The sequence below is a fragment of the Malania oleifera genome, chromosome 10 (genome assembly GCF_029873635.1).
Source record: "Malania oleifera isolate guangnan ecotype guangnan chromosome 10, ASM2987363v1, whole genome shotgun sequence".
Taxonomy (NCBI): Eukaryota; Viridiplantae; Streptophyta; class Magnoliopsida; order Santalales; family Ximeniaceae; genus Malania; species Malania oleifera.
Genome location: NC_080426.1, coordinates 79439509 through 79583687, shown reverse-complemented (window position 1 = coordinate 79583687; position 144179 = coordinate 79439509). Strand labels below are relative to the sequence as shown.

Sequence of the window (144179 nt, the reverse complement as noted above, 5' to 3'; positions counted from 1 at the left end):
TGACAATGTGCTTATGTCCATAGAGTCCTTGCGCAATTTTCACTTGCAAATGAAAACCTCAAAATACTTATATGTAGTCCTTTTTGGAAACCTCAAAATGCACTCATATGATAATAAAATTATATTGCGCCTTGACTCAAATGTACTATATCGTGTTGTGGGGCTGCAGCACCTCAACACACCCCCACTTAGCTTGGTTTAATCAGATAGGTAGATCTCTCACATAGAGAGCTTAGGGGCTCTGCTCCCTTAGCTCTCCCATTTGTAACAACTTTCAAGTGAATAACCCTCTAAATATGAGTTATAACTCAACAATATGAATGTCTATTCATTTTATATTTTATGTTGTCTAGTCACTATGCACCCAAAAGGCTTGGGGGTTATTGAGTAATCAAAATTTTTTAATCAAATTCCAATTATTTTTCACGATCTGTGAAACACAATTTATGAAAAACACCCAACCAAATCACACAATCAAGAACACAAGCAATTTATAGTAGTTTGGTCAAATGTGACCTACACCCAACTCAAGCCACCACTTGATCTTTCATTTTTAAACAATATAATGGCATTTGTGCCAGAAAGCAATTTACTTGTCTAACAACCCTTGAATTACAAACTTGCATTGGTTGGAAAACATTTAAAGAAGTTATAGAAAGCACCTATCTTAAAGTTGTGTGGAAAGCAATTTACTTGTCTAACAACCCTTGAATTACAAACTTGCATTGGTTGGAAAACATTTAAAGAAGTTATAGAAAGCACCTATCTTAAAGTTGTGTGGAGATCCTAATAATAGGTTTTTCATAGTATAGAATTACAAATAATAGAGATAACAAATACAATACAAAATTCTCATGCCATTCTCTTAACCACCCTAAAAGAAATTCTTAAGGGCTTGAAAAAATAAGTGAAATCAATGCTCTCAGCCTATGTGAGTATATGATAATAAGATAAGAATTATGGCACAATATTGTTATAAACATAATAAAAGTTTAGAGCACATTAGAAAACACAAAAGCTCTTAGGTTCTTGTAAATATAAATTCAACATGACTTTATTTTGAAAAGAAAATATGGATGAGCTCCCAAAAATTTTATTAGAGAGTAAATTTCAACTTAGCTCTTGCATATTGAAGAATAATTGCTCAAATTTGTGTGTGTTCTTTTTTTAAAATCTTTATCACAAGTGTTTTATTATATCTTTCATTTGTTGATTGGTACGCTACTTCATTTAAATGCAACATGTATTTATAGAGGAAATACAACAGATTGCTGCTTATAAATGCATTAGACAATTTTAATTCAAAATTTGAGTTATAGAAACCTAAAGCACACAATAAGTAGGGGTAGCAACACAAGATTAGTCTAAGAAAATTGAGCTCAAAATCAACTCATGTCTTAGAATTATCATAGTTTAATTTTGAGACCATAAAAAACCATATTACTTCTATCCCAAAATAAAAGTTTTGTCCAGGTGAAAAATTAAGAATAATATGTCAAGATAACTTAATCATGCTAAGTTCAGATTTTAATACACAAACCTTGGTAAAGCAATTTAGTTAAATGAAATGTAGCAAGAATCATATTATTTTTCAAGTTTTCAAGCAATAGATGCACTAATAGAACGTGTGAAGACAGAATGCAACAAAATCAAAGTTGCATCTATAGAAAGTACTTTGCATATGTAAGATTGCATACTGATAGTAATAGATTCATTATTAGCATGCATTGGGAGCATGCAACAATGCGTTTATAGGGTGCGTATAGGTTCAAGCACAATGTTTGTAGTTGTGTATGAAAGGTTCAAGTAGAAAGCGTTTACAGTGCATTTACATGTTGAAACAAGATGTCTATAGTTGCGCATATAGGTTCAAGTAGTGACTATCCATTATATGTGTGACGTCCTGAACTCGTCAAGTGAGGTCCGGAGTTTTATGTGTTACATTCACAGATCTCGGTTACCACAAATATCATCCAAGTAGTGGAATATAATTAAACATCCTTAAATAAAATATTAGAGAACTAATTTATACAACTCCAAAAGATGTATCATTCTATCCATATTACATAACCAGAAAATAAAATAACAAAATACATTTGAGTTCTACAACCACTCACTCTAAGCTATACTATCCCCCCACTCTTGAGCTTGCTATGCTCGATCACAAGACGATCCTAAAAAATAAGTTGTATGATGGGGTGAGACACTTCTTAGTAAGGATAGAATATATTATTATCAGTGTGTGGCCAAATAAGTTTTAGTGTATTCAAAATATAATCATTTGTTAAACGACAACAACAGTTAAAACACTTATAGACTGTATTAACATAAGCAAGATTATTTTAAAAGCAAGAGTTCCTGAGGTTTGGGGACATTACAAGTCCATAACATGTAACACCCATTTACTCTAATACCTTTTGTAACCTTACCCTTTTAATATGGGTGTGGCTACAACTGATACTTATCAAGACACTCACCTTACTCAGCAAACTCACGGACAGAGAGTCTTATCTCGTCGTAATCATTTATGCATTTTAATTTACATACATGTATTCACACACATTAAACATCAATTATACCACAGAATCCACATACACATACTTTTCATAATAACACAACATATCCAAAATCATGAAACATTCAATTCACAAACATGTACTCACTCCCACGATTTCAAATGTGCATTTACTTCACTTCCCAACACTTTCTTACTTTCCAGGAATCCCTCTCCATCGTTCCCATTACATACTGAGCATCCCTCCCTGTCACGCCCTGAACCCGAAAATGGGACCCAGAGGTGAAAATGTAATCTAACCTGTCCTTGTATCTAATAAAACATTCAAAGATACAGTACAAAGGATGAGGGTCCGACCATGTGGGGTTCCCAGGCACCCTATACACATCCAAACATAACAGAATGTACGCAGTAGAATAATGTCATTCTATATACATACAGTACCATACCAGAGTCTATACAAGAGCAAAACATGCTCTATCATACAACGTACAACTGGGTGCCCAACACATCCTAAAATGGCAACCCATCAAAATACAGTCCTAGCACTTACCCAAGTGCTAACCGCAGTACACCGGCCACTACGCTCCCTACACCAGGACGCTAGTTCCGGTTACTTGAAGGACCTGTAAAAATGTATGTACAGTAGGGGTGAGACACCTCTCAATAAGGAAGAACACAGGTTATATCGGTGTGTGGCATTTGAGTGTTATAATGATGCAACATACACGCAGTTAAATGCAGTCCAGTACTAATTTTACATAGTGCATACACGCATACAACACACATGATCACCAATCCCAGTGTCGTCACACCCATAGGCCCGAAGCCGGCCCGCGACATACGGCGTTGGCCCATAGTCAACCCGCATAACACGGCACCACTAACACATGATTAGTCCCCGACTCTCATGGCATCATACCGGCGCTAACTGGTGGATCCACACCCTTCGGCCTGATCGGTCGGAATAGGTTCTCGTCCTCGGATATAGAGTCAAACCTCTGCCAATTTATGGCCAGCGATTACATACGCCCTCGGATATAGAGCCGGACACTCTCAGTACCTGGAACAATTAGGAACCGCGTTCCTACTAGCATTTCAACATATCACACACACATGCATGCTCATATAACCAAACAACCCATACTCATTTGGTAATCTAAAATCATGGTTTTCCAACATATGCAGTTTAAAACAAGTCAAGGCACGATCATCCCTATAACACAGAATAAATTAACATATACATAGGTTTTCAACAAAACCAGGGATGCAGCCCTCCGCCCCCTTTTTTCCAAAACTATAATCATGAAAAATCCATAGTTTTTTCCGTTAGATCCCCCCAAATGAGTAGCCAAAACACACACAAGACCATGAACCACAGTTCTACCGAGTCTGATTTCAAAAATAATCGATATAAACACAATTCCCCTTACCTTTTCCCCGAATAGCTAATCTCGAACTCTAAGGTCCCTAAACAACAAACCGAGTTCCAAAACCTACAATCAACAGTACAGAATATACTTATAACACTGTTCCCTACAAAACTACCGGATCAGAATTGAAAATCGAGCCTTACCTCGATTTTAAGCCGAAACCCAAAAATCTCCAAAACAAGATTCCGATCCGTAGAACTTGTAGAGAATCCTTCTACGATCCTTGTGGTAACTTCAGATTCACGATTCTAACTACGAACAGTGAAGAAATCTAGAGTGATAGAGAGTAGGGAGAGTTCTAGAGAGAAAGAGAGAGATATTTGAAGTTTCTTAATGGTTTAGCAATTAAATTTCTATTTATAGCCCCTTTGACCTGGGCAAACTCATCAACGAGATGGTGTCCTCGTCGATGAGGCTCTATAGTCCTCTCATCGATGAGACGGTGGATTCGTCGACGAATCCTAATATCCCTAGTTTCCCGAAACTCCTCGGCTTCTGCTCGTCAACGAGTCTCTAAACTTCGTTGACGAGACTTACATGGCCTTCATCGACGAACTCTGGCTTCGTCGATGAAATCTACCAAATTTCCAATTTGGCCCTCTTTTATTTATTTAAACCCATTTATCACGGTTCGGGTTCTTACAACCTCCCCTCCTTACAAAAATTTCTTCCTCGAAATTTGCCATCTCTCGTTCACAAACTCATTCATACAATCGAATACATATACACAGCTCTAGAGAAAACTGGCGACTACTACAGTGTAGCCCCATCATACACATACACATACATACCCTCATTTATGGTGGAGGAATACTGTGGTTCATATACAATCGTCTCAGGAGTTCACAATACACACACTCCTGATGACTAACTACCTATCCCAACCCAAATTAGGATAATATTCAAGTGCTCAAAACAACTGTGGATACTTCCGGCGTATTTCCGTTTCCAGTCCCCAAGAAGCTTCCTCAACCTCGTGGTTTTGCCACAATACCTTTACTAACAGTATCTTTTTGGTATGAAGCTTCTGAACTTTACGGTCCAAAACATGAACAGGTATCTCCTCATATGCTAAAGTATCCCCAATTTCCAACTCATCATAATTGATAACATGTGATGGATCTGGCATGTACCTCCTTAACATGGATATGTGAAACACATCATGGACTCTCAAGAGTGCTGGGGGTAGTGCAATCCTGTAGGCTACCGGATCCACTCACTCACGAACCTCGAATTGTGCGATATACCTCGGCCTCGGGCTCAGCTTGCCCTCCTCCCAAATCTCATCACCCCTTTCATCGGAGTGATACGTAGAAACACCTTACCCCCACCTCAAATTCTAAATCACAGCAGAGAACATCCGCGTAACTCTTCTGCAGACTCTGAGCTGATCTAATCCTCTCCCAGATCAAACCCACCTTCTCAGACGCCTGCTACACAAGTTCAGGTCCTAACACTTAATGTTCACCAACCTAATCCCAACACAAAGGAGATCGACACCTCTGACCATAGAAAGCCTCAAACGGTGTCATCCCGATACTAGTATGGAAGCTTCTATTATAAGTGAACTCCACTAGTGGCATAAATTGTATCCAGCTACCACCAAAATCTAACACACAAGCTCGCAACATATCTTCCAAGATCTGTATCGTCCTCTCTGAATGTCCATATGTCTGGGGGTGGAACTCTGTGCTGCAAGTAAGCTTTGTCCCCAATGTCTCATGCAAGCTCGTCTAGAATCGAGAAGTAAACCTTGGGTCTCGATCTGACACAATGGATACCGGTACTCCGTGCATTCTCACAATCTCATGCACGTACAAATCTGCTAACCTACTCAAAGGATAGCCAATCTTCATCGGTATACAATGAGCATATTTCGTCAATCGGTCCACGATCACCTAAATAGCGTTCTGCCTGTGAAGAGCTGGTGGCAATCCTGTCACAAAATCCATGAAATTATGCTCCCATTTCCACATCAAAATGGGCGAAGGCTGCAACGGCCCTGCTAGCCTCTGATGTTCAGCTTTCACCTACTGACATGTCAAGCACTGCTCCACGAACTGAGCAATCTGCCTCTTCATGCCAGACCACTAGAAAGTTTCACGCAAGTCCCGATACATCTTCGTACTACCAGGATGTATCGTATATAAAGAACGATGCGCTTCCTCCAGAATCATATTTTTGATCTCATCGTCGTTCGGAACACATAGCCTGATCCCAAAACTCAGCATACCTCCCTCAAAGATGTTAAATTCTGTAACTAGTCCTTGTTATACCTTTTCCACAACCTCTGCCAACTCTGCATCACTAGCCTGTGTGGCTTTAGTACGCTCAAATAAGGTCGGCCGGACCACCAAGCTGGTAATGAAAGCCTGATGATCACCAGATACCAACTCTATACCCGAGCTCTCCAAATCCCGTCTAATGTGACATTGAGTTACCACCACAAATACAGCCGCAGTTGCTGACTTCTGACTCAACGCATCAGCCACCACATTAGCCTTTCCTAGGTGATAACTGATCATGCAATCGTAGTCCTTAATCAACTCAAACCACCGTTTTTGCCTCATATTCAACTCCTTCTACGTGAAGAAATACCTGAGGCTCTTGTGATCAGTGAAGATCTCATATTGCACACCATACAAATAGTGTTGCCAGAATTTCAATGCATATACAACAGCAGCCAACTCTAGATCATGCGTAGGGTAATTCTTCTCATACTCTTTTAATTGCCGAGAAGCATTCGCTACTACCTTACCCTACTGCATAAGCACACATCCCAAACCTTTCAGAGATGCATCGCTATAAATCATAAACCCACCATCCCCTGAAGGAATGGTCAAAACTGGAGCAGTAACCAGCCAGTGCTTCAACTCCTGAAAGCACTGCTTACAATCACTGGTCCACTCAAATTTCACTCCTTTCCTGGTCAATCGAGTCAGAAGCCCAGACAGTTTGGAGAACCCTTCCATGAACCGATGATAGTAACCTGCCAGTCCTAGAAAACTCCAAACCTCCTGCACATTCTTCGGCCTCACCCAGTCAACCACAGCTTCAATCTTGCTAAGATCAACTAATATACCATCACCAGTAACCACATGGCCTAAGAATGCAATCTGACTCAACCAGAATTCACACATTTTTAGTTTAGCATACAACTTATTTTCCCACAGAATCGGTAATACTAACCTCAAATGGTCCTTATGCTCTTTCGAACTCCTCGAGTATACCAGAATATCGTCAATGAATGCCACTACAAATCGATCTAGGTACTCATGGAAAACCTTGTTCATTAGATCCATGAACACCGCTGGAGCATTCATCAACCCAAAAGGTATGACCAGAAACTCGTAGTGGCCATATTTGGTTCAAAAAGTCGTCTTCGCTACATCCTTTGCTCTCACCCTTGCCTGATGATATCCTGACTGCAAGTTGATCTTCGAAAAGACCCGTGTCCCCTGCAACTGGTAAAAAAGATCATCGATACGAGGTAAAGGATAGCCATTCTTCACCGTTACCTTGTTAATCTCACGGTAATGAATGCACATTCGCATTGACCCGTCCTTCTTTTCACAAACAGTACTGGAGCTCCCTAGGGCGAAACACTAGGTCGAATGAAACCCCTGTATAGTAATTCCTGCAACTGCTCCTTCAACTCTTGAAGTTCTACTGAAGCCATCCGGTACAGAGCTTTAGAGATCGGTGCCTTGCCAGGAAGCAACTCTATCGCAAACTCCACCTCACGATCCGGAGGTAAACTGAGTAAATCATCTGGAAACACCTCCAGGAACTCGTTAACTATCCAAATATCCTCGAGCCTTAACTCATCCTGCGGCGGTTCCGGCACACAAGCTAGGTACCTTTGACATCCATCCAAGAGTAACCTCCTCACCTGTAGTGTTGACAGAATCTGTGGCGCTGGATGCACACACGATCCCAAAAATTCATACTCCTACTCCCCAAGAGGTTAGAAAATTACTACCTTCCTATGATAGTCGATCACAGCGTAACTGGAGAACAACCAATCCATCCCCAGAATGACATCGAACCCGGATATGTCGTATACAACAAGATTTGCCGGTAGTAGCTTTCCATGAATTACCACCGGGCAATCTATCAACATCTTCCTACAAAAAGATACACTCCCAGATGGCGTAGTAACAGATAAGACCTTGTTCATGACTTGGGTCTCAACCCCACACCGCCCCACAAAATTCACAGATTTAAAAGAATGGGTTACACCTGAATCAAGCAAAACAAAAGCCTTATTTGAAAGCAATAATAAGGTACCTGTCACCACATTCCCTGCATGCTTAGCATCCACTGGAGTAAGAGAGTATACTCTGGTCGGAGCTGTATTCGTCTGAATGGTTCCTCGAGATATCTAATCGCTCCCTCGGTTCACACTAGATGCAGGACCATCTCGCTTCAGCGCACGACAATCACGAAACATGTGACCTGACTGACCACAATTGTAGCAGTTACCCCCAAATGATCGGCACTCACCCTCATGCAATCTGTGGCATCTGATACAACAATCACTAGTTTGGCTCTCCTAAGAACCCCCTGGCGCTCGGTATTCTGACGGTAACTCGAGCCCTTACTCCTCTCCTTCCACAATCCTTAACGAAATCCTGACTGAGAACCAGAAGGTATTGTCCTCTTCCACGATTCCTGATCCACCTCATCCTCTCGGATACCAGTCTCAATCATCGTGGCTTTATCTACCAACACCGAGAGCTCGTGGATCTGAAGCATACCCACCAATCTACGGATATCCTTCCTTAGGCCCTTCTCGAACCTCCTAGTATTCTCATACTTGTTCGATATCAAACATGGTGCAAAGCGGGACAACTCTATGTATCGAGCCGCATACCACTACACCGTCATACTCCCCTGAGTCGAAGTAGAAAACTCATTTGCCTTCGCATCACGTACAAAATTCGGGAAGTATTTGTCAAAGAACACCTCCTTGAAACCGCTCCACATCATCTCCTCAGAACCGGCTCTCTGCTTCTCCAGCAGACTCACCGCAGTCAACTATCGACCTACCTTCCCAAATAGCTGGAAGGTAGCATAGAGGACTCGCTGCCTATCCGTGCAGTGCAGGACCTCCAAGATCCTCTCAGTCTTCTCCACCCAATCCTCTGCTATCGTTGGGTCAGGTCCTCTATAGAACATCGGAGGATGCTTGCGTATGAACCTCTCAATGGTGCACCCCATAGCAATAGGAGAATGCTTGCGTCTCCCCACACTCCACTCGATCTCTCGTAACACTTGCCTCATCAACGCTCGAGGCACAGAAGGAGACTAATCACTCGCAGTCTCCTCGGAGCCACTTCCCAGGTCATTTTCCTTGGGCTCCATTCTGTAACACAATAGGAATCTATCAATATCCCTACAACACATCAGTTAACACAATGATATACACTAATCATGTTAACTATTCTCTGTCAGGTCTAGGTCTGTCCTATCACACCGACACGAAAGTCATCAATGATCTGCCCTGCTTTTACTGGAATTGTCATCCCAGGAAAAACACGGAATATTGTCGACAAATCCCAGTCTAGCAACCGAACAACCCTCAACCAACTCTACCCATATCCACATCCTATACTCTGGCATGTACTCACAACTAAGCCTAACCAAGTCAACAAGATCTAGTAACCTGGTTAGCTCTGATACCAAATTGTCACGCCCCGAACTCGGAAATGGGACCCAGGGGTGAAAATGTAATCTAACCTATCCCTATATCTAATAAAACATCCAAAGATAAAGTACAAAGGATGAGGGTCCGACCCCATGGGGTTCCTAGGCTCACTATACACATCCAAACATAACAGAATGTACGCAGCAGAATAAGGTCATTATATATACATACAATACCATACCAAATCTATACAAGAGCAGAACAGGCTCTATCATACAACGTAAAACTGGGTGCCCAACACATCCTAAAATGGCAACCCATCAAAATATAGTCCTAACACTTACCCAAGCGCTAACCGCAGTACACCGGCCACTACGCTCCCTACACCAGGACACTAGTTCCGGTTACTTAAAGGACCCGTAAAAATGTATGTACAGTAGGGGTGAGACACCTCTCAGTAAGGAAGAACACAAGTTATATCGGTGTGTGGCATTTGAGTGTTATAATGATGCAACATACACGTAGTTAAATGCAATCCAGTACTAATTTTACATAGTGCATACACGCACACAACACACATGATCACCAACCATGGTGACGTCACACCCATCGGCCTAAAGCCAGCCTGCGACATACGGCATTGGCCCATAGCCAACCCACGTAACACGGCGCCACCGGCACATGGCTAGTCCCTGACTCCCATGGCATCGTACCAGTGCTAACTGGTGGATCCACATCCTTTGGCCTGATCTGCCGGAATAGGCTCATGCCCTCGGATATAAAGCTGGACCTCTACCAATCTATGGCCAGTGATTTCATACGCCCTCGGATATAGAGCCGTACACTCTCAGTACTTGGAACAATTCAGAACCGCATTCCTACTAGCATTTCAACATATCACACACACATGCATGCTCATATAACCAAACAACCCACACCCATTTGGTAATCTAAAATCATGGTTTTCCAACATATACAGTATAAAACAAGTCAAGGCATGGTCATCCCTATAACACAGTATAAATCAATATAAACATAGGTTTTTAACAAAACCAGGGATGTAGCTCGTCGCCCCTTTTTTTCCCAAAACTGTAGTCATGAAAAACCCATAGTTTTCCTTGTTAGATCCCCCAAGTGAGTAGTCAAAACACACACAGGACCGTGAACCACAGTTCTATGAGTCCGATTTAAAAAATAACCGATATAAACACAATTTCCCTTACCTTATCCCCAAATAGCCAATCCTGAGCTCTAAAGTCCCTAAATAGCGAACCGAGTTCCAAAACCTACAATCAACAGTACAAAATATACTCACAACATTGTTCCTTACAAAACTATTAGATCAGAATTAAAAATCAAGCCTTACCTCGGTTTTAAGCCGAAACTCAAAAATCTCTGAAACGGGACTTTGATTCGTAGAACTTGTAGAGAATCCTTTCACGATCCTATGGTAACTTCAGATTCATGATTCTAACGACGAATGGCGAAGAAATCTAGAGAGATAGAGAGTAGGGAGAGTTTTAGAGAGAGAGAGAGATTTTTGAAGTTTCTTAATGGTTAAGCAATGAAATTTCTATTTATAGCCCCTTAAACCTTGACAAACTCGTCGACGAGATGGTGTCCCCATTGACGAGGCTCTATAGTCCTTTCGTCGATGAATCCTGATATCCCCGATTTCCCAAAACTCCTCGGCTTCTCCTCGTAGACGAGTCTCTGAATTTCGTCGACGAGACTTACATAGACTTCGTCGACGAACTCTGGCTTCGTCGGCGAAATCTGCCAAATTCCCAATTTGCTCCTCTCTTATTTATTTAAACCTATTTATCATGGTTCGGGTTCTTACACTCCCCATCATTCTCCATATGTACTTCACTTCAGACAGCTGTTACACTTTTAGAATGACTTATTCATGGTAAATCAATAAAACGACCTCCTTATGTCACTACCAACATTTTACCCCCTTTATATAAATGACAATATAACGACCTTCTCAAATCCTGCCAACGTTATATCGCAATTTATATCAAGAATGATATAACGAACTCCTTATGCCTACCAACGTTATACTGTGAAATACACGAATAATTACACCAACAAAGCATTCAATCACATAAATTTAATCACCACAGTACTGACACCCAATTTATCATGAAGAATTAATCTGATGCCACATGATTTAAATTATAATTTTGGAATTCCGTAAACTACTAGGGAAAAATACATTTTTAACAAAAATCAAGTCTGATCACCCCCACAATTTTATTTAACCACAAATATATTTTTCAGAAACAATGACGATCAACCTACACATTTTAGGTTTTTCCCAAATACATATAATAATCAAAAACACGAAATCATATACTCAAATTTAATCGGTTAATTTTTTTAAAAAAAATAAAAGTCTAACATAATTTATTTTCTTTACCTTAGCCTTGGAGTGGTGCCTAAGATTCCCAAACCTAAAATCTACTCTGATTAACTTGCTAAGGATCGAAGCTGGGATCTCGTGGTGGTGTTCATTTATTAATTCGGCTTACGGATTTGGAAGGGGGGGGCTTATGTGAATCTTAATCCTAAAGGAATTGGATTCCTTCAAGTTACATTATATATATATATAATATTATTATATTATATTATATTATATTATTAAATCAATAAAATTATTAATTAATTAATTAATTAAATTTTTTTTTAGAATCACACTTACTCACATATTATTTTTGGGATCGTTACAATACGTCTATATGTTCATGTAGATACTGTCTTTCATTTTTTTATTTTACTATGCTCAACTCTATGCATTATTGTATTTGTAAAATAAATTGAAGGCATAAAACCAAATGTTTATTCTTAGAAATAGGTATTGCCCAAACTAAACATAACTTATTTTTCTATTTTATTATTCACCATTTAATTAAAGAAATGTTTAAATAAACACAATTTCATAATATGTTTTTTATTCTATAAAAATAAAATTTTAAATTTTAATTAAAAATAAATAATAATATATCTTAAATTATTTATTTATTTTTAAAAATAAAATAAACTTTATTATTCATTGTTCTATAAAATAAATTGATCGTACTCGCTGGTTTTTTGACATGTAAATCCTCTCGTTGGAGAATATATTTTGAAAACTAAAACTATCCCTAGACAGAGACAGTGTTCGAGTTTTTTCCCATTTTATTATTATTTTATAATAAAATATAAAATAATACTCTTTTTGGAAAAAAATTTCTCAGTTTAATACTTACGTGATCTCACAGGACCAAATTGTGAGATTTAAAGAGAGACGGACTATCGTGGTGATGCATGGCAGCAAATTTTGCAGGATGGTCTTGGGAGATTTGTTTGGGAAATGGAACGACGTAAAAAGAGAGTAGAGAGGACCGTCTACAAAGGGAGTGTTTGCAGAGAGAGCATAGAGGAGGACGACAGCAACAGGAGGCATACGAGTGTCGGTGACCATTCGGTAGACTTGAGCAGGTGACCGTTCGGGAGTGGATTGAGCAGGTGACCGTTCAGTGGATCGACTTGAGTAAGTGACCATTCGGGAGTGGATTGAGCAGGTGACCGTTTGAACGGCTAGGCAAGGAAAGCTATAAAAAGGGGAAAATGGGGTACGTATTTTTCTTACCGTAAAACAAAATTAGTTTCATTGAGTTCCGATTTCGGATTAACCAAACATTTGAAGATTTGTTATTTTAGGTTCCTAAATTAGTATAGTGTGGTTTCAATTTTTTGGTTGAAGGTTGCATCCAAAAACCCCCAAGGTTAGGTTTCATTTCATTCGTGTTTTTCTATTTTTTTTTTCCTATTATGTGGCTTTTGGGTTATAATGAGGTTTGAAGGAATGTATGTTCTTAAGATTATATAATTATAATAAGTTTTTATAATTAATTGTATAAAAAAGTTATTGATATTATAAAACAAATTGATAACAATGTGAATTTTTTTTTTTTTTTGAGTTCTTAATAAAAGTAAGGAATAACTACTGTAATATTTCATCATTGAAATGTATTTTTTTTTCTGGTTACATGTTGAATGAAATAATAAGGAGCATATATGGAGTCATCGTTACCAACATTCTCGTTATGTTCTTTGTGAAGGATTCCATTAATTATTTCCTGTTAATTATATATTGAAATTGTGTATTGATTTGTAAATGAGTTAAGTTAGTTTGTTTCTTGAACTGAGATGATATTTTTGTTAGGTCACTAAAAAATTTTGCATTAAGTTCGTTAATGGGTTCCCTAGTACCTTCACTGTCTGAGCTTTTTGAATATGACACCGTTTATAAAAACTACTAAAAAAAAACTCAAAGATTTAATTTTTCAGATAGAAAGAAACTTTCATTAGACAAAGTTAGTACATGTGAAAATAATAAATTTTAAAATATTATAATAAAAATTAAATTATTTTAATTATTTTACTTAGTTATTATATTTCAAAATTCACTTTAGAAGAACAATGTTATCGTACATGACACTTGAAAAATAGTAAAATATTATCAACTACATGACAATAATGATGAATTACATTATTTAGAAAATAATTTAATTTAGGTAATAATACTAATATTAGTGCAAACTAATAATTTAAGTAGTTTTACTTGTCACGGTAATTGTACTTCTTAAAATTTGAAAATATTTCTTCTTCTTAAAATTGAAGAAGAAGAAAACTTTGGTTCTCTAAAATCTCAAAAAAAGGTGTTATGTCATGCACTTATATATACAATTTTGTTTTTCGTAGGTCTTTAATATTTCCTAAGGGTCAATCTTTAAATGGCAGGAAGCTTGAGTAGTATTCCAGTGACGATATTGTTGTATATTAAGGAGGGAATTATCACCGGAGTAGAATGTGTTAATTATAATACTAAGTCAGTTTGATCAATTCGAATTGGCCATAGATGTAAATTAAATAAATTATATTTGAAGATATACCAATATTTGCATATTAATCCAGATCAATATGCATTACGGGTGACCGCAAGATACCTTATGCGAGAGTTCAATGATACATTCCTCTATGAGGTTGTTCCCATAACTGATGATTACGGTTTGCGCATTGTGTTGGATGCACACTGCGTATGTCCAAAATATTTAACTGTGTAGCTATATGTCAAAATCATTCCTCACATAGGTGTCACCGCGGATAGGAAGACAGGGACATCTGCCGACCATGTGGTTGAAGCAGAGGAAGACACCCAACGAACAGGTCATTATGATAAGATTGCAGAAGAAGGTATTGAACCATACACAAGTGTGGAGGTTGGTGGGATGCCTTTTGTGGATTTCAAAGAATGTCGGGGATCGTCGTTTGATCCGCTGACGTGCAAAAGACATGTTCTTCAAACGGATGATCAGGGAGGTTGCGAAGAAGTTTTGGAAGAAGTTCGAGGATTGTTGTTCGCCATTGCGAACAATGCATTAAACGAGAGGATGAACATTACGAACGATGTTAATTAACAAGATGACACGTACGAGCAGGAAATGGGGGAAGGGTTAAATGAGTTCCCCAATGATGTGAACCCACCCCCCGTGAAACAAATGATGTCACGTACGATGCTCAGTTGGAACACGCATTCGTATGCAGTTCCTCAAGGGGGATATGTTTTGTCAGCTCCTGGGGGATGCAGATGTGCAGACTATAGCGTGCCATGCACGAACCCACCTGTTGCACTTGATATGTGGGGTGCTATTTTGCAATGTTTCTGGGAGTTACCAGCATCTAATGTTCCTTCCACTCCTTGCGGACTTAGGAGAGATTCCCTCATACATTTGGCGGTCTACGGCTTTGACGTGGCTTTACAGGGAGATGTGTCATGCCGCTCACTTGTCGAAGACACAAATTACTGGCCCACTCCACTTACTATAGGTTTGGGAGTGGGAGAGATTTTTGTCCTTAGCTTCTACGCGGCGAGGTTTCTTGCAGATTCAGAGGAACTAGGACGGAGGTTTGGTTGACCCACTCTCACTCGCACACCGGTTAGTACCAACATCATTTATTATAGCATTCGTGCTATAAGCACTATAAAAAATAATTTGAAATACTTACCAGTCGTTGCATTCAAAAACTTATGTTTCATTTTGTATAGATGGAGGGACGACTTGAGGGCGCCATTGGTTGCGCAACACACATTACCCTGGTACATGTTCGAGTTGAACATGCACCCAGAGCATGAGGTATAGTCTGATTAAAGTGTAGCACATAATAGTCCTTTTCTACTAGATACGTATAGTTCGCTTACATTTTACTTATGTTTATGTGTTGTTCCTATGGAGGCCCTACACTGCTGAGATTCTAGCCGACCTACCTCCCGATTATGCAGTCGAGAGTGTCCTGTGGGAAGCTCAAGTGCCACTCATATGCGTTTATATTATTGATTGGTATCTCCCTCACCGATTTATGCGGCAATTTGACTATCGACAGGGCATTCCTGACCGCTTCTTGACGTCAGGAGTAGATGTACTTGGGGAGGACCTCCATGACATTGATGGACGAGACAGAGTGGGCAACTACGCATGAGATATACGTGAATGTGTGGGAGCATCTGCGAGAGTGCATGTGAAGCCCCAAAACCCGCCAAGTGGGGCCTGGGGTGTTATTCTAAATTAATCTCTAATACCACATAATTACACAGAGGAAGATTTCCAAGCATATTACCAAAGTAACTAAAATATCCCAATATAATAATAAATTCATTCTAGTATCTTAATGAAGTTTTCAACTCGTCATAACATAAATAAAATATCAATAATAACTTTAATGTCAATTTAATACATCCTTAGGAATTTAAAGATAAACCAGAATAACAAAATTAATAACTAATCTAAACCTCTCTATCTAGTCCCACCCATGTTTCCACTGCGCTATTCTGATTCCTGTCATACTCCACAGGGCATCTGAAAAATGATTGATCATGATGGGGTGAGACACTTCTCAGTAAGGATAGAATAAATTATCAGCAGTATGTGGCCAATGAGTTTAGTGTATACAAAATATAACCACTTGTTAATCAATAACAACTGTTAAAACACTTATAAACTATATTCACACATGCAACATCATTTAAAAGAGAGAGTTCCTAAGGATTGGGGAGATTACACGCCCATATATGTAACGCCCCTTTGCTCTGATACCTTATGTAACCTTACCCATTTAGTTTGGGTGTGGCCACAACTGATACTTATTAGGGCACTCGCCTTGCTCAACAAGTCCTTGGGCGGAGAGTTTACCTCGCCGTAATTTGTTTATGCATTTTAATTCACATACATGTACTCACACACACATAAACATTTATAAGCAAGAGTTCCTGAGGATAGGGGAGATTAGATGCCCATAAATGTAACGCCGCTTTGCTCTGATACCGTTTGTAACATTTGCCCTTTTTATGGGGTGAGGCTACAACTGATACTTATCAAGGCACTCACCTTACTCAGTAAGCCCTCGGGCGAAGAGTTTTATTTTGCCATAAACATTCACGCATTTTAATTCACATATATATACTCACTCACATTCATTATCAATCTTATCCCAGAGATCCATGTACACACGTACCATACCTCATATTACAACACATCGATATTCACAACACATTCAATTCATATGTGGGTACTCACGCCCTCAATAAGCAATACACAATTACTTCACTTTTGCATTTCACTTTCGGTGCTCCTCAGGGCATCCCTCCCCATTGTTCCTGCACGTACTTCGCTTCAGACATGGTACACTTTCACATTGACCTATTTGTGATAAATCAGTAAAACGACATCCTCATGTTACTGCCAATGTTTTACCTCGTTTATATAAATGACAATATAACAACCTCCTCAAATCTTGCCAACGTTATATTGCGATTTATATCAAGGACAGTATAACGAACTCCTCATGCCTGCCAACGTTATACTATGAAATACACAAATAACCACACAAAGCAAATCACCCAAACATATAAGTACTAACACCACAAATTCACATTGACTTATTTGTGGTAAATTAGTAAAACGACCTCCTCACGTCACTGCCAACGTTTTACCCCCTTTATATAAATGACAATATAACGACCTCCTCAAATTCTGCCAACGTTATATTGCGATTTATATCAAGGACAGTATAACAAACTCCTTATGCCTGCCAATGTTATACTGTGAAATACACGAACAACCACACAAAGCAAATCACCCAAACATATAAGTACTCACACCACAGCAATCACAACCAGTTTTATTATAAAAATGTTAATCTCATGCCACATGATTTATGTATTTAACCATACTTTATTAAATTGCCAATAAATAATAAATCATACTTTAATAATCCAAGACCACTAATTTCATCCGTTTAATTTATTCCGAAAATCCGTTATAATCATCCAAAAATCAAATACTTTAATTCAATCGGTTCAAATTTGAAATAATAATTATTATAAAATTCCTTGACTCGCAAATTCCAATTTAATCAATTCATAATAATAATAATCATAATAATCCAAAATCCAATTTCTATATATCCAAATACTCAGAAAACATATATATCAATTTATGTAATCACATATTAAAATTTAATCGGTTAATTTATAAAAATTCTTGATATAATTTATTCCCCTCAGACCTTGGAGTGGTGCCTAGGATCCCCAAATTACAAATCCATTCCGATTAAAGCAATAAGGATGGAAGTTGGGACCCTGATATAGCGTCTGGTCGTCAATTTAGCTGAAGATCTAAAGAGAAATTTAGGAGAGAGAGAGAGAGAGAGAGAGAGAGAGAGTTACCTTATCCCTGGAGTGGTGCCTACGACGTCCCTATGACAAATCCACTCTAGTTAAAATGTTGGTGGTCGAATTTGGAACCTAAGGATATTTTCCATTCTTCGATCGGCGCACATTTGGCAGAGGAAATCGAGGAGAGAGAGAGAGAGAGAGAGAGATTGAGGAGAGAGAGAGATGAAGCAGGGAGAGAGAAATGAACGCCGCGGGGGGTTGCCATTGAAATTGAAACCAATTTTCAATCTTCCTGAAGCTTCTGGAAGTAATCTTATATTGTTGACCTTATGGGTCATATCCCGTTTTGATCATGACAAAGACATTGGTATTTAATGTTTGCTGAGTTTGTGTGCAGGATTAATTAGCAAAATCATATGGTGGCACATGATGACTCAAAGGAAAAATGAAGACCCAAAGTATTTTAATTGTTGTAATTCATATTTAATTCATTGAGTCTGTAATAATTATCTATCAGTCTCTAATAATTGATGCATGTCATGAATGGTAGGAACTACAAGTTCAAGACCATAGAGTAACCTTAGGGATCGGTCGACCGATGCTAGATTTTTTAGGCTAAGTTAAAATGCCTAGACCTTTGAAAAGACCATAGGTCCTTGCACTAGCACTTAGAAAAGTCTCCATTATCACATATGCTATCAGAGCAAACTTTTGATTTAAATCTGGACCGAAATACACATTTTAAGTGTGTTCGGTCGACCGAACCCTAACACATAGAACACTTCAGTCGACCGAACATCCCCAGGGTCAAAAGTTTGACCAGTTGGTCGACCATCCTTAAAATGAACGTCAACATCCTAGTCAACCGAACTGGCACGTGGGAAATCTCAATGCCTTGGTCGAACGAACTCGCAGTTGTAAAATAGCCTGGTTGATCGAACGTTCAACTTCGGTCAACTGAACTTAGCCCGGTCGACCGAATCTTAATGGTTCTGAAATTGCCTCAAGTCTGGTCGACCATCTTCTCAGTTCAAATACACCTTAGTTGACCAAACCGAGTGACCCGATCGACTGAACCTTAAAAATGGTTAACCAAACCTCACAGGTTGCTCGAATTTTACCGAGGTTAAAACGGGGCTATTTTTTATCAACCATACTTAATATTTTCTAAAATTTCATCCATGTGCCCCAACAGTTATATTTTTATGAATGTCTATAAATATCCGTTCATTTGGAAAGATTAAGCATGGATTAGAAAATATCATTAGTCAAAACTCTCTGAATTTCAAAACCCTTATTTTATCATATATGTCGCGACGTCCCGAGGCGCGTGTGTCCTGGGATGGCGAAATAAAAATCAATTTTAATTTTCAAGGAAAAATAGGGAATGTCGGAGTCTCCACTAACCTTTTAGTGTGGTTAGAACACATGATTACTACCCCGTTAGAGATAGAATGGGTCTATGTTACCAGAGTTGGGGTCGGGAGTTCAGTTACACGAGGGGAAGGTACGAGCACCCCCTACACGCCCGTTCTTACGAATGGTACCTAACTAATTTGGAACTATCCCTAAGTTAATCTAATAAGTCTTTAAATTACTCATTTTTATGAATTTATAAATACACATGAAAAATAAATAAATAAATAAATAAATAAACATAATATATACATATATATTCCCTCAGAGCTTAAGGTACGTGATGCCCGAAGGCCCATACCCCCGCAATAAAATCATAGGGATAATAATTAAGAAAATACACGCCCAAATTTTAAAATTGTATATAAAATTTTTAGAAGAAAATACTAGTATGGGAGGTTTTAATATATATTAATAAGATAATAAACTAAGAAATTAAATTACCATATTACAAGTAATAATAATAGGGATACATATATGCTAAAATATTACAAATATCAAAGTAAGTAATGAAATACCATGACACTATATATATTAAGACACTAAAGATACTATAAAGAAAAAAAATAATTAATACTAAATATATCGAGATACTAAAAATAATTAATATATTAAGATACCAAAAATAATTAACACAAATGTATTAAGATACTAAAAAAATAATTAATACTAAATATATTAAGATGCTGAAAATAATTAATACAAAACACATTAAGATACCAAAAATAATTAATATTAAATGTATTAAGATATTAAAAATAATTAATACTAAATATATTAAGATACCAAAAATAATTAGTACTAAATATTTTAAGATAAAACAACAAAAAAAAATATCACAATACATAACTATAATATCATAATAACTACATGTAATAAAGGAAACCCTAAAAATACCTAAAACAATGTAAACTAATCAAAAACCTAAAATATATATACATGGAAACACGTAAAGCGCTAAAATTAATATGTAAATATACAATATTACATATGGAAACAAATCAATCCTAAAATTAATATACCAAATACAACAATAAGTTATGGAAGCAACTAATGCAATTAAGGAGACAAATCAACCCTAAAACCAATATGCAAAACCACTAACGAAATTGGGAAACAATCCAATCCTACAATTAATGTGCAAGCTATGCAATATGAAGACAAATCAATTTTAAAATTAGTAGGTACTTACACGATTATGAAGATGACACCAAGATAATCAAATTATGGAAACACTTAAGATTTAGTATACAAATCATATAGAAATAAATTAAATCTTAGACGCAGAAACCAATAGAAACTCTAAACATGCTTAAATAATAATAAAACATAATTACAACCCTAAATAGTAATATACTATTTATTAAATAAATATATGACAATAAGAAAATTAAAACTTTAACAACAATGTACAATATTAAATACCACTCACACATACACGAGAAAAACTTAAACTTTAAATATTAGAACCCACATATAAACATTTTAATAATAATACAAGATAAATATATATAATAAAAATAGAAATTCTATAAGGAAGACAACATGAACATAATATTGATAAATGTGTATAATAGCAATAATAATAATCATATACAAAACCACATACCATAGACACCTACCCTTAAATATTAACTTCTAAACAAAATAAAAAAATATGTGTATCTATATGTATATATGCCTGCAAAAATAAATAACCATTTTAGTGTCTCAAAATATACCAAAATAAACAAAGATGTAAAAATAAAATATAAATAAATAAATAAATAAATAATGCATGTGTGTGTGTGTGCTGTGTGTGGGTGTTGCAGTGTGTGCTGTGTGTGCTCTGTGTGTGTGTGCTGTGTGTGCGCAGTGTGTATTTTGTGTGTGTGCAGTGTGTGTTTTGCAGCGTGTGCTGTGTGTATTTTGTGTGTGTGCAGTGTGTGTTTTGCAGTGTATGCTGTGTGTGTGTTGCTGTGTGTGTGTGTTTCTGTGTGTGTGCAGTGTGTATTTTTTGTGTGTGCAGTGTGTGTGTGTATATACAGCAGAGGGGCAGGGAGCTCACAATGGGTTTTCGGCCGGAGGGACCGGTCCTGGAGCAGTGGTTCATTGGGTAACTTGGCCTCGGGGCAGAGGAGCTGTGGCTGGGTGGTGCTGCAGATGGTTTGCGCTGGCGGGGGTTCACCGGTGTTGCAGCACGAACGCTGCTGCTGCTGGAATTGGTGGCCGCTGCTGGTGCACGCGGTGGCTGGAGCAGTACAGAAGGGTTGAACGAGGGTGGTCTGGTGCAACGCAGGGAAGATGGTGGCGGGCTGAGCTCCTTATGGCCGTGCTGTGGTTGTCGGGTTAAGCGTAGCCAACTGGAAGTAGTGGTGGTCGGCTGGTTCTGTGGACTGGCGGCAGCAGCAGCTTCGGAAGACTTCAATGGTGACTGCTGTCTGGAGAAGACGGTGTTAGCTGAGGATGATGGCTGGTGTGGTGTGGATGGTGGTGGAAACAGATGGGGCTCACGGTGATGCTATGGTGATGGAGATGGCTGCCGGAGTTGCCGCTGCTGCTTGGTGTTTGGGAAGCTGTTGGTTCGGGGCTGCTGTGGTGCTCCGGCGAGAGATTGTGCAGGAATAGTGGAGCTGGTATGGTGGTGTTGGGACTGGTGTTCTGGCTCAGCAGATGGAGGATGCTGCGGCTGTGGTGACGAACGAAGAAGACACGGCGACAGTGATGGGGCTGTGAGTGGTCGGAGGGAAGCTGGGCTGGGGCTGTTGTGGTGGCTGTGACAGCAGCTGAAAAGAGGGACTGAGAGCAGAGAGAGATGGGAGAGGAAGAAGGAGCAGAGAGATTCCGGAGAGGAAAGCTCGGGGGGCGGCTCCTTGCGTGAAAAAGAGAAGCAAGAAACTAGGTTTTTTTATTTTTATTTTTCTCTTTGGTTGCCCCCTATTGTTGTGTGAGTTCCCCCACCTTTTATAAAAAAAATTTTTGAAAAAAAAACTTCCTTTTTTTTATTTTATTTTATTTTTTTTTTATGCTTTTATTCTTATGGTAATAATGAAAATGGAAAAAATAATAATAATAATTATCATAATAATATAAGTATCAATAAGGTAATAATAATAATAATACTACTACTAATAGTAAATAATAATAAATAATTATGATAAAAATAAAAATAATAAAGATATTATCAGTAAAATAATAATAATAATAATACTAATAAAAATAAAGTAATAATACAAAAAGTAATAATTAATAATAATAATAATAATGATAACATTACTAATAAAGATACAGATAATAAAAATAATAATACCCAAAATAAGATACTAATGCTAATAATAATAATAATAATAAAATAATAATAATAATAATAATAATTATAATAATAATAAGGTAATAGAGATAACTAACAATAATAGTAATAATAATCCAGAATAATTATAGTAAATTAATAATAATAATAATAATAAAAGTAATAATAAAATAACGAAAGTAAAAATACTAATAATAATAAAATAACAAAAGGGAACCCCTTGTTCATTTTGGTTAGGGCAAAAATAGGGTGGGTGTCTACAATATACAAGCCATAAATCCATCTCTTACTCATCCTACTTGCTAAAATCCTTTGGTAAGAGTATTATTGAGATTGTGTATATTGGCTCACACTCTCATTGTATGTGTTTGATGTTGAATTTTTGAGAGTAAGCTTGAGAGTCCCTTTGTGATTTAATTCATAAGTCTTCAGTGGGAATTCTCTATAGAGTTTGTGAACCTTGCATTATTATTGCAAGTATTCAAAGGCTTGTTCTTATGCTTTGATAAATATTTTTCAAACAAGCTTGATTTCAACTATCTTTTGTGCTAGAATTTTTGAGAAAATCATCTTAGAAATATTTTGATTATATTCTGAAATTAGGAATAGCTTCCCAAAAGGGGGGTGAATTGCCTTTTTAAAATTTTCTCTTTAGTTCTTTTAAAGTCCTTAACTTCTTTTAATATTTAACCAATTCTTTGACTTGTTTATTTATTTTGTCAATCAAACAAGAACTCGATTTCTTTTGAACAATCAATCAACAACACAATTAAACCTTCAATCTTCAACCACACTTTGAAAGTAAAAACAATCAAACAATTAATCACAATTTCCAAACCAATACAACCACAATTTATTTACCAAATATAAGTTCACTGCAGCACTATTAGATTGATGAAATCATTCAAGATTTAAGACTCTTGTAATATAAAACAAATCTTTATATCATCCAATCACAATCAATATAATATCTGTAACTTTCAGTTTTTGATGTTTTCAGTCCTGTGGTGAATGTGAGTTTTGAACAAAACCCTGTATATATGAAATTTCTTCTTCAATATGATGTTCAATATAAAATCCAATTACTCTTTCCAAACTTCAAAATTCAAATAAACTCTTAAGTTAATTTATCTTTGAGGTGTTTAGCCAAGTAACGTACTCCTGTATGGTTTCCACAAAGAATGGTTCAACCAACGTACTTCCTTTCGATTTCCACAACCCAAATCAAAATCAAACTTTAAGATTTACTTGATTTCCAAATATACATAGTTTATATGATTTTAAATTTAAACCATCCACGCAATTTAAATATGTACTGAAAATAAAGAATAGGGAAAGAGAGAGTGAAACAGAGATTTTTTCAAAGTTCAGCTTATACCCAGCCTATGTCCTCGCCTTTTACAAACCACCAAAGGATTCACTAAACATGTTTCTTTAACGGGCGGAACAATACCTTTACCACACTCATTGGGTAAGGCTAGAGCCCGCCTTCTCCAAACGATATCCCCTCATCCGGTCACTCCTTAACTAGGCTAGAGCTCGCCTCTCTAAGCAATATCCCCTTACTTAGCCAACGATCCAAACAACCCTTGGAATCGTCAATCTATAGGATACAAATCAAATACGTGCGTACAAATAATGCTCACACAAAGAGCTAATTATTACACTTTAGAAACTAATATACAAAATATCAAAAGAATGAAGTAAGAAGCTCAATTTAAAAATCACCGGTTTACTTCTCTTTGATGAGGATCAATAACTTAAATCAAATACTTCAGAGAAGTTTTAAAAGTTTAGAGATTTCTCAAAAATTTTGCAGCAATTCAGAGCTTTAGAACAAATAGTAAGAAGCTTTGAGTGAAAGAGATCTTGAAAGAATTTTCAATGTTTGGTGTATTTTGATTTTCATAAACCATGTATATATAGGCTTCAAAAACACTTTCATTCATGCTCCCCAAGTTTACTTGGAGTGCCCCCAAAGTTTTCAAAAATATTAGGGCGTAAGTCAATTAGATTTGAAAAAGAGAAGTTTGAAAAATCTGCCCATTGCCGTACTTCGGTTGCCTGAAGTGCAACCTCAGTAGCCTAGAGTAGGTTCAGGAGCTTGAAGACACAGGGTCAGGCGCCTGAAGATACACTGCCTATTTGATTTTCTTCACCAAAAATCTTCGGTTGCCTGAGGATTTAACCTCAGTCGCCGGACAGTACAAAATCACTTTCTTTCTTTCTTTTTCAAAGATATTTTTGTTTTCTTACTTTTGAAAAACATTTTCTGGGGTATTAAATTAAAGTCTCTAAGTCCATCTTTATCCCCTAATGAGCTTTATTTCGTTCACAATGACATTTTTAACTTTGAAGTACTTACATGAAGATTTCCTAACAATATAAACATTTCTTGTTCTTTGAAACTTCAATATCATCTTGAAGCTTTAGGTTCATTTCATCTTCAGATGTCTTTGTGCTTCCCGGTTTGATTACTTCATGACACACCATACACCTTTAAGCTTGTTGGTGATCTTTCAAAGCTTTGTTGAGTTTGGCTTTTTCAGATTCTTGAAAACATCATTACTTGAACACATAATGTCATTAACCTTTTCTTCATTTGTTATCATCGAAACAAGAGGTGAAAGCCTTGTTAGGCTGACATATTCTCTAAAAATCTTTGAAACCCTACTTGTGGTTGAAATATATTTACATATTGTTTTAAAGATTGATTGGTAATACACTTTTGCATTAGACTGCTTATTGACATTAGATTGAGTGTTATTGCACATATTTGCACTGGGCTTATAGTTCTATCATTTGACATGCGTTGATTATGGGTTGTGTGTATTGGTACATAACCTTCTTGTATTAGAAGAACATATCATTGTACAAAATATTTTATTTAATTATCTGTTGCATTCCCAACGTATGGTCGGAAGAGGGAGACTAGCCCTGTGAATAGTCTCGGCTTGGTTCAAACCCGGTTAAGAGAACTAGGTGCACCATCCTAATAAAGGTATTGTTCCACCCGTGAAGTGAGCAACTAGTGGAATCTTCGGGCTTGCGAGTTAGAGGTGGGGATGTAGACAGTATTGACTGAACTCCGATAACATAATGTGTGTGCAATTTATATTTCTATAATTTATTTACTTAAATGTGTATGTTACTTTTAATAGTCTGTAAATGCTGCGCATGAATTAATTTCCGCACTTTATATTTATCTGTATGTTTGGGATTGCATAGACAGAACCTAAGTTGTGAAAAACTGTTTGTGGAACTAGAATCAACTTATGAAGTTTTAAATACCCAATTCACCCCATCTCTTGGGAATACACCAATTCCAACACACACACACACACACACACACACACACACACACACACATATATATATATATATGTTAATATATTATATTATAATATTATATTATTTAATTAATAATTATTATTTAATTAATTATTTTAATTTATTTTTAAATTTTAATTAATTTTTAATTAATTAAATAAAATTTTTTTTTAAATCACTATATTACATCCTAGTAGGAGTGGCAGAGGACGGTCTGATGCGTCCGGATGACCCATGCTTTACTTGGTATAGGTCCATCACACGACACGTCATTGACAGGACCGCTGTTGTATATCTAGGTCTCGTAAGAAAACTTTAACCCACATTTACTTTTGTTATGTACACGTTACGATCTACATGTGTTAACCAATTTTTTTCGTATCTAGTTGGTTGACATACTACATGAGGTAGATCATGTAACGCCCCGGTCCTTTATACGAACCAAGAGTGCTACTACACATGTGGAATATCTGTATCTGATAAACATACATAAACAACCCGCCCTAAATAGGGACAAACATGTGTATCTCATAAATATCTATATTCATGCACAGCGGAAAATATATACATTCCCATTCAGGGTTCTATTAGACATATACCAGAGTTTTATCCTTTTAGTACATAAGATTCATGCTTAAAACATAAACATATTACATCCTCCTACATTCTACCAGGCTAACAACCCAATACTATTACAAAAAATTACGTCCACTAACAAGACTATACGCACCCAAGTCCCTCTAGAAGAACTAGGATTGACGTCCTGTAGGACCTAAAACAGAGGTTGTAAGATTGGGGTGAGACACTTCTCGGTAAGGTGGAAGATATTACAATAGCACGTGTGTAACACCCCGACCCCGAGGGGCCTGGGATATTAACTTTTTACTACTAATTTACAGCGGAAGCAAATAAACTCAATTTTTATTAAACCAGAGCACTAATATTCCATATTACAATCATTTATTTCAAAAGAAGGAAAATTACACAAACATAAATATCTGAAACCATACTAATATTTCTAATCAATCTTTATTTTTCTAATCCCCCACCCGCATGCTTGCTAAGCCTGATTCCCGACATGTCCTTCAGAGTTATCTGAAATAAAATATGATTGGGATGAGACGACGCTCAGTAAGTAAATAAGATTATTATTAGTGTGTGGCCAAAATGAGTTTTTAAAGAATTTCGTAAAACAATAATGAATACTATAACTTCAAGATTTCTTTTAGAATAAACATAAATTTAACAATTTCTGCATAAAACTTTTGTCATCAATTTCAACAGTAAATTTTTAAATCATATACTATAACTGCTATTAAACTTTTAACTTTAAAACTGTAAAAATATTTAATGATAAACATACATATACTTTTCCTTATACGTTTTCCTTAGATCGTCATATAAGCACCAAAATGATCCTTTTCACGTAAACTTACACTTTTCCTTCAAATTATCAGTAACTTTGTACACGTAATTAAATATGTATAAACATATATTGTAAAAACCACCCTTAGGCCTGTTTGCCGTAAGTCATGTTTACCCCCATGACTGGGTTGTGCGGTCCAAAGACTGGACTTAGCTGGCTGGCCGACCAAACTAAATCAACGTACGTAAACTTTAAGTGAGATTTTCCTTATTAAGTCCTGGACTTAAACCAGGTGTGCACTCAGGAGAAATCCACTAACATAAATAACCACTCTGTAAACAGTGTGGGTGCACTCTGATCCGTATAAACTTTAAGCTGCGGTACCGAGCATCTGTAACTTTGAACTTTCGTTGCCATAAGGGGTTTTAAAATCATCTTATTATAATTTATGCAATTTAAAAATAATATCGTGAAAATCTCATCTTTACTCATATTTTCATAAAAATGCAACGTAGAAATAAACTCATGCCACACAATTTTTGTGTTAAAATATATAGAATTTTATTTTTAAATAGAAAGAAATGCTAAAAATTTACCCGAGAAGATTGGAACATTTCTTAACCCAAATATAGATGCAAGTATATTAAAGATAGAACTGGTATAATTAAATATGCGTAAAAATAAACTCATAGAAATTTTGTGGAACTAAGTAACATAATTAAAATTTACGTACAAAATAAACTCGGGTATGAATTTAAAATAAAAAGAAACTAACATAATCAAAATTTACTTACTTTCTTCTTTTACCGTGTGCTACGAACACAATAATTATCTTTAAGAAATGAGATCGGAAAAAGTGGGTGATTGAGAACTTACTCAAAATTCTCACTCCATCACAAATTCTTTCACTCACTAATCCTTCTCTTCCTTAGAAAATTGTTGTGAAAAATGAAGGTTGAGAGCTCCCTATTTATAGGAAAATTTTGGGGAAAAAATGGAATTTATAAAAGTGTGGGGAGATGGGTGAAATTATAATTTTTTTAAAATTAAAGAATGGGCAAGGGATGGGCAAGGTATGGGTTGAGTATGGGATGGGGATGGAGGCCATGTGGGAGTGCTTGCCACCATTCCCATTAAATAAATTTTTAATTAATCACTTACCTAATTAATTAATCAATTGGTTAATTAATTATTATTTTTTTTTCTAATCATTATTATCATTATTATTATCATTGTTATTAATTTTAAACTACTTTTAGTATTTATTTATTTTATTATTTATTTTTTGAATAAGAATAAAATTTGAATTTTGAAAACTCAAGTGGGCCCCACATGGTCTTGTGGGCCCCACACAACTTCGAGACCCGAATGGATCCTACGTAACTCGAATAACTCTTATACGATTTTATGCATCCTACATAACTTTGAGACTTGTGAAAACCTCCATACGGCTTCGGGACTCATGTGGGCCCCACACAGTCTTGTGGGCCCCGCATAGGATACCTATATTATTATTATTTTATCATATATTTCTACAAATTATATCAGTTAAAACATTATTTTATGTACTTATTTACGTATATAAACAGTGTCTTGTGGCTCCGGGACTCATGTGGACCCCACATAGTCTTGTGGGCCCCACATATGATACCTATATTATTATTATCTTATTATGTATTTCTACAAATTATGTCTGTCAAAACACTATTTTATGTATATATATACTTATTTACGTGTACAAATAGTGTCTATCCTGTTTATCCTATGAAATTCCATTTTGACCAGGCTGACCTCCAGGGAGCGACTGAGCCGCAATGGTCTCTGAGCACTCGCTAAGACAAGGTCTTTCTTAGGCATCAAACATGGAATCAAGGATCCTACAGAAAAACACTTCTGTATTGATATTAACTTAATGACTATTTTTATTATTTTATTATTATTGTACTTTAATCATATATATATATTTTTGGGTCATCACAACGTGACTATATGAGTTTACTCCAGTTAAAAACAGTTGCACAATATTACACACATAGTACAGTACTATCAGAGATGTATAAACATAATACGACATCATTACATGCGAGAGTCCCCGAGGTTAGGGTAGGGTACAAGCTCATACGCTATACGATTCCCTCCACACGGTACTCAACCATGTGACTTTGCCCATTTTAGTTTTTAAATCATGTATATGAAAATTTGGGATAATGACCAGCTTTGGAACTTTCATAAATATGCCTAATTACCCCGTGGCACGGGTTGTGCACTGATAACTCTGACAGGGCCCTGTTCATGCAGGCACTGTCAAGTATCATATATATAGTCCGACTGCCCCACCTGGTCCATTATTTCACTAGTGGCCCCATTCACTCCTACAAGCCGACTATCTCGATACCTATATCGATTCATATGTGTGGTTGCATTGTACCTCAACTAGCAACGGAACCGCGCCTTTGGCTATTTAAAGCCTCAGATAAACTGGAGTATCTTTCAACTCTTTCGAAGTATCTTTCAACTTCTTTGGAGTGTCTTTCAACTCCTTTAGTAACAAGTTGTGGTCCCAATTAATCATATATATAATTTACAGTAAAACATAACAACCTATGTAGTTCCAGTATTTTCACAACCGTAATCATGCAATCTTTCATACATTTTTCTTTTTTGTCAGTCAGTGGTGTTAATCGACAAACGCTCTCGGTTCAACCCCTTTTTACATAATAAGCTCGGTGGTTAACCGACACCTATTTTCCACATTTCTAGATAATAGAATGGAATTCCAGTTTTCATAGTCCATTCACAAATATAACAGTTCCGTATGTTCCAGTTCATATCACATGTCACGTTTGTTTTGTCAAAAACTTCTTTAATCAGTGTATAATTCGAAAAATACCATTTGGATCGTAAACACGGGTATCAAGCAGTTCCTACCTTAGTTTTACAGCAGTTAAAGTAGTTTTAGAAAATTTGGAGTTTATATACAAAAACCCCTATTTTTGCCAAAAACCATAAAATCGTAAGAAATAACATTTATACCGGGTAAAATTTTACAGATAAGTAGTCAAAATGTGCAGTAAAACATAATCTAGCTTTCTAGTAGCTCAGTTTTCTAAAAATACTAATGTAAACAAATTTCTTTACCTTAATCCCGAAAACAGAAAAACGAACGGATCGATCCAAAATAATGACCTGGAATCCCCGAAACCTAGCAACGAAAGACCATTACTTCACTATAATCTTGACCACTACATAACTACCGAATCAAAAACGAAATCGGATCCTTACCTTAATTTTAGGAAAAAACTCGAAAATCCTCAGATCAAAAATTTGATTCGCTATAACTGTAGAGATTCTCCTCCTAATCCACGTAGTGATGTTAGATTTTTTATTCTGGCAAAGGACGACACGGAATCCTAGAGAGAGAGAGAGGGTTAGTTTGAGTTCTAAAGAGAGAGAGAGAGAGAGAGAGAGAGAGAGAGAGAGAGAGAGAGAGAGAGAGAGAATGGAATAAATAGCAAGGAAGAAAAGGATATTCTATTTATAACTAGGTTGACCCGGCCAACCTCGTCGACGAGTCGGAATTCTTGTCAACAAGCCGAAGAAGGTCGCTCGTGGCTGAGAGGGTGATCTCGTCGACGAGCCTGAGATTTCAGAATCTCTGAAAAATCCCTTGGTAACTCCTCGTCAATGAGCCCCGACGTCCCCTCGCCGAGCTACAAAAGAAATCTCGTCGACAAGAAATGGAGCCGCGTTGACAAGCTCTATTGTTTTATCCTTTTTTAATTTTCCTTCTCTTTTCTTTATTTATTTTCCGGATTCAGGTACCTATAGATTATATCTCTCTAGATCCCGAAATCCATAGGTTAATGAGTGCTGAATTGGACCTTGTCCACGAGGATGGCTGATGGATCCCTACACCTCGATCTGATGTACCTGCACGAGGAGGTTGACCAGTTCCAGTATGCGGAGGTCGAGCAGCTCCAGTAGGAGGACGACATGCTTCCTTCAGTCATCCATTAAGTCCCACCTCCTCGCCACTGGTTGTACAGACGGAGTACGTGTTCGGTCCGTTAGCACCTTATCCGCCTTTGTCTAGAGATGATATTGCGGGACCATCCAATAGACCGGCCGACGCCTCTTCTAACTCTGCTGCCACCCCTTTGATGTCATTTTTATTGGACGACATTTTCGATGGGGAGGAGGTCGATGCACCCACTATGCCACTTCGTTTTCGTCCAGATACATCATATCAGTTTTCTCCCCGTGCGCTTCGCATTGATGATGATTATACAGTACCTCTTGACGAAGATGATCCACAGATATAACGACGATGGGACAGGATACTTGATGCAGATGACCAGCAGGGAGAGGGCAGACGCAGACGACAGCCATCCCGACCCCGGAGACGACCTCGCTGCGGCACTGAGTAGTATAACATTATGTTTATTTCACTTGTATAGCATTTATTATTTTCATTTCATTTATATAGCATCGTTGTATTATTTATGTATAATTGTGAATGTTTATTTATTTTCCCTAACATGTATATGTGAATGAAAGTTGTGCATGAGAGTTTAGAATAAAACACAATGTTATCACCTATCATACAAGCAATTCTCCTATTATACAAGCAATTCTACTTTTTTAAAAAAAAATATAAACTAAGAAAAACCTTAAAATCAAACATTGACTTCTATTTTTTTAAGAATAGTATTAAAAACAAATTAAATGATAAACAAAGAATTTACAATGAATTATCACTTTGCATGTTTTAAAATTGAGAAACATAACTTTGAAACAAAATATCAAAGCACACGACTTGAAAACTGTCGAGTTAGTAAATAACTTTAAAAATTGAGCAAATTAAAATACAATAATCAAGAGCTTGTGAAAAATATAGTCAAATTATTTTTATATTTTAATTAAAATATGAGACATGTCAAAATGAAAATGCTCCTAAATAATCCTAATAGGTTGAGGTAGTGAATCAATAAAAGAAAAGAGAAAAACAAAAAGTAGCATTTAAAATTTTTCTACGATAGAGAACATTTGTTGGACTTTTTCATTTGATGTTGAGAGTAACTGAATTAACAATGTCAACTATTGAATTGAGACCAACCGATTGTAAATAAGTTCATTGATTAGAGTGGGTGAAATTTAAAACCAAAATAAAAGCATGTGTTTCCATGTACATTCATCCATATTTTCATAATGCTCTCTCACCATAGCTGTAATTTTTTTCAATATGTAAAAAAAAAAGAAAAAAATTTCTTCAAAAGAGTGACACTAAAATTTAAGGTCAACATTTAAAATTTTTAATTATATTAAAATAAAATTTATTTTTAATAATATGAGATATGGTTTCTAAATTTATTATTCAAATGAATCTTCAGGATAAAAAAGTAAAGTCCATTATATGTGCGTGTATATATTTCAAGACATCCAAATGAAATTTAAAAAAATCAAAACCAGCAATTGCTAACAAACTGATTGATGCATGACAAATCTCGCATAACCAATATGCGAGATTAAAATGACCACAACTATCAGGTTTTGATGTGTGGCAAATCCTACAGTTTGGCGCTGTGAGATTACGTCAGCCTCAAAACGAGAAAATTTTTGTCAAATGAAGATTTATTAAATATTTTATTTTAAAATAATAATAAAATGGGGAAAAAACTCGACACTGCTTTACTTAGGCGTCCCATCCATAATGGCGAGTGGGGGCCTTAGGGCCATAATTTGAGTTTGACCAATGGAGGGGCTTTTCTATTTTAAATGAAAAATGACTCAGATTCTAACCCGAGTTTGAATGCGTACGTGATGGTGATGGGGATGTGGTGATCGTATTCGGAGCAGAGTCGGAGACCCGCTTCAGCCCCTCGCTGCGTCTATTCCTCCCATTCTTGTGCCCACCCCACAATCATCTCTCTCTCTCTCTCTCTCTCTGCTTTTTGTTCGAACTTGGAGCCCCGCGGAACCCTCTCTACAGTCGGACGCATTCTAGCTCACTACCTCTCCTCTCTCTCTCTCTCTCTCTCTCTCTCTCTCTCTCTATGCATTTTGTTTGAACTTTGAACTGTGATCCATCCTAGTTCAAGTCCATACTTCCGTCATTGTCCATCTCCTTCTCGCCGATTTGTTTTGGTTTTTGTGCCGCTGCAATTTTGTGTTGTTTCGATGGTGGGACGGGGTTAGCGCGGAAGAAGCAAGCAATGGCTTCCAGTGCTCACAGGAATGGGGTCCAAAAGGGGACTGTGAAGCTGGATCGGGCTGCTACTCTCTCCAGTCTCAAGTCATCTTCCTTCAAATCCAAGCTCCCTCCACCTTCCAATGTCCGCCGCAGCAGCCCTGCCTCTCTCGGCGCCGTTGCCTCGACCGCAAGAGATGACGATGGAGGTGTGCTCACTGACCATCCGTTTCTGTTCAAATTTACTGCACAATGTGATCTGTGTTTAACACTTGGATACTTGATGAAAATATTTCGAGTTTAAGAAATTGATGTTGCTGCATTAATGGTTTGATTTGTCTGTTTAACTACACCTTTTTCTTCTATTATTAAAGTTAATGCTTCAAAGATGTGTGACGAGTCTTGCACATGCGCTGATTGAAAATTATTTAGGTGACTCGTGTAGAATTTATTTTCTTCTTCTTCTTCTTCTTCCTTCCCTCCTCCTTTTTCTTCCTCTCCCCCCCCCCCCCCTCTTTTTAAATACAACTTTTTTGTGCTCCCTTTACTTGGTGGGAAAATGCAGGAACATGAAAGAACTTGTAATGAATAAATAATAAATTTTATATTGTTTGGGAGTTGGGCAAACTAATATCCCAACTTAAATGTATCGTGCTTAAAATTTAGCATTGTTGATGCGAGTAGTCAGTGAATCTAATTTTTTCATTTTGTTCCGCAAATACATTACTTTTCCCTTATTTTTGGGCGGGAAAGTGGATAAGGGCCATATTGTTAAATTTCTGTCAATTCAAAGCGCCAGTTATTTGAGCCAGTGCAAGAGTTCAAAAATGCCAAATTTGAAAATACTTGATATTCAGGTTCCTCTAGAGTGATTATGTTTTTTTTAGGAGGAATTAAGCTCATCTATCACAAATCAGAATACAGAACTTCCAGCAAGGACCAAGACTGCCTTCAACGGATAGCTGCCAATAGACCAGAAGACTGCCTTCAGATAGCTGCCAATATACCAGAACTCAGAAGGCTTCCATCAGATAATCGAAAACCACCCTCATATTCTAAAAATTCATATCCTTTTAGACTAGGGGACACAGTTTTAACATCATAAACATAATCAGCAATTCCAATAATTAGTTATTCCACCTTATCATTTATTAATGACTTTCCCTTTTCCACTCTTTCCAATGTGGATAGTATTAGTGTGTACTCTAGTGCATCCCGCACAAGCGCGCGCGCATGTGGCGTAGGTTATATGGCGCTAGTGGCGCATTTAGTTGGCGCACAAGCACATACTACTTTACACGCTTGTATCGTTGTGAGATTGTGACTGTTGATAATGATTGGATGACTTATGCCTGGTGCGACCAAGTCGACACCTGGTGTGATTTCAGAAATCTTCTTCGTGAATGAACGTATGTAATCTTTTGGAAAAGGTATAATTCTGTCTATTTAAAGACAGAATTAACTCCACGAAATACATAGAAATTTCATCATTCTCTCATTCTCTTTCTCACATAAAATTTCCACAACTTATATCTTCTTCAAATTTGGGTTTTGTTTTCTGCAGAAATAGAATTCCAGAAATTTATTTCAGATTCTTCTAAGGTTGGTTGTGATCAGTTTTCATTTATGTATAATGCAAACTGATATTAGATTATATTTTGGGTTTCATTGTATCTTGGAAACGTATTTGCTGACTCAATACACACCAATCTGCTGGAGGCAAATAACGTTTTAAGGAAAACGACATTGTAACGTGCCTTGAAGCATTTTCTGTTTTGCAGCATTTTCTCTATTTAATACTTACAATCTTAAAATGTTATTTTGAAAATGGCTGGTTCTTCAACCTCGAGGGAATTCGCTGCGGATTTCGTCAAACTTGAACGATTTGATGGAAGCAATTTCTGGCGTAGATGCACTTTCTTCTTGTGGGTCTCAAAGTGGTGTATGTTCTGATCACCCCCAAACTTGCTGTGAATGAGAATGAGACTTTGACTCAAGGACGTGCAAGGTTAAAATGGGAACAAGATGATTAGATATGCAAAGGCCACATTTGCAATTCAATATCATACAATCTGTTCTATCTGTATCAGAATATGGCAACTGCAAAAGAATTGTGGGATGCATTTGAGGCTAAGTATCTCGCAGATGATGTGACTAGTAAGAAATTTCTGACTTGAAAATTTTGAATTATACATGCATGATAGTAGGCCTGTTGTAGAGCAATTTCATGAAAATATGCACATCTTTAACCAATTTAATCAACATAATATGAAAATAGATGAATGTATTTCTGTTTCGTCTATTATTGATAAGTTACCTCCATCTTGGAAAGATGTTAGAAAATCTTTGAAGCACAGGAAGGATGATATATCTCTTGAACAATTGGGCTAACATTTCCAAATTGAAGAAGTCTTTAGGCAAAACCAGAAAGGTACAGAGGAGCATACTTCCAAAGTGCTTATGATGGAAGAAGGAAGCAATTCTAAACAACCCCAACATCCCAAAAAAGGGAATCTGAAGAGGAAGTTCAATTCTGTCAAGAATCAAAATGAAAAGGAAAGGCTCATGTTTCCATTGTGGAAAACCTGGACACTACAAAAACGAGTGTCGTCTTCTAAAGAAAAAGCAAGATGGAACAAACTCTAACAAATTTGTGGCTATGATTTCTGAAATCAATGCTATTGAAGATGATTGTGCATGGTGGATTGACTCAAGTGCAACAAGACATGTTTGCAAAGACAAGAGTTCATTCTCAAAGTATGAACCGGTGGAAAATGACAATGTTCTCTACATAGGAAATTCGTCCACTGCTGTAGTCAAAGGCAAAGGAGATGTTACTTTTGAATTTACTTCTGGAAAAAGTTTAACTCTCACTGATGTTTACCATGTACCAGAAATTAGGAAGAATTTAGTTTCTGGAAGCCTACTTAATAAGTTTGGCTTTAAGTTAGTGTTTGAATCTAACAAATTTGTACTCTCCAAGGGTGGAGTCTTTGTGGAAAAAGGCTATATGTATGAGGGTATGTTTATACTCTACAACAAAACGGAGTGGCAAAAAGGAAAAACCGAACATTGGTTGAAATGGTCAATGCCATGATGTCAAATTCAGGACTAAGTAGTGGTTATTGGGGTGAAGCCTTACTAATTGCTTGTCGTATATTAAACAGAGTTCCTTTTAAGAGGACTAAGACTTCTCCATATGAGTTATGAAAAAAAAAGAAAGCCTAATTTAAAATATCTTAAGATTTGGGGTTGTAGAACAATTGTAAGGCTTCCCGAACCTAAGATAAGGAAATTAGGTGAGCAAGGAATAAAATGTGTATTCCTTGGCTATGCTGAACATAGCAAAGCTTATAGATTCTTGCTGATTGAACCAAATGATTCTATAGGAATTAATTCAGTGATAGAATCCAGAGATGCAGAATTCTATGAATATAAGTTCACTTCCATACAAAAGGTTAGTGATCAAAATATATCAGTGGAGACTTTGAAACCACTTCATACTAGTGGTGAACCTTCTAAACCTAGTGAACCTAGGAGGAGTAAGAGAAGGAGAACAACAAAGCCTTTTGGACTAGACTTCATAATCTACCTAGTAGAAGGTACTAGAGAATCACACTTTAGACAAGCTATAATTTCTCCAAGTGTGGAGTCAGATCCTCTTAGTTATGGAGAGGCAATGAAGTCTCAAGATGCTGCATTTTTGAAAGAAGCTATAAATGATGAAATGGATTCTATGGTTCAAAACCAATAGGTTGTAAATGGATCTTCAAAAAGAAAATGAAGGTAGATTGAACAATTGACGAATTCAAAGCAAGGTTAGTAGCTAAAGGCTTTACACAAAAGGAAGGCATAGACTACTTTGATACTTATGCTCCAGTTGCTAGGATTGCAAATATAAGAGTCTTGCTTGCCTTAGCTTCCATCTACAAGTTTGAAATCCATCAAGTGGATGTAAAAATTGCATTCTTGAATTGAGAATTGGATGAAGAAATTTACATGGAATAACCTGAAGGGTTTATCATGCCTGGAAATGAATCTAAAGTATGTAAGTTGGTTAAGTCTCTTTATGGACTTAAACAAGCCCCTAAACAGTGGCATGAAAAATTTGACCAAGTTAATCTTTCTAATGGCTTTAGGATACATGAATCTGATAAATGTGTATATAGTCAGTTCAATAGAAATAAATGTGTAATTATTTGCTTATATGTTGATGATATGTTAATTTTTGGTGCTGATATTGAAAGTGTTGAAAGTGCTAAGAAACTTTTGTCATCTAGTTTTGATATGAAGGATATGGGTAATGTAGATGTGATTCTGGGTATTAGAATAATTAGAAACAATGATAAATTGATTCTCACCCAATCACACTATATTGAAAAGATACTGAAAAAATTTAATCACTATGACTGCAAATCTGTTAGCACACCTTTTGATGGAAATTTGAAATTATATCCTAACACTGGTAGAGTAGTAAATCAGTTAGAATATGCTAGAGTTATTGGTTGCTTGATGTATGCTATGACTTCTACTAGACTTGATATTGCATTTGCTGTAGGTAAACTTAGTAGATATACTAGTAATCCTGGTGATATTAATTGGCATGCTATATATAGAGTGTTAAAGTATTTGAAAAATACTATGGATTATGGCATACATTATGAAGGATATCCTACTATTTTAGAAGGATTCATAGATGCCAGTTGGATCACTGATTGTAATGATCATACATCAACCAGTGGGTGGATATTCACCCTTGGTGGAGGAGCTATCTCCTGGGGTTCAAAGAAGCAAAGCTTTATAATAGATTCCACTATGGCATCAGTATTTATGGCTTTAGCTTCTTGTAGCAAAGAGGCAAAATGGCTTAGGAATTTGCTATTAGAAATTCCAATTTGGCCAAAGCCTATGCCACCTATATCTTTGCATTGGGACAGTGAGGCAACTTTGTCACTGGCATATAGTAATATATATAATGGTAAATCCAGAGATATTGGCCTAAGACATAGTTATGTGAGGTAGTTAATTATTAATGGTGTAATTACCATAAATTTTGTGAAATCAAGCCTAAATTTGGCTGATCCATTAACAAAAGGACTTGCAAGAGACATGGTCTAGAAAACATCAAAGGGGATGGGACTTAATTCCATAACCCTGTAGTGATTGGAAGCACTAAAATGTATATGTGTCACATAATCCATCCCAAGAAAAATAGTGCTTTGTACTTGTAATGTGGAAAAGGTGAAGGTTGAGCTTAAGCTCTTAATAGGATTATAACAGGTTCTATGAGGTACTTTAATTACAGGGGTACCTTTGATAAACCTACCTATATGAGTGTTTGAAGTGGTGCCTCTTCCTATGAGAAATGGATTTATCTCCAGAGCACTTATTAAACTGGGATATAGATGCAAGGCCAATCCACACGTTGGCTTTTGGTAACACCCAAAGATCTGATAATTTATGTTTGATATGTATCCGGTTAATCAAAAGAGGATAGCTAGTTCAAAGTTCGTCTACTATGTAATCCTGATTAACTTTGATACGTATTCACTAAGTGAAGGTTCAAGTTCTAAAATAAATTTTCTCTAATATGAATAAATTGTTTTTCATCGATATTTGAAAATGGTGAGGAAATGTTGAAATATTTTCTAAAATATATTTAATACTATGTGGGTTTGTCCCAGATTGGAAAGAGTGGAAAAGGAAAAGTCATTAATAAATGATAAGGTGGAATAATCTCTTAAAGTTGGTTAAGAGATAGTGCTAGTGTGTACTCTAGTGCACCATAGAATGGTGCTTTGCCCCGTCTGCATGCGCACATGCGCGCGCGCGCGTACGTGGCGTAGGCTATAAGGCGCTAATGGCGCATTTAGTTGGCGCACACGCACTTAGCACTTTGCACGCTTGGATTGTTGCGAGATCGTGATCGTTGATCATGATTAGATGGCTTAAAATTAATCTTATATTTTTATAAGATCAAGTGGTGTGATATGAACCGTATAAATAATCTAACGGTCATAATAATTGACTTTCTAGAATGTCTCGACCCGGGTGCGACCAGGAGACCTTGGAAGTGCGGTTAGGTCTTTTGAACATGAAGAAATAATTGGTTTTCAGGAATGTGTCGACCAAGGCTCGACTAGGGCGTGACTAGGTCAATGCCTGGTGTGACCAGGTCGACACTTGGTGCGATTTCAGAAATCTGCTTCGCGAATGAACAGATGTAATCGTTTGGAAAAGGTATACTTCTGTCTATTTAAAGACAGAATTAACTCCACGAAATACATAGAAATTTAATCATTCTCTCCTTCTCTTTCTCACATAAAATTTCCACAACTTACATCTTCTTTAAATCTGGGTTTTGTTTTTTGCAGAAATTTCAAATTCTTTTAAGGGTGTTTGTGATTATTTTTTATTTATGTATAATGCAAACTGATATCATATTATATTCTGGGCTTCATTGTATCCTGGAAACGTATTTGCTGACTCAATACACACCGATTTGGTAGGGGCAAATAACATTTTAAGGAAAATGACATTGTAACGTACCTTGAAGCATTTTCTATTCTGCAGCTTTTTCTTTTTTTAATACTTACACATTGTTGGCCCACAACCTAACAGCTTAAGCTTTTAGGTAAATTCGTAATTTAACATAGAATTATAGTTGTTTGCCGGGAGGTCCTGGGTTCTAGTCTTGTTGCTAGTGTTTATTGTGTGGTATTTGAAAAAATTATTGTATTCCCTGTAAAGGGTTAATGTCTGTTTGTCTCTCCATGTGGTATTGGGCTGCATGTGCGAAGGAGTATTAAAGCTTGATATATATTGTTGGTCCACAACCTAACACCTTAAGCCTTTAGACAAAGTGGTTGTCTAATGCACAAATTAGGTTACCAAGTTAAGTTGTATCATCTTTAGATGGAAACATCTTGTGAGACCATGAATCTAGATAAGGGAAAGGCCATTTCAAAGAAAAAGAATCTAGAAGGCTGCTGTTGAAGGATGCCATTTACACATGAGTTCTTTTGAGTATATAATGTCTTATGTGTGAAGAAGCTTAACTAACGCTTTTGACTTGACCCTATTTTTCCAAAGTGCCTCTTCTTATAATTATATCCATTCATGTGAAAGTTTTGTCATTTGAGTCTTTTTTTTTTTTTTTGTTTCCTTTATCCATAAAATAAAGTTATTAAATGGGCATCAAGGGGATGCCAACCCAGAGTAACAGAGTCATTCCTCCTGCAGGATGTCACAAAAATTTAAAATTACATTATGATCATTCACTACATTCCTGCTATGCCAGCCAAAAAACCGTAGTAATCCTCTGCTCTTTACTAGTCTGTAGATGCGTAAGAGAGTTTTTGAAAACTCTGCTGTTTCTTTCTTTCCAAGCACACCAGGAAATTGCAAGAGGGATAAGGGACAAAGCCTTTCTCTTCTCCTTGGTTGCCCAAATCCTCTTCCATGCCCAGAGCTCCCCTCCCACCGAGCTAGCAGGAACCATCTTTGACCCTGTTCTATAGTTAAAATTTTCTGGATGACTGGCTTAGCAGTTTTTAAGTGTTAGCAGCCACTAATTGGATTGAATTTTAGTTTTTTGCTTATGAAATTATCTCTGTCATAATTTAGTAATTGGAGAACAGGAAGTTTATTTGAGAGGAAGCTGCTTGATTTCCAAGTAAAGAGATGAAGGAAAATTTGATACAAGATGAGACTGCCTCGGATAATTTTGTACAAGTTACTAAACATGATGAAGCAAAAGAAGACACTGCTTAGAAGTTGTGAGCCTGGATAAAAGGTTTTCTACAAGGGAGGTGAAGACCAAAGCAGGCAAATCAAACAAGAGATCTCTAATCTCATTTTTAAATCAGCATAGGTATTTTGTTATGGTAGAGCAGTAGTAAGATTTATGTTTGCTATTTCAAATAATTGGGAAGAGAATTTGTGCATCAACATTTTATTATTTTGGGGGCAATAATAAAAAGTAGAGACATGCGTCCAGCCTCAGAAAGTTGTGAATATGAATTGTGCTACTGGTTATTGCTGCCACTGCTGCAGCTGCTGCTGATTACTGAACTGTTACTTGGTTTGGCTCTTTAGGAGTGAGATCAATCAGGCAGCTTGTATGTATTGGCATGGGGTGATGGAAAGGAAAAGGATAGTGATATTCATTAATGTGTTTGGTTTTCTGAAGGATAATGGAAGAAAAGGGAAATCAATTTTCCCTCCCGCAGGTGTTTCTTTCCAATTTTGACCGGAATTTGGAAAGAAAAAATGCCTCTCTATTTGTCTTCCACTGCCAATTTTTCTTCTACGCAAAGGATTATCACAACTTCCCCCCATTTCCCTTGTGCTCTTTCCATTCCCTCCCGCTTCATTCAAAACAAAGTGAGGGCTAGTTTCCTTCCAGTACAAGGTATGTACCTATTATGAGGATTAATGAAAAAGTTTATGGAAAATAAGAGATTTGCATGTGGTTCCATTGATGTAGAGGAAGCCTTTGATAGGTATGTTGGGAAGTCCTATGGTGGGTTCTAAGAAAGAAGGGAATAGGTAGGAGGCATATAGATGTTATTAAGGATTTATACAATGGGATAATGACTAGTGTTAGGACTGCAGAGGGGGGGGGGGGGCGCGCTAGGGAATTTCCAATCACACTACATGTACATCAAGGGTTTTCCTTGGAGTCCTTATCTTTTGCTTTAGTTAGGGATGAACATTCTAGATATATCCAAAAAGAGGTTTCAATGTTGTCTTGGTTGATGAAACTACAAGTGGAATAGAATCTACCGTGGAATTATTATTATTATTATTATTATTTTTTTGATAGAGGCTGCAGAATATAGAGGTTTTAGAAAAAGTAAAGCAGGTAGAATACATGGAATGCATTTTTAGTTATTCTAGGAGGAATAATGGAGAGTATGTTAAAACTTGATGGTTGTGAAATTCCCAGTACCGGAAAATCTATTATGCAAGTTGAAGGAGAAAATTGAAGAAGGCGTGATACATAACGAGTTAAATCAGATTGGATATGCGGAGAAGCGCTTCGGCCATGCCATATGACTGTAGAATATCTTTAAAATTAAAAGGATTATGATGATAATAAACTTGGCTATGTTATATGTATTAGAATGCTGGGAAATTAATAGACACCATATCCAAAAAGTAAAGGCTTTGAAAGTGAGAATGTTAAGATGGATGAGCTGTATAATTCCAAAAGCTAGAGTAAGGAATATACACATTTGTCACAAGAATAGTTGTTATAATCGTACGATTTGAATCAAATAGGCAACAAATCGATTTGAATCGTTGTGGGAATCAAGTTTAGAGCTGAATCGAAGGTGAATCGAGCAATTCAGACGGTGAATCGAGCGTTTCAAACAGTGAATTGATGAATTGAATCTAATTGCACGATTCAATTGATTTTTGTCTCTTGTGGCACGTGCATATCCGATTGCTTTAAAGGTCAGTAAAAACCCAATTTTACCCCTATTTTTTTCACGATTTTGTTAGTTTTGCCCTTTACGTAGCTTCTGTCCCAAACATGAGAAGAAACAAGACCTTTTTGGCCTTCCCATCAGCACCCCTCTGTTCTCTCTTCAACTATTCCTCTGTGCTCTGCTTCTGCCATTTAGATTGAGCTTTGAAGGACTGCCAGTCTTCTCATCTATTGTTCTGTTTTGCCATAGAAGAAAGACAAGAGAACCAGAAGAGGGGCTGGTTGCTCTTTGTACCATTGAAGAACCAGTTGGCAATTGCATTTCTTGTGATAGGGGAGAAGCCGAGAAGACTCTGTGCTGATAGGTTATTAATAACTTTACTTGGTTTCCTTCCTTCCATTTTTTATTCATTTTTTTTAATATCTTAATTAGTTTTCTTTACACTTTTAATTTACATTTTGTCTTTTCTACTTATTTTAGTTGTTAAAGTTTTAAAGAAAGCCTATACATTAAAAAATGATATTTTTTTTTTCTCATAGAAGACAGTAAAGTTCAAATCTTTATTGTTTTTTATGACACTTTCTCTTAAAATATAGTCTTAAAAGCCACAAAGCTCAATTTTTTTATTTATATTTTCTTGTCTTGAATGATTGAATCATTCTCTTATTTTTTTAAAAAATGCATGCACTTGTTAAATACTTAAAATGTTAAATAGATTGCATTTCCATCAATTATTCAACAAATAATAGTTTATTATGATGGATTATTCACTATTGAACTTTGTGATACTTAATAATATTCAGTTTTTCATTAATCATTATAGTATTATTCTTATATTATATTATATATTAATATACAAAATATAGAGTTATAACTTATAATAATTTAGTAACTAAGTGTTAAGTAATGCAGTTATACTATCTTTAGTTATTTCTTACTCTTTTTGAATATGTTATTCACTGTTTATTTGAAGGTTAAAAAATGAAATATGACTTGGAAAGTTTGTGCATATTTGAGTGCTAAGAGTGTTGAAAGATGGCTTCTAGTTCAAGTGCTATGTCTAGAAAAAATACTTCCAACACAAAGAGTGAAGATCCTACATGGGATCATTGTCCCCGAATCAATGATAATAGGATGCACTTGAAGTGCAACTATTGTGGGCTTGAAAGATGGGGGACATAATTAGAATGAAGCATCATTTTGCAGGGGATCATGGTAATGTTGCTCCTTGTAAAAAGTGTCCACAAGAGGTGAGGGAAAAATTTGTGAATCTTTTGGAAGGAGTAAAGCAAAAGAATATTGACCACGAAAAAGAAATTTTTTTATGAAGGGTTCGGAGAACAAGAAGTTCAAATTACAGGAGGACAAAGTCGAGGCGCCATGGATGCTTTTGTAAGTAAGGGCAAAGGAGTAAAGGGCAAAGGGTTTAAGCAACAAACCTTGAATGCATTGGTGAAAAATGGGGAGCTGGTGGTTCAAAGCATTTGCCGGTTTTCATATGGACATGCTTTACCATTCAACTTGGTGAAGAGTCCATTATTTGCATCAATGATGAAGATGGTTGGGGAATATGGAAAGGGATTGACGCTCCCTAAGTTATCGCAAGGCTAGAGTCACATTTTTGAAGAAAGAATTTGATATTGTCAAACAAATTATGGAAAAATATGAGAAAGAATGGGTAAATACCAGATGTACGTTGATGTCGGATGGATGCACCGACACAAAATAAAGGCATCTCACAAATTTTCTTGTTTACAGCCCTAGTGGCATGGTTTTTCTCAAATCAATAAACACTTCAAGGGTGGTGAAGGATGCTTATAAATTGTATGAATTGCTTGACTCATTAGTGGAAGATATTGGAGGGGAAAATGTGGTTCAAGTGGTGACGTATAGTGCCTTGGCTTATGTAGGTGGCAATGAGTTGCTAATGGAGAAGAGGAAACATATATTTTTGTCTCCACGTGCAGCCCATTGCATTGACTTAATTTTGCATGATATTGGAGATTTGCCTATTTTTCATTATACAATTCAAAAGGCTAAGGAGGTGTGTGTCTTCATTTATTGACACATATGGGTGCTTTACTTGTTTAGATAGTTTTCTAGAAAAAAAAAAAAATGAAGAGAGTTGGGGTTACAAGGTTTGCTACATCTTTTCTCACATTGAAGAGTTTTGATGAAAACAAACTTGCTCTTCGAGCCATGTTTGCATCAGAGGAGTGGGCCATGCATCTAAGAAAGTAGATGCCATATTATTGTATGATGATAAGTTTTGGAAAGCAATAAAGTATTGTTTGAAGTGTGTGAGCCCACTTGTGAAAGTTCTAAGGCTTGTTGATGGTGATGCAAAACCTGCAATGGGGCATGTATATGAAGCCATGTATAGAGCAAAAGAACAAATTGCCCAAAACTTTAATCATCAAAAAGCCAAGTATGATCATATTTGGAGCATCATTGATACTTGATGGGACTTGCAACTCCATAGGCCCCTTCATGCAGGAGGATATTTCCTTAATCCAATGGAAGTTACATTTTCCAAAAACTAAATCAATTTGATAACATGTTATGTGAGCGGTAATCCTAGTATCTATGCATTTATCTTTATCACTTCTTTAATTTGTAGGTTCCAATATAGTGATGGCTTTAATGCGGACATGGAAGTCAAAATTATATAACACTATTGAAAAAATTTATCTGGATGTTGAAACAAGGATCAAGATTGATCAACAATTGGAAAAGTTCAAAAAGTTGAAGAGATGTTTGGCTTAAGCATGGCTATTCTAACAAGAGACAAGACACAACTTGGTATTATATCAGTCTGATAGTTGCCAACTTGTCTTTATGATAATTTTTTTATTGTTTAGTTTTTTGTTTTTGGTTCATAACCAAAAATACGATATGATGTTATTCATTTGTTATGATCATATGCATAGCTTTATGGTGGTAGGGTTATGGAGAGGAGTACAAGGAGCTTCAAAGACTTGCAATACGAGTCCTTAGCCTCACATGTAGTGCCATGGGATGTGAGAGAAATTGGAGCACATTTGTTTATGTCCACTCCAAAAGAAGGAACCGATTGGTCCAGCAATGACTAAATGCTCTTATGTTTGTTAAGTACAAATTGTACAATATTCAACTAGGGCGAAGGCAAATGAGGAGGCAACAAAGTGGTGAGACATATGATCCAATTTGTTTATTAGATGCGGAATTAGATGGAATTAGACGATGAATGGATTGTTGAAAAGGAAGGTCTATGTTTACTAGATGACATTTCATGGATGAATGCCAATGAGTGCTTCAAAGATAATGGTAGAGGTGGAAACAACAAGAAAAGAAAGAGAGGTATGAGTTGTATGTCTTTAAATTTGTTGCTCTATAAGTAATTAGTTTATGAATGGAGGATGGAGCTTTAAAAATAATTGACTTGTTTTAATAATTTTATAATGTCATATGATAATGTAGGACCAAGGAACCTGAGATTTGATTGTAGAGGAAAAGGAAAAAATGTTGAAGAAGATGACATTGAACTAATTGATGAAGAGGAAGGAGATGAAGAAGAAGAGGAAAAAGAAGAGATGATTGCGGTAGACGATGAAGATGATGACGACAATGATGACGACGATGATCTTGCATTAGGGGAATGGGATGATGAATGATGATGCACTACATCCCACATTAGTAGTCTATATTCTATCGTAGATGATTTAGAGTTTAGTGTGTTTTGTTTTACGAATATGAGGTGTGGGCTTCTAGATTCCTTTTTTTTTTTGAAGATGACATCTCATAACACATGTTAGACGTATAGTTTTGTGCCAAACTACCGTAACTTGGTACTTAATAGAGATGGGATGGATAGATCATGGAATATCTTTTTGTATTTGACTAGTTTTTCCTTTATATAAATATATGTAGAGTTAAATAGATCATGGTAGGATTCATACCTACAAAACCTGCTTCAACGGGGTTGTTCCAGTTAAGAACATGATTGATCTATATTTATTGAAATTTCAATGTGTTTTTCTATTTTATTTTGTTGTATTGTGGTAGACAGTGAAGATGATGATGACAATGATGATCTTGCATTAGGGGAATGGGATGATGAATGATGATGCATTACATCCCACGTTAGTAGTCTATATTCTATCATAGATGATTTAGAGTTTAATTTGTTTTGTTTTATGAATATGAGGTGTGGGCTTCTAGATTCCTTTTTGTTTTTGAAGATGACTCCACATAACACATGTTAGACGTATAGTTTTGTGGCAAACTACCGTAACTTGATACTTGATAGAGATGGGATGGATAGATCATGGAATATCTTTTTGTATTTGACTAGTTTTTCCTTTATATAAATATATGTAAAGTTAAATAGATCATGGTAGGATTCATACCTACAAAACTTGCTTCAATGGGGTTGTTCCAGTTAAGAACATGATTGATCTATATTTATTGAAATTTCAATGTATTTTGCTATTTTATTTTGTTGTACATTAGTGCATGCCATTTGGAATAAATTTTTAAAATTTTGTATTGAATCTTACGATTCAATTCGAATCTCGATTCACGATTCACTAAATTGGAATTTCGATTCACGATTCGAATCTCGAGTTGAAAACTATGGTCATAAGCTGGGCATAGCACTTGTAGAAAATAAGATAAAGAAAGAGTGGCTAAAATGGATTGGGCACTTGCAACATAGACTAAGTAGCATTCCAACAGGAAGAGTGATTTAGTTGTTGTTAGGGGTAGTAGGGGGAGGAATGGTAGACTTAAAATATCTTGGGCTGAGATCATGAGCAAGGATATGGCATCACTCTAACTTTCTGAGGATATTGCCGTATATTGTGCAGAATGTTAAAAATGGTCCATTTATTTGATTCTTCCTAGTGGGACTTGAGGCTTGGTTGTTTTTGTTGTTGTTATGATGGGTTCATTTGATCATTACAAGTCACAGAGATTGGAAGATTTGCACTAATTTTATTTTTGGAGGAGCAATCTTGACAATGCTTTAGTTTTGGCTTTTGGAAATGCAGTGGTATTTAGACGTATTTAATGCTACATTAAATTATCTGATCTTTGTTTTGGAAACTTCTTCTCTATTTTTCATGTTGTTTTGGTGGATCTGTACAGTTCCTGGAAGAGTTCGAGTGGCTGTAAGATTGCGACCCCAAAATGCAGAGGAGTTGGTGGTAGATGCAGATTTTGCTGATTGTGTAGAGTTACAGCCAGAGGTGTTGTTAATTTTTTTGTTCTTTCTATCTGTGGGTTTACATGCCTATCCTTAAAGTTAGATTTACTTTGGTTGTTTCATGTTTGCTTTGACATGTTTCTTACTGTAGATTAACTGTAGTAACATAATATTTCGCTTTTGGTGTTCCTCTGCAACAGCTTAAAAGGTTAAAACTTCGGAAAAACAATTGGGACTCTGACACCTATGAATTTGATGAGGTGCTAACTGAACTTGCATCACAAAAACGTGTCTATGAAGTTGTTGCGAAACCTGTTGTGGAGGTGTGTCCTGTCTGGGTATATTAATATGTATTATTTCATTTTTGCATTCAGCTGATATCTTCTAATGACCCTTGACACATATTTTCTGTGTGCAACTGATTATTTCTGTTAGACTATTTTTTTATTTGTATACTTTAGCCTATGCAGCTATTGCAGCCTTTATGAATTATGACAAGCCTCGTTGAAACTCTATAATTGCTTTTCCACTTTTTATTTGAGATTAATCACAACTATGACTTGCATCACTTCAAGGAGATTATGGGGCATCTGGGGGACTGGATTGTTGGAGATTTTAATTGCAGGCATTTTTTTTTTTTCCATTTGTTGACTCCATCATCAAGTAAAATTTTCCATTTATTTAAAGAATGTTAAACCTTTCCTTTTGTGGGTAAACTTTTAGTCTTAAACTTGACAAGCAGCAACCTCATCATCTTTCTTTTTGTTGTCAAGGTTGTTTTTTTTTTTAATCATATGTTTACTCCACCGTATGTAAAATTTCCCATATAGACTGGTTGTGGTCCGCCCCTTCCCTGGTCCCTGCATACGTGGGAGCTTTGTGCACCGGGCTGCCCTTCTTATTTTTATTTTAATTTAAAAAATTGGGAGTATTTCCCTTTGTGGGTTAATTTTTTGTATTAAACTTGGAAAGCAGCTAGCCAGCAGCCTCATAATCATTCTCCTGTTGCCAACTTTTCCACTATTACCTACTTCCATATGCATAAAAGAACTTTTAGTTGTTTTTTTGTTTTTATTATTTTTTTTCTGGTGAAACGAATCTGGAAGAAACTAAAAATTTTTCGTAGGGATGACAAAATCAAGTCAGACATTACTGAAATAGCAAAGAGCTTGTTGCAGGGGTATATCAAGTCAATAATGTGCAAACTAAATAATTTGCCTCTAACCTATGGGTAGATTTACCAGCAACAACATAATTGCTATATCCTTGGATCATGTCAAATTGAACGTAGACTTTTGTCCCTTGGAATCTTAGTTTAGAAACAACTCCTCTTAGCTTACTAAATGTTTGTTCATTTGTAAAATTAATTAATTTTGACTTTTCCTTTGGTGCCAGCCTCACTCAACCATAATGCAATACCTTCCTTCTTCCTTCCAAACCCCAGAAAAGATATTGCCAAGGACTCCTCCACTGTACTAGGACAGACAGCTTTTTTCAAAGTAATTGAATAGCTTGTTCCAAACCTTCCATGCAAAATCGCAATGCAAGAAAAGATGTGAAATAGATTCTGAACAATCAAAACAAAGCATGCTTATATCAGGGGAGAGAGCCTTTAAAGGTCTCCTCATCTGCAACAAATCATTATTATTTATCCTGTTAAGCACAACCAACCAGAGAAGCACTTTGATTTTAGGGGGGATTTTACCTTCCAAATGACCTTGTAGAGTGGAAAGGTGAAATTGGTACAAACCAAGAACTCATAGAAAGATTTACAAGAATAAACACCTGAAGGATCCAACAACCAAGACTGACTATCATTTTTAGAAGATACCCTACAATTATTTAACATCACCAATAAAAAAGATAATAGTTTCTCTGTCATTCAAGACTCTCCTGAAGTAAAAATCCCAAGAAGGTGAAGGACCACCCGATTCTATAGTAAAAGAAGAAATGGGATTATTTCGCCTTGAGCTTAAGTGAAATTGGGGAGGAAAAGAGGTCGACAGAACAAGAGTCCCCTTGCAAAGGTCTTTCCAAAAACAAATATTACGAACCTTACTTGAAACGAATTTTGTATGGGGAATAAAGAGAGGGTAAATTTGGGGAATAGCTCTCTGTGGACTTTCAGAAGAACATCTAGAACCCAAATTAGTTTCTAATCCATTCCCATTTACTTTTGATAAGTATAGAGAGGTGAGAAAAGTTGCAAAAAAGGCTATTAGTGAAGCTAAACATAGATCATTTAATAATTTGTATGATAGATTAGATACAAAAGAAGGGGAAAAAGATGTATTTTAACTTGCTAGAGTTAGAGAAAGAAAGAGTAAGGACTTAGGTAATGTAAAATGTATAAAAAGTGAGGATGATATTGTCTTGGTTAAGGAAGAAGATGTAAAAGAAAGATGGCGAAGTTACTTTAGTAAGCTGTTTAATAAAAACCAAATAGAAGACTTAAACTTAGAATTGCCAAATAATGAAAAGACTAAAAATATGAGATTTATTTACAAAATTAGAGTTAACAAAGTTAAGTTTGCCCTAAAAGAGATGAAAAATGGAAACGTTGTTGGATCAGATAACATCCCAATTGAAATTTGGAAATGCTTAGGTGATAATAGAATTATATGTTTTAACTAATTTATTTAATACAATTATAAAAACTAAGAAAATGCCAGATGAATGGAGGAAAAACACTTTAATATATTAAAAAATAAAGGAGTTATTCAAAATTGTAGTTACTATCATGGAATTAAACTTATGAGTCATATGATGAAGCTGTGGGAAAGGGTAGTTGAACAAAAATTAAGGCTAGAAATGAAGGTCTTAGAAAATCAATTTGGTTTTATGCCTAGGAGATCTACTACAGAAGTTGTATATCTGTGAAGAAGATTGATGGAAAAGTTTAGGGAAAAGAAGATGGATTTGCATATGGTATTTATTGACCTAGAGAAAGCATATGATAGGGTACTTAGGGAAGTTTTATGGCGGGTTTTAGAAAAAAGGATGTATATAGTAGGTATATTGATGTCATTAGGGATATGCACGATGGAGTAATGACTAGTGTAAGGACTATAGATGGAGAGACTATAGAATTTCCAATCGCATTAGCTGTACATCAAGGATTTGCTTTGAGCCCCTTATCTTTTTGCTTTAGTGATGGATCAACTGACTAAGAGTATCCAAAATGAGGTTCCATGGTGTATGTTATTTGCAGATGATATTGTATTGATCGATGAAACTAGGGATGGAGTAGTGGCTAAGTTAGAATTATGGGCAGAAGCTTTGGAATCTAGAGGCTCTAGGATAAGTAGAAATCAGTTTGAATATAAGAAATGAAGTTTCAGTTATAGTAGAAGGAATATTGACAACAAAGTTAAGCTTGATGATGAAGAAATAAATAGCATATGTAGAGTTAGATACCTTGGATCTATTATACAAGCTAAAGGAGAAATTGAACATGATGTAATGCATAGAGTGAAAGAAGGTTGGGTAAAATGGAGAAATGCTTCAAGTGTGCTTTGTGATCATAGAATACCCTTAAAATTAAAAGGGAAGTTTTATGGGATGACTATAAGACCAACTATGCTATATGGATCAAAATGTTGGTTAACAAAGAAACAAAATATCCAAAAAGTAAAATTCGCTGAGATGAGAATGCTTGTTAGATGGATAAGTGGTATAACACTGAAAGATTAATTAAGAAATGAACGTATTCACTGAAAGATTAATTAAGAAATGAACGTATTCACAATAAGTTAGGTGTAGCTCCTATAAAAGATAAGATAAGGGAGGGACAGCTAAGATGGGTTGGGCACTTGCAACGTAGTCCACATAGGGCGTCAGTGAGGAAGAGTGAGTTAGTTACTGTGAGGGACAGTAGAAGAAGCAGGGGTAGGCCTAAAATAACTTGGAATGAGATTGTGAGTAGGGATTTAATAGCCCAGAATTTGTCAAAAGAAATGGTCCATGATTGAATAAGTTGGCAGAAAATGATTAATATAGCCAACCCCACCTAGTGGGACTTAAGGCTTGGTTTTGTTGTTGTTGTTGTAATGAAGAAACCTCTAGCAGGAATTGCCAAAGCCATTTAGCCAAAAGGGCTGTGTTCTTAGACACCAAATTTCCAAGATCCAAATCATCCTCCCTCTTAGTCCTACAAACCACCTCCTAGCTCACAAATTGATCGCTAGAACCCCCTACCCGTGACCGCTAGAACCCCCTACCCGTGACCAAAGAAAATCTCTCGTAATTCCCTCAATCTTACTAGCAACTGCCTATGGAATTTTAAAGATAATAAGAAAATACAGCGAAATACTAGAAAGAAAAGCCTAAATGATAGTAATCCTCGTTTTAAAGAAAAAAAAAGGGGCTCCCTTCCACCCATCTAAGCGCTTGGACGCTCTCGCCACCAATGGATCCAACAACTAGCTGATCTAGGATTACCCTAAAAAGGAACCGCTAGATAGGACAACGGCTAACCCAACTTAACACACCCAACTTCCAAGGCTAATTTTCTAACACACTTTGCAGGCACATTAATAGCTGCAAAACCCCACTCTTTCGCATATTAATCTTAAGCCTCAAGACCCTTTCAAAAATTTGAAGAAGCCCCAAAAATATTTAGGAAAGAAGGCTTTTGATCCTCAAGAAAAAAGATATTATCATTCGCAAACTAAAGGTGTGACCCCAAGATCTCTTCCCTACCCACTTTTAGGCCTTTCACTAAATCTCTATCCACTGCCCTATCAACCATCCTACTTAAAACATCAACCACTAACACTAACAAAAATGGAGAAGAGGATCACCTTGTCTAATCCCCCTCGTGGCCCTAAACCAAGATTTAGGCTCATGATTCACTATCACGGTCAAAATTCACATTGGACATACAACCTTTCATCCATCTATGCCATTTCTCTCCAAACTCCTCCCTAAAAAAAAATCTTATGCATAAAGTTTCAGCTCACTCTATCCCAAGCTTTTTCAAAATCCAATTTAAACAAGCCCCTTTGTCCCCCTCCTAATATCCTCAACAGTTTCCTTCGCAATTAGGATTGCATCCACAGTCTGTCTTCCCACACGAGGGCCTTTGAAATAGTCTTATCAAGTGCCATACTTAACCTCTTGGCAAGCACTTTGGTGATCATTTTATACATTCAAAACTAGACTAATCGGTCTATAATCAGAAATCTTGATAGACTTACTTTTCTTAGGCACTAAAGTGATAAAAGTAGAATTAGTACTCTTAAAACCTAGTGCAATAGAATCTTGATAACAAGTTAAATTAAACCAATCGGCCCAGGAGCTTTATCCTTCTCCGTCCCAAAAATTGTAGCCCTAACTTCCTCTTCCTCAAAAGTTCTCTTTGACCAGGCTATCCTATCAACAGGAAGAGGATCCCACTCTCATCTTTCCACCATCATTCTACTCTCATCCTCCTCAGTATACAGATTATAATAAAAATTAGTGATCTTGGAGGCAATTACACTAGAATCTGTGGTGATAAACCCGTCCATCTCTATTTCCATTGTCAAATTCTTCCTCAAATTCCATTGGCTATCCTATGAAAAATTTTAGAACTATAGTCACCATCTCTAACCCATTTTAACTTCGTCTCCTGCCTCCAACTTCTCTTTTCCTTAAAGATTAGCTCTTTCAATTCATTTTTCAGTGAAACCTTTTTAGCCTCTTTCTCCCTTGAAAGGGTCACTCTTTCTTCCTTCCTATCTAACTCTTCCAAATATCCTAGTGATGCAGGGGCAGCATCAAGGTTCTGCAGCCATGGAGAAATTAGAAGACAAGGAGGAAGGGGAAGGGAGGAGAGAGGAGATATTAGGGGGAAAACCCACTTTCACTTCGATTCAAATTCATCAAGAACTAATTACATGGCTTTCACACACTATTTATAAGAAAACCTCTTTACATGAAATGACACATAACCTCTAAAACATTACATTCCAAATATACCCCTATTTTACACAAATATTACAAACAAGCCTCAAATACACATAATCCTATACTAATTAATACTGAACACATTATAAACTACTAACTTAACTCCACAATTCCTTAACCCAACTCTTCTTACTTATTTTCTAGTAAGGATCTTCCCAAGGTCTTAGTTCTTGTCCTACATCACCTAGAATAATAGAATTTTTAAACCTAGTATTTCCAAACACCTGCCCTATTCCACTGTTCCAAATTTTCTTTCAACCTCTTGACTTCTTTATAAATCTAAACCCCTCCCAACCCCTTTCCACATCCTCACTCCTAGAATCCTTAAGCAAAGTCTAAAAGGCGCCATGACCTAACCACATATTCTCGAACCTAAAAGAGGTGGGGCCTCAAGGCACTTCCTTAGATTCCAATGAGAGAAAAATGATCAGAAGTTGGTTTAGGTAATACTACTTGAGAACGATTAGGGAACTCCTCCTCTAGTTGTTTGAAAACAAGAACCTATCAATTCTACTAACCACCTCCCTAGCCCCACCCACTCACCACGTAAAATTGGCATTGTCCAAGGGAAGATCCCTCAATGTATATTCTCTAGTAATCAAATCAAACTTTTGCATAGATGGGTTAACCCCATAGTTAGAATCGTACGATTCGAATCGAATAGGCAGCAAATCAACTCGAATCGTTAGGGGAATCGAGTTTAGAGCTGAATCGAAGGTGAATTGAGCGATTCAGGCAGTAAATCGATGAATCGAATTGCACGATTCGATCGATTCTTGCCTCTCGCGGCACATACATATCCGACTGCTTTAAAGGCCAATAAAAACCCAATTTTACCCCAATTTTTTTTCGCACGATTTTGTTAGTTGTGCCCTTTACTGAGCTTCTGTCCCATAGGAGAGAAGAAATGAGACCTTTGGTCTTTATTTCAGCACCCCTCTGTTCTCTCTTCAACCATTCCTCTGTGCTCTGCTTCTGCCATTGAGATTGAGCTTTAAAGGACTACCAGTCTTCTCATCTATTGTTCTGTTTTGCCATAGAAGAAAGACAAGAGAACTAGAAGAGGGGCTGGTTGCTCTTTGTACAAACCAGTTGGCAGTTGTTTTTCTCGTGACAGGGGAGAAAGCTGAGGAGACTCGGTGCTGATAGGAAACTAATAACTTTACTTGGTTGCCTTCCTTCCAATTTTTTTCATTTTTTATATTTTTATCAGTTTTCTTTACACTTTTAATTTACCTTTTGTCTTTTTCTACTTATTTTAGTTGTTAAAGTTTTAAGAAAGCCTATACATTAAAAAATGATATATTTTCTTTATCATAAAACAAAATAAAGTTCAAATCTTTATTGTTTTTATGACACATTCTCTTAAAATATAGTCTTAAAATCCACAAAGCTCAATTTTTTATTAATATTTTCTTGTCTTGAATGATTGAATCATTCTCTTATTTCTTTAGACAATGCATACACTTATTAAATACTTAAATGTTAATATATTGCATTTCCGTCAATTATTCAACAATGAATAGTTCATTATGATGGGCTTTTCTCTATTGAACTTTGTGATATTTTATAATATTCAATTATTCATTAATCATTATAGTATTATGCTTATATTATATTATATATTAATATACAAAATATAGAGTTATAAACTTATAATAAATTAGTAACCAAGTCTTAACTAATATAGTTGTAGTATTATATATTTATATAATTATATTGTACTTTTTAGTTGTTTCTTACTCTTTCTGAATATGTTATTCATTGTTTATTTGTAGGTTGAAAAATGGAATTTGACTTGGAAAGTTTGTGCTTATTTGAGTGTTAGTGTGGCAAGATGGCTTCTAGTTCAAGTGCTAAGCCTAGAAAAAAGACTTCCAACACAAAGAGTGAAGATCCTACATGGGATCATTGTTCCTGAATCAATGATAATAGGATGCACTTGAAGTGCAACTACTGTGGCCTTGAAAGATGGGGTGGCATAATTAGGATGAAGTATCATTTTGCAGGGGATAATGATAATGTTGCTCCTTGTAAGAAGTGTCCAGAAGAGATGAGGGAAAAATTTGTGAATCTTTTGGAAGGAGTAAAACAAAAGAATATTGACAATGAAAAAGAAAATTTTCAAGTAGGGTTCGGATAACAAGAACAAGAAGTTCAAATTATAGGAGAACAAAGATGAAGCACCATGGATGCTTTTGTAAGTAAGGGCAAAGGAGTAAAGGGGAAAGAGTAAAACAAAAGAATATTGACAATGAAAAAGAAATTTTTCAAGAAGGGTTCGGAGAACAAGATCAAGAAGTTCAAATTATAGGAGAACAAAGACGAGGCACCATGGATGCTTTTGTAAGTAAGGGCAAAGGTGTAAAAGGGAAAGGGTTTAAGCAGCAAACCTTAAATGCATTGGTGAAAAATAGAGAGTTAGTGGTTCAAAGCATTTGCCGGTTTTTATATGGACATGCTTGGTGAAGAGTCCATTATTTGCATCAATGATGAAGATGGTTGGGGAATATGGAGAGAGATTGAAGCTTCCAAGTTAGCACAAGGTTAGAGTCACATTTTTGAAGAAAAAAGTTGACAGTGTTGAGCAAATTATGGAAAAATTTAAGAAATAATAGGTAAAGACCATATGTACTTTGATGTCGGATGGATTGACTGACACAAAACAAAGGCATCTCACAAATTTTCTTGTTAATAGTCCTAGTGGCATGGTTTTTCTCAAATCACTATACAATTCAATGTTGGTGAAGGATGCTTATAAATTGTATGAATTGCTTGACTTAGTAGTGGAAGAGATTGGAGGGGAAAATGGGGTTCAAGTGGGTGACAGATAGTGTCTCCGCTTATGTAGGTGCAAGTAGGGGTGTGCATAATTCGGTTAAGACTGAGTTAACCAAGTAAATTTGGTCGGTTCGGTTCGGTTTAAAATTTATTCGGTTTGGTTTGGTTTTTGGGTTCGGTTAATTTGGTTATCTGAATTAACCGAATAATATAAATTAATAATAAATAATTATATATTTTATATTAAAATATATTATATATATTAAAAATATATATTTATATATATATATATATATTAAAATATATTAAATCGGTTAAAATCGGTTAACCGATTTAACTGAAATTTGGTTCGGTTGGATTTGAGTTCGGTTAAATATGAAATTTTGGTTGGTTCGATTAATGAGATTTTTTAAACGAATTTTTTTGGTTAATTCGGTTAATTAACAAAATTAACCGAACCTACCAAATGCCCACCCCTAGGTGCGAGTAAGTTGTTAATTGGGAAGAGGAAACATATATTTTGGTCTCCATGTGCAGCGCATTGCATTGATTTAAATTTGTATGATATTGGAGATTTGCCTATCTTTCGTTATACAATTCAAAGGCTAAGGAGATGTGTGTCTTCATTTACTGACTCATATGGGTGCTTAACATGTTTGGAGAGTTTTCTAGAAAAAAAAGAACTGAAGAGAGCTGGTGTTACGAGGTTTGCTACATCTTTTTTCACATTGAAGAATTTTAATGAAAACAAACTTGCTCTTCGAGCCATGTTTGCATAAGAGGAGTGGGCCATGCATCAATATGCTTCATGGTTGGAAGCTATGAAAGTGGATGCCATATTATTGTGTGATGATAAGTTTTGGAAAGCAATAAAGTATTGCTTGAAGTGTGTGAGCCCACTTGTGAAAGTTCTAAAGCTTGTTGATGGTGATGCAAAACCGGCAATGGGGCATATATATGAAGCCATGGATAGAGCAAAAGAACAAATTACCCAAAATCTTAATCATCAAAAGGCCAAGTATGATCGTATTTGGAGCATCATTGATACGAGATGGGACTTGCAACTCCATAGGCCCCTTCATGCAGCAGGATGTTTTTTTAATCCCAGGAAAGTCACATTTTCCAAAAACTAAATCAGTTTGATAACATGTTATATGGGCGGTAAGCCTATTACCTATGCATTTATCTTTATCTCTTCTTTTATTTGTTGGTTCCAATGTAGTGATGGCCTTAAAGCGGACATGGAAGTCAAAATTGGTCTATATAACACTATTGAAAAAATGTATCCGGATGTTGAAACAAGGATCAAGATTGATCAACAATTGGAAAAGTTCAAAAAAGCTGAAGGGATGTTTGACTTAACCATGACTATTCTACAAGAGAAAAGAAACAACCCTCTATTATATTTTCTTAATATTATAGAAAACTTTTCGATGACTATAAAAATTATTCCTCTTGATATTTAATTATGTGTAGGGGCGTAATTGGTTTCATTCAATTCGGTTATTGACAAAATGGAGCACTGAACTGGACCCCTCAGTTATCAAAACCAATAAGCTGAAACTGAACCATTCGTTGGTTAACGAAAGAACCAAACTATTGGTTAACAAAAGAACCAGACCGCCAGTTTTTTGGTTTGGTTTGGTTATATTCAATTTTTCAAAATTTTGAACTGAAGGAACAAATTATAACCATTAATGGGTTGGGTGAGCAAGGAGTTGCTCTTGAGCCCACACTTAAACTGCATAGCCCAGACTCGGGCTATTGAATTGGCTTTGAAGCCCACAACATGAGTTGCAAGGAGGCTGGCCATGGGTAGGCTGGGGCACTGGGCAAGCTGCATTTCTGCTGCACAGAGAGGTGCAATTTCCATTTACACTACTTGGTCCACATTGACAATTTATGAGGTGGAGGAGCCTCTCCACATGTATAAAATGCAGTTCCCATGAAGCTCTTCTGTTAGTAATTTGAATTAAGATTTATTATCAACTGAAAATATAAAATATTTTATTTATCAGTGGGTGGATTGTAAACCAATATTTTTTTATTTTTACAAACCGGAACGGAAACCAAGAAGTGGAAAACTGAACCAAAATGTGTTTCAGTCCGATTTTTTGTTTTTCGGTAATTTTTGCACACCCCTAATAGTGTAAGTTTAGATTCATGCTTTATGTACTTTGTATAATTCATCAATTTTGTGTTATAACTAGATGTGCCTTTTGTTTTTGTAGAGTGTTCTTGATGGTTACAATGGGACGGTTATGGCTTATGGTCAGACTGGTACAGGGAAAACTTTTACCCTTGGGAAGTTGGGAGAAGAAGACATTGCGACTCGTGGAATCATGGTTCGTTCAATGGAGGATATTCTGGCAGATATTTCTTTAGAGACTGATTCCATCTCAGTCTCATACTTGCAGGTTGTTTTGCCTGTACAACTATTATAAAATTGGAGTGTCTTTGGTTGGATCTTGTTAAAATCATCTACTTATCTCCTCTCAAGGCAGTTCAGATATTCACAATTTGTCTAATATTTTTGTTCATGAATAACATGAGCAGCTTTATATGGAGACAATTCAGGACCTCCTTGACCCATCAAATGATAATATTTCCATCGTGGAAGATCCAAAAACTGGTGATGTATCACTACCAGGAGCAACTGTTGTGGAAATCAGGGACCAGAGAAGTTTTATGGATCTGCTAAGAATCGGGGAGGCTCATCGATTTGCTGCTAACACGAAGTTGAACACTGAATCTTCTCGCAGTCATGCCATTCTGATGGTAAATAAATGTGCTGTTATTGTTATTATTTTTTTCGCATACAAAATGTGCTTGTTATATATTAGGATCACTTGGCTGTTACTTACATTGTTTTATATTGCTCAAGTGGTGTATAAATAGTTTGATTCCTTTGTGCAGGTACACGTTAAGAGGTCTGTATTGGGAAGGGGAACTGATCCTTCAAGTGAAAATGGTAATCATGCACAGTTGGTAACTTTTAAACCCCTTGTTGTACGCAAGGGCAAGCTAGTTGTGGTAGATCTTGCAGGTTCAGAGCGCATTCACAAGTCAGGTACATATTGACAACTTATTTTTTTATTTATATATTTATTTTTTGTTTTCTCTAATGAAGCACTTTGAAGATTGCTCCCTCACTAAGCATGATGGCATGCTAGCTGCCCACTCTGATCTTCCTCTATGATTGAAATGTGTTTCAAAGTGCATTAACAGGTGGCACCATCATTGTGCAGTGATTTAGGAATGTTTCCTGTGCTTGCAAACAACAGTGTGTAGGTTTCAAAAAATCTATGAAATGCACAACAAATTTTATGATGAATGCGTTTTGTGAAGGTGGGCAGGGAGGAGGTTGTTGTTTCTCATCTTCAAATTGCTGATGATGATACCCTTATGTTTCACGAGAACAATGTTGTGAAGTTCTGAAAAATCTGACTTAGAATTTTTGAGAAAATTTTGGGATTGAAGATCAACATGTCCAAGAGTCAGTTGTGGCTATAAATATGGGCAAGAGTGATTTAGAGGCTTTTGCTACTTTAGCTCATACTGTATTAGACTGGCTCTTACTTATTTGGGTCTCCCTCTTGGTGGAAATCCTAACTCTTCTATTTTTTGGGAGTCAGTGATGGAGAGAGTGGTAGCAGATTGGAAGATCGGAAGAGGGCTTATTTATTTTTAGGGGGTTGCATGACTCTTGTTAATGCTGTTCCTTCCTAAAATTCGTATTTAAATTTCTTTCCCTTTTTGGAGTCCTAGCTGGAGTGGCTGCTGCATTGGAGAGATGAAAGATTGTGGTCAAGCATTGGGGAAGAAAAGAGAGATGATCTAGTTAGCTGGGAGGAGGCTAGAAGACCTATGCCTGAGAGGGGTTCAGGCTTTGGAAATTTGGTCTCTGAAAACATCTCGCCAGCTGGTAAATGGTTATGGAGGTTCTGCTTGGAGATCGATTCCTCATGGCACATGGTTATTAAAAACAAGTATGGACTGCATAGGAATGGGTGCGATACTAGGGGAAGTGGCAATGTTTCTTACGCTAGCCCTTGGATATTTATTTCTCAGGTAGCTCAATTTTTTTTGCCCTTTTACTCGTTGTCGTGTTGGGATTGGAAATCATATTCGTTTTTTGGGAAAATGTTGGGGAAGGTAAAGTTTCATTGGAATCGCTGTTCCCTTGTCTTTTCAGATTGTCTCTCTTCCATAATGCTTCAATTAGTGCTTTTTATTCTTTTGGGGGGTGCTATCTTTCTTGAAATTTTTTTTTTCTAGAAATTTCAATGAGAAGAGGTTGAGGATATGATCATGTTATTGAAAGTGTTTATTCCTTTGTTCTTCAAATAGGTGGTGATTTGAGGATTTGGATTGTGGATTGTTTTGGTTCATTCTCCACAAAATTTTTCCTTGCCTTCTTGTTGAAAAGGTCGAGCCCTTCTGTTTTTCCCTTGAACCATTTTATTCGAAAGGCTAGGGTTCCTTTGAGACAGGGCTTTTATGTGAATTCTGCTTCATTAGAGGATTAATACTAATGATTTTCTGCAAGCCGGGAGACCTTACAAGGCCATAATTCTGGATATTTGTGTCATGTGTTTGGAGGCAAGTGAGACCTGCATTGTTTCTCCATCTTCATGTGACTAGGCAGCTTTGGGTTCTCTTCATATCAGTTATTGAGAAAGCTTTGGTGCTACCCTGGACTGTAATGTTTTGCTGTTGGTGCTGTGCAGAGGCATTGGGAGGAGTTAGAGGGGAGGAGCCTGATGGAGATGTGCAGTTTTTAGCATTTTTTTGACCTTGCTGATTGAAAGGAGTGCGAAGTTTTTTAATGGAAAAATAAACTTCTCGGATTTTCTTTGGGATAGAGTTACTTTTTTGGCTTCTTTTTGGGCTCACTGGGTTTTTCGGGGAATTTTGCTGTCAGGTCTTCAGAGGAACTGTAAAGGGGCCTTTGATTTAATTGTATTTTTTTCCCTTTTGTTTTTTGTTTGTATTTAGGAGGATATCTTATCTTCCTCTCTCTGTAATTTTCTCTCGACTTTATTAATTAATTCTTTTTCTATCCAAAAAAAAAAAAAAAAAAGTATTGAAGGATTTTGAAAATGAGGGTTCAAAAAGAGTAGGTGTTATTGATGCTTTAAAGAATTTCATTTTTTTGGCTTTATTTCCTTGCTAAGCGTCTTTGTTGGCTTTCCTAGTTTTTTGATACAGAACATGAGATGAAATAACTAGATGGGAACTTTCTTGATTTGCAAATGCCACAATTTGATTAAGTATGTTATGTTTTGATGCGGTTGTGCTTATGATTGAGAAGTCTTGCTTTGTTGACTCAAGAAGGTGGGATAGGTTCTAAGTCTTCGAGCACTTCATTTCAAGGTTCAAAATTGCGGTTTCTGGTAACGTTGTGTAAGGGTCGAGGATGTCGTGGGATGCGGGAGATGCAAGTGTTACGTAACACGAGGTGGGCGTAACGGTTGTGAATTTGTTTCAGGCATGCACAACCATGCCAATAGTTGAATAGTAAAATAATTAAAATAATCAATTAATTAGAGACATAAAATTACTAAAAATGAGTCAATACTCAATATACACATACATGAATTTTAAAAATGATTGGTATCAATAGTTGGATACATGAATACAAAATTACAATATAACATATGTCACCACCATAAAGAATGACGTGGAGGGTCTTCATAATCTGGATCTCTATCTTGAGATTGGGATTGGAAATTATGCCCCCACCCTTATGGAAATACATAGTTGAATATACTCATGTTCACGTTATTTCGTTGTTGCTCCTAAAAGTCTATTGGTGGTGAAAATCCAATTGATATAGGAGGTGCATAATCTCCTCCTTGACCATATCTTGAATAATATCCATAAGTTGGGGCTGTGGTTGGCTCTTGGTAGTGTGTAGAAGAAGACTCAATAGATCCTGACCCACTAGTATATGTATGAGAGGCATAATATGGATCATAGTGTTTATGTGGTGGATATGCTTGATGAGATCCATATGATTGTGATGGTGAATCATCTAAACCAAAGTCTCCAAAATTACGAACCACACCATATGAATCTTTAGCAGAATCACGATCGCGGTGTTGGTGATTTCTTCTAGTTTGTGCACCAGGACTCCCACTAGGGCCACCACTAGTAGCACTGCGCCTAGGTTGTGAAGATTGGTACTCTGGAGGAATACCCAAGTCAAAATTTTTGGGCATATCATGTAGTCCATAATGACTAGGAGGACATGTATCCCCTACAAATGATGTCCTTGTGTCATACCCATAATCATATTTTGCGCCACCACCACCACCACCACCACCATCACTCTTGGCCCCAGCCCCATCACCACTACCTCCGTTATCATCACTTGGTCCAAGATTATCATCACTTTGTGTACATTCAGGACTTGGACTTGAATCATGCACATTTATTGGTGGTTGGTCACATCCTTATGCAGCACCACCAACCTCTTCATCTAACCAATTTGAGTTGTCCTGACCGTGAGTAATGGTGCCTCTCTCTCCTCTAACCATGGACTCAAAGGTTCATCTTCTTTGAAAATATAGTCCAAATTGATAGAGTTGAAACTATATTCAATGTTCTGTTGGCTTCTTCTCATTGTAGGTCTTAACTTTAATCTAATGTTGTAATGCATGAAAATAAGTTTTTGTAGTCTCGTGTACTTTAGTCTATTTCTTGTTTTCGTATGGATGAGGGTAAAGGTGTGCTCCAACTACGCTTATAGTTCGAAGCTGATGTGGTTTGGCTAAGACCTCTAATTACTAATTTTTGTAGCTCAGGAGCACACATGCCATAATGAACCCACTATTCGGCTGCATAAATAGTTGAAGAAAAACATATGCCAGTATAATTTATTTTTGAAAAGTTAAATTTGAACATAAAAATGATAAAATAGATCCATTCATCCATTATTTAGCTACATTTACTAGGATTTGTTTGTTTCACTGCCCTTTGAGCCAACGGAGTTCCAAATGTCTCCTTCCTATTCCGATTATAGCAACAACTCAAAAAGGAAGATTGTGAAGTATAATTAATTAATTAGATATATATTGTAGAAAGTATGACAAAATACTAAAATAATTTTACTATTCAATAGAACCAATACTTTCTTGATGAATTGCCCGAATTTGAGTGTCTATATCGGGTACCAGCTTGGTTATCACTTTTTTGACCCCATCCATGACTTTTCTAGTAACTTTAGGAGAGGGAGGGGCATCATAAAGAAATTAGGGTTCAAAAAAATTCTAAAATTAAATTTACAAACATATTAATCAATAATAGTGTTTTAATGCAACTATGCATAATTTAAAAGTTAATAAGAATTTGTATTTTATTTACACTTACCAGCTATGTTGAAGTCTTGGTGCAATTGAAAACTCCATCGGTTATCAATAATTTTCCAATAATCTTTGTAGAACTAACAATCTTTTTGAGTGGTCAACTTCGCCCTATCAATTGCCTCGTATATGAAACCCATGGTTGGTTTTTCATCACCATCAACTAATTTTAAGAACTTTCACTAAGGGTTCCTGTACTTTAATTATATCGGAGGCCTTTTGCCAAAATTCTTTCCCTGAGATAATCTTCTTCACATCATATGTTGGGCCTGATTTTGCCATCCCAAACCTTGAGTTTTTCTAAGTATCAGATGTGAACATTTCCCTTAATGCTTGTTTCTACCTAACAATGGTCTCCGAGGCAATAAAGTTGGTGGCAAATCGAGTGATGGCAGGACGAAGCAATTCTATAATATTTTTAAATTTTTTCATGAAATTCAATTCTCATGTGTGGTTGTAAATAAAAAAGGTTATTATTTTTGCATCTTCTAAGACCTTCTTCACATTACTTTTTCTTACCAACGTCTTCTAGAAAAAGGTTTATGCAATGAGCTACACATGCTGTCCAGTAGAGATTGATTATCTTTTGTGTTAATAATTTCCCTCCCGCCTTCATTGTAGCTTCATTGTGAGTCACTACTTGGACAAAATTTTCCTCTCTAATTTCTTCAATCACCTCATCAATTAATCTGAAATGAAATTATAGATTTAACAAATACTACTACTTAATTAAAGATATACAAGTCAATCAAAATTAGAAAATTACCTGAAATAATGTTCAGCTGTTTGGCTCGGCACATCAGAGGCATCAACTGAATTGTGGAAAATAGTGCCTCTGTTGCAATAAATGAAAAAGTTTATTATGTGTTTTCTTGTGGGCCTTGACCAACCATCACACATAATGGTTACACCTCTCACCTTCCAAATACCAGCAAGAGAAGATATATAATTTTTCATTTCCTGATATTCTTGTTCTAAATATATTTCAGAGACTTCATAGGGTGATGGGCCCTTCACCCCCTTTCCAACCTCTGGAGCAACATCAAGCATTGGCTGCATAAATGGAGAGTCAGCTACATTCGCTGGAATTTAATTATAAATTAGGAATTTGCCAATTGTTTTTCCTAATTTACTCCTTAAACCCTTCAAAATTTTGGTATTCATTTTTGGTTGTTTGGCACTCCTACTTCTTTCTAGAGTAGGGTCCATCGTCCTTAATCTAGCTTCAGGGGCATTAGGGTTTAATCCATTGTCATTCAATGCCTTCAGTTTCTCAAACACTTTGTGATCAAGCACTACCAAAACCACCAGCATTGCCACTACTAAAGCCATCACCCTGTTCATAATAATTACCACTTCCACTAGTTCTTGCCTAAATCTTTGCCTCTCTTCCCATTCTTGTTGTGCTTGTATGCTTTCTTGTCGAGCAAATTTCATTCTTTTGTTATTTGAATCTTCTTCATTGCTCAAATTTTCAAAATCTCCTCTAATTTGAGCTTCCAGTTCCCCTTGCCTTTTTTGTTTATTTTTCTTCTTCTTTGCATATCGTTGTAGATGTATCATCATCTCTTCTCTAACCTGTGTGATTACATTTGGACACGAAGACACCTAACCTTTTTTATGTGCCAAGTGTTGTTTCAATCTTGTAATTCCTCCTTTAATTGTCTTTCTGCATAATTTACATAAAACAACATGTCTACTACCTTCCATTGGAGTAGCAAAATGCCAACCAATGTCTTCACTAGGTAGCACTTCACTTCCTTTTTTATCATGCGGCATCTTGATGCTTGATTAGGTGACTTCTGCACATAAGTAAATATAAAAAAGTTATGATCCTTATACAAGAATTTAATAATAAAATGATACATAATCAGCTAATTACATAACAATATAACATAAATGATGGATTAAATTTAAGACTATAAGTTGCTAACTATTAAAAATTTAGTTGATTTGTACATGTATAATACAATTATTTATATTACAATTTACAATTTAGCAAAATAAATTTAGAATTGTAGATCTTACAATTTAATTATTTAAAAGGTAGTGTACTTGAGTCACTTGACTAATTTTGTAGAAATTAGAATATATTATGAATTGTAGATCTAATGTTAAATTATTGCTGTGACATTTCGTAATTTCCTTTCTGGCAGGAAGTGAGGGGCATACTTTGGAGGAAGCTAAGTTTATCAATCTCTCACTGAGTGCATTAGGGAAGTGCATAAATGCACTGGCGGAGAATAGCACTCATGTGCCAGTTCGTGATTCAAAGCTTACAAGGCTGCTTAGAGATTCTTTTGGTGGTGAGATGTTTTTTCACCAACCTATTGATTTGGTGTTCTATTACGTGGTTCTACCTTCTTCAAGCCTCTAATATTATATATTCAATGTCCTAGCAACATGTTTTCAAACTGCTTGAAGCTAATGCTTGTGTTGTTTGACATTTTCTATATGTTTTTCTGCACATTTGTTTTCATTGCACAGGCACAGCTAGAACTTCATTAGTTGTCACAATTGGCCCATCTCCACGCCATCGAGGAGAGACAGCAAGCACCATATTATTTGGACAGAGGGTGAGTTCGGTCACACTGTAATTCGTGCAATTGCTTATAATCCATGCTACAATTGTGCCAATATTGGCTGTAATAACTGTTCCAAAATTTCTTTTTTATGCAGCTTGTTTGTATTGCTCACTATTTCTATGTGCCACCATATTTTATAGCTCTTTGATAAAAAATTTTGAGCATATGTTAGGAAAGCATTATTGAAACTTCATATTAAACGAGCAATGAGTTGATATTTTGAATTTTTAAACTATCATCTCTCATAGGCAATGAAGGTGGAAAATATGTTAAAAATAAAGGAAGAATTTGATTACAAAAGTTTGTCAAGAAAGCTTGAGATACAACTAGACAAACTCATTGTGGAAAACGAAAGACAGCAGAAGGCTTTTGAGGATGAAGTTGAAAGAATTAATTTGGAAGCAGAAAATCGGATATCTGATGCTGAGAAAAAATTTGCAAATTCTTTAGAGGTTGGTTCAAGTACTTAATATCTTCCTTGCCTGCAATTAATTTTCCTGCAGCAATATTGAATTTTTTATTATAGTTATACCTCAAACTTAGTCAGAGTATAAATTCTTAGCAGGGGATGGAACGTGTCAAGTAATTTGTTCTATCATATGTGCAGATACTGGTTGCTTGGTTTTGTGTTTCAGTTTTATTTCTTGATTGTTATTTAAGATTTGTATTTTTCGTCTGTAGAAGGAAAGACTGAAATGCCAGATGGATTATATGGATTCAATCAAGAAGCTTGAGGAAAAGTGGATGATGAATCAAAAAAAGCATGAAAATAACGGCTATATCAATGACCAATATAGTGGACAGGTACTGTCTCATTGTGGAAGAATTAATTGTTATGTATTTTTATTACTTTTTTAGTAGGTGTCTGCTATATAGAGCTCTTTAGTCTGTTGCACACTTTTTTTTTTACATGGCACCCATGTTGACAGGTGTCAAACTTGTACAAGCAAGTTTCTATAATTTAATTTTCTTGAAATTTGGAAAGGGGCATGTATCTGATGTAGTTATGGTTTGAACTTTCGTTCTTGGGACAAGGACATGGAAAACCAAGTTCTTTCAACATGTTCTTTAGGTAAACGTGCTCATATTTAGTGTGGGTCATGGCTCGATATTTTGACTTAGCACTCGATCGGGCCATTAGAGTTTGTTTCTTACTCTTCCAAGTTATCAAGTTACCACTAACAAAAGTACATTACCTAGTTGTTGGTCTGTTGAAAGGTGACCCAACTGTTTGTGTTTCTTTGAACATTAGATTGTGTCCTTGATCCTGTATAAGAACCTCTCCAGGTGCACCTTCAAGGTGTCTCAGAATATGAATAACTATATCCTAGTGACTTGTTCTCGAAGAATCAAGAAATTGGGTCATATCACTTGTTGCGAAAGATATATTGGGTCGAGTGACCATGAGACAGTTCAACTTTCCAACAAGTCTATGGCACTGTCCAGGGTCGACCAACAAATCACCCACATCTAGCTCTAATTTTCTGGTAGGACCATGGGAGTCTAGGTTTCTCATAGAAGGTCCAAAGCATACTTCCTTTGTGAGAAATGGTTCCTATCCGAGATTTGGATACTTCTATACCTAGAAGTATTCAAATCGCCCCAAATCTTTGGTCTAAAATTTTTGTCTACGGAAATTGCTTAAGGCTTGAGACACCTTGATCATCATCACGTAATCGCAACATCATCCATATACTCAATTGGCAAAATCCTGCTATAAGCATTATGGTGATAGAATACATAGTTATTTAGTGTGCACGGCCAAAGATCAAACTTAAGTATTGCAGCAGTGAGCTGACCAAATCTTGCTCTAGGAGACTACTTTAGATTATACAAGGATTTCTTGAGTCAACACACTAATCCTCAGTCCCCTTGAGTGACAAACCTAGCTGGTTGCTCCTTATAGACCTCCTCTTGCAGATCACAATATAGAAAGGCATTCTTCACATATAATTGATGCATAGGCCAATGTGGTGGCTAAGGAGATAAATAAACAAAGTGAGGCAAGTTTGGAAATCTGGAAGAATGTGTGAGAATAATCCAAATTGTGCACCTAAGGACAACATCCTTTAGCAATTGGGGGGCCTTCAAACAACCTAGGGAACCATTAGGATTCACCTTCACAGTATACACCCAACAACATCCAACCATGAACTTATGGAAGAGGTACCAATTCCCAAGTATCATTATCTTGTAATGCATGCATCTCTTCAATCATCGCAATTGCCATCTAGAATTGGATGAGGAATTAGAGACTAACTTTGGAAGAGTGACAATTGATAGAGTATTAAAAAAGTAAAAATATAAGGGAAATAAGAAATCATAGCAAATGAAATTAGAGATAATGTTGGGTTCATTTTCGTTTACATTTCCGAACAATAATATAAGATCAACATCTTGGAAAATAGGATCATCAGGTGAGGAAACCAAAGGCGTGGAAGTAGAAGTTGGCTGATATGCAGCATTCTATCAACTACGATGGGAAGAGTTTGAAACGAGGTTTTAGGTAGCATTTTGTTTGGGGCGGGTAGATGGTGTGGGTTTTTTTTTGGGGGGGGGGGGGGTGGGCTGGTTTAGGTAGTCTTTTTCTTTGTTTTTATCTTCTTTGTTTTAGGATATCTTGTCCTCTTTGGATTGTTATCTCCTTTTCTCTTAATATATCTTCTTTTATTGTCTAAAAATATTGGATGACATGCTGTAGGATTACCTTTTTTAGCAAAAGATGCAATGTGATGAGATGCTTGTTGGGATGTTTGATTTTGCAGGAACCTAAAATACTCCTATTTTGAGACAATTATAATATGTTGTCACCAATGGCTAAAAAACAAGTGACTGATGAGGGAAACACACTTTTGGGATTCATGGACTCCATCCTAACACACACAACCTTGATCACTCGAGCAAATCCCGAACACACATTGAACAAGATACTTTTGGGATTCATGGTCTCCATCTCAATTCTCAACACACAACAACTGTTTCAGGCCCCTATGAGCTCAATAAACACCGACAAATGACCCCAAGAAACACTAGATGATCATTCCCGAAGTGAATACATGAAGAACTAAAGGTGAAATCTTTGGACAAAAATCCATCATCAAAAACTCAATAATATGGTTTATGAAGGATTTGAATGACATAGGATCAATTCAGGAAAAATTTCAAAAACCATGGCTATATGAAGCCTCATGCACAGCTCATGGGGTCAGCACTGCTGGTCTTCGACTGGCGTGTGAGAGCATCTCCAGTGATGGAATTTCAGGGGTTGGCAGATTGGCAGTGTCTATGGGTGGCTATGGTGTTGATTTTGCAAGATCTAATGGCGTTGGTGTTCCTGAACCAGCAGTGTCATCCATGAAATTTCCAGCAATTGCTGTCTCTTCCGGCAGCTGCTGGCTAGTTTTGAGGCCTACGGTGGTGCTAGCAGTTCTACATTCGTAGACTGGTAGAGGATTTAGGGTTTTAGGCTTCAGTTTGGCAGTGGCTGCAGGGCATAGGGTTTAGGTCTTGGGACCATGCTCTGGTACCATGTTAAGAGTATTGTGTACTTGGAAGATCTGATCACAATGATAGGTCTCTCCCTCTGTTTATAATACATGCAAAGTACATGACAATGACCATAATAACCTCACTAATGCATGCACCAAATCACGCTCACTTCTACAGAACATGATTTTAAAATCGGCACGAAGGTTGCATACTTCGAAAACGATCAATCACCACCAGAATTGTATCATAGTCTTCCACCTTTGGCAAAGCGCTAATGAAATCTAGGGAGACACTCTCCCATGGCTTGGTTGATACTGCCAATAGCTCTAGTAGTCTTGGAGTTTTCTTCCCCTCAACTTTGTTTTGTTGACAAGTCAAACAAGTTATTTTATACTCCATCACATCATCATCCATTTGTTGCCAATAGTATCTCTATTTGATCAAGGCATGAGTTTGTCACCACCTCAGGCGTCTTGTCCATAAAGTGTCTTGACTCTTTTAATAGACTTTCAATAGGTTCCTAGATTTAGGCACAAATAGGTCCATCCTTTTGTCATCAATAGGTCATCTTCTATCCAGAATTGTCGATCTTCCACTAGTTTCATCAATGCTCTAATCTATTGATTTTCCCCCAAGTGTTTTTTGATAATATCCTTTATGGTTAGGGTAGCCCTACTGGCTGACAAATAGTTTACCAATTTCAATGTTGTACATTTGGTTTTTTTGCTCAAAGCATCTGCCACGTGATTAATTCTCCTTGTTTTATATTCAAAGTGAAAATCAAACTCTGGTAGTCGCTCTTGCCGAAGGGCTTGCTTTGAAGTTAACCTCGATTAAGATAGAAAGTAAGTGACCGCAACATTGTTTGTCTTGACCATAAATGAGGACCTCCAATAGGTAATTTCTTCAAACACGCAGGCAATGTACCACGACTAGTAGTTCTTTCTCTTCGGTTGTATAGTTTTGCTCTTTAATTTTTCAACTTTCAAATGCAATCGAGCGACCTTCATGGAGAAGGACCCCTCCTAACGCAAAATCATATGCAAATGTTTGGAACTCAATAGGCTTGATAACATCCGAAAGGGTTAATATTGGATCCTTTACAATTTTATTCTTTAGTTCATCAAATGCGGATTGACAATCTTTTGACTGTACCTATTTTACTCCCGTTTTTTGGAAGTCTATCAACAATATGATCTTTCTAGAGTATCCCTCTATGAACTTCCTGTAGTAATTTTCCAACCCATGGAACGAATGTAGCTTGTTGACTGATGTCAGTGATCTCCACTCATAGATGATTTGAACCCTGGTTGGATCCTTATCTGTCCCTCCTCAATAATATGCCCCCAAACCTTTATCCCTTTTTCAGCGAAGGTACATTTCTATTCCTTGAGGTACAACTAGTTTTCTCTAAGTTTTTGGAAGACTAGACGTAGATGCTCCTTATGTTCAGCAAGTGTGCCGCTAAAAACACCATGATGTCATCGAGATAGACCACCACAAACTTGTCTAGATAGTCATGAAAAACTTGGTTCATCCAAATACAAAAATGGCAGGTGCATTCGTTAGTTGGAAAGGCATAACAAGAAATTGCTCCATACCGAGTTACACAAGTGGTTTTGGGTTCATCTCTTTCAGCAATGCGCACTTGATAATACTTTGATCTCATATCCAACTTGGTAAAATATTTGGTAGAGCTCAACTAGTTGAAAATATTTGCAATCAAGGGAATGAGGTACTTATTTTGAGCTGTCACCCTATTCAATGTCTAATAATCCACACACAAGTAGAGACTCCTATCCTGTTTCTTCTATAACGACACTAGGGCTCTAAAAGGCTCCTTAGATGGAACAAACCCTGCTTCTAGTAACTCATTTAGTTGTCGTTGAAATTTTGTGAGTTCAGGCGGTGCCATGCAATAGGGGGCTCAAGTAGGTGGTTTTACCCTATTTAGGAGTTCAATCTTATGGTCTACTTGTTGCGGAGGCAATAGTACCTTAGGTAACTAGTTTGGTATCTCATATTTGAATTCTTCAAAGACTTCAATAATTCCAGTTGAACACAACTTGGATTCTTCGCTATTGGGGTTTACGGTAACACAAAAAAATAAGGGTTCTCTTCTCTTCAACCCTTTCTTAAATTGAAGGGGTGAGAGCAACTTCTTTTTATTTATAATGTTATGGGTATTGGCATTGTGTAGGGTGTATCCCCCATTATTAGGAGATAGTTTGTAGTGGATATTGGGACTGCTTGAGTCATCTTGAGAAAATCCATCCCCAAAACTACATAAAAATCATTGAGGGGTGCCATAGTGAAGTCTATCCTTCCTGACCAAGGACCATCTGGCACACTACCTTCAAAGCAACAACCTACCGTAGCCAACACTTTATAATTCACAGCCTTCAGTTTTCCTAAATCCTTGTCAACCTGCAATTTCATCCCTTGAGCTACAGTGTCAACGATGAAGTTGTGAGTGACGCCTATGTCAATCATTGTCCATTGTCTTGTGATTTGCTGACACTTACCTGACGTTCAAGGGCCCTATCATATCTTGTTTTTCCTCGGTGTCCTCTGTCGTGGCCTCTGTTCCATCTTTTGGGGCCTTCAAAGCATTTAGGGCCTCCTGTTCGGGACATTATTCTACTTTGTGAGGTCCTTTGCAAATAAAATAGGATGGGCGGTTGATTCTCCTTAGTCACTGTATACCCACCCCTCGGGTCCCTAGATGAGAAGGGTCTCCTATCTCTTCTAGAGTTAGCAACCCCTCTGTCCCCTCCTCCGCTAGGAGGTCTGTTCATCTTGTTGGGTCTTTGCTCACTAGAGGAAGAGGGATTCTTCCTCCTCATGTGGCTTTCAGAGTAGTTGTCTAGATGTTCTGCTACAACGAGAGTGGAGGTAAGGTCATAGACTCCTTGTCTTCACACTTCATTTATAGGCCACATCTTGAGTTCCCATAAAAATTGAAATAGTCTATCACTCGCTTATATATTTGATATCGAGCATCAAGGCTTGAAATTCTCAAAAGTATTCTCGAATTGAGCTTGTCTGTTGTAAATCATTCACCCAGCAACGAGCCATATACTCAACATTTTCTGGGTAGAATTGTGTCTTTAGGGTTTGTTTTAATTCTTCCCAAGTGTTGATGGTGCAACAACTATTCATGATTTCTTCACATTTGGTCCTCCACCACAACTTTGCATTGTCCACAAGGAATAACGTGGCAAGTGCCACTTTGTCCTCCTCCTATTTGACTTGAGAACACTTGAAATAATATTCCAAGTCAAAGATAAGTTGTCTAATTCCTTGGCAACACCAGCTCCACCATAAGATTTTGTGTTTAGTATTTTAACCCAGTTTCCTTCACAAGTATCTATTGTGAATCTCTTAAACATTTGGGCCACCACATTCAATTTGCACTGAATTCTTGCAATTTATTTTGAAATTGATTCATTGCGTTTTGAAACTTTTCCATTTCCTTTAGCTCCCCTTTAAAGGAACTAATGGACTCCTTCACATAATTTGCAAGGCACATAAAAATTCTTATTAAGCTCTCGAAAGGAGGCCTCAAGCTCTATTTTTGGATGATAATGATGGCAATACACCCTCTATTTGTTTTAGCCTATCTTCAAAGGCTTCCAATTGTTTAAGGTTACACTATAAGGCCTCAAGCTCTATTGGCTCATTCTCTAGGGGTTTTACATGCGGAATAAGTTTCTCTAGTTTCACAATCCTTTCCTCAAATTCAGACGCACTATAAAGGATTCCTCTAGTGGTTTCTCGAGCCATCTCAAGCTCTGTTGGCACACCCTCCTCTTTCGACAATTTTACAACAAATTCTTGGAGCTCAAGGAACCTTGTCTCCAAGCTTTCTAACTTAGCCACTTGCCTTGGGTGTTTCAATGCACTCCAACTTAACAGATTGGAGGTTCTCGGGTTACCACTTATGTTGACTGACTACTGTGCTTTGATGCCCACTGTCACAGACCTGCAAATGTTAAAACGAAGGAGGGCTGCACGATACTTGTTGAGAACCCTTCCTTAACTGAGTCAGCCGAAGTTTAAAAGTTCATGCCTGCAGGCACAAGAATCACAGCAATCTCTCAACAGTAATAGTAACACGAGAGTGAAATGAAACGCGTTCACAGCCCATATAAGAAAGAGTCAATCACATAGAAGGCATCCATAGACGAGTAAAGTGCACCACAAACACAAATAGTAAAATACAACGATAATAGTGTTTGTTCATTTTATTGAATCAACAAGGTAACGGTACAAAGCATTAATAGAAGCAATTCATTTATCAGTACAAATCCCTGGAGAGTTATACATCGGGTCATTATCTCCCACCTTGTTATGCCATTACATTGTCACCCCCCTAACACCTAGATATTTTTTTTTATAATCTAACTTCCTATTTTAATATTTTTCTTTCTAATCACTAGCTGCTTGTATTATTTAGAATGACATCATTGTTTCTGTTCTGCTATGTAGGCAAATGTGGTGCCTGTCATTGAGGAAGTTGCTGAGGTAAGAAAATTGCTTGAAGTTGAAACTCAATTAAAGCAGGCAGCTCTGGATGAGGCCAACAGTCTTAAACGTCAACTAGCACAATATACTGATCCAGGGGTATGGTTTTCATTCGTATTGTGGTGTATGTGTTTATCAGCACAATTTGGTTTCTTTTGATTTATAAGTGTAGGATCTTTTTGATATATTTAAGTATTTGGTGCATTAGGCAGGTGGAAATGCAGAACTAATTGTGCTACGCAAAATGGTAGAAGATGAGGTCCATCAAAAAAGGAAACTTGAAGAAGAGATAGTTATACTACGTGGACAGTTGTTACAATTGACCTTTGAAACTGATCAGGTATGTTCTGAGGTGTCCTTATTGTGAGTGGTTCAAATTTTATTTTTTCTAATTTGTGTATACAATGATTGTACTTTTCCCTCAAATGGAATATCAATGGTTTGTATCATCTTTATCATGTGCAAAATGGGAAATGGAAACAAAAAACTTATTTCCTAACACATCTTAGTTTCCTTATTAGTAACCTTCAAAACATAAAAGGCCAGAATACAGATCTGTATGAAATCTGGCCGAGTACATGTGTTAAAAATGTTGGTAACTAGTTAATTGATGCACATGAATTCATATGCATCCTTAGGGCCTGAGAAATAGCACCAGCTATATTTATAATTATGAACATCATTTAACTATGATGTTATCTTTATAGATGAGTAGGCAGAGGTAGAGCGGGAGATGTTTTTACTGGTTTAGATTCTCTTTCGTATCAGGTTAGGCATTCTCAGCTCAAAGATACAGGAAATGGACAGAAGGCCTCAGTTGCTAAACTTTTTGAACAAGGTATTAATAAACTTTACCAAAAGTAGGCACTTAAAGCATATTTAATCAATGAAGTTGCTTTCCTCAGATGGAAAATTATTCATGTTTCTTATAGTTTTTTTTTTTCCAAAATTATGAACCTTACAGTTGGCTTGCAAAAGATCCTTTCTCTGCTTGAATCAGAGGATGCAAACATACGGATTCATGCTGTAAAAGTGATGGCAAATCTAGCAGCTGAAGGTGACTTTATCGTTTGTTTCTTTTCTTTTCCCAACTCTCTTTTTATTTGTCTAGATGATTTCCTTTTTGTGTTCTTTCCTTTTCTTCCCCCATGACAGCTGTTTGTGTGGTATCTGCTCCCTTGCCAAAGTTGGGTTACAAGAGAAATCCCAAGATGGGTTTGACCACTGGATCAGTTTTAGAATTTAAGCTGCTCATTTCCTAGGAGTAATGCTTAAACATAAATATTAGATGTGTGCTTTTGCTGGGATCTAATAATAAACTGTAATTTAAATTCAATTTGTATGGTTGTTGTTGATGGTTATCTTAGTCATTTAGCATTGTTAGTGTGTGAGTACTATGTTAACAAGAAAGAGTTAGTAAGGGTATTATGGTCATTGACATGTACTTTTGACATATATTATATATAGGTGGAGAGACCTATCATTGTGGTTATGTCTTCCATCTTACCCAATTATTCAACATGGTATTAGAGGATGATTCTGAGACCTAAACTGTAATCGTGACAGCGACCATCAAAACTGAAGCCTAAAACCCTAAATCCACTGCATGTATGCCATCATAGAACAATTTCCAGCGACACTGCAGCCCTAAAAGAAACAGCCAGCAGCTGCCAGAAGCAAGAACAGTCTCCGGAAAATTCCTGGGCTACACTGCCAATTCAGGAACACAAAATCCACTATGGATTTTGCAAAAGCAACACCATACTCACCCAAAGACACTGCCGATCTGGCCCCACCAAAATCCCATCTCTAGAAGCTTCCCCCCATGCCCCCATAATCCGGTTGAAGACTACCAGGGCCGAACCTCACACGCTTGTGTGTGAAGCCAATTGCAGGCATGTTTCTGGCCTGAATTCTTCCAGCAGTGCTTGAATTCCTCTATAAACATATTATTGAAGTTTTTCATGATTTTTGTCCAACAATCTCACCTTTTTTAGTTGCTCATTTACAACATCTGTGGAATGGTTGTTTGATGCTTCCTGAAGCTGTTTGTCAATTTTTATTGAGTGTTTGCTGTGTTTTTGATTTGTACGTTGTGGGTTTGTGGTTTGCATTGGTTGGCGAAGGTTGTGTATGTTAGGATCGAGTTGGTGAATTTGAGAAACATGTTGCCTGCTGTGTATTTTTTATCTACTGCTCTATTGAGGTTGTATGTGTGTTGGGATGGAGTTACCAAATCTCAAAAGTGTGTCGCCCTCATCACTTACTTGTTTGACAGAATGTACCATAGCTATCTCAGAGGAGTTTTCAAGGTTCCTGCTGTATTAGGCATCCCAACATGCATCGCATCACATTGCATCTTTTGCTCAGAAAAGTAACCATACAGTTTGTATGTCATCCAGTATATCTTCCACTAGTCCTTGGGTTATTGACTCTGCTGCTGCTGACCATATGATAGGTGTCACCAACGTCTTTTCTACTCTCCAGCATTCTACAAACATGGTTTTAAATCACGTTGCGGATAACGTTGCATAACAGTTTCGGTTGTCGTGAGATGCAGGAGACATGGCTTTTATGTAACAGGAAGTAGGCATAATGGCTGTGAATTTTTTTCACGCATGCACAACCATGCCAAAATTGAAGAATAAGCATGAAATCTTTTACTACATGATTTTTAATGAATTTTGACTGCTTCTATTTGTTGGATTTCTAGGGAATAAATTAGGAAATTCTATTTTTTAAAATCTGAAATTATTATTTCAGTTTCTCGTAGTTTTAGTTTCCTGTTTTCTAGCATAGAGATCTGCTGATTTGATTTGCTGATTTTGTGGTGATTTGCTTTGCTGATTTTGTGGCCTTCCTCTACTATTTATCTTGTAATTGTGTCTCTTGAAATTAAATAAGAATGGTTAATCTTCTTCCCAAAAATCCTTCACGGTATCATAGCCTCGTGCTCTTTTTCTATTTTGTTCTTTATTCTGATGATGTCGTATAAGTCGGCGATGACCTGTGACGCTCTGATTTTTCATACCCTTCTTTTTTTCATATAAAACATAAATCACCTATCAGCCACGTCAACCTCTGATACCACAATACATAACCCGACCTGAAAGGGTACTGGGTACACAATCACACTCATATACACAAACCTAACAGCGGAAATCATTTCATATATATACATACCACAACGAATACACATACCAGAGTACTAACCATCCATATATGCACGACTAATAAATTCCCAAAAGAAACATAAAATACTTTAGGGGAATCCTCCATCCCTAGCTCAGTAATACTCACCCTGTCTACTCAGGGTATCAGCTCCCCTCTATCTCGAAGCTCTATTACCAGGTCTATCTCGGTTTCCTAAAATATTTAGATAATTGGGTGAGACACATCTTAGTAAGACGAAATAAATTATCTACAGTGTGTGACAGTATGAGTTTCACTATATCATAACATATATCCATTTTAGTGATAATATCTTCTGAGAAAATATACCATTTCCACAATCATAATCATATAGATATAAAACACAAGATTTCATAAGCTTTTATTTTCATTTCCAAACCATACACACGCAACCCATAATTACTAGCGAAGTTCTCGAGAATAGGGAAGCTTACCTGCTCATACAAGTAGCTTCCCTCTGCTCTGATATCGTTTGTATCCTAGCCCGATTAACTCGGGTTCAGCGACAACTGATACTCATCAGGGCACTCACCTTACTCAGTAAGCCCTCAGCTGGAGTGTCTTACTTCGCTTAATTATTTATATGTTAACTCACGCTATTCCATTTCCCATTTCCATTTTCATTTCCATTTCATTTCATATCTAGCTCATGAGTGTCCTTAGTTACATCCATGTCTATAACTTATGGCTGCCCTAAGGATATTTTACACGCCATGCTTCACCCCATGGTCGAGGTCTATCTCCATATTCCATGCCATGCTTCCCCCCATGGTCAGGGTTGTGCGGCCTGAAGGCTGGATCTAACCGCGGTTGGCCGACCCGGTTAGATCAAAATATCATATCATATATTCCGCGTCTGTAGTAGGACTAGCCGGCCTATAGCCCTGATCCGGACTCAGGGGGCACAACAACTTTACTAAACAACTCAGTAGACTACCATGCCACACGCTCCAAGAGCCCGTGTGGTTGCACTATCACCACTAGCAATGGTACCGTGGTCAATATCACTACCCATCATTAGGGTTTCTATGTCCATCCGTCAGGGTTATCATTATTATGTACTTGCAATCATTATGCGGTATTGACATTTCATCAATCACATTTCAATATTCAAATTTCAATATACACATTTAAAAATTTCACATTTCAATTCTCACAATTCAATATTCATATTGCAAAATTTTACATTACAATATTTCCCATTCTCATATTCTCATTTTCATTGCAGTATTAACATTGCAATATTCATATTTTCAATATTCTCAATTCAGCTTTCACAATTCAGTATTCACAACTCATTTCGTCTCATAATAACGTATATATATCTCATTTCACGTTATTCAATATTTCTCAATAAAACATTTCCATATTTCACATTTCATCATTTCTCAGAAGATACATACTTCAGTACATTTCACTTTCATCATTTTTCCACATTTTAAATCCCATATATCATTACACATTTCAGAAACTCATATTTCACAGGGTAAATCATATATCCCAGTTTTAAACATATTCCAGCATAAATCATATGCCACACAAATTTCATCTGATATTCATATCATAATAAATTTCAGGTAAAATATCATAATTCCATTTTTCCATATTTCTTAACCCACAATTTTCAGAAAAGACTGCTATAATTTATTCCCTTTACCTGGCTTACTGAGAGACTCGTAAACACCCAAATCCAACGCCTGCGACATCCAGAACTCAAAATCCTAAAAATCACATTTTTCCCAAATTAAACAACCCAACTCCCAGAACATTTATCATTTATAAATTCCTAACCTATATACTCCAAATTAACTTTAAAACCCTTAAAGTATCTCGCTTATTCTGGTTTTGGGATGGTGTCCTAAAAATCCAATCTGAAAATCTACTCCGCCTAGGTTGCAGAGAGCTTCCCAGGAACCTCGTGGCGGTTCTTGATCGTCAAACCGGGCTTTAACAGAGCCGGAAACGAAGAGAGAAGGTGAGGGTTCTGAGTTTCTAGAGAGAGAGAGTGAGAGTAGAGAGAAAACAATGCTGAAATGACGGTTTCCACTATTTATAGGCCAGCATTCGTCGTCGACGAATCCATGAAGGCACTTCGTCGACGATGAGGCTGGTTCGTCGACAAACCTGAAATTCCTCAAACTCTCGGTATCTTCTTGTTGACGAGACACGTGTACTTCATCGTCGAGAGCTATAGGGACATTCGTTGACGAAGGCCTTGGGTTCATTGACGAATCCCTGCCGTTCTTCTTTCCCTTTTTCCTTCTCTTTCATTTCTTTTCTTTTCCTCTTTCTTTCTTTTATTACTTTTATTAATTTAATTTTTCGGGTCTCTACATGACCGGCGCCCAAAAATTTCCTACCGGCTCTCCTGGTACTTTTGAAACCGTTCAGCTCAATCCCATTGTTCCTCCCAGGTCTGTATCCGCTGATTATTATTCCCAGAATTCAGCCCTTTATCTCATGGTTACAAAACTCAATGGGCACAACTATCTCGAGTGGGCTCAGTCCATAAAATTAGCAATCGATGGCAGAGCCAAAATAGGGCATTTGACTGGCGAAATATCGAAACCTGCTGCTGGTGACCCTGACTAAAAAAAATGGCAGTCCAAAAATTCTCTTATTATTGTTTGGCTCATCAATTCCATGGAACCTGCCATTGGAAAACCTCACCTATTTCTTCCCATTGCTAAAGACGTCTAGGGGGCCATTCAAGATCTTTATTCGGACCTAGAGAATTCTTCTCAAATATTTGAGTTGAAAACTTGACTTTGGAGATCCAAGCAGAATGATCATGATGTTACTACGTATTACAACGAATTGGTAACGTTATGGCAGGAACTTGATCAGTGTAATGATGATGTTTGGGAGCATTCGAACAACCACGCTTGCCACAAGAAGAGAGAGGAAAACGACAGGGTTTACATGTTTTTACCCGGCCTTAATCGGAGTTTGGACGAGGTCCGAGGCCGCATTCTCAGTAGGAAGCCATTGCCTTCTATTCGGGAAGTTTTTCTGAAGTTAGACGTGAGGAGTCAAGGAGAAAAATCATCATATTGCGCAACACCGAACTTGGTTTTAACCTGGAACCTGAGAGCTCTGCTCTTGTGTTAAGAGGTGTTAATTTTGATAACGACGAGTGTAAGAAACCGTGGTGCAAGCATTACAAAAAACCATGGCATATGAAGGAGACGTGTTGGAAGCTTCATGGTAAACCATCAAATTGGAAGCCAAAAACGAGACAGTCACGCCTACCAAGCCACTGTTGCAGAGACTCGGGAGCCTTCTACCAACTCCGATGTAGTCCCTTTTATCGAGGAGGAATTAGAGCACCTGTACAAATTGTTTCAATCTCCAAAACTATCCTTAACTTTGTCGTGTTCTTTGGTACATAAGGGTAACTCTCTTGCTACTGCGTTTTTAGGTATTATTCCCCATTTTGTTCATTCTTGGATAATTGATTCTGGTGCAACTGATCATATGATTGGTTGCTCCAAATTATTCTCATCCTATAGTCCGTGTGCAGGCAATAAAAAGGTCAAAATTGCAGATGGTTCACTCTCGGTAATTGTCGGGATAGGAACTATCAAACTCACTTTGTTGTTTACTTTCCATGATGTGCTCCCTGTTCCAAATTTGTCTTGCAATTTATTGTCCATCAGTAAAATAACCTCTAATCATCAATGTCAAGCTAATTTCTACTCTTCTTATCGTGAGTTTCAAGAATTGACCATGGGGAGGATGATTGGTAGTGTTAAGGGAAAATATCGACTCTATTATTTTGACGATGGACCTAACTCGAGTAGACAATGTCAAACTACTTGCTTAAATTATCTTTCTATTTTCAAAGATAATGATATCATGTTATGACATTATAGGTTAGGCCATCCTAGTTTTCAATATTTAAAATACTTGTTTCCCAATTTATTTTAGAATAAAAGTCCATCCTCTTTTCAATGTGAAGTTTGTCAGTTTGCTAAACATCATCATGCATCCTTTTCCACCCAACCCTACAAACCAACTATACCATTTACTGTGATTCACAGTGATATCTGGGGCCTATGTAGAACATCTATGTATTCTAGAAAAAAATGGTTTGTGACCTTTATTGATGATCACACGAGATTAAGTTGGGTTTGTTTGATAAAGCAAAAATCTGAAGTGGAAACAATTTTCAAAAATTTTTACACCATGGTGCAAATGCAATTTCAAAAAATTATTCATATATTGCGCAGTGATAATGGTCGAGAATATTTCAAAAAAATTTTGGGCTAATTTTTTCTTGAAAAAGGAATTGTTCATCAAATTTCTTGTGTTGACACTCCGCAACAAAATGGTTTGGCTGAAAGAAAAAACAAACACTTATTGGAAGTAGCTTGGGCATTGCTTTTTACCAATCAGGTAGCTAAATATTTGGGGTGAAGCCGTTCTTACTGTTACATATCTCATAAATAGAACGCCTAATACAGTTTTAAGCTTTGAAACATCTTTTGATGTTTTTCATAAGTTTTATCCAACAATCGGTTGTCTTCTTCTTTACCGCTAAAGATATTTGATTGTACCTCTTTTGTTCATATTCATTGTCATAATTGAGGAAAACTTGAACCCCGAGCCAAAAAATGTTTGTTACTATGGATGTTGCATTCTTTGAATTACATCCCTATTTTACGCCTCATCTTCAAAAAAAAAGAGGGGGGGGGGGGGGGGAACCAAAACAAAGATTCGGATGTGTTTCATGATTTTTTCCAAGCTGAAGACTCGCAAAATGATCCTTCTCCAACTTTGATTATTCAACCTGAAAACCCAAGTTTTATTCTGCTAGGAGAAAGAAAGTCGAGTTTTTTAGATACTGAAAAGGCAGGTCTTCCTACAGTGCCATCTCATGATGTTCATGATCCTATAATGACTAACAAAGGAGAAATAGAAAAAAACACCACAGCTTTGGTACCATTTGACATTGTCGACTCGTGACAGAGGACAACTCAAAAGAAAGGGTCTTCCAATCCTTTACACTGTCTAAAATTTGTAAACCCTCCAGGTAATGTCCTTATCAAGCCTTTACCTCATGTTCAGTCCATTTCATCTTCGAGTTCTGAGTCCTCTAGTTCTAAACCCAAGTCTGGCTTGAGTTCGATGATTCTAAGCTTCCCAGTGCTGTCCGGAAGGGTGTGAGGTCTTGCACCCAACATCCATTGTCCAATTATGTGTCATATCAAAATCTCTCACCTGTTTTTCGTGCTTTTACCTCACTATTGTCTTGTATGGAGATTCCTAATACTATGCAGGATGCTCTGAAAGTTCCTCAGTGGAAGGAGGCTGTCTTTGAGGAGATGAAAGCTCTTGAAAAAAATGGCACGTGGGAGTTAGTTGATCTACCAAGAGGAAAGACAATAGTAGGGTGCAAATGGGTGTTTACAGTCAAGTATAAATCTAATGGTTCTCTCGAACAGTATAAAGCTCGATTGGTCACCAAGGGATTCCCTCAGACCTATGGCATTTATTACTTGGAGACATTCACCCCAATTGCAAAGCTAAACTCTGTAAGAGTTCTTTTGTCACTTGCAGCTAATCGTGACTGCCTCTGTAATAGTTGGACGTAATAAATGCATTTCTTAATGGAGACCTGGAGGAAGAAGTGTAAATGGATGCACCTCAAGGATTTGCTGAAAAGTTTGGCACAAAGGTGTATAAACTGAAGAAGTCCTCATATGGGTTAAAACAGTCACCAAGAAGCCCATAGCATGTCAACGCATGGCCACGTAGGGTCATGCGGCCAGCCCACTGTTGACAGCTGCTTGAGCGCCTCCCCCCCCCCCCCCCCCCCAAGCCGCGGTAAAGAGCTTTATATGCCATTTTAGGTCTAGCACAATGAAACATCAACTTGTCCGAGGAGTCATACTTGGGTTTTTTTGAGCAATTGTCAATATTTTTGGAAGATGTTTTCCATCATGGGAAGGGCATAAACAAAGGCTATCTCCAAAAAAAAAATCAAAAATTTCCAAGCTCTGGTGTAATTATTATTAATTTTTGAATTAAAAATAGGAAAAATTCAGGAAAAATAGAAAATAAATTCGGAAAATTTTGAAACTTTGTGGGGAGGTAGAGGGTTCCATTCGGAGGCCGTGGGTACTTTTTTTTTTTTTTGGTTTTGCACTCCGGGAAGGCTAGAAACATGCTGGGGAAGGCCGCGGTGCACGATGCGCGAGTTGGTTCGGTTTTATGAAGGGAGAGCACAATTTTTGGGAGATGTTTTCCATTATGGGAAGGGCATAACAAAAGCTAGCTCCAAAAAAAAATTGGGAATTTTTTGGGCTCCGGTGTAATTATTATTAATTTTTGAATTAAAAATAGGGGAAAATCAGAAAAAATAGCAAATATATTCAAAAAATTATGAAAATTTTTGGGAAGGTAGAGGGTTCCATTTGTAGGCCGTGGGTACTTTTGTTTTTACGGTTTTGCACTCCGGGAAGGCTAGAAACATTTTGGGGAAGGCTACGGCGCGCGGGTTGGTTCGGTTTTTTTTTTTTTTTTTTTTATGGTTGGGCCTTCAAGTAGGGTGTATCATGGCTTCCAAGGGGCTTGCTGATCCCCATGATGCAGCCCAATGGCCCTGCCCACCGATTATGTTGGCATGCATCTAAACGGGAGAACGAGGGTTCGACCCTCTATGCTCGGAATGCATGGAGGAGGGGGAACCATGTGTTGGCACAGGAAGGCCTTAGCTTGTCCCCACGAATGATGTTTGTTTTGTGCAACGGCTTTTAGGAATGCACATGTCTTTGGGCATACCCTCAAGGGCAAGGTGATCATACGATGTTTAGACTTTCAAAAGATGGGAAGCAAGCGATATTGATTGTGTATGTAGACGATATAATTCTCATTGGAGATGACTTACTTGAGATGAATTGATTGGAATACCTCCCTCTCATCAACATTTGAGATCAAGGACTTAGGATCTCTAAGGTATTTCCTTGGAATGGAGGTTGCTCGGTTGAAGAAAGGGATTGTTGTCTCCCAACGGTTGTAGGCCAGCAGACACTCCAATAGATCCCAATCAGAAACTTGGAGATGACAAGGAAGGTGATCCAGTGAATACAGCTCAATATCAAAAGTTGGTGTGAAAGTTAATTTACTTATCACATACATGGCCTGATGTTGCTTTTGCTGTGAGTTTGGTAAGCTAGTTTATGCATTCACCCTACAATAAACATCTTGAAGCAGTTTATCAGTTTCTCAAACTCTTCTGAAAGACCACACAAAAGAACATAGGCAGACTTAGTTATTGATGCAGATTGGGCAGACTTAGTTATTGACAGGAGATCCACGTCAGGATAATGTGCTTATGTCTAGGGAAATATGGTCACATGGCAAAGCAAGAAACAGAATGTGGTTGCAAGGAGCAGTGCCGAGGCAGAATATAGGGCTATGGCTGACGGAGTTTGTGAGATGCTATGGCTGAAGAGAATTCTTGAAGAGCTGCGGATGCTGGGGAACATGCCAATGAAGTTGTATTGTGACAATAGAGCTGCCATAATTATTGCTCAAAATCTAGTGCAACATGATCGCAGGAAGCATGTAGAGATTGACAGACACTTCATAAAAGAGAAGATTGACAGTGGAGTAGTTTGCATGCCTTTTGTTCCTACTACTCAACAAATAGCCGATATCTTCACCAAAGGACTTTTTAGACCTAGTTTTGAGCTCTTTGTATGCAAGTTGGGCATGATAGATATCTATGCTCCAACTTGAGGGGGTGGGGGTCGGATTTCTAGGGAATAATTTAGGAATTTCTATTTTTTAAAATATGAAATTACTATTTCAGTTTCTAGTAGTTTGAGTAATAAAATATGAAAAAAATAATAAGTAATTTAGTAATATACTAAGTACAGCCTCACAATCTAATATTAAATAATAAATATGTAGATTTATAGATTCTATACTTTATACCACTTTTCTACATTAATAAATTGTAATTATATAATTAATTATTTACAATTTTATATGCATAAAATAAAGTAAAAGTAATTAAAGTATAAACATTAAAGTAGAAAATAAACTAAACTAGTTAGTAGCAGTGCTGCAGTAGCCTCTAGGCCCTCTATTGCATACTTCGTACTCTACTCAATACTTGAGTACTCTCATTCTTGCTTTGAATTTTTTTTTCTTTTTTCAAAAAATGACGACTAGAATTCTGGAGCAAAGAAAGCATACTTGATAGTGAGGACTGGCCGAAATGCCGAATGGAGTTTCACCTCCAAATCCTCAAATTTCTTCTTTATGAAAGATTTCACAATTTCTTTGTAGAATCTACCATAAACTTTCCCAAATAACAGCAATTTTGCTGAAAATTTGTGAAAATTTCCAAAGACCGAAGAGTCCAGTCAGCCGACTTGTGGAGCACCACTTCAAACAAATAATTCGAAGCTGGTTTTGGGTGTTTCTAAGACATAGATAAGTAGATCTAAGCTGGACGAAGGATAGGAGAGGGGGGAAAGCAGCAAAATGCAAAGTAAACTAGAAGAAATGAAGCTGATTCAAGGTTTCGGTAGGCCATAATGGTGTGTAACAACCATTATGGATTGTAATGGAGATGTAACACCCATTATAGGTTGTTATGTCCATAACAACCGTTACGGACGTGAATTTTAAGCTTGCCGCATTAGCAGCCTATAATGGTATCAGAGCCTTCAAAATTCATTAGTAATGGCCGTTATGCTATGTAACAGCCATTATTTAATACCACGTCTAGTGTTTAGTAATTGGGTAAAATGGAAGACCTAAATTCAATGTTAGGTCTCTCTCTCTATTTATAGTATAAGTACAATTGGAATGACCATAATATCCTTGCTAACTTACACTTCTTACTAGCAAAACTCTAACACATAATAAATAATAATGATAAAAGACTAAATAACCATTAACACTTCCCTTCAAGTTGGAGCATATATATTATATGCTCCTATCTTGTTACAAATGAATTTGACATGAGCACCTCCCTAGGCTTTAGTGAGCAAATCAACAAGCCGAAACTCAGACTTCACATGAGTGGTCGTAGTGAGCTTCTGTACAAGTTTCTCTCAAATAAAGTGACAATCAACTTCAATGTACTTTGTCCGCTCATGGAAGACAGGGTTGGAGGCAATATGAATAACAACTCGATCATCACACATCAATTCCATAAGTTGAGAATGTGGAAAACCTAATTTTTTCAACATGTTCTTCAGCCAAACAAGTTCACATGTAGTGTGCGCCATAGCCTTATACTCTAACTCAACACTCCATAGTTTGTTTCTTGCTTTTCGAAGACACCAAATTACCACCAACAAAGATACAATACCCAGTTGTGAATCTTCGATTGTAAGGTGATCTGACCCAATTTGCTTATGTATATCCCTGAATATGAGCGTGACCCCGATCTTGATATAAGAGATCTCTCCTTGGTGTACATTTGAGATATCTTAAAATGTGAATTACTGCATCCCAGTGACCTATTCTTGGGGAATCGAGAAATTGACTCCCAATACTTGTTGTGAAGGATATATCTAGTCAAGTGACTGTGAGATAATTCAACTTTCCAACAAGTCTCTACTATTGACCCGTGTTAGGCAACAAATCACCCATATCTGGCATTAACTTACTATTGGGATCCATGGGTGTATCAATAGGTTTGGATCCCAACAACCCTGTCTCATCTAAAAGATCAAGAACATACTTCATCTGTGACACGATAGTTCTTGTACAAGATCTTAATACTTCTATACCCAAGAAGTACTTCAATGGCCCCAAGTTTTTGGTCTGAGACTTTCTATGTAGAAAAAGCTTTAGGTTCTGGATGCCATGATCATCATCACCAATGATCACAATGTCATCGACATGTACAATAAGCAAAATACTTCCCCATGGAGTACGACGATAAAATACTGAGTGATCTACTACACATCGATAAAGGCCAAACTCAAGTACTACAACACTAAAAGGGCCAAATCATGCTCTTGGAGATTGTTTTAATCCATATAATGACTTCTTGAGCCGACATACTAAGCCTGACTCCGCCTAAGCAACAAATCCCCTGGGGGGGGTTGCTCTATTTATACCTCCTCATGAAGATCACCATGTAGGCAAGAATTCTTCACATCTAACTTATGTAGAGGCCAATGACAAGTGGTGGCTAAAGAAATGAATAATACTGAGGCAAGTTTAGCAACTGGGGAGAATGTGTCTGAATAATCCAAATAATACACCTGAGTATAGCCCTTAGCAACAAGGTGGGCCTTGCTGATGGATCCACTATTGCTGCTAAGTGAATAGGAACAATAAATCACACTCCCTCTATCTCTCTTCCTTTTGTTCTCTACATTGCTAAATCCCCCTTTAGTCTCGTGTCTGTTAGTAAAATTGCAAAGTCACTAAATTGCTTTGTAACCTTTTTTCTTGATTCTGTTCTTCTTCAGGATTTGAAGACAAGGAAGGCGATTAGCAAAGGATGTGAGCTTGGTGGACTATACTACTTTGAGTTGCTTTTGTCTTTTATGCCTATAGTGCCATCGTCACACCACATCAAATCCATTGTCGCATTCGTCATCCATCATTGGATAAGTTACTAGTTCCTTCTTTGAGTTCCGTGTCTAACCTTGATTTTGATTCTTGTCAATTAGGAAAGCATCATTGTGTTCCCTTTGCCTTCCATGTCAAAGAAAGAGTTGTTAGTCCTTTTATGTTAGTCCATTGTGATGTTTGGGGTCCTAGTTATGTCATGTCAAAGTTGGGATTTTAGTACTTCGTTACTTTTTTTCTTTGACTGCTCTAGAATGACTTGGTTATAGTTAATGAAAGATTGTTGTCTTCTTTTCTCAAATAAGGACTCAATTTGATATGTTAGTCCAGATACTTCGTACTGATAATGCTAAAGATTACTTCAGTACTCAATTCACTTCTTACATGACAAACTCTGGCATGATCCATTAGTCATCTTGTGTCCACGCTACACAACAAAATGGAGCTGCAGAGTGAAAAAGCAAACATATTTTTGAATTCACTTAAACCCTCTTGTATCAAATGAATGTCCCCAAAGTTTTTTGAATTGATGGTGTGCTCACCCCTTGCTCTCTCATCAATAAAATGTCATCTTCTATCCTTAGTGATAAGTTCCATATTCAATTATCTTTCCTAAGGCTCCTTTGTTCTCCCTTCTTCTTCGTATATTTGGTTGTGTATTTTGTTCATCAATTAAATATAGGAAGGAATAAACTAGATCCACGTGCTATCAAATGTATTTTTCCGAGTTATTCCTATAGTCGAAAGGGATATCGATGTTATAGCCCCACTTTACATCGATTCTTTGTCTCTGCTAATGTCACCTTTTTTGAGTCTTCACTCGTACTATTCTGATTCCTTTAGTGTTGTTGAGCTTGATGATTCCTTTCCTCTGCCTAGTCTTCCTAATCCTAACTTATTTCCTTCATCCAATTTTCCTACATCTTCATCCGGTTTGAGTCCTTCTCGTCACTTCGATCATCCCAATCTGTAAGTGTACACTTTGCAACTCAAGGGAGGAGTGCCTCCACCAGCTTCCACTTCTATGCCTATAGTTCCCTCATTAGATGATCCTTTTCGCTAAGTGGTTGATCCTTCTATTTCTGTTTGAAAAAGTAAATGCACTTTTACCTGACATCCACTCTCTAGTTTTAATATTTTGATCTCTTGTCACCTTCATACTATTGTTTTGTTAGTATCCTATCATTTGTTGCTTTTCCCAAGTCTATTTCTGAAGCCTTGTCTTGTTCTAAGTGGAGAAATGCAATGATAGAGGAGATGCATGCTCTATAGGATAATGATACTAGGGAATTAGTATATCTTCCTCCTGATAAGTCTGTGGTTGGTTGTTGTTGGGTGTATATTGTGAAGGTCAATTGAGTTGGTTCCATGGCTTGATTGAAGGTTTGCCTTGTTGGTAAGGGATATACTTAGGTGTATGGCTTGGACTATGTAGACACATTCTCCCCTATAGCCAAACTTGCCTCAGTACATTTGTTCATCTCCTTAGCCACCACCTATCACTAGCCTCTACACTAGCTAGACGTGAAGAATGCTTTCCTACATGGTGATCTTTTAGAGGAGGTCTATATGGAGCAACTACCTAGTTTTGTAGCTTAGAGGGAATCTTAGAGTGCCGGCTCAAGAAGTCACTATATGGTTTAAAACAGTCTCCAAGGGCATGGTTTGGTCGCTTTAGTGCTATAGTACGAGTTTGGCCTTCAATGGTGTATGGTGGATCATTTTGTATTTTATCGTCATACTCCATCTGGAAGGATTCTGCTTATTGTGTATGATAATATTGTGATTACTAGCAATGATCAAGGTATTCGGAGATTAAAGAATTTCCTCCAGACCAAATTTCAGACACAGGATTTGGAACCATTGAATTTCTACTTGGATATAGAAGTATCAAGATCTTATACCGAAATTGTCTTGTCACAAAGGAAGTATGTGCTTGATCTTTTAGATGAGACTGGACTGTTGGGGTCCAAATGTGTTGATACACCTATGGATCCTAATAGTATGCTAGCGCCAAATAAGGATGATTTGTTTCCCAACCCAGGACAATGTTGGAGTCTTGTTGGAAAGCTGAATAATCTCATGGACACTCGGTCGGATATAGCTTTTGCAACAAGTGTTGTGAGTTAGTTTCTTGATTCTCTTAGAACAAGCCACCAGGATGTAGTAATTTGCATCTTGAGATATCTCAAAGGTGCGCTTAGGAGAGGTCTCTTATATCAGGATTGAGGTCTCTTTGTTGGTAGAAGTTTGGTTCTTGGAGGAGTAAGAAACAAACTATTGTTGCTAGGTCAAGTGCTGAGTCAGAGTAGGGTCATGACTCACTACATGTGAACTTGTTTGGTTGAACAACATGTTGGAAGAACTGACTTTTCTACATTCTCAATCTATGGAGCTGATGTGTGATAATCAAGCTACCATGAGCGGACTAAACACATTAAAGATGATGGCCACTTTGTTCTGTAGAAACTTGTGCAGAAACTCATTACCACCATTCATGTGAAGTCTGATTTGTAGCTTGATGATTTATTTACTAAAGCCTTGGGGGGTGCTTGTGTTAAATTCAATTGTAACAAGTTAGGAGCATATGATATATAATGACCAGCTTGTGGGGGAGTATTGATGGTTTTCTTAGATTCTTAGTCATATAGCATTATTAGTGTGTGATTGTTATGTTGACAAGTGAGAGTTAGTAAGGGTAGCATGGTCATTTGTATGTAATTTGACATATATTATAAGTAGAGGGAGAGATCTATCATTGTGGTTACATCTTCCGTTTACCCAATTATTCAACAGTTCTAAGCTAATAAAACATTTGCTCTTTTTCTGCTCTTACCTCTTGTTATTGAGACCTAGTAAGACAACCCAATCGTTCATGCTTGTGCCTTCATAATTTAAGCTAAACTGCAGCCTATTTGCTGATAAATAACTCCATAGCATTTAAAATTCTTTGTTGTTGTATGTATGTCTTGTCCTCTAAGAAGCACCAAGTGATGTTGCGACTTAAATTTTTTTTGAAGATTTAGAAATCATGGATTCGTTTTGAATTAGTGAATGTAGATATTTTAGAATTTTAGTTAATTTAGGGTTATTCTTCTTCTTCTTTGGGGGGATAATTTCCTGCTAACTCTGGATTCAGGCCTATTTGGTGTTGTTTCTAGGCTGTTTTCTGAGGATTTGACAAATTGCATGCCTAACCTGAGATTCATTGCAAGTAGAACCTTTAGGGAGGTAGCAAAAATCTTCCATCTCTTTTGTCTTGGACTATTGGATGAAATAATCTGTCAGCATTCAGATACACAACTGTAATATTTTGAGATTTCCAGTGATAGATTGGTTTTCCTTCATGAGAATTTGAAAAGGATCTGAAGATACTAGACAGATATTTCATGGTGTGTATATATATTTGTAGAAAACAAAATGCAGCACCAGAATACTGCTTATTAGTGGAGCCTTCAGCACCTGAATCAGTTTTCCTCCTTGTTTCTAATCCAACTTTGATTGTTTGGCACTTACTTTTGGAGGATAAAACCTGTGTGAAACAGCTGTTTTCTGAGGATTTGAGAAATTGGGAGTTGAGAAATTGCATGCCTAGCCTGAGATTCATTGCAAGTAGAACCTTTGGGGAGGTAGCAAAAATCTTCCATCTCTTTTGTCTTGGACTATTCGATGAAATAATCTGTCAGCATTCAGATTACACAACTGTAATATTTTGAGATTTCCAGTGATATATTGGTTTTCCTTCATGAGAATTTGAAAATGATCTGAAGATACTAGACAGATATTGCATGGTGTGTATATATATTTGGAGAAAACAAAATGCAGCACCAGAATACTGCTTATTAGTGGAGCCTTCAGCACCTGAATCAGTTTTCTTCCTTGTTTCTAATCCAACTTTGATTGTTTGGCACTTACTTTTGGAGGATAAAACCTGTGTGCCAGCACCCTTCTTCAAGTTTATTAGTGGAGCCTTCTTGGAGTATTAGCTATAAAATAGAACTAAAGAAAATTTGATTTGGGGTCAGCATTTCAATTCTTGGCGAGATATGAGTTCGAGAAATGTTACACAGGCTTCTATGCCTTGGCTTCAAGATATTTGTTTCAATGGTTCTCCAAAAGAGAATTCTTAGACTGGATACTTTATCTTGATATTTATTTTGAATACAATGAGATTGGAAACAAGAAGGGTAATATTTGCATCTTAAAAGCTTGTTGGTTATGCAGCTGAGTGGTGGGATAGAAAACAATACTACCAAAGATGATAGGGTAAAACTCAAACCTTTGTGTTGGCCTAACATGACTTACTAATCTTATTTTAATGATAACAAATCAAAGGTAATTTAACATGTTTTGGTGAAAGTGATGATACTTCATGAATCAGGTTTTTAAGCTCAAGTTTAAGTAATCATGAAGCTCATTACAAGACTACATGAAAATGAAATGAAAGCTTGAAGGACATGAAAGCATGAATTCCAAAGATGACTTGATGAAAGCTTAGAGAATTGAAGCTTAAAGGCGAGATGGACTCAGCAAATGACAAAACATGAAGACTCCAAGATTAGAATATGTTTAAAGTCTTAAGAGAGTCTCTATGTAAGTACTTCATTCAAATGATGATATGATTGGATTTGAAGCTTTTTAGGAAACTGATTGACTTAGAGACCACATTTTGCAAAATCCCGGAAAATATTTTTCAAAAGTTTTAAATTACTCTGGGAAAAACAAAAGAGCAAAAAGTGTTTGGAAACAAAATGGAAAATTAGATTTTTTGGTCTGTCCTGGCGCCTGACTGAGATGGCCCAAGCAACTGACAAATAAAAAGAAGGAATTTGAGAGAACCCGAGGGGACCTAGGTGACTGATTTGTAACAACCCAGTCAACTGACACCCTACTGCCTTTGAAATTCTCAATGTTTGTAATGATCCAGGCAATTGGCTCTTCATACCTAGTCGACTGACTCTTCGAGAATTCAAATTTTAAAAGCAACGGGAAGTTTCCAAAATTAAGTTTTTGAATTCTAAAAATTATGAAAACTTAGGAAACACTTCAAGTTACTTGGGAAACACGAAATACTCTTTTCTAAACATCTATAAATACCCCCCCAAGACAAAGGATTCAATACACCAAGCAATACACAGCAATCAATGCTTTCTTGCTTACAATACTCTCAAAAGCTCTCTTACTCACATACGTTCTGAAATTCTCTACTGAGTTTTGCTGTGAAACTCTCTCTAATTTCTGAGCATATTCTAAATTCTTTCCATCAAGAAAAAAGCTAACGGTCATATACTTCTAAAGCTTCAAATTCTTTCTATTGTTATTTTGAATTGAAGTATATAGAATTGTGCTTTATTGTTGTACTAATCAGCTCTTGTAGAGAGTGTCTTTGTACACCAAATTTGTTCTTGTTTTTGTAGACGGTTCAAGTTTTGAATCGTTGTTGGACTAAGCGTGGGGTATCGTTTGGAGAGGTGAACTCTAACCTATTGAAGGAGGGATTGTAAAAGGTTGCTCCTACCCATAAATGAGTGGTATAGTGGAATCTTTAGGTGTGTTGCCTAAGACGAGGACGTAGGCGGTGATAGCTGAACCTCGTAAAACTCGCGGTGTCGCTCTCTTCCCTACTCTCATTTAATTTTTTGCTCATATGAACTACGTGGATTGGATATTAAATAAACTGAAAATTAATTTGACTTTGGGATTGCGGAAATCAAAAGGGAGTACATTGATTGATCAATACTAATTGCATAAACCGTAAGGGAGTACGTTGATTGATTAATACCCAAGACTCATTAATTAATTGAAAGTTTGTTTAAATTATGAGTTTTGGAAGAGTGATTGGAAATTTCTATTGTGCTTCATATTGAGAAATCAAGTCTATTAATGCAAGGCATTTATCAGCTACATACTTAAACTCTACTTTGACTTACTAAATTGTTGAATCTTGGAAACATTGCTGGAATTATTCTTTATTGTGAATCTTGACTTGATTATCTTGGTTGGTTGAATTAAATTGCTGAAAGAAGTATTCAAATTGGAATCCTCATTCATAAAGGTTTATAACTAAATTAATTTTCTGCTGAACTTGTGATTGTAAACCGACTTTGTGTGTGTGTTTGCTGAAACCAAAAAGAGTTAAGAAAGAATTAATTAAAGAGGGTAAAAAGAATTTTTAAAATCCTAATTCACCCCCCCTCTTGGGAGCACACCTTACTTTTCACTTTGGTCTAGAATGAAGAGTTTGTTGATATTAGCATTCTTCCCCAACTGTTATGATTAGATCATCTTCCTTCTCAAGAGAAGAAAGGGGTCTTATTTTCGACAATATGATCTTCCAATCTCAAATTGGCCTATTGTGGAAACCGAAATTGTTGTTGTCATGGACTACGCATATGATCACAGAAAAGAGGAAATTGCAAATGAACATGAATCCTCAAACCAGCGTATTAGAGATGAAATGGTAATTGTGTGGTTATGAACAACACCTGTGATCACCAAAATGAGGACATTGCATGGATTGTCAATGTGAGAATGAAAACTCCATTGATTGTGTAGATGGTAGATCACATGATGCCATTCTTGAAGGGCAATTAAATGCAATGCAGCAACATGTTCAAGTTGTACAAGAACCTCAGGAGTAGGTGACAGAATTCAATGTTAAAATTGAGAATTCAATTAAGCACTATTGCGTTTAAGAGAATGAAATTGTGATATAGACACCAAGCCTTGAATCATATTCCAAAGTGTAGTACTTTTCTTCTGTTGACTTCATTGGGTTTGGGAACCTTGAGGACAATAACAATACTTTGTTGATTTTTTCATGTTAGTTAATGGACAATGTCAAATACAAGTTGAATGGTTCATTGATACACATTCCCTACTCTTGTTGCACCAATGTAAAACTTGAGGTTGTGTTTTCTCTATCAAGGGGAGTTTGATGGAGGATCACTTGCTACTCTTTCTAGGTGACCATATTTTGTTTGAAGATTTAAAAAAATCAAGGATTTTGTTTTAAATTAGTAAATTTATATAATTTAATAATTTTAGTTAATTTAGGTTTATTTTGTCTCTAGAGGCTTTAGGATAAGTAGAAATAAGACAGAATATATTAAATGTAATTTTAGTAATGATAGGAGGAATATTGGAGACAAAGTTAAACTTGATGATGAAGAAATAAATAACACTTGTAGATTTCGATACCTTGGATCTATTATGCAAGCTGAAGGAGAAATTGAAGATGATGTAATGCATAGAGTTAAAGCAGGTTGGGTAAAATGGAGAAGTGCTTCAAGTGTGCTATGTGATTGTAGAATACCCTTAAAATTGAAAGGAAAATTTTGTAGGACAGCTATAAGACCAGCTATACTATATGGATCGGAATGTTGGGCGACGAAGAAACATAATATCCAAAAAGTAAAAGTTGCTGAGATGAGAATGCTTAGACTGATGAATGATATAACATTGAAAGATAAATTAAGGAATGAACATATTTGCGGTAAGTTAGGTGTAGCTCCTATAGAAGATAAGATAAGGGAGGGACGACTTAGATGGTATGGACACTTGCAACGTAGGCCACATAGTGCACCAGTGAGGAAGAGTGAGTTAGTTACTGTGAGGGGCAGTAGAGGGGTAGGGGTAGACCTAAAATAACTTGGGAAGAGATAGTAAGGATTTAATATCCCTGAATCTATCAAAAGAAATGATCCATGATCGCATAAATTGGCGGAAAATGATCATATAGCTAACCCCACCTAGTGGGACTAAGGCTTGATTTTGTTGTTGTAAGTTTATTTTGTCTATTTTAAGTACTCTGGGATTATTTTGTAATGTTTTATTTAATTTTAGTTAGGGTTAATTTGTAATTATTTGTATTTTCTGTAGTTGGGTGTATAAGTCGTGTGATTACATACTTTGTGGAACAGTCATCATTTTGAATTAGGACTTCCGGAACTGTTTCTTCCTCTCTCATGCAGCCTTCTCTTTCCTCTCCTCCTTCCTCCTCTCTTCTTTTTCTTCCTCTTTCCATTCAGTTTTGTTCTGCTCTCCTTTGTTCTCTCTGCTGCCAGCAGCCCATTTTCTCTCTTTTATCTGTTGTTCTTTTCCTTCTCTTCTTCTGTTCTTTCTAGTTCTCTCCCTTTAGTCTCTCAATTGCCTGTTCACTTCTGAATCTCAGTTGCTGTCCTACATCAACTTGGAAAAAATTCAGCCTCGAATTTTGAAATGTCGGAGGATCAATCACTTACAAAACTCACAAAATGCAGCAAAATATAATTCTTGATGGTGGCAGTGATGATTAGCACTCCAAAATGTCATTTTGATGATATGCTGGCAGTCCAATTTCTGGGTTTTCGTATCAAAATATTGTGCTCGTTTTACAAAATGCCTTGTCCGCAATCAGGATTTCATGCTACAGACCAAAATATCAAGGAAAAACCCAAAAATAACCTGACTGGAACAATTTTCTCGCAAATCTGAAAGTTGCTGCAGTTTTAGGGGAGTCCTCCACACAAATGTTGCTGGTGTGTGGGGTGCATGTGCTGCTGGCAATGGTCCTCCAGCAATGAAATTATGGGTGCTGATAAATCAAGGAGTGGTGAGTCCGGTGGTGGTGGCAGTGTGAAGAGAAAGGGCCTGGAAGTGAGGGATTTTGAAGGGCCAATAGCTTGGGAATTTTTCTCTGGTATATGGGGCAACATGGCTTGTCAGAAGTGGATAAAATTTTGGAGGTACATCTTCTGGAGGTGTCTGGTTTGTTTGGTGATGGTGGTGTCATGTAAGGATGATTGAAAAAAGGAGTTTGAAAATGAAGGGGACAACTGTAATTTCTGGAAATTGCAGTTTTTATTTTTTGGAAATCTGGGACTGCAAATTGTATATTTGCTGATGGTGTGGAGATGAAGAGAGAGTGATGAATGGAGAAAGACGATGGAGAAGATTATTGTTGTAATGGAAGAGTATGGAAGAATAGAACAGAACAGCAGTCTAGGTACTGCCCAAGGAGGAAATTGGGAGAGAAATAGAAAGAAGAAAAGAGGCGATAAGGAAGACGAGTAGCTGTATTGAGGATTCTGCAGAAAATAGAAATGGTGATAGAATTTGAATTAGGGGAGAGAATTAGAAAGATGAAGAGAAGGAGAGGAGAAGAATAAGAGGAGACGGCAGGATAGGAAAAGTAGAACTGGGACAGAACAGAGAATAGAATGGATGATCAGTTTCACTGAGAAAATAGAAGCGGAACAGGGAAGAGAAAGGAGGGGAAAGAAGAATAGAGAAAAAGAAAAAGAACGGAGGGAGATGGAACAAGAAAGAAGAAGAGGAAAGAACAAGGGAGAAGGAAGAAGAGGCAGCAGTAGATTAGAACAGAAGCTAGAAGACAGCAGAGAGTCAGGATCGACAGAGAAGAACAGAAGGAGAAGAAAGGAGAAGAGAAAAGAAGAGTGAGAGAGGAAGATGGGGGATTAAAAATGGAAGAATGGTGTGACTGTGGTTGGGCTGTGATACCAAATGATGCAGGACAGCATCATGGAATTACTTTGAATACATAATTTAAGATAGATAGAGGATAGGAGAGGGGAACAAGAGAGAAGGAGATACACTTGGGGGGAGAGGACACATTCAATTCACATTTATCAATAACCACCTCTTACATAGCTTTCACACTATTTATAAGAAAGCCTATAATACAGAAAGTTATGCATATACCCCTAAAGATACATGAAATTACAAAAGAAGCCCTAAATAACACAATAGTGCAAACAAACCCCCTAATACACAGAATCCTATACTATTTAAACTAAGCACACATGATAAATTATTAATTAAAAACAACCCTTGATTATATTCTTCTGGATTAGCCTCTGATAAGGGTCTTCCCATGGTGAATCTTCTTGTTCTACACCACTGACACTTCAAAATCAACTTGATTGCAGATAAATAGCCCCACTCCCAATTCTTTGTTATTGTATGTCCGTCTTGTCCTCAAAAGTAGGATCAACACTTCTAAATACCTCAGGAGTTGGCATCCAAAGAGTGTTGGACACCAGTGCTTGCCCAATACTGCAGGATGTCTCTGCACAACTTAGATGCTTCAGGGACATGTTTAAGGCACTTTGGGCCATGTATTTTTTAACAATAAGATGCATCTTAGGCTTCATTGAATGTTTGTTTCCTTTTTCCCTTTTTTTCTGTGTTTTTTTTTTTTTGTGAGGGGGGGGGGGGGGGGGGGGTGGGGAGATATTGGTCTTTCATAAACTTAACCCTGTGCCTCTAGAGCCCTAAAAAGGGATAAAACTTGTTGGGGCTCATCACAGCTAACTTCCATCAAGTATATCTCCCTATTCTCCCTTTGTATGTCATGTGTGCATGATTGCGGCACACTGGATGTGTGTGTACAAATAGAGCTCCCAGAGATCTCAATGTGTACAGGGATCTGCATCTATGAAAGCACATACATGAAAATTTATTTATAGAATGTGTGTTATCATGGTTGTAATTTTGAACTTATATACATTACATCCAAAAGGAAAAAACTTGTAGAAAATGTACCTATATATTAATTAATGTCTCTGCCATGATTGTTAATTTGTCCTATGAAATCACAATACAAATGCTGTTCATCAGGTTGATCCCCATTTGGATTGCACTTCACTTTGATAAGAATCAGTTACTATTTTTAACATTTTTTTTATGAGAAGTGATGTGTGCTCACCATCTGATATGCAGAAGCAAATCAGGAACGGATTGTAGAAGCAGGTGGTCTAGATTCCTTGCTGATGCTTCTAAGACGCTTTGAGGATGAAAGTGTTCGCAGAGTAGCAGCAGGTGCAATTGCCAATCTTGCGATGAATGGTAATGTGTTCTCCCTCTCTCTCTCTTTCTGTTTGTATGTGTGCAAGGGGTATTTCTTTAGTTGCATTATAGAATTTGACGTAGGGTTGTATCATATTTTGCTTTCAACGTTGTATTAGTCATGGCAGCTTCTTTTTTTTGTCATGACAGAGGTCAATCAGGAACTGATAATGGCTCAAGGAGGGATTAGTTTGTTGTCAATGACGGCAGCTGATGCGGAGGATCCTCAGACTCTACGTATGGTTGCTGGGGCTATTGCTAATCTATGTGGAAATGGTATACATAATTTTCTCCTGTATCGCCCCGCCTTCCCTTTTTTCTTTCCTAATGTATTCGGGCTTCTTTTTTAGGGATGTTCAATGCTGAATCTGCAATTCAAACTAGTTAATTGAGTTTCTAAATGTTTTCAATTTTGACTGAAAAAATTGAAAACAAGTGTTTTAGGTATGACAATTGAGCTAATTCTAAGTCCCAGCGATTGTTGCGCATACAACAAAATCGAAATTAGAATGTAAAACTATTAAAATAAACTGCTGTAGAGGAACTAATTTTGAATGCATGATCATTGATTAATGTGCGCATATTGTATACTATTTTAGGTAAAATTGTATGTGTAATCATCATTGGTCAAATAGGAAATATGAATTATTAGTGTGATCCTTGATCCTATAATTTCCCCAACTGCCTCTGGGAAAAATTTTATGATAAAAAAAGAATGAATTTGTTTTGTTTGGTGTTTCTAGTTGATGCATGCGTCCTTTTATTCAAGCTTCAGGTGAGGAGAAATCCTCTAGCTAGTTCGAATTCATAATCTGATTCTCATTACACAAATAGTTTTTACTCCCCACCCCCTCCTGATTTCTGCTTGGGTCTTAACTCACCACACCCTCCTCCCCAAAATAGATAAGCTGCAGATGAAGCTGAGATCTGAAGGAGGTATAAAGGCATTGCTAGGAATGGTCAGATGTGGACATCCTGATGTTCTCTCTCAAGTTGCCCGTGGAATTGCAAACTTTGCAAAATGTGAGTCGCGAGCATCCACCCAAGGTAATTGCCTTGTAAACAAGCCTGTCTAAACTATGCCATAATGTTAATGCAATTGGGACATGAGAATTTCTTAAATTTTTTTATTTTTCTACATTGATAATCATGGAGTTCTATTCGTGATCTGTCCTAATTATGGATAATATTAAGATGCAAATTAATTGTGACTACTTTTTTTAGTAATGAAGAGAAGAAGCTTCAGCTTCTATTTGCATTTTTGGTGATGACATTTCAAAATAGCCCTTGACACTTTCATACCTTACAGAATTAAACAGTTTAAAAAATGGTTAATGATATAATATAACATAGACTGACATCAAACAGCTTCCTTAAATCATCCACTTTTTGTATACAATAGTAACAACTTGCTCCACAGTGAAAGCATTGAATATGCCATAAATATACCTGAGAGTGCTTAACAAACTAAGTGCTTAAGAACTGAATAAGTGCTCAACAACTGAGTTAAAAGCTTAAACTCTAGGACAATCTTTCATGTGCTTCACTATCATCTTGTTGAGCTGTGTCTGCAGTCTGATTTTTCTTTTATTGCAAGTCCACTGTCTGCTTCCTGAGTTAGGACACTGTTCACTTTGCTTGCCCAAAGAGCCTTGCCATGGGTGTCGTCATGGCAAATTGCAGAGTGATCACATTGTGAGCAACACCTGCTGCTTGTCTAGCTTTATGATCTCAGGCATTGACCTCATCACAAAATTGGGATGTCTCATTGGAGGAAAAAATATAACTTAACCATTCATTTTTCCTATACCCTTGTTACAAAGTTACTATGTATCCCATTATTGCCATTAAAAAGGGAGGAAAAAAAAAGTGCAGTGCAGGTGCAATACTTTCACAGATGGCTAGTCATGATAAATTTCACTCATTCATTTAATATTGAAATTAGAATAAATTTTAGGATGTCCTTGGTGAACTAGTTCCTTTCTTTTTTTATTTATTTTTTAACTCTGTTTGTTTGCGGTTGGTGTTGGGGATCAATTATGCACATATTCCTGATAGGCATATGCAGATCTGGTTCTTGAGGTCAGGCAATTAATGCATTTTTTACTGTTAATTTTTGCACATGAAGTTGGGCTCCATGGGACAAATGGCATATTGCAATACTGAGTCTTGAATCTATACTGCATCCTTATGATACAAGAGATGTGGACACGTCAAAATATAATTTATTTTATCAATATTTTGCCATGTATGATGCTTAAAATGCTGCCATCAACGCAGGGACAAAAACAGGAAGATCTCTTCTGATAGAAGATCGTGCATTGCCATGGATTGTTCAAAATGCCAATAATGAAGCATCGCCAATCAGGCGCCACCTTGAACTTGCTCTATGCCACTTGGCACAGCATGGTAAGTGAAATCCATTCCTGTTGTGAAATTTAAATTCCGCGAGAAATTTTCCTTAGATTGCAAGCTCTTGCAGAAGCAAATGCAAAGGAGGTGATTAGTAGTGGTGCCCTTTGGGAGCTAGTTCGTATCTCACGGGACTGTTCCCGAGAGGACATAAGAAATCTTGCTCATAAGACTCTTGCTTCAAGTCCCACCTTCAGAGCTGAAATGCGGCGATTACGGATTGATTGTTAATTACAGTTTGACATGGCTAATTCATTTCTCTTTCTGGTCACTATTTCAGAAAGGTGATTTGATTCAGGTAGCTTTTTTATTGCACTCCTTGAGTTGGCTAGCTGATCAAAGAGTTGTCCTAATTATCTGTATTATGCAAAGGGACAATATAGCCAGAATCCTTGTAGTTTTATGCCAAAAGAGGTGGCTTACTCGTCTTGAAGCCAGGTGGACATTAGTTGACCTTTTTTTTTTTTTTTTTTTTTTCGGTTCTTTGAAATGAGATCAATCTGAGATCTATCCTAGTGCGGCTGCTTCGGTTTCATATTGTACAAATTAGTATGCATGAGCAATAAAATCATCCTTTCCAATGTTGTAGAAACCTTCAAAAGCATGTTTTGACTTTTAGTTTTCTGAAAATCAGAGTGAGAATTTGAATTTGGATAAATTTGTACAAAATTCAGTACGGTTCTATTTAATATTGTCTAAATTTACACAAATCTGAATTCAACATTAAAACATGGATTTTCCAGATTCAGTGGATTGGGCATTATATGAAAATCGCCATCAATTACTATTGAATTTTAACTGGGGGAATGTGGAATGAATGGTTCATACCCCATACCATTTTCAGTGTGTTTTTGTATGTCACATTACCATGCCTTCTTAGGTAGATCCATGGCATCAAATTCACAACAGCAAGTATCTGCAATGAAGGTATAGATTTAAAACCTAAAATTTGAATTTGAATTTATATGAATTTAGACAATTTAGTATAATTGTGTCATATTTTATTTAAATTTATACAAATCTAAATCCAAAATGTCTCTCAAAATGAAAATATTATTTATTGTTTTACTGTGTGTTTTCTTACTTGATAATTAAATATGAAAAATTAAATTTTTTTTTTTACATATTTTAAAAATATTGTTGAAAGTTCTGAACGTGACAAATATGTACATACATTCAAATTCAGCAATAATATAAATTTCGGTATTTGATATGAATTATGCACATTTAGTTGTATATGAGAAACAAAATTGTACTTAGATTAATATATATAGATTCTAAATATTAAACGAATGAACTTTGGTTTAACATTTTTTTGCTTCAAATCTGCAGTACAATCCAGTTTTTGGGACAATTTTTCAATGGGAGTGACTTTACGGATTAGCTTTATTCTTAGACTTGTTCAGTAATTTAGGTAATAAATTATGCTTACGTTTTGAATTAAATTCACTTAGGATGAAAGTTTCTGAAGCCTTTTTCAAAACTAATTTCAGAATAAAAATCTGTATCTGACTAAATTATTTGCATGCTAGGTTAAATTTAAAGCTTACGCCAAGCCTACTCTTCCTTGTGGGGTCATTTAGTTTACGGAAATTTTAAACATTTTTAGGGGTACAATGCCCAAGACATTTTATTTCTGGGCCAAAATTGGTGTCATAAAATACAATAAATATTTAATTAGGTTATACTTCATTTGCTAAAATTTTATCTATAACATGTAAATCATTTAATTCCATATTTAGGCTAGTTTATATCTTTGTTGATGGAAGATGGCAGAGAATTTTAGATCTTGTTTGAAATTTGGAAAATATTAAAGAAAAGGAAGGAACATTTGAAGAAATTCATTTTTTTAGGCCCTATTTGGAACTCGGAAAATATAAAGGAAAGGAAAAAGAAAATATTAAGGAATCGTCATTTTCATGTTTGGTTGTGAAGGAAAATGAGAAAGAAAATTAAAAATATATCAAATTTATAAACAAAATTTTTGTTTTAAACAACACTAATATTTAGCGTTTCATAATTTTTAGTGATATTAAATTTTTTTTTTTCATTTTTGATGATATCTAATAGAGAAGGAAAATGTAAGGGAAAGTGAGTTTCCTCTTTATTTTCCTTTCCCTTCCTTTTTCCGCATAAAATTCTTGATACAAACTGACTCTTAATATTTCGTTATCAAGGAAAATGAGGGGGTGGGGACCTAAATCAATGAACAAAATTTTGTTTTAAACATCATTGACATTAGGTTTTTCTTAATTTTTAATCATACTAAAATAATTTTTTATTGTTAATAATATTTTATATAAAGAAAAAATATAGTGAAAATGAGTTTTCTTCTTCTTTTCCGTTCTTTTTTTTCCCAGACAAAATCCTTGATCTACAACTCGGTTTAGTTGTTACAATTGAAACCTAAAGAAGCAAAGTTCAGTCTAGTGAAAGTTAAGGACTTATAATGTAATTCACCTTCAAAGTGGATGAAAGCCTATTTATAAAAAAGTTTTCAAATTTTTTGAAAAGAATAATATGTTATCCAAGATTTTATTGACTTTATTTTGATAATAACAACCTATTGGAACTATTGATTTTGACATTAAGATGTTTAATAGGGTTTTTCAAGTGATTAGAGATGGAACATGAAAGTTTTGTCCCACATCGGTGGAAAGGTTGTTTGAACATTTGGGATGAAGTTATATAAAGAGCTCCCCTCTTCAATTGTAATCACACCTCAAAGTTGTAATTTTTTTGGAAGTAGTAGATTGATTGTCGTCGCCCAAGGATGTAGGTAATTCTGTACCAGACCTCATAAATTCTTATCTTGTTCTTTATTGCTGTCTTTTATTATTTGTTTCTGCATTACTTTAGTTTTGATTATATATTCAATAGCAATAGTTATAGTATTGATGTTTGGTAAAAGTGAGATGCCTAACACAACAATTGATATCAGAGCCGAGTTGAATAGTGCCAATATGAAGGTGTTTCTTTGTTAGGATCCTTGATTCTATTTTTGATGTCTAAGAAAAACCTTGTCTATGTGAGTGCTTAGAGGCCACTGCGGTTCAGTCGCTCCCTGGAGGTCGGCTTTGTCAAAGTGTAATTTCATAGGATATATAGAGTAGACACAGTTGAGATAAGTGTGGTACTATTCATCTTAAACCTTTGGCTTTGTTGTTTGCTATTGAATATATAGAAGATGGAAGAAACTATGTGTGCAGTAGTAGAAGAAACTTTATCCACACGAACTCCAACCCCAACAACTTCGACTTCATCGTCAAAGACGATAGCTAATGCTCGGTTTGAGGTAGAGAAATTTGATGGTTCCAATAATTTTGGTATTAGTAATGTGAGGTGATGGACATCTTGGTCTAGTAGGAATTAGATATTGTTTTGGATGATAAACTAGAGGACATGGGCGACAGAGATTGGGAAAAGATTAATCATCTGACATGTGGTACAATTCGTCTATGTCTCGCTAAAAATAAGAAATATTGTGTTATGAGGGAGACATCTACAAATAAATTGTCTTATTGGAAGGTACATTTATGATCAAGAGTTTGGAAAATCAGCTCTATTTGAAAAAGAAATTATTTCGATTCCAGTATCAACTAGGTATTTTGATAAATGACCATATAAATGCTTTCAATAAAATTTTGGCTGATTTGTTAAATTTGGATGAAAAGGTGAAAGATAAGGATAAAACCTTATTGTTACTAAATTCTCTCCCTGATGATTATGAATATCTGATTACCACTTTATTGTATGGGAAAGATAAAGTTACTTTTGATGTTGTTTATACTGCATTGATTAATACTGAATGCAGCTTTTAATGCTCTTGTTGAGGCTTGGTTTGCTAAGGTTGAGGTGTGCAACCATGAAAGTGGTTGGATTATCTTCAAGTTTAGTGAGAAGGATGACATGTTGCGGGTGTTGCAAAAGGGGGGGGGGGGGGCGTATTTAGCATATGACTAGCCTTTGCTTCTTAAAAGACTACCGAACATGTTCCAGTTTAATGATGAACAACTAAGCACTTTACCAATTTGGATTCAATTGTCGAATCTCCCAATTGAGCTCTGGACATTGAATTCTTTAGGGAAGATTTGTTCAGTTTTGGGTAAGTCTGTATTTGCAGATAAGCTCACCACTAACAAAGAAATGCTTTCCTACGCTAGGGTGTTGGTAGAGATTGATGTTGCTAAGGAGTTAATGGATAATATTGAGGTAAGGCTTCCTAATAACAGAATGATCACTTAGGAAGTTGCATATGAGAATGTCCCTAAGTTTTGTACTTTCTGTAAAACCCTTGGCCATATTGAGGGTAACTGCAAAACAAAAAAGGAAAAGGAGTTGGTTGTAAAGAAAAAGAAGAAGGACAATGATCTGGTTATCTCTCAGCTTTGCAAGGAAGATAATCAATCTGGGAGAGTGGTAGTGAGTGTGTACACTTCAAAGGATCCAGTTAGCAAGACTGGGTACCTGGGCAATGAAGCAGTTGCAACCTTGAATGGGTCTGCTTGTAGTCGTGTCCAAAATCAATGGACTTCGGTTGTAGAGAAGGGCTGCCAACCAACTTCTGCTAAGAATAAAGGTAAAGCTCCCTTGGCCGCCTCTAAGTCAAGCTCTAGGACGATTATTTAGCTTGGTGCAATGGTTCTTGCTGAGGAAGTGAGTACTACAGGTTGTGTGAATCATGGTGTTAAGGACCATACTAATGAATCTTGTGGCGATGCTGCTACAGGGACAGGCAAGAATAAAGGAGACGTTTCTAAGCCTAGGAAGTGTAAGGAAAAATCCAAAGGGATGCAATAATGCTTGTTTTCATATTTTGAGTTGCTAAATGTTCTATTGCTGGATGATTGTTTCAATTTGCTGCAATGGGGTTTTTAGGAATGAGATTGAGTAATTATGCAAATTGCTCTTTTTGGAATTTACAAGGTTTCCTTATAGTTGCTATGGCTGGTTTTTCCTTGAATTGATGCTTTTTGCTTGAATTGGCCTTGGTGCCCCTGGGCATACCAAGGTTTTGTGTTACTTTCGTTACTTGGTTTGTTTGAATTGGAGCTTTGGCCTCCTCGCTCGGGGTATGCCCAGAATCTTTTTGTACATATCCTTTTTTATCAATATAATTATAATTTTCGGATAAAAAAAAAAAAAATAAGGGGACGTTCTCAAAGTCATAAACTTGGAAGGGAGAGTAAATCTCATAGGAGACTTACTAAAGATGAATGCGCCTTTTGTCATAAGAAAGGACATTGGAAGAAAGATTGCCCTAAATTGCAGCAAAAGAGTAAGGAAAAGGCATATTCTAATGCCAATATAGCCAAGCATGATGGAAGTGAGTCAGATTTTTTCTCTTGTTGGAACATCTTCAATACATTACTTTGGTAAGTGGATCTTGGATTCTAGTTGTTCCTATCACATGTGTCCCATTAGGGAATGATTTTCTAATTCTAAAGAATTAGATGGTGGGGTTATTTTAATGGGTAATGATAATACTTGTAAAACAACTAGAATTGGTTCATTACAGTTGAAATGTCAATATGGAATTGTTAAAACCTTGACTGATGCTAGGTATGTTCCAAGTCTAAAGAAAAATCTGATTTTAATGGGTGCCTTAGAATCTAAAGGATTCACTATCACTTCGAAAGATGAAACCTTAAAGATTAAATCAGGTGCGCTTGTGGTGATGAAAGGTATTAGGAAAAGTAACTTGTATTATTTTCAAGGTAGTATAGTTATTGGCTCAATAACTGTTATTTTTTTAGAAAGATGCAGGTTCAGATACAACCAGGTCATGGCATATGCAGTTGGCACATGCAGGTGAAAAATATTTGCAACAATTGGCTAAGCGAGGCTTGTTGAAGGGTTTAAAGGTATGTAAGCTTGAGTTTTGTGAGCATTGTATTCTGGGAAAACAGGAAAGAGTGAAATTTGGCGTTGCGATCTACTAGATTGAAGGTATCTTAGACTACATCCACATAGATGTATGGGGCCCTACCAAAACTGCTTCATTGGGTGGTATGCATTATTTTTTTACTTTTGTTGATGATTTTTCTAGAAGAGTTTGGGTGTATGCTATGAAGAATAAAAATGAAGTATGTGATATTTTCCTTAAGTGGAAAAAATTAGTTGAAACTCAAACTAGCAGAAAGATCAAATGACTTAGATAAGATAATGGCAGTGAATACACAAGTGATCCGTTTGTGAAGGTATGTCAAGATGAATGTATTGCATAACACTTTACAGTTAGAAATACACCACAACAAAATGGGGTGGCAGAGCGCATGAATCGGACTTTGTTAGAGAATGTTCAATGTATGTTGTCTAATGCTGGGTTGGACAAAAGGTTTTGGGTTAAGGCTCTTAGGTATGTGTGTCATCTCATTAACCGCCTACCATCATATGCTATTAGGGGGAAAACACCCTATGAGGTATGGTCTGGAGAACCTGCTAATGGTTATGATTCTTTACATGTATTTGGTATAGTTGCTTATTATTATGTTAAAGAATCTAAGTTGGATCCTAGAGCCATGAAAGCAATATTCATGGGGATTAGTGTAGGAGTAAAAGGATACCGTCTTTCGTGTCTAGAGACAAAAAAAAAAAAAAGATTTTAAGTAAGGATGTGACTTTTGATGAACTTACGATGATGAAGAAAATAATATGCAAGGAGTCACTAGTTAAAGAAAAGACAAGTGGTACTCAACAACAGGTGGAGATTGAGACAATTTTAGGAAACTCAATGAGAAATGAGACTACATGATGTAACTCTCCAATTACAGTGGGGAACAGTGCCACACCCCTCTCCCACCAAGTGGGGCCCGGGGTGTGATTAGATCAATCATCGTCTCTGATACCATATTTAACATACACGCAGCGGAAAATAAAGAACAACCTTAAATAAAATACCAGAGTACAATATACAACCCCCCCCCCCCCCCCAAAGTATCCCTTCACTTTATGTTACATAACCAGAAATTTTAAAACATAATTATACATATTTCAGTTCTTACTACCACCTGAAATTTACCCAAAATTCTTAGCCCTGCCCTTAAGCTTTCTAAGCTCGATCACCAGAAGGACCTGAAAAGTCAATAATTCCTTGGGGTGAGATACCTCTCAGTAAGGAAGAAATAAACTATAGTAGTGTGTGGTAGAAGAGTTTTAATATATATATATATATATATAATGTAAACTCATCAATTAATCAACAACTAGCAAGGCACTTACAAACTGTAGTCACATAAACAAAAAGTTCCCAAGGATTGGGAAGATTACACACCCATACATGTACCTTCCCTCTGCTTTAATACCTTTATAACTACTAGGGCACTCACCTTACTTAGTAAGCCCTTGGGGTTATGCCTATAAGTGAAGTCTCCGAGAATAGGGAATATAACACGCCCATACATATAACTTCCCTTTGCTCTACTACCAGACTTTAATTACCAGGGCGCTTGCCTTTCTCAGCAAGCCCTCGGGTAGAGAGATTTACTTCGCCATAATTATTTATGCATTTAAGTTCACATATTAGTATACACATACATTCACATCAATCATTTCACATAGTTTGTAAACATATACACCACAGTTCATTCACATAGGATACAATACAATCCATTGAACTCAGTATGTGGCCCACCTAGGGCAACTGCATACCTTATAGTACGTGGCCCACATAGGGCAGCTGTGTACCTCACTATATGTGGCTCACATAGGGTAGCTACATATCTCAAAGTACGTGATCCACTTAAGACAGCTACGTATCTTACAGTAAATGGCCTACGTAAGGCGGCTACGTATTTCATAGTACGTGGTCCACATAAAACTACTATGTACTACACCATACGTAACCACGTAGGGTAGCTACGTATTTCACTGCACGTGTATGTTCACAACAGACAGTTTTCACAATCAACCTATATTCACCATCAAATAATGTTCACAATCAAGCAGTATTCACAAGCAGACGTCATCCACAACCAATCAATATTCACAACCAGGCAGTACTCACATCCAGACAGCACTAGCAACCAGACGGTATTCACATTCATACAATATTTACAACCAGGTAATTAAAAAATAAATTTTCATGCCACATGGTTTTTCCCAATTATGATTTATAATCAAAATCATTATTTTCATTTGCCTAAGCTATTCAGAAAATCATACTATAATTATACGGTTCCTATACTCGAAAATAACCAATTCTAATTTAATAAAAAGCCTGGTATAACTTTATTCCCTTTACCTGTTTCTCGAAGCTTTTCCTAAAACGAACGGGAAACGGAACCTTGTATTTCAAAAATCCTAATTTAATCACTTCAACCCTAGAATATTTATAATTTAACATCTCCTAGGTCCACATACTCCCAATAATTTATTTAATATTAAAAATATCCTACTTACCCTAATTTTGGAGTGGTGCCCAAGAACTCCAAATCAAGTTTATGCTCAGGCTAACGTGGAGAGAATCACCCTAGGAACCTCATGGTGGTTTCATATCATCGAATCGGGCAAAATTTGAGCCAGAATCAAAGAAAGAAGGTAGGGGAACTGAACCCTAGAGTGAGAAAACAAGAGGAGAGAGATTTTTCACGCTGAAAATGGATTCAGGGTCTCTTTATAATTTGGCCTTCATCGACGAGTTTAAAAGGTTCGTCGACGAATCCAAGAAGAACATTTGTCAACGAGAACATCGGGTTCATCAACGAAGCGTTTAAAAATATGAATTTTCCTTACTCTTAGTAATTCCTTGTCAACGAGACACGTGTACTAGTCGACGAAACCATAAAGGACGTTCGTCGACGAGGAAAACAAGTTCGTTGACAAGTCCTTACTTGATCCTCTTTTTAAATTTCTTTTCCCCTTCTTTTATTTTATTTATTTTTCTTTTATTCTATAAGTTCAGGTTATTACATTCTCCCCCCTTACAAAATTTTGTCCTCAAAATCATTAATCAACATATATTCTATCACAATTGCACACATTTCAATCTATTCTAACATGTGAACCATTACATCACTTAGAATTAAATAAAATTATTATTTATCTCACATATAAACACATTACCTGCGTCTCTAGTAGTGTCTGTCCTAGTTGGGGCAAGTGTGTAGACACGCACTGGCCCTGCTTGTGGCACTGAATTATTCCCCCTATTCTGATCTAAAACAGGTGCGTTGCTCGGTGGTCCCTGGTTTTGACCCAACGACTCATGACAATCTTGAGCTATGTGGTTGTACTTGCCACACCGGTAGCACATAGGACCCTTACCCCAACATTCTCCCCAATGACTTCGATTACACCTCACATAGTATGAGGGTGTTGAATTACCTCGATGACGTTGATCACTCCTAACTGGCCTCTGACCCCCAGTATCTCTGTCTCCCCTCCATGGACCCTGTCTGACATTAGCATGGGAGCTGTGAGACATGGGTCTCTTCCTCTACTCTGACATCCCTACATCTCCCTGTAGGCTTAACTCTGCAACAGTGGCTTTATCCACCAATTCTGAAAAGTTCTGTATCTGTAAGCATGTCACATGCTCGTGGATTCTTTGTTTCAAGCCCCTATTAAAATACCTCGCCTTTTGATATTCATCTAGGACCATGAAAGAAGCGAAGCGAGAAAGCTCCACAAACCTAGCAGTGTACTCCTGCACAGTTAGAAGCCCCTGTGTCAGGTTGAAGAATTCCTCCACCTTTGCATTCCTGGTGGTGGTGGGAAAATACCGATTGTAGAAGAACTCCTTGAAACGCTTCCACGTCATAACAGTAGGTACTGCTTGCTGCTTTTCCAACAGCTTCACTCTCAGCCACCACCACTCGGCCTCTCCGGTCAGTTTAAAAGTGGCGAAGAGAACCTTTTGTTTCTCATTGCAATCCAACACTGTCAATATCTTCTCCATCTCTTGCACCCAATTCTCAGCTACAATTGGGTCAGCACCTCCCGCAAAAGAAGAGGGTTTCAGATGGGTGAATTGATCGATCGAACATCCTTGGTTCATTGGTGGATAGCTCGATCCCTCAGGGTCCCACCTCATCTTTTCCTTGACTTGCCGAGCTATACCACGCAATAGTCGGGAGGTTTCAATCTCATCTCCACTGGAAGCCCCCAACTCGTTTCCCCTCCATAATCCACACCTTTACCTCTGGGATCCATCTTGGATATAACAGAGGAAAGTTTAAAATCTCTACATCTTAACCTAACTCCCACAGTTATAAATTAAGAAACCAGATTAATATTCAAATCCTTAATTAAACATCCAACGCCCAATTAACCTTAATCATCTTGACCTTCAATTCTAATTCTAGGTTTCAATCTCCCTGCTTGGAAACATCACCGTCGATGGATTTACCATGGTTTTCTGAAATTGTTGATTGATTTAGAAAATCATAGAAGTCTGTCAAGGGATTTCCGCCTCCAAGCTATGAAACAATACTCAAATTCCTATTAATACCTTAATCTACCCGTATTTACCCTTATCCTAACTCGAACCTATACTCTGGTATTAATCCTCCTAAAGTCTGCAGAATCTATAACCTAAAGCTCTTATACCACTTTGTCACGCCCCTCTCTCGCTAGGTGGGGCTCGGGTTGTGATGAGACCAATCATCGTCTCTGATACCATATTTAACATATACGCAGCGAAAAATAAAGAACAACCTCGAATAAATACCACAGTACTATATTCAACCCAAAAAAAGGTTGACCCACATAGGGCAGCTACGTATTTCACTGCACGTTTATGTTCACAACAAACATTATTCACAATCAACCTATATTCACCATCAAACAATGTTCACAATCAAGCAGTATTCACAAGCAGACGACATCCACAACCAATCAGTATTCACAACCAGGAAGTTTCACATCCAGACAACACTAGCAAGTAGATGGTATTCACATCCATACAATATTTAGAACCAAGTAATTAAGAAAGAATATTTTCATGCCACACGGTTTTTCCCAATTATGATTTATAATCAAAATCATTATTTTCATTTGCCTAAACTGTTAGAAAATCATACTATAATCATATGGTTTTTATACTCGAAAATAAATTATTCTAATTTAATAAAAAGTCTGGTATAATTTTATTCCCCTTACCTATTTCTCGAAGCCTTTCCTAAAACGAACAGGAAACGGAACCCTATATTTCAAAAATCCTAATTTAATCAATTCAACCCTAGAATATTTATCATTTAACATCTCCTAGGCTCACATACTCCCAATAATTTATTTAATATTAAAAACTATCCTACTTATCCTAATTTTGGAGTGGTGCCCAAGAACTCCAAATCAAGTGTCTACTCTGGCTAACTTGGAGAGAATCACCCTAGGAACCTTGTGGTGGTTTCCGTTCGTCGAATCGAGCTAAATCTGAGCCAAAATCGAAGAAAGAAGGTAGGAGAACTAAACCCTAGAGTGAGAAAACGAGAGGAGAGAGATTTTTCACACTGAAAATGGATCCAGGGTCTCTTTATAATTTGACCTTCGTCGATGATTCTAAAAGGTTCGTTGACGAATCGAAGACTTTCATCGACAAGAACATCAGGTTCATTGACGAAACATTTAAAAATATGAATTTTCCCTGCTCTTGGTAATTCCTCATCGACGAGACACGTATCCTCGTCGACGAGGCCATGAAGGACACCTATCGAAGAGGAAAACAAGTTCGTCGACGAGTCCCTGCTTGATCCCCTTTTTAAATTTCTTTTCCGTTTATTTTATTTTATTTATTTTTCTTTTATTCTCTGAGTTCGGGTTAATACAAACAGTGTACAAGAAGAGGAGATTTCAATCTGAGAATCTTCAAAGCAACAGAAATCAATTGTTTCTCAGAGGCCAAGACGAGAAATTCGAAAACCTGCTCGATATACTAACATGGTGGCCTATGCACTTCCAGTTGTAGATGATGATGTTCCTTGTACTTTCAAAGAAGCAATGAGGAACTCTAAATTAGACAAGTGCAAAAGAGAAATGAATGACAAAAATGCAGTCTCTTCATTAGAATCAAACTTGGGAGATAACCTAGCTGCCCAAGGGTAAGAAAGCAATTGGTTGCAAATGGGTTTATCTAAAGAAAGAAGGATTTCATATGCAAATAAAGTTCGCTTCAAAACTAGATTGGAAGCTAAGGGCTACACACAAAAGGAAGGTATTGATTATAATGATGTATTTTCTCCAGTTGTTAAATAATCTTTCATTTGAATTTTGTTGGCTTTGGTGGCACAATTTGATCTTGAACTAGTTCAGCTTGATGTAAAAACTACATTTTTACATGGTGATTTAAAAGATAAAATCTATATGACTTAGTTAGATGGATTTAAGGTTGCTGGAAAAGAAAAATGGGTATGCAAACTGGGAAAATCATTGTATGGTTTAAAATGGTCTCCAAGATAGTGGTACAAACGATTTCATCAGTTTATGATTGGTCGCAAATACATTAGAAATAAACATGATCGTTGTGTTCATTTTCATAGACTACAAATGGATCTTTTATATATTTACTTTTGTATGTTGATGATATATTGATAGCTTCAAATAATAGGGAAGAAATCAAAAAACGAAAAAGTCAATTAAATCAAGAGTTTGATATGAAAGTTAGTTTAATGAATACTTTCTGTTGACCTCATAGGTCATACCCGATTTTGATAATGACAAATACTCAGGTATTTGATGGTTATCTAGTTTATGTGCAGGTTTATAATAGCAAATAAATTGATGGCACATGAACTAAAGCTTGAAGACCCTGAAGATTATTTTATGTTGTAATTTATATTATTATTCATTTCGGTTCTGTAATAGTAATTATAGGAAAAAGGTCTATAATAATCTCTGCATATCATGCATATAGGTTTTTTGTAAGCTCATGACCTTAGAAAGACCTTAGATCCCTACAAAAATACACAAAATAATCCCTATAATCACTTACACTATCAAGGGAAAGAATTGAAATGGCTTGGACTAAAATAGGCAAAATTGTGAGAGGTTGGGTGACTGAACCTGTTGTGTTCAAAATAACTCGGGCGCCCAAACCGTGGACTGGTCAATAAGTTGACCTGAGTTCAGAAAACTGAACTGAAATGAACACACCATCCACGATCGACCGAACCGCTGAGCTGACCGCTTTTCACCAACTCAGTCAACTGAACTTTATGTTCAAAATGGCCTCAGGTGACCAAACACTTGAGTTCAGTTAATCGAATGATAGACCAGGCGACCGAAACGCAGACATAATGAAAATGCCTTGGTTCAGCAGACTGAGCCCTGATTTGGGCACCCGAATGTTCAAAAGTTACTTTTTGAACTGAGCCTATTCGGGTGACCGAACCGTGCTTCAACCACCCAAAAACTCTCGGTTTGTTTATTTTTTACCGAGGTTAAAATTGGTTACACGAGGTTATTTTTTCTAAATAGCTTTTAAACAATTCTAATAATACCCTATGAGTCCTTAATGGCCATAATTTGGGCTACTTCTATATATAGGGCCTTATTTGTGCAAATTAGAAAAAGATTAGTGAAATCATTAGAAAAAATCCTCTCAAACTCAAAAAGCTCATTTTGCCTATTTTTACTCAAATCCTCTCATACACTCATTCCTTTGATTAATCCTAGTATTGTGAGAGTTCTTATTGTGCTATTGCTTTGTTCTAGATTGCTTAATACTCTCATCAGATTGGTTGTTGATTGTTGATTTTTGAGAGTTAAGCAAGAGTGTTTCCCCAGATTTAACTTGATAAATCTTGTGTTTGGGAAAACTCATTAGCTTGAGGATCTTTGCATTGTTATTGCAAGATTCCTATAGCTATAATTTTTGGCATGCAAAATATTTTACAAGCTATATTTTTCAAACAAATCTTGTGCTTATTTCATTAAGGAAAATATTTTGAGATTGTTTGAATATTGTTTGCAGTATCTTTGAAACCCTAATCTATTATTGAGATTTGTTATACTTTGTTTCAAAGAAATAGCTTGTTAGAACACTCTTGAGCATATTTGTGATTATATTCTGCTGAGTGTTTGCATGCACAGAATCACATCACCGAGCTTACAATTTCCTATACTATTGATGTGTGGTTGATTGATTACATTTGGTACATATATTCTTGATTGAGAAGCATAATCATTGTACCTAGTTTATTATTGAGAAATTTTGTTGTATTCTAGGCGTGACCTAAGTTGGCGGTAATCTAGCGCGGTAAGAATTGTATGTAAAGGTTGAGGTCAGCTCTGTGCTAATTGACCTGGTTGTTTAGGTGATGTTCTACCCATTAAGTGAGCTTATAGTGTAATCCTTGTGCTTGTTAGCCAAGGCGGGGACGTAGACAGTTTGCCGAACCTCGATAACATTTTTGGTGTTGTGCTCTTTACTACTTTATTGTGCATGCTTGGTTAAATTTCTAATGCAGTTTAATTTTCGCTAAAAATATATACTAATTTATTTTATATGCATTAGATTGACCTTAGGCTTGTGTAATACTTCTGTTAATGGATTGACCTAGGGAATAAATTTTAAAGTACCAATTCACCCCCTCTTGGGATTATAGTAAAGCTAACACTTTCTCTTAGTTGTGCTATTACTTGTTTTAAATTATGGTTTTTCGGAACAAATTCTTCCTTAGTTTAGTACCTCCATTAGATTTTGGAAAGAGTCACGACCTATTATGTGTCAAAAATAGGAACGTGACAATCCATGTAAGCTTGGGATAACCAAACTACTATAAAGAGTTTGTATTTCTTTCAAGTAATCTCTGCGTAGTTTTCATTTGTTTGCATTTGCTTTATATTAGCATTGCTATAGTTTTTCAAAATGACGCATAATTTTTTTAATTGAATAAAATTCACCCCTTATGGATTTCCATTTGGGATAATAATTAGCATTAGAGTTATTGACCTTATAGGTCATACCCTGTTTTGATTATGACAAACACTCCAGTATTTAATGTCTATCAAGTTTGTGTGCAAGTTCATATTAGTAAGATCGTATGATGACACATGTTATCTTGAAGCAAAAGAAGACCTAGAAGATTCACTTGTTGTAATTTTATATTAAGTTTAATTCAGTTTTATAATAGTAAAGTAGGAAAGGTCGGTAATAATTAATGCATATCATGCATGTAGGAACTAATAAGCTCAAAGACCTTAGAAAGACCCTAGGTCCTTGCACTTACACTTAAGTTAGTCCCCAAAATCACGTATACTATCAAGGGATCCTTTTGATTTAAACAGGACTTAATATATAAGAACAGTGAGGTTTCGGGCGACCGAACCTTGGTGTTCAAAACACCTCGGTCGATCGAATCGTTGAATAGTCAACATGTTGACTTGACTTCGGGCGATCGAACTCAGAATGAACTGAGCGTCCATGGCCAACCGAACTTGAACCCTAACTTTTTCCAAAAACTCGGACGCCCGAACTTCACGTTCAAAATACCCCCGGGCGACCGAACATGTGAGTTCGGCAGACCGAACTTGAGACCAGGCGACCGAATCTCGAATAGATTGAAAAATCGCCTTGGTCAGAAAACCGAACCCTCATTCAGACACCCAAACACAGAAAAAATTACTTTTTCCATTGTGTCTGTTCGGGCGACCAAACTTGTGGCTCGGTCGATTGAAACTCTTGGGTTGATTTAAATTTTACCATGGTTAATTGGGGTTAAACTGGGTTAATTTTTTTAAGCTCATTTAAAAAAAATTTAATTATTCCCTATGTATCCCCAATGGTTATAATTTAGGCTTTCTCTCTATATATGGGTTCATTTGCTCAGGTTAGGAATTAATTAGCAATCCGATTAGCAAAATATTCTCTGTATTTTTTAGAACCCTTTTGCAAAATACAAAGTCTATACTCTCTCATACACTCATTCCTTTTCTAAACCAAACCTTGTGAGAGTTATTTGAGTGATTATACATTACTAGAAACTCACATTGCATTGTTGTTGTTTGATTTTCATATTGAGAGTTGAGCAAATATTTTTTTCCTCGATTTTATTTAATAATTCTGTGCGTGGGAAAAATCTTATAGCTAGTGAGTCTTTGCATCTTCATTGCAAGACTCATTGAGCTTGTATTTTTAAGTGTGCAAAATTTTTTTCATAAGCTCATTTTTCGAATATCTCTTGTGCTTGAATATTGAGAAAATATTTTTTGAGATATTATGATTACTCTTGGTAGAAATCTTTGAAACTCTAAACTATGATTGAGATTTACATCTATACATAGTTCCAAAGATTAGCTTATTGATACACTCTTGTGCTTGAGTGGATATAGTCATTACTATTGAGTGTTGATTACACACATATAGCATTGAGCTTATTGTTCTTACATTATTGGTGTGCATTGATTAATACTGGTGCAAATTTGCTTGATTGAGAAGCAAATATTTTGTACACAAATTGTATTATAATTCTGTTGTATTCCATCCGTGGCCTGAGGGGGCGTTGATCCAGCCTAGAAGGATTGGTTGTAAAATGTTGAGGTCAACCTTGTGTTAGTTTGACCCGGTTGTATTACGGTGTCGCTCCACTTGTGAAGTGAGCCTTAGTGTAATCCTTGTGCTTGTGAACCAAGGCAGGGCGTTGGCAGTTTGCTGAGCCTCGATAACATATCTAGTGTTATCTCTCTTTACCTGCTTTGCCTTGCATGCGTAATTAGCTTACTTGTGTAATATAATTTCAGCATATATAAATTGATTTATTTTATATTTGCACTAGATTGACCCTAGGGTTGTGTAATACTGCTGTTGGTTAATCGACCTAGGAGAAAAATTTTTAAAATACCAATTCACCCCCCCCCTCTTTTGGAATTACAGTAAAGCTAACAATTGGTATCAAAGCCTGGTAGCTTAGACTTAAACGTTTTTCTGCAAAAGATCTAGATGACTCATAACACTATAACCCCTTTTCCTGAGGGACCCTCTTCCACACGTCTCCTCTTTTCAATGGTGTTAATTACACCTTATGGAAACAAAATATTTGTATTTACCTTTAGAATATTGACTGGAAGGTGTGGAGAGTTGTCTCTAAGGGAAATTATGTTCCTATGAAAATTGAAGGTGAAACTAGAGCTCTTAAGACTAAAGAGGAATACACTGATGATGATATGAAAGCTCTTAGTATAAATGCTACTTCCATGAATAATCTCTACCGTGGACTTGATGTTAATGAATTTAATAAAGTTATGACATGTTCTTCTGCTAAGGAGATATGGGATAAGTTAGAGGTCACCTATGAGGGTACTAGAGATGTGAAGGATAGTAGGATTGATATGTTGACCAGTGAGTATGAAGCATTTAAGATGAACACTGGTGAGTCCATACAGAGCATGTACACTAGATTCACAGACATTATTAATTCACTACATGCATTAGGTAAGACCTATCCCACATATGAAATGATAAGAAAAATCCTTAGGGGTTTGCCTCCTATTTGGGAAGCAAAGGCTAACGCCATATCTGAGGGTAGAGACCTTAAGGCTATGTCATTAGATGAACTGATAGGTTCACTTATCACCTATGAGTTAGCTATTAATGAGAGACTGAATGAGCACAATAGAATGAGAAAAGTGACTGCATTAAAAACGTCTACTAATACATTTAGTGAATGCAGTGAACCTGAATTTGGAGATGATATAGTCGTGCTAACTAAGAAATTCAGTAGGTTCTTTAGAAAGAACAGTAGGCCATATAAAAAGTTTAAAGATTCTGTATGTGAAAAGGGAGAGTTTACTAAAAGAAAAGAAAAATCGAATTCTCCCACATGCTACAATTGCAACAAGGTCAGACATATCAAACATGATTGCTCGTTGCTAAAAAAAGGAGTCTAAGAAAAAGAAGAAAGCCATGAAAGTAGGTACCTCATGGGATAAACAAAACAATAGTGATTTAGATTCAGATTGCAGTGACTCTGAGATTGCTAACTTGTGCCTAATGGCACGGGATGATGAGGTATTGTTTTCTTGTTCCTTATCTTCATATTATTCTAATGATGATTGTAATTCTGATAGCATGCCTACTTTTAAAGAATTGCAATATGAATATATTCGTATGTCTAAATTATTAAAAAAATTACCAAGGAGAATGATGTTCTGAAAAAGAAATGTGAAAATTGGTTAAAATTGTTTGAAATTGCAAAGCATTCTCATGCCTCGATTCTTAAAGAAAAAGATTTGAAAATTTCCGAGCTTGAGAAAAAATTGGAGGATTGCTCCAAAATTGTTTATAAATTTACTGAGGGCCAACCTAATTTTGAAAAACTTCTTGGTGCCCAAAAAAACTTTATTAGCAAAGAAGGTCTTGGATTTATTGGTATTGAAAATGTAAGATGACCTAATCTTTATTTGAGACATTTTACTCAAGAATCAAAATCCCAAATTCCACCTAAAGATCCTCAGTGTCAGATGATATGTTTTAAATATAAACAAATTGGTTATGTTCAGTTTAACTGTCCACTTAGAAATAGACATGTAAGAATTAAAAGGGTGTGGAGAGTCAAAGTTGATCCAGGCACTAACTGTTGACTCTACGAGTCCAATCTGGTTTTGATAATGACAAATCACTTGGTATTTGATCTGTGCATTGAGACTATGAACAGGAACAATATTTAGCACACACGGAAAGATAACAAGTCATGGAAGCCATGAAGATTAAAACCTACACAACTTGGCACAATTCATGAAACAAAAAGAGTTGAAGAATGAAGATGCAAGCGGCAAGTTCAAGATCATCATAGGAATGGGTATTTAGAACTGAATGTACTCACATCTTTCATATGATTTAATTTAAGGCTCAAATTATACCCTAGACTGACCTTAGGACTCAAGCATCTCATGAACATCATTAAAGGATATTTATGGACTTGGAGATATTGTTAAAACCTCAAAAAATATTTTACAAAAGAGCAATGAAAGAGTGCAAAAGCAAAATTTTCAAATTAAAAGGAAAAATCCAGAAAATGGTCAGTTCAGAAGACCGAACTTCATGTTCAGTCGTCTGAAGATTGAACTTTAGAAGACCGAAGTTAACTTCAGTCGTCTGAAGAATTTCTTCAGAAGACCAAAGATTAAGTTCAGTCGTCTAAAGAATTATTAGTGAAACACAGAACCTGGCAAAAGCACATTAGAAGACTGAACTCAGACTTCAGTCGTTTGAACCCAACACTTCAGAAGACTAAACCTCAACTTTAGTCGTTTGACCTGTGTCTAGGTTAATTTTTTGAAACTCTAAGGAACTTCAGTCGTTTGAGCCTTAACCCTCAATCGTCTGAACCTGCGGGAAAGTTTAAAATTTTAATTTTTAATAAGAGAACTCGCGAATTAAGTTTTGATCCAATGGTTAAGATTCATTCCAAGGGCAAGGTACCTATATAATAAACATCTAAACCCTAGTGCCCTAACAAAGATCAACAAGAACGATAAGAAACAACCACAAGAAGAAGAAAATCAAACCTTGGGCATACTGTTGACCTTATTGGTCACGCCCGGTTTTGATTATGACAAATACTCATTGTATCTAATGAGTGGTTGAGTTTTGTGCAGGAATCAAGAATGATAAGATCAAGATGTGCACAAAGCAAGAAAGGCTTGAAGACAATTTCATAACTCTTAATTGTAATAATTTTCAGTGAAGTTGTCTGTAATAGTAATTAGGGTTTTCAGTTTGTAATAAACTCACACACATCACATGCATGATTTAATTTGTAAGCTCAAACCGAACCATAGAAAGACCTTAGGGTGAACCTTCGGTCGACCAACACCGGACTTTTTTGGTGATTTCAAATTGGACCCCAAGTGACCTTAGGACACTCACCTTTGCACTTGTATGTAATAGGCACTTGAATAGGGTTTATATGTTGCAAGAACGGATCGAAATGCACACGTGGTGCACTTTCGATCGACCGGCCAAAACAGTTCATTCTTGGCCTGGTCGACCGAAACCGGTCCGGGTCAACTGTTTGACCCAGGCCGAGTCGACCGAGCTCTTATAGGTCATTTGACCTTGGTCGACCAAACCTCCTAGGAGTCAACTCTTTGATCTCCCGGTCGACCGACCAGATTTGTACTCCAACTACCTGGTCGACCGAGGGGTCTTAGGACAATTCCCAACGGCCTGGTCTACCGAGCCCTGTAGTTCAAAAAGGCTCCGGTCGACCAAACCTCAGAAATTTGGCAAATCGCCCTCTTCGGTCGACCGAGCCACTTAGTTCAAAATTGCCCTGGTCGACCGAGCTACTTGAGTCCTGGTCGACCGGACCTCTCGGGTTGGTCCAATTTTTACCGTGGTTAATATTTTTCTAAACAGGGTTAAAATGCCTTAAACGTCATTAAACTTTTCTAATAATACCCAATAGGTCCCCAACGGTCATATTTTCTCCTTTGCCTATATATACAAGTTCATTTGAGAAAATTAGTAAGAGATTAGCCACCTTGATTAGGGAAGAATTCTCTGAAAAATAAAAACCCTATACTACTCATTTTATTACTCAAACCACTCATACTTGCCTTCTAGCATTGCCTACATATTTTGTAAGTTGATTGAGTGTTTTGTTTAATAGGTTTGCTCTCCTTATGCTACTTGTTTGATGTGATTTTCTTGAGAGCCAAACCTTAGGATTCTTAGGAGGCTTTTGCTAATAAGCATTTCCTAAGAAAACCTTGTTAGATCTTCTAAGCTTGCATCTTCATTGCAAGATCTTAAGAAGAGGGTATTTTCATTTTGGTTGCAAAAACATTTTCAAATATCTACTGTGTTTTTATCTTGAAAATATTTGATGAGATATTTGTGAGTGTGATAAAATCTTTGTTGCAATATTCTTTCACTCATATATTATTTGATGAATACAAAGATTACACGTCTTTTGCAAACCAAGCATATACATCGTTTAATACATACATGCTTGAGATATCTTAATGATTGAAATACATAAGACTTGACATCTTTGTGTGAAACTATTTGTTGAATATCTTGTGATACAAAGATTGTTTGTTTGACACTCTCACGTACGCTTTACACCAATAGAAAATACCTTTGAGAGTTGAATCATCTAGACCACATTGAGCTTACATATTGAATCATATTTGTGGTGTATATTATTGCGCGAATTTGGGTACTTATCTGCTTTACTTGAAAGCACAATCACTGTACCATTTCATTGTAATACACTTTGGTTGTATTTCCAGGCACGGGCCTGAAGAGGGAGACTAGCCCTGGAATAATCCCGGATTGGCTTAGACCCGGTTAGGAAAGCTAGGTGCGTCGTCCTGTTAAGGCGTGTAGGTTGAGGTCAGCCTCGCTAATTGACCTGGTTAAGGTTGAGGTCAGCCCTGTGTTAATTTGACCTGGTTGTAAACGGTGCTGCTCCACCCTTAAGTGAGCTATTAGTGGAATCCTCCTGCTTGCGAGCTTGAGGCGGGGACGTAGGCACGGTTGGCCGAACCCCGATAACATATCGTGTGTTCATTTATATTTCTGCACTTTATATTTACCGCATATGTATGTTATGGGTGAATGATGCGTATGACCTAAATTTCATATTATATTTATCTACGCATTTGGAAATTGAATAGACAGACCCTAGGTTGTGTATATACTGTTGTAGGATAGATTAACCTAGGAGAAAAAGTTTTAAATTGCAATTCACCCCCTCTCTTGGGAAAACACCGGGAAAGTTTAAAATTTTAATTTTTAATGAGAGAACTCGCGAATTAATTTTTGATCCAATGGTTAAGATTCATTCCAAGGGCAAGGTACCTATATAATAAACATCTAAACCCTAGTGCCCTAACAAAGATCAACAAGAAGGATAAGAAACAACCACAAGAAGAAGAAAATCAAACCTTGGGCATACGATTAAGCATATTAGCACAGCTTGGGAGATCGCACTACTGAGGTTGTGATTGGGATTGCAAATCTTATACTACACATCTGAGCTAAAGCTACTTTGATCCTCAAAAGGTTTTCTTGTGATTATTGTGCAAGCAGTTTGATATTGAGGTTTGGTAAATCAAACTACTTGTTAATATTTAGTCTCATAGAGTTCTTCGTATAAACTAATTTACTTGTTGATATTTAGTTTTCAAAAAACTTTTCATCTTAAAATCTATTATTGAATATAAGCTGAGTGATTAATCTTGAGTGTACTTACTTATAGATTATTTTAATAAGATCAATACTTGAGAAAAGTTTTCGCCATTGGTTAAACGGTTTTGATTCGAGTGTGTATTCAATTAAAGGCTCTATATTTTAGATATCTTAAAACCACTTGATTAAATATCCTTAGTGTTCATAACTATATATTTTATTGAGAGATATTTTTTTGGAAAACATTATATTCAGTTGTTTTTTTATCTTTGGAAATCAATATATATATTTGCATATTACACAGATCGTATTGTGGTTGAATATTTGATAGAAAGCTTTTTGATTTTAATCAATATAATATTCAAGACAAAGCTTTTGATAAGTTCACATTTTTTATTCGTGCATTTTCACAAAGTGAACTAGAACCCTAATTTTCTCCAAAGCTTTTACTTATATCATTATTTTGGGAGATTTTATAAAAATGGAAATTGTGTGTTGAAGCATGTCATTCATACAACGATTGTATCATTACATACATACTGAGCTTCAAGTTTCATCATATTGATATGTGTTAGGTTTCAATTGTACTCACTAGCTTTGTCAGGAAGCGAATCTTGAGTTGTTTTTATAGATTTGATATTATATTGTAATCATGGTTCAAGTTGTGAAATGGGTGAGGAGGAAGATGTGCCTCTTGTAAGCAGCGAATGTAAGGGAAGCTTTGTCCCGGTTAAAGGAGCAGGGATATAGTGGAATCCTTGAGTGGGTTGCTCAAGGCGAGGACGTAGGCCGAGTTGGCTGAACCTCATAAAATCGTGTTTGCCTTCTCTTTTCCTTTACTCTTTTATTTTCCATATCGCACTTCAATTTCTATCTTACATGTGTATGTTGAATTACTCCACACGTACTTAATTGGGTAAAAATAATTCACTGATAAAATAAATTTAAATCAACCTCAAATTCCTGCGTTTAATTTGTTAAACAAAGAAATCGGGATTAAGTGGTAAATAACTTTAAAGGTTTTAAAAATACCCAATTCATCCCCCCTCTTGGGATTACAACATTTGGTATTAGAGCGGGTTTACATAAACGTAATTGTTCTTTTTGTAAAAAAAGATCACATGGCACACATCGGTGTAACTCCATTTGGTTGAGGGACACTCATCCACTAGACCACCAATTTTCTGTGGTGTAAATTACACCTATTGGAAACGTAGGATGACCATATACATGTTAAATGTAGATTGGAAGATATGGAAAATAGTTACTAAGGGAAATCATGTTCCCATGAAAGTAGTTGATAAGGTTAATGTACCCAAACCTGAAGATGAGTATACTGAAGAGGACTGGAAATCTATGCAAATAAATGCCACTGTAATGAACTTGCTTTTCTATGCACTAGATGTAAATGAATTTAATAGGGTAATTACATGTAACTCTGCTAAAAAGATTTGAAAAAAATTAGAAGTTACATATGAAGGTACTAAGAAAGTAAAAGATAGTAGGATAGACATGCTCACCAATGAATATGAGGCATTTAAAATGACTGCTGATGAATCTATTTAATCCATGTACACTAGATTCACACACATCACAAATTCTGTAAATGCACTTGGAAAATCTTACCCTACTTATGAGTTGATCACGAAAATACTCAGGGGACTGGTTTCAGTTTAGGAAGCGAAAGCTACGACAATAGTAGAAGGGAGAAATCTCAAGGAGATGTCAGTTGACGAACTAATTGTATCGCTCATCACATATAAGCTTGCAATAAATGAGAGGAAGAATGAGCAAAGTAAAGCAAAGAAAGCTACAACACTCAAGGCATCATCTCACTACTCCAATGAGGGAAGTGATTCGGAATTGAATGACAACTTGACACTCATCACCAAGAGATTTAGAGAGTTCATGAGAAAGAATAAGAAATACACCAAAAAATTCAATGGCTCAAAATCAGAAAAGAGAGAGTTAAGCAGAACGAAGCAAAAAGATGATCCCCCCATGTGCTATAATTACAGAGAATTTGGACACATCAAGCCGGATTGTCCCCAACCGAAGAAAGTGTCTAAGAAGAAGAAGAAGAAGAAGAAGACTTTAAAAGTGGGCTGGGACACGCATAGTACCAGTAGTTCAAAATCGGAATCCAGTAATGACGAGATGGCAAATCTATGTCTGATGGCACACGATGACCACGAGGTACAATTCTTTTGCTCTGCTTCATCTTACTATTCTAGTGAATCCGAAAATGAAAATAGCATGCTTTTGTATGGTGAATTGCATTAGGAATATTTATACACCCTTAAAATTTTTGAGAAAATGAATAAGAAAAATTCTGGTTTGAAATTAAAACTGAAAGAATTTTCAAAGTTAGTTAAACATCAAAATGAATTTCATGCATCTCTCATAAAAGACAAGGATTTGAAAATTGAGGAGTTAGAAAAGAATTTGAAAGATAAAACTAAGATTATTTGTAAGTTTACTAAAGGTCAAAATAATTTTGAAAAACTCCTAGGAGCTCAAAGAAATTCCATAGAGAAGGAAGGTCTTGGTTTTAATGGGAAGGAGAATATAAAACGGAAACATCTCTACATGAGATATTTTGTAAGAGAGTCAAAATCATATATTCCAACTAAAGATTATCATAGAAATATTACATGTTTTAAATGTAAAAGGTTGGGTCACATAAAATTTAATTGTCATTTCAAAAATAAAGATGTCAAACTTAAAAAAGTCTGGAAAGTCAAAGGAGAATTTAGTACTAACCCCCATGGATCCAAGAAAATCTGGGTACCAAAAGTAGTTATTTGATCATGTCCTGCAGATGTGTTTGAGATTGTCCTTCTCGAAGGACAAGTGGTATATGGATAGTGGATGCTCGCAACACATGACAGGAGATAAAGATAAATTTGCATCTATCATATCCAAATATGAAGGATTTGTTACATTTGGGGATAACTTTAAAGGTAAAATCATTGGAGTTGGTAAAGTAGGTAAGGAACCTTCACTTGTCATTGATAATGTGCTATTAGTTGATGGACTAAAACATAACCTATTGAGTATAAGTCAACTATGTGATAAAGGTTATAAAGTTTCATTTGAATATGACAAATGCATGGTAGAGAACAAATCTGAAAACAAAATATTGTTTATTACTGATCGTCATGAAAATGTATACATCACTAGCCTTGATAACCTTGCTTCTCAACATGTTAAGCGTTTTTCTGCTATAAATGAGATTAGTCAGATTTGGCGTAGGAGACTAGGACACACAAACATGGATTTAATATCTAAACTTGTTAAGAAAGAATTAGTTAAGGGATTGCCAAAGACTAAATTTGTGAAAGATAAAATCTGTGATGCATGCCAACTAGGAAAACAAGCAAAAACGAGCTTCAAAAAGAAGAAAGAAATCTCTACTACTAGGCCACTTCAAATGTTACACTTAGATTTATTTGTTCCAAACCCAATTCAGAGTTTAGGAGGAAAATCATACGCATTCGTTATAGTTGACAATTATTCAAGATATTCATGGGTTCTATTTCTAGGTCACAAAGATGAAGTGTGTGAACAATTTATAAATCTGTGTAAGAAAATTCAAAATGAAAGGGTTATACTGTCACTAAAATCTGAAGTGATAGGGGTAGAGAATTTAAAAATCAAAGCAGGGAAGATTACTGTAATTCATTAGGAATTGCTCATAATTTTTCGCCTCCTTGAACACTACAGCAAAATGGTGTAGTTGAAAGGAAGAAAATGTCTATACAAGAAATGGCTAGAACTATGCTTAACGAACATAAACTACCTAAGTACTTCTGGGCTGAGGCAGTGAATATCATCTGTTATGTTCTAAATAGAGTTTTGATTAGACCATTTCTTAATAAGACTCTGTACGAATTATGGAATGACCATAGACCAAACATATCATATTTTCATGTCTTTAGCTATAAATGTTTTGTACTTAGAGACAATGAACATTTAGGAAAGTTTGATGTGAAATCATATGAAGACATCTTCCTAGGATATGCCTTAGATAGTAAAGCCTACAGAGTATACAACAAACGAACATTAACCGTTACAGAATCCATTCATGTAGTGTTTGATGAGTCAAATCCCTTTTAAAAAAGGACGGATGAAGATGAAATTGAGATAAATAAAGAATTTTAAAAACTATTCATTAAAGATGATTCAGGAAATAAAAATGAAATTAAGGAACCATCTGCTGAAACTAATCAAATTGAAAATGAGGTTAATGAACCACCTAGAGAATGGAAGTATATAAAGAATCATCTCATTAATCAAATAATGGGTGAACCATTACGTGGAGTAGCCACACGATCCTCACTTAGGAATATGATTAGTCATTTTACCTTTCTATCTCAAGAAGAATTGAGGAATGTGAGTGAAGCAATTGAGGATGAATCGTGGGTGATGTCCATGCAAGAAGAGTTAAACCAATTTGAGAGAAACAAAGTAAGGACATTAGTTCCTAGACCTGAGGATAAGACAGTTATTGGAACAAAATGGATATATAAGAACAAAAAAGATGAACATGGGATAGTTGTTAGAAATAAGGATAGACTAGTAGCTTAGGGATATAACCAGGAAGAAGGAATATATTTTGAAGAAACCTTTGCACCTGTAGCTAGAATGGAAGCTATTCGAATGCTTTTAGCCTGTGCTATTTTTAAGGATTTCAAATTATATCAAATGGATGTTAAAAGCGCATTTTTAAATGGCTACATAAGTGAAGAGGTATATGTAGAACAACCCCTAGGCTTTGAAAACCATACGAATCTATATCACGTTTATAGACTAACAAAAGTCTTGTACGGTTTAAAGCAAGCTCCTAGAGCTTGGTATGAGAGACTAAGCGGCTTTCTACTAGACAATGGATTTATCAGAGGAAGGATAGACACAACACTCTTTATAAAGTCTAAGAAAGATGACATGCTCCTAGTTCAAGTATACGTAGATGATATCATATTTAGAGCCACAAATAAAGACTTGTGTCATGAGTTTGCTAGTACTATGCAAAATGAATTTGAGATGAGCATGATGGGTGAACTAAATTTCTTCCTAAGACTTCAGATCAAACAAGTGAATCATGGTATCTTTATAAATCAATCGAAGTACGTTAGAGATCTGCTCAAAAATTTTAATACGGAAGATGGAAAAATACTAGGTACACCTACGAGCGCTTCTTTGAAATTAGACAAAGATGAACAAGGTATGCCAGTAGATGTCAAGCTTTATCGTGGAATGATCGGTAGCTTACTTTATTTGACTTCCAGCATACTTGACATAATGTTTAGTGTATGTTTGTGCGCAAGATTTCAGGCTGCACCAAAAGAGTCACATTTGCTAGCTGTTAAACGAATACTTAGATATCTTATAGGAACCGTGGAACTTGGGTTATGGTATCCTAAGTATACATATTTTGAGATTATCAGCTATTCAGATGCTGATTTTGTTGGTAGCAAAGTGGATAGGAAGAGCACGAGTGGTACATGTCATTTCTTAGGACATTCGTTAGTCTATTGGTTTTCCAAGAAACATAATTCAGTAGCTCTTTCCACAGTTGAGGCTAAATATGTAGTGGCAGGAAGTTGTTGTGCTCAAACACTAAACATGAAGCAACAACTGACGAATTTTGGATTAAGCTATGACACAATACCTATAAGATGCGACAATATGAGTGCAATAAACATCTCAAAGAATCCCATATTACATTCACGAACTAAACATATAGAAATAAGACATCACTTTCTTCGTGATCATGTGCAAAAAGGATATGTGACACTTGAGTTTGTATGTACGGATGAACAATGGGTAGACATATTTACGAAACCACTTGTGGAAGATAGGTTTATCCAAATTAGGCGTGAATTAGGCCTAATGCATAGTCGAGAGGTTGCCTAGAATTATACTAGATGACATAATTTAAGGGGAGCAACGTCACTTAATATTCAAAATTGGTTAAAAATTTAAAATTCGGCTCATTTGTTCTCATTCGGTATCATATTTGTTCACATCATGATAAGAGTTTATTGAATTACACATGTTAATCATCACATAATCTTTGAAATTTGCCACACTGTGTATGTTCACATTGCAATTTACATTCAACAACACAGCCTTCTATACTAGCAAGGGGGAGAAGCGCCTTAAATTAACATTTGGTAACATTGGTACAATTTTTCAAATCTGATGGTTGCATAAGTTCTTAACTTTAAGATTAAAAAGGGGAGAAGATTATAAGATTCTGTCCACTCATGTATTATTATTATATACCTTTTTGTTGATGTCAAAAGGGGGAGAAGAATCAGGCGATAGAAAAATGGGCAAAAATGGTTGGCAAAACTAATTGTGTAAAAGGGGAGAAGAAGCAGGCTATAGGAGGAGAAGCTATAGGAGAAGAATCAGGATAAACAACTTGTGTATGAACATGAGCATATTTCATTTGGCATGAGCATATTTCACTTTCTAAATATTTGATGTATTATTTGAGGGGGAGCCTTGTTAGGCGTAACCCATTTTATATTTTTGTTCGTGTATTTGTCATCATCAAAATGGAGGAGATTGTTGACTCTACGAGTCCAATCCGGTTTTGATAATGACAAATCACTTGGTATTTGATCTGTGCATTGAGACTGTGAACAGGAACAATATTTAGCATGCACGGAAAGATAACAAGTCATGGAAGCCATGAAGATTAAAGCATTCACAACTTGGCACAATCCATGGAACTAAAAGAGTTGAAGAATGAAGATGCAAGCGACAAGTTCAAGATCATCATGGGAATGGGTATTTAGAACTGAATGTACTCACGTCTTTCATATAATTTAATTTGAGGCTCAAATTATACCTTAGACCGATCTTAGGACTCATGCATCTCATGAACATTATTAGGGGATATTTATGGAGTTAGAGATATTGTTAAAACCCCAAAAAATATTTTACAAAAGAGCAATGAAAGAGTGCAAAAGCAAAATTTTCAAATTAAAAGGAAAAATCCAAAAATTGGTCAGTTTAGAAGACCGACTTGACGTTCAGTCGTCGGAAGATTGAACTCCAGAAGACCGAAGTTAAGCTCAGTCATTTGAAGAATTTCTTCAGAAGACTGAAGATTAAGTTCAATTTTCTGAAGAATAATTGGTGAAACACAGAACCTGAGAGAAGCACATTAGAAGACTGAACTCAGACTTCAGTTGTTTGAACCCGACACTTCAGAAGACTGAACCTCAATTTCAGTTGTTTGACCCTGTGTCTAGGATAATTTTTTGAAACTCTTAAGAAACTTCAGTCGTCTGGGCCTTAACCCTTAGTCGTTTGAACCTCCGGGAAAGTTTAAAATTTAAATTTTTAATAAGAGAACTCGCGAATTAATTTTTGATCCAATGGTTAAGATTCATTCTAAGGGCAAGGTACCTATATAATGAACATCTAAACCCTAGTGCCCTAACGAAGATCAACAATAACAACAAGAACGATAAGAAACAACCACAAGAAGAAGAAAATCAAACCTTGGGCATACGATTAAGCATATTAGCACAACTTGGGAGATCGCACTACTGAGGTTGTGATTGGGATTTCAAATCTTATACTACACATATGATCTAAAGCTACTTTGATCCTCAAAAGGTTTTCTTGTGATTATTGTGCAAGCATTTTGATATTGAGGTTTGGTAAATCAAACTACTTGTTAATATTTAGTCTTATAGAGTTCTTCGTATAAACTGATTTACTTGTTGATATTTAGTTTTCAAAAAACTTTTCATTTCAAAATCTATTATTGAATATAAGCTGAGCAATGAATCTTGAGTGTACTTACTTATAGATTATTTTGATAAGATCAATACTTGAGAAAAGTTTTCAACATTGGTTAAACGGTTTTGATTTGAGTGTGTATTCAGTTAAAGGCTCTATATTTTAGATATCTTAAAACCACTTGATTAAATATCCTTAGTGTTCATAACTATATATTTTATTGAGAGATATTTTTTTGGAAAACATTATATTCAGTTTTTTTTTTTTTTTAATCTTTGGAAATCAATATATATATATATATATATATATATATATTTGCATATTACACGGATCGTATTGTGGTTGAATATTTGATAGAAAGCTTTTTGATTTTAATCAATATAATATTCAAGACAAAGCTTTTGATAAGTTCACATTTGTTATTTGTGCATTTTCACAAAGTGAACTAGAACCCTAATTTTCTCCAAAGCTTTTACTTATATCATTATCTTCTCTCTTCCTTTACTCTTTTTATTTTCTGCATTGCACTTCAATTTCTATCTTGCATGTGTATGTTGAATAACTCCATATGTACTTAATTGGGTAAGAAGAATTCATTGATAAAATAAATTTAAATCAACCTTAAATTCCGGCGTTTAATTTATTAAACATAGAAATCGGGATTAAGTGGTAAATAGCTTTAAAGGTTTTAAAAATACCCAATTCACCCCCCCTCTTGGGATTACACCTAAATTAACACTAACCCCTGTGGACCCAACAGAATTTGGGGACCAGCATCAGTTACTTAAATTTTCTTATAGGTGTGTTTGAGATCGTCCTCATCCAAGGACAAGTGGTACTTGGTTAGCGGCTACTCACGGCATATGACTGACGATAAGGCCAAGTTCGCATCCATCACTCCCAAGGATGGAGGGTACGTGACATTCGAGGACAATACAAAGGGCAGAATCATCGGTGTAGGTAAGGTTGGTAAGAAACCTTTCTTGGCTATTGATAATGTATTACTGGTTGATGGTTTGAAACGTAATTTGTTGAGTATTAGCCAATTGTGTGATAAAGGGTATAAAGTATCTTTTGAAAATGATAAATGCATTGTTGAGAGTAAATCTGATAACAAAGTTTTTTTGACTGCTAAACGTCATGAAAATGTGTATACAACTAGTTTTGATAATTTAGCTTCTCAACAAGTTATATGTTTTTCTGCAATAAACAAAGCTAGTTGGTTGTGGCATAGACGGTTAGGACATGCTAGTATGGATCTTTTGTCAAAACTTGTGAAAAATGACTTAGTTAAAGGCTTACCAAAAACACATTTTGTGAAAGATAAAATATGTGATGCATGTCAAATTGGTAAGAAAAAAAAAATCAAGTTTTAAGAAAAAGAAATTCATATCTACCACTAAACCACTTGAAATGCTACACTTAGATTTATTTGGTCCTAATCAAGTTCAAAGTCTAGGTGGAAAATTGTAAGCTTTTGTTATTGTGGATGATTATTCTAGGTTCACATGAGTGCTATTTCTCTCTCATAAAGATGAATCACGTGAACAATTCACTAAACTATGTAGAAGAATTCAGAATGAAAAAGGCTACAAAATCACACATATAAAAAGTGGTAAGGGAACTGAATTAAAAAATGATGGCATAGAAAACTATTATGACATAAAGGGCTTTCACATAATTTTTCTGCACCTAGGACCCCACAACAAAATGGAGTTGTAGAAAGAAAAATTAGGTCCTTGCAAAAAATGGGTAGGACAATGCTAAATGAATATAAATTACCTAAATATTTCTGGGCAGAAGTTGTGAGTACTACATGTTATGTCATGAATAGAGTGTTAATCAGGCCTTCACTTAATAGGACTTCATATGAATTGTGGAATAACCATAGACCTAACATTTCCTATTTTCGTGTCTTTGGTTGTAAGTTCTTTGAACTTAAAGATAATGAACACCTAGGGAAATTTGACTCTAAATCTGATGAAGGTATTTTCCTAGGTTACTCACTTAACAGTAAAACATATAAATTTTTTAATAAAAGAACATTAACTGTTATTGAATCTATTCATGTTGTGTTTGATGAATCTAATTTTTTTTTTATAAAAGAGATGATGAAGATGATATTGATATAATAAAAGGATTAGATAAGCTATCTATTGAAAATAATGTGGATATCAATTCAAAATTAAATGATAAATCAATTGAAAATGATAAAGTTGAAAATGAGGTTCATGAACTACCTAGGGATTGGAAATTCATTAGGAACCACCCTTTAGACCAAATTATAGGTGAACCTTCATGTGGTGTAGCCACCTGATCTTCCTTAAGAATTTTAGTTAGTCATTTTGCATTCTTATCTCAGGAAGAGCTCAAAAATATTAAGGAAGTCATAGAGGATGAGTCTTGGGTAATGTCTATGCAGGAAGAGCTTAACCAATTTGAAAGAAGCAAAGTTTGCACCCTAGTTCTTAGGCCTAACGATCATACTATTATTGGAACTAAATGGGTATATAGAAATAAAAAGGATGAAAATGGGGTAGTAACTAGAAATAAAGTTAGACTAGTTGCCCAAGGTATAATAAGGAAGAAGGGATAGATTTTGAGGAAACATATGATCCCATAGCTAGAATGGAGGTCATCTGTGCGTTGCTTGCTTATGCCACTTTTAAGAACTTTAAATTGTACCAAATGGATGTTAAAAGCGCCTTCTTAAATGGCTATATAAATGAAGAAGTGTATGTAGAATGACCTCTCGATTTTGAAAATCATAAGTATCCTGATCATGTATACCGGTTGTCCAAAGCCATGTACGAATTGAAACAAGCTCCTAGAGTTTGGTATGAGAGGCTTAGTAGTTTTCTATTAGAAAACGGGTTTACCCGGGTCAAAATTGACACTACACTTTTCATCAAATCTAAAAATGATGATATACTCCTTATTCAAATTTATGTTGATGATATTATTTTTGGAGCAACAAATGATGATTTGTGTAATGAGTTTGCCAAATGCATGTAAAGTGAATTTGAAATGAGCATGATGGGTGAACTGAGTTTCTTCTTAGGACTTCAAATTAAACAGGCTAAACATGGAACCTTCATATGCCAATCTAAATATGTTAAGGACTTGTTAAAAAAATTTAATATGGAAGACAGTAAAATTCTTGGTACTCCTATGAGTTCTTCCAAAAAACTTGATAAAGATGAGCAAGGCATCCCTATTGATGTGAAATTATATCGTGGCATGATTTGTAGCCTCCTAAACCTTATAGCTAGTTGACCTGATATCATGTTTAGTGTGTGTATGTGTGCTAGGTTTCAGGCCGCTCCTAAGGAGTCTCATCTGTTAGCCGTGAAAAGAATATTGAGGTACTTAGTTGGAACTGTTGAGTTAGGTTTATGGTACCCTAAGCATATGACATTTGAGATTGTTAGTTACACCGATGATGACTTTGCCGATAGTAAGGTAGATAGAAAGAGTACTAGCGGCACTTGCCATTATTTAGGACAATCTCTGGTTTCTTGGTTTTCTAAGAAACAGAACTCTGTTGCCTTATCCACAGTTGAAGTTGAATATATTGCGGTTGTAAGTTGTTGTGCTCAAATGCTTTATATGAAACAACAACTTATGGATTTTGGATTGCACTAAGATACGGTTCCGATTAAATGTGATAATACTAGTGTAATTAATATTTCAAAGAATCATATCTCACATTCACAAACCAAACATATTGAGATTAGACATCATTTCATTCATGATCATGTGTAGAAAATGGATGTGGCACTTGAGTTTGTGTGCACAAATGAGCAGTGGGCTGATATTTTCACCAAACCTCTTCAGGAAGATAGGTTTATAAGGATTAGACGAGAGCTAGGTCTAATGCATAGTAGAGAGGCCACATAGATAACTGATAGAGTGCACAAACTTAGGGGGCTTCTTAAAATAGAAAATATATGGCTCTGAATAATTTAAATCTATTATTGCTTTATACTTTATGAATATGTTTGTGGTTTGCAATGCACAGCTATCATATCTCTTGCATGTTGATAGCTATATTTATGTTTTTTGTTTTGATCATACTGGACTGTTTAAGTTGTTAGTTGTGGATAAATTGTAAATTTGAACTCAATAAGGTCATTTTTATACAGATATTTTTGGGAAATGCTCTATTTTCAAACGACATGCTACCGAAATTTCTAAAAATCTTCCCAACCATATCTTGTATTTAAATGATTCATACTCAATGCCTTGTTTATATGCTTTCAATTTATCAAGACCCTTTTTTCTATTGCCAAAAGGGGGAGAAGAGGTAAAATTGGGTACTTGGGATATGTATTTAAAATTTTAAAACTTTAAACTTCTCATTATGCATACTGTTAAGGGGAGCCTTTCTTGGCTATACCCACTTTTGCATGATGTATTTGTTATCATAAAAAAGGAGGAGAATGTTGACCTTATAGTTCATACCCTGTTTTGATTATGACAAATACTCCAGTATTTAATGTCTATCAAGTTTGTGTGTAGGTTCATATTAGCAAGATTCACTTGTTGTAATTTTATATTAAGTTTAATTCAGGTCTGTAATAGTAAAGTAGGAAAGGTCTGTAATAATTAATGCACATCATGCATATAGGAACTAATAAACTCAAAAACCTTAGAAAGACCTTAGGTCCTTGCACTTACACTTAAGTTAGTCCCCAAAATCACATATGTTATCACGGGAACCTTTTGAATAGAAACATGACTTAATGTATAAAAGGAGTGAGGTTTCGAGCGACCAAACCTTGGTGTTCAAAACATATCGGTTGACCGAACCATTAAATAGTCAGTGTGTTGACCTAACTTCGGGCGACCGAACTCAGAATGAACTGAGCGTCCACGGTCAACTGAACTCGAACCCTAACTTTTTCCAACAACTTGAATTCCCAAACTTCACGTTCAAAATACCCCCAGACAACCGAACATGTGAGTTCAGTAGACCGAACTTGAGACCAGGCGACTGAACCTCGGAAAGATTGGAAAATCGCCTTGGTCAGCAAACCGAACCCTTATTCGGGCACCCGAATACGAAAAAGTTACTTTTTCCATTATGTCTGTTCGGGCGACCGAACCTATGGCTCGGTCGACCGAAACTCTCGGGTTGGCTTAAATTTTACCACGGTTAATTGGGGTTAAATTAGGTTAATTTTCTTAAACTTATTTAAAACAAATTTAATTATTCCGTATGTATCCCCAACGGTTATAATTTAGGCCTTTTCTATATATATGAGTTCATTTGCTCAGATTAGGAATTAATTAGCAATCCGATTAGAAAAACATTCTCTGTATTTTTGAGAACCCTTTTGCAAAATACAAAGCCTATACTCTCTCATACACTCATTCCTTTGCTAAACCAAACCATGTGAGAGTTATTTGAGTGATTATACATTGCTAGAAACTCTCATTGCATTGTTGTTGTTTGATTTTCATATTGAGAGTTGACCAAAGATTTTTCCCTCAATTTTATTTAATAAATTTGTGTGTGGGTAAAATCTTATAGCTAGTGAGTCTTTGCATCCTCATTGCAAGACTCATTGAGCTTGTATTTTTGAGTGTGCAAAAATCTTTTCACGAGCTCATTTTTCGAATATCTCTTGTGCTTGAATATAGAGAAAATATTTTTTGAGATATTCTAATTACTCTTGGTAGAAATCTTTGAAATCCTAAACTATGATTGAGATTTACATCTATACATAGTTTCAAAGATTAGCTTGTTGATACACTCTTGTGCTTGATTGGATATAGTCATTAATATTGAGTGTTGATTGCACACATATAGCATTGAGCTTATTATTCTTACATTATTGGTGTGCATTGATTAATACTGGTGCAAATATGCTTGATTGAGAAGCAAATATTTTGTACACAAATTGTATTGTAATGCTGTTATATTCCAGGCGTGGCCTGAGGGGGCGTTGATCCAGCCTAGAAGGATTGGTTGTAAAAGGTTGAGGTTAGCCCTGTGTTAATTTGACCTAGTTGTATTACGGTGCAGCTCCACTCATGAAGTGAGCCTTAGTGTAATCCTATTGCTTGTGAGTCAAGGTGGGGACGTAGGCCATTTGCTAAACCTCAATAACATATCTAGTGTTATCTCTCTTTACCTGCTTTACCTTGCATGCATAATTAGTTTACCTTGCATGCATATTATATCTGCACTAGATAGGCCCTAGGGTTGTATAATACTACTGCTAGTTAATCGACCTAGGGGAGAAATTTTCAAAATACCAATTCACCCCCCCCCCCCTCTCGAGATTACAGTAAAGCTAACAAGAGCTAATATGTTTTTTATTTGATTTAACTTCTTTAGAATGATCCATGGTAGCCATCGTAATCACTATGTTATTTGGAGTAATCTACCATTGGACTTCTACTCTTTGATGGTAATGATTTTTGGAAGATTAAAATGAGAATTTACCTTTAATTTGTTGATTTTGAAATATATGATGTCATCCAAGATAAATTGACTCCTTCAATGATTCGTGGAAAATGGTGAGATCAAATCTAAACCTAGAAATATATTAGATCAAGATGAAGGACACATGCATACAATAAATTCCAATATTATGAATACTTTATTTTTTTACCTTTGACCATAGTGAGTTTAATAGGGTATCTACAAATTATACGATTAAACATATTTGACACTCATGAATTTGTTTATGAAGTAGCTAACAAAGTAATATTATCTGTAATTAATATGTATATTCATGAGTATGAAAATTTTTGAAATGAGATAGCATAAGAATATAGGGAATATGTTCACAAGATTCATTTATGTTATTAGTGACTTGAAATATCCTAGTTAATCAGGAAAATGGAAAAGGGTAGTAGGCTCTCTTAGGACTCTGCAAAACTATTCACATCATTGATGACTAAATCCATGGAGCAAGGTACACGATCTCTATTTCATGATTATGTGCTTGTGATAGATCTGAGTAATCGTTTTTATTCTAGAAAATTGTTGTTATGTTCTAATAAATTATTACCATTCTAACCGGATGTCATCTATGTAAGTATTCATATTGCAAACTATCTAGTGGGTACTTCCTAACCTAGTTGTGTGCACCCTAAGTATTTTCCTTTTGTATGTTCCGATAAATTGTTATCATTTTGACCAACATGTGATCTATGTAAACATCAGTGCCATGAAATATCTAGTGGGTACTTCCTAACCTAGTTGTGTGCACCTTAAGTATCTACCTTTTTTCCTCTTTAGTCCCTTCATGACATAATAAACTAATTTTCGCTTCTTTGAATCTTTATGGACTAAGATCATACTTATTGACATGTTCGACATAAAAGTTAAGACATAATTGATCTCTTAGCACAAGTTTCATCAAAAGTGGAGAACTAAGGAACTTTTTCAATTCCTCTAAGGTTCCTAGACATTTTGAAGTCCAAAAAACTTTTTCTTTTTTTATTCATATGGCAAAGGAAGCCAAGAATCTCTTAACTAACCTTGAAATGAATCAACTCAGGGCCACCACCATGTTTAGTCTCTAAACTTCTCGCACCACTTTTGGGAGCTCCATCTCAATTAAGCTTTAAAGCTTCAATGGATTTATTTCAAATCTCCTTTCGGGTTATTATGAGCCTTAGAAACTTGTCTAATGATATTGGAAACATGCACTTGCTAGGGTCCAATAGTACAAGCTAAAAGCCTCCCTCCTTATTGTTATAAGTCTACTTTATGGCTTTTGATCAACTTGTCACCTACATAAACTTGCTATGTAACCTACCTAGTGGGTACATCCTAATCTGGTCTTATCTACCTTAAGTATCCATTTATTGGTCAACAATTCAATTCTTGATAGAGAAAAAGTATCCTCTAGGCATGCCTTTTTTAAATCACTAAAGTCGACACAAATCATCCACTTTTTTCCCCCATTTTTACCATAATTATGGTTAGTCACCCTAGGTAACTAAATTCTTAGATGAACCTCACGTTAACGCATGAACTTCTTCAACAACTTCTTTTATCATATCTAGATCATGTTTTTTTTTTCTTTTATGCTTGATAGGTATAGGATTTTGCAAAATTTTTATGGACTATTACTTGAAGGTTTATGTTAAGCATGCTTGATGCTAACCATGCAAACCTATCAATGTTCTTTCTAAGAAAATTTGTGCACTAATTGGCTATCAAAGCTTGAGCCCAATTTGCATAGTTTTTCTCTTCTTGTTTGGAAATAGCTTGACTAGGGTTGAATTTTCTCCTCGGGTGGCTCTTTGATTTGCTCTTCCTTATTTAAACTAAATTGTCAATGCTCAAAGCCACAATTTTATCTTTGGACAGGTTGACATAATAGACTACTATCCATACACTTCCTCCATCTTATTTTTTGTAGGGGGTGAGTGATTTATGTGATAATCTTCATCTAGTTGAAACTTGGACTTCCCAAGATGAATTTCTAGGCTAAGATATTTTTTGACAAGGAAATATACCATTAATGTTGCTTGCTTAAGTTCCACTCTTGCGATGATAGGAAGTGTGAGTAGCCTACATAGATGCACTACATCTCATATGTATCCTATAATAGGAATGTTTACTAGGCTCAACAACTCTTTACTCATTTTCTTATGCTAAAAGACATGATAAAAAATAGCGTTGGCAAAGCTACCTCAATCCCCCTATATCCTCCTAGGCATGTGATGCACTGTCACTACCATAATGACAAGTGTGTCATTATGCGGAGCATAGGCTTTCAAAGGGAATGTGATCATTTAAGTTGACTTTTGAGTCCGATCTCTGTTTTTTATGCCGACAAAGTATATGTATCTTACTTGTGCACTAAACTTATGAATAGGGTTAATTCTTTGCATGCATGGATGGTAAAGATACAGTTGATGCCATAAGGAACTCAATGTTCACACCGTATGATGATGTTTGGAGAAGCAAAGGAATGAAGACCTATTTTCAATTGTGTTTCATGCTGAATTATCTGTTGATAATACTGTTAATGATGTATGCGATGATTTCTATGAAAAGTATTGCAGCATATCGTATGATGAATCATCTGATAATCTTTGTGATTGTCCTATTGAACAAGTATGCCATGATTCATATAATTACTATGATATATCTTATGATGAATCATGTGATGAACTAAATGTTAAAATCATGTCCTCATATGGAGAACTAGAAAAGGCTTCATTTAAATTTCATAACTTTCTAGTTAGATTATCTAAGCAGGAAATTGTGGTGAAAAATGAAAATAAAAGATTGGCAAAACAATTAAGAGATTTGAAAAATAATCATGCCATCTTAGAAAAGAAAAAGTTTGTGAAGATTTTGAAAATCATCTGCTTAAAGAAAGAGATAAATGTTTATTCAAGAAGTATAATTAAAATTGAAAATGACAAGAATAATCATAACAAACGCTTCGTAGTTAAAATGAAAAGTATTTTAAAAATGGGTTCATGTTTTGTTTATCAAACCCACAGTGATGCCTCAATGAGTAAAACCAGAATAAATAAGCATAATCCTTCATGCATATATAAAGCTTGCTTATTTTGTATAAGAAAAGGGTACGTTTGGTTTAATTATCTACTTAGATGTATCAGAAGCTTAGACAAAGAAATGAAGTGGGTTATCATGAAGGCAAACCCCGTAGGACTTGAGGGAGAGTGGGATCAAATAAGAATTAGATATTCTTTTTAAATTCTTCCTTAAGTTCCTAGGTTTAAGGAGTAGTGATGTTCAAAAGCCTAGGAAGTGGTCTATGCTTAAAATGTTAAATCTCAGTAGATGCATTCATTAAACACTTTCACTATATGCTAAGAACATTAGAAAATATAACCATTATGCGATCTCAGATAAAAATATCCAATTTAAACTTAACGCAATCACACACACACACACACATGTATATATATATATATATATATATAGCATAATGATCAGATAATATATGAAAACATTGGTTATAGTATACTTGAATGAAAATCCACTTCAAAGTGGACATGGCATCTTTGCCAAGTAAATAATTCTAATTGCTAAACTCACACGCAAATATGAAAATCCTAAGTTAAGCATACATTGTTCATCGCACAAGTTTGTGGTTTAGTGGATCCATCTCATATATCATTTAATCCTAAACCCATCCTTGTATATAAAAGCCTTGACAAAGATAAATCATCACGCTAGGTATAAGCACCAATGATAACAAATTTCATATCTATCGAGTGCTAATAAAAGGCCATCCTCCTTGTAATCAAAATTAGAGGCATCCACCAGGGGAGTGTTCCTCTTAAGTTTAGATTGTGAATCCTTTAACTTTGGTTCACTTCTTCCATAGGAAATCTTTACCATACCACGATCACATCAGGTAGAGATTTTGTCCATTCCTTGGTTCGTATCTCTGCTCTAAATTGTGATCATATCTAAAGGATACTTTCCATCCTCCAAAGAGCACCGTTCCATAAATAATAATATGCTCATAGTTGCTCTTAGTCTAACTGTTAGGACATTCTAGCTACCATGAATACATTTTGAACAATGTCCTACCTCTTCTAAATACTCTTCTAAACTTAATAGAAATTTAACTACTAAGAGTATTTAAATCATCATCACAAGGTCTCAAAACTTAAGTCAAAACCTTTAGAGCTTCATCTTCATGAATTAAGCTAAATGACTTAATATGATTGGTTTAGGTTTCAACATATATGAAAATGCAAAGTTTCAAGAAACCTAGGCATGATTCTTAAAGTTTAATGCCATGAACTTGTGCCTCTCATACATATTGAAATTCATAAGAGAAGAGGCAAGGTAGGCTTAGCTCACGGAAAAGATATTCATTGTGACTTTTTGGCCCAATAAGCCTAAAGCTTCCATGCCAAGTCTAAATCCATTGAAAATCTTAGGAACCTTGGCTAAAATATTTGGTGATGAAAAAGGCATAAAATAAACAGGTGCATAACTCAGGGGGAGCATTTCTTTTCAAAATCTCATGACTCTTTTGAATGCTCTCATTATTATATTTCCTTCTGTCTTTAAGAAAAACAACACAGCACTAAACTCATAACTATCCACTGTTGTTCATTGTTCATATTATATCTTGATGGATAGTGATTTGTGATTATCTAGTATTGTGAATTGTTATTGAACATACTATTTGATAATAATGGATTGCATGGAACGCCATCTGCAAGGATATTGCAGAAACTTATTTACTTGCATGCTTGTATGGAACCCCAACTGCATGGCTGATACAATATATTGTGCATTGCATGCTAGTAGTAAAAATAGGTTCTTGCATGCTCAAACTAAATTATTTGCTTGAATCTATCTTTGGTGCATGAAAATTTGGGAAATGTCTGATTTACAAACAGCATGCTGCCGAAATTTCGACAGAATTTTTTCAAAACCAAAACCTTGTGTTAAAGATGATTATGATAAAATAAACGTTAAAATATTTTTGAAAGGATGAGTGAAAATTAATTTTCATCCTTGCATAATCATCAAGTAGTTAGGGGAGCTGAGCTCCATCCTTATAGAAAGAGCTTAAAGGACTCATATGCATCTTACGAATTTATTTCTTGTATATTGAGGCTCTTCTGTAACCCTGAACATAATATCCAGCTTTTATGGCTCTATACTTAGATATGAATTGTTCTTGGTTATGTTCTATACAGTACGCCTTTACATCTATTTATGATGCATTTGTGGCCTTTTGGGTTGACTATACTAATCAGGTGACAAATATATATACATTTATTATAGTTGGTCCAAGGAATCTAAAAATAACTGCTTATACTGCTTGGCATGCTACATGAATTAAATCTTTGAGTAGTATAAGTTGTTTATTTTATCTAAGTTAGTATTCAAATTCATAAAGGGAGACCTTAAGCTAAAATCACAATCTTGTTGTGCTCGCCCATTTTTAAGCTAGATGTGCTTCAAGTTGAATTGTGGCATGTGCTTAAATGTATTAATGCTGAAATATATTGTTTTGCCACAAAATATTTCAAAGTTTACCATATGATCTTGCACTTAAAATTGTCTATCTTTAAGTTACATATGGTTGTAATTTTTCTGGTCTTAAAGTTGTTTTGGGTTTAAATGATC

At 36.2% G+C, this 144179-nt stretch overlaps 2 protein-coding genes across 3 annotated transcripts; one reads left to right on the top strand and one right to left on the bottom strand.

Annotated features, from left to right (window-relative positions):
* The first annotated feature begins 33522 nt into the window (after nt 1–33522).
* On the top strand, nt 33523–102832 carry LOC131166826 (kinesin-like protein KIN-UA). 2 transcript variants are annotated; one of them, XM_058125413.1, is made up of 19 exons: nt 33523–34117; nt 48473–48573; nt 48731–48853; nt 59492–59677; nt 59817–60038; nt 60177–60330; nt 66784–66933; nt 67115–67203; nt 67461–67664; nt 67894–68016; nt 75193–75327; nt 75437–75568; nt 75997–76066; nt 76193–76285; nt 99694–99819; nt 99970–100095; nt 100723–100866; nt 102100–102228; nt 102302–102832. In XM_058125413.1, exons 1-19 carry the CDS (start codon nt 33934–33936, stop codon nt 102460–102462), a joined length of 2652 nt encoding a protein of 883 aa, XP_057981396.1. In that variant the 5' UTR covers nt 33523–33933; the 3' UTR covers nt 102463–102832. The 2 variants fall into 2 exon arrangements, with proteins under 2 accessions (XP_057981396.1, XP_057981397.1); XM_058125414.1 differs by having other exon boundaries at nt 33538–34117; nt 102112–102228.
* Nucleotides 102833–111667: 8835 nt separating this feature from the next.
* LOC131166745 (uncharacterized) lies at nt 111668–112264 on the bottom strand. Its single transcript, XM_058125318.1, has one exon. It carries the CDS (start codon nt 112262–112264, stop codon nt 111668–111670), a length of 597 nt encoding a protein of 198 aa, XP_057981301.1.
* Nucleotides 112265–144179: the final 31915 nt, after the last annotated feature.

Excerpts from the sequence above, each read along its gene's own strand:
- LOC131166826 (XM_058125413.1), top strand. The coding sequence starts at position 33,934 with ATGGCTTCCAGTGCTCACAGGAATGGGGTCCAAAAGGGGACTGTGAAG. Across the intron at positions 60,331-66,783 it reads AGAGCGCATTCACAAGTCAG|GAAGTGAGGGGCATACTTTG; the intron begins GTACATATTGAC and ends CCTTTCTGGCAG. Across the intron at positions 100,096-100,722 it reads TGCTAATCTATGTGGAAATG|ATAAGCTGCAGATGAAGCTG; the intron begins GTATACATAATT and ends TCCCCAAAATAG.
- LOC131166745 (XM_058125318.1), bottom strand. The coding sequence starts at position 112,264 with ATGAGGTGGGACCCTGAGGGATCGAGCTATCCACCAATGAACCAAGGA.